The 144179-nt window shown below is 40.0% G+C and overlaps 2 protein-coding genes across 2 annotated transcripts; one reads left to right on the top strand and one right to left on the bottom strand.

Annotated features, from left to right (window-relative positions):
- Positions 1-2967: 2967 nt before the first annotated feature.
- On the bottom strand, positions 2968-96199 carry med24 (mediator complex subunit 24). Its single transcript, XM_089121892.1, has 25 exons — positions 96053-96199; positions 94933-95015; positions 94642-94680; positions 94488-94561; positions 94152-94375; positions 58461-58572; positions 53744-53894; positions 53538-53651; positions 42653-42706; positions 42386-42468; positions 42004-42090; positions 41768-41879; positions 37489-37631; positions 37337-37374; positions 36694-36776; positions 36321-36499; positions 25985-26084; positions 25676-25851; positions 24155-24419; positions 20752-20933; positions 14120-14213; positions 10205-10304; positions 9304-9384; positions 9010-9158; positions 2968-3532 (listed from the first exon to the last, which is right to left on the bottom strand). Exons 1-25 carry the CDS (start codon positions 96180-96182, stop codon positions 3416-3418), a joined length of 2970 nt encoding a protein of 989 aa, XP_088978018.1. The 5' UTR covers positions 96183-96199; the 3' UTR covers positions 2968-3415.
- A 42515-nt stretch (positions 96200-138714) lies between these two features.
- Positions 138715-142408, top strand: LOC120495551 (uncharacterized). The gene has a single exon (XM_039695187.2). The coding sequence runs from the start codon at positions 138715-138717 to the stop codon at positions 140071-140073; it is 1359 nt and encodes a 452-aa protein (XP_039551121.2). The 3' UTR covers positions 140074-142408.
- Positions 142409-144179: the final 1771 nt, after the last annotated feature.

Raw genomic sequence — 144179 nt, forward strand, 5'->3', positions numbered from 1 at the left:
TTCATTAATATTACCTGCAAACACAGTTAAAAAAAATATATACATTTTTAAGATTTGAAGTATTTAATACAATACTTCACTTCTAATACAAGCACTTCTTTTTCATAAAGGCAGAGAAGCGTGGTGTATAAAAATTGTAGTGGAAACTAATTTTCTGTGCCAATAACACTTGCTGGTGAAATTTTGACAGTTTAATTGCCAGTTTTCCATAAAGAAAGTTACATCTGAAAAGGTATTCAAGCCTTTTAAATATGCATAGGTACATTATAATACATAATATCATTTAGATGAAATAGGTTACATAACTATTTGACCAGGGACCGCTAAATATAATGTATAATATAGGACTCCTTTCTTATAAAGGAGTCCTAAGGCCTTGTGTGAGGAAAAAAAATAATACAGGTAAGAAGACACGAATTACAAAATTAGCATTTTATGATGACATTGTACAAAAATAAATAAATATGGAAAATATTAAATAATTCAAATATTATTTGAATTTCCCAGAGAATCTCAGCTATTTCCACCAATGCCAATACTCATAAAAGCTTAAAAAAGTTATTTTACAAATCCAAAATAAGAGTCCAGTCAAATAAACAGAATGAATGATTTTAATGATAAAGAAAATAAAGGATCCTCTGTCAGACACTGTTCTGACGCTGAGGGCACTGGGGATTCCTTGACATCAAAAGGGCATTATTGAAATACAGGATATTATGTAACATGTTCTATTTTTATCCAGTTCTTAGGTTTTATGACTATTCTTTTCCATTTGATTTTACACTTGTATTTCCAAATCATACAATTCCTATGGTTTCGGTCATTTTTTTTTTTTTTTTTTTGCTGACCCGCAACAAATTGAGTTTACTCACTTTATCTGCAATGACATCATGCACTACAGTTAAAAATGTTCTTAATTAATGGATTATTATTAGGATCCATTAGTAGTTATATCACACATCACAGTTCTCCAATTAAAAATTCGGTTTAACCTGATTATGATGGTGCCTTTAACACCTTCTGTTGACTGTAAGTGATGTTACACCTACATGTCTACTAACTCTCTGTGTCAGTTGAGTATTAGTAGACTGGTTCAGTTAGGGTTAGAGTAAGTTGACGTTACTTATAGTCAACAGGATATTTAAAAGGGACCATTATAATAAAGCGAGCGCTCAAGTACTGCGGAGCTAAACCATTTAGTGCTTTGTAATTAATCAGCAATATTTTAAAATTTATACGATGTTTAATAGGCAGCCAATGCAGGGTTGATAGAACCGGGCTAATATGGTCATGCTTCCTGGCTCTGGTTAAGAACTCGAGCTGCAGCGTTTTAAACTAGCTGAAGTTTGTTTATTAAGCGTGCAGGGCAACCACCCAGTAGAGCATTACAATAATCTAGCCTTGATGTCATGAACGCATGAACTAATTGTTCCGCATTTGTCAATAAGAGCATATAGTGTAATTTAGATATATTTTTATGATGGAAAAATGCAGTTCTACAGATACTAGACACATGACTTTCAAATGAGAGATTGGTATCAAAGAGCACACCCAGGTTCCTAACCAACGACGAAGACTTAACAGAGCAGCCATCAAGTGTTAGACAGTATTCTAGGCTGTTACGTGTGGAAGTTTTTGTCCAATAATTAGAATCTCTGTTTTTTCAGAATATAGTAGTAGGAAATTACTGTTCATCCAATTTTTTATATCAGCTATGAATTCTGTTAATTTTTTGAACTGGTAAGTTTTGTTAGGTTTTGAAGAAATATACAGCTGGGTATCATCAGCATAACAGTGAAAGCTAATTCCATGTTTCCTAATGAGATCTCCTAATGATAGCATGTACAGAGTGAATAGCAGCGGTCCTAGTACTGAGCCTTGTGGTATGCCATACTGAACTTGTGATCGATAAGACATCTCTTCATTTACTGGTACAAACTGATAACGGTCAGATAAGTATGATTAAACCATGTTGATGCAGGTTGATTTAGATGAATTAACGAGTTTGCAAAATTCTTCCTCTCCTATAGCAGCAAATTAACCAAATCTTGATGGTAGATGGTATAGGCATTGTTGGGTTGGTCTTTGTCCTGTGCCTTGCTCTCAAATGTTGAGCAACCGCATTTTATGATGACAAGTGTCAAGATTTTTAATAAGCCTGACATGAAATAATGACAAAAAAAAAAAAAAATCTTGAAAAAAAGTTTATTTAACCTTTAGACAATACATGTATTGTAACGTATTGCAACAAAACACACATATACAAACATCTAATATATATATATATATATATATATATATATTAGATGTTTGCATATGTGTGTGTTTTTTAGGCTATTAGCTATTATGGTTCATAAATGATGACAGGAAAATATGGAGTTTTATATATATGGAGAATATGGTTTTGGTCAAGATCGTGTATTGCCAACCAAGCACTCTGTAAAGTCTATTCTAGCACATCCCAAAGACTTTCAATGGACTTAAGGTCTGGACTCAGAGGGGCCAATTCATGTATGAAAATTATTTTATACACCCTCTCAACCATTCTTTTACAATTTGAAAATTCATAGACTCGTTTGTTTAAATCCAAAGAGCGGCTTTCTTTTTTGGCTGGGCAGTGTATATTTATAGATGCATAATGAAAATTTGAAACAATGAAAAATGCATTTTGTAATTCTTATTTTAAATCAAAGAATTACCTTCGGGCAGATTGAGAAAAGGCGGCCAACTAATGCTAAAATACACCCACTCCCATTAGTTGTTCCAATTGAACACAGATAATATCTAACGGTACAAATCATCAACAGAAAGATATTAGACACCAGAGATGATTCTGAATGTTTAGTGGAAATCTAATAAATAACCGCTGCTGAACAAACACTTTTGCTTGTTTTTATTGACAAGCGAGAACACAAGACAAATTATCATTATCAAGACAAATTTTTAAATAGACACTTCAAAGAGAAGTAACATCTCTAACAATTTCACCATTTTATTGGAATTTTAGTAAAAATATACAAGTTCTCTTATTTTGCAGGAAATCCAAATCACTGTCATTGTTTATAAAAACACAAAAAGTTGTCAACAGGCAATAATGCATGACCTGTTATAACATATATAAAAACAAACATTATACCACAATGTTACTTTCTGTTTCCACTTCTGAGTAATGGAAATAAATGTCAAATTAATGTGAACAGTCAGCTATCAGCTACTCTGTGCGTCAAATCAGAACTAACACTGAGCTGTCCTCGAGGCGACAGACGTAAATGCAACATCACAACCCATCCCAACCCCCAGAGGTTACTGGAAGCCTAAGTAGATGATGAGAAATTACTCTTTTGGGAAGGGAGGTCGTAGCAGTTTTCTCACTCTTACACACCCACAAAAATAGGCATGCTGGAGTGAATGTCCTCTATAAAGCAGCGATGGCTTTAGCTGCCATCCTCCGGCCCAGTGGAAGGCTCAAGTCTGTGATAGACAGAACAGTTTTGGGTTTTGCGAGTGCCTGAAGCTTCACCAGTTCTGAAATCTGTGAAGACAAATTCAAAAAGTAAAGGTTTTCCATTCTAAAGTATAGAGCTGAATGATAATTTTAACCGATAATCATAATTTATGCCAATAAAAAATTGGATGACTTTTTTCAGTGTCCTTACAATGTACTTACTGTAATATAATTATGCATAATTTACTGTTATTATTATTATTACATGCAACTAACTCTAAACCAAACCCTACCCATATTGTTAATTAATATTAACAGTACTAGTAACTAAGTACTTAAATGTATAATTACACTGTAACAATCACACCTTCAAACAAAGTGTAACCAAATTCGATTATTGATCAAAACTTCTCATTTGACAATTTTCTTTGGTTACACCTTATATTACGTTGTTCTTGTTACAGTGTAATTATTCAGTACAGAGTAATATCAATGAACAACGTGTACTTAATATTGGGTTTCTCTTTGGTTTAGAGGTAATTGCACATAAATATGCACAATTTAATGTAAATAAAGTGTTACTATTTTTTTTTACATTAGAATTTTTGCACATTCATATAAGCACAAATGAAGAGAATGCCAACTCCTATGTAGGGTTTATTTTATCTCATCTTGTTTCCTGAATTATTATATGTATTATTTACATCAACACACTCAACATTATGAAAATTGGTAAAACCTAAAGAAGCTAAATTGTTAATATTAATTCCAGATATTCCAAATTGTGAATAGTCAAGTTTTGTTCAGATTTATTGTAGTCAGTCACGGCCCCATGAATGAACAGTTTGGCTGTATTAACCCTTGTGCTGCATTAGATTTTTAACACTGTTGAGTGCATTAAGGGCCAAAAATGGCCACATATTAAACGCTGCCTAAAATATTATATATTTTTATTATTTTCCACTTTTACCAAGTTAAATCTTTTAACCAGCATCAGTCCTCATCATAACTACCAAAATGTATTTAATTTCAGGATTTTAACCCTTTAATTACCAGTTTTGGTGGCGAAACCATCGACTTGTATAAGAGGAAAAAACACAAAAATTCAATTATTTTCAATAAACTAAATGCAAAGAGAAAACTTTAGATTTGGATTATCACAGTCTTGAATATGTCAAAGATCAGCAGCAACATTATTTCTGGTGCATTTAAAGATTTTGTGTTATGCCAGATTTAAAAAAAAAAAAAAACGGCACTTAGCGCGTTAAGAGACCAAAAATGGCCACACATTAAATATTGCCTAAAATACAGCCCATTCTCACCCCCAAGGCGTCACTTAACTGACGCTTTGGGAAGCATTTGGACATGCTTCAATATCTGACGCTTTAGGCGCCCTTTAGCGTCAGTTAGATGACGCCCTAGGATCGCGTGTACCCTACCCCCACCCCACACTTAAACCTAACCGCGTCCTCTAACTGACGCTTTCCTTTAGCGTCAGTTAGATGACGCCATAGGATCGCGTCATGTAAGTGACGCTAAAGGGCGCCTAAAACGTCAAATATTGAAGCATGGTCAAAGGTGACGCCTTGGGGTGAGAATGCGTTGTAAAATATTATATATTATTATTATTTTCCACTTTTACCAAGTTAAAGGGTTAGTTCACCCAAAAATGAAAATTAAGTCATTAATTACTCACCCCCATGCTGTACCAACCCCGTAAGACCTTCGTTCATCTTCGGAACACAAATAAAGATATTTTTGATTGAATCTGAGGGCTGGATCACTCTTCCATAGACAGCCTGAGGGACTGCCTCTTGACGGCCCAGAAAGTCATTAAAAGAAAAGGTTTAAATATTCCATGTGCCTACAGTGGCTCAACTATAACTTTATCAAGCGACGAGACTACTTTTTGTGCGAAAAAAAACGTAAATAACGACTTTATTCGACTTTCCATTACTTCCTTATGGGCGCATGCGCGAGAACTGAGACGAGACCGTTCTTCTTCGACTACTTTTTGTTACCGGCTGCTCACCGCTTAGGAGTTTTACCGCCCCCTACCGTATAAGATGACGTACTGATATAGCCGGAGGCGCAAAACGTTCTGTTTACAAGCAGTACGTCATCTTATACGGTAGGGGGCGGTAAAACTCCTAAGCGGTGAGCAGCCGGTAACAAAAAGTAGTCGAAGAAGAACGGTCTCGTCTCAGTTCTCGCGCATGCGCCCATAAGGAAGTAATGGAAAGTCGAATAAAGTCGTTATTTACGTTTTTTTTTTCGCACAAAAAGTAGTCTCGTCGCTTGATAAAGTTATAGTTGAGCCACTGTAGGCACATGGAATATTTAAACCTTTTCTTTTAATGACTTTCTGGGCCGTCAAGAGGCAGTCCCTCAGGCTGTCTATGGAAAAGTGATCCAGCCCTCAGATTCAATCAAAAATATCTTTATTCGTGTTCCGAAGATGAACAAAGGTCTTACGGGGTTGGTACAGCATGGGGGTGAGTAATTAATGACTTAATTTTCATTTTTGGGTGAACTAACCCTTTAAATCTTTTAATCAGCATCAGTCCTCATCATAACTACCAAAAATGTATTCCATTTCAGGATTTTAACCCTTTAATTACCAGTTTTGGTGGCGAAACCATCGATTTGTATAAGAGGAAAAAACACAAAAATTCAATAATTTTCAATAAACTAAATGCAAAGAGAAAACTTTAGATTTGGATTATCACAGTCTTGAATGTCAAAGATCAGCAGCAACATTATTTCTGGTGCATTTAAAGATTTTGTGTTATGCCAGATTTAAAAGAAAAACGACACTTAGCGCGTTAGAGACCAAAAATGGCCACATATTAAATATTGCCTAAAATATTATTTATTACTATTATTTTCCACTTTTACCAAGTTAAATCTTTTAATCAGCATCAGTCCTCATCATAACTACCAAAAATTTAATCAATTTCAGGATTTTAACCCTTTAATTACCAGTTTTGGTGGCGAAACCATCGATTAGTATAAGAGGAAAAAACACAAAAATTCAATTATTTTCAGTAAACTAAATGCAAAGAGAAACCCTTGACTTTGGATTATCACAGTCTTGAATATGCCATGAACATGAATTCTCTAAAAAAAAAAGTATTCTATAAACATAAAACAGATCAAAACTTCAAAACAAAATGGTGTCATTCTTCAGCTCATTTGCAGGAGCTGCAGAATTGCAATGCATGCTCCTTACAGATGTAATCACCATCAATCGGCTGCGAACAAAACGGGTTTGCAGTCGGTCACAAGTTTTCTCCACTCTGTTCGATTACTAGCAGCTCTTCGAATCTCGTCAGCTGTTGGTGGCATGTCATTGTTGATTAGTTTGCCGATGTATGTATGGTATAATGTGCATGGCTTTCCTCGGTTTCGTTTGCCATGTCATTCTTTGGGTGTATATAACACATATTTGTTAATTTGGTCATTTGGGTCTCTTCTAAGTGTGTGGCCGACAAAGCGTAGCTGCCTTGGATTTGAAGAATAAGCTGGTTCTTTTCGACGGCTTTGTATACAGCTTGGTTACTTATTCGATCCATCTTCTTTATGCCAAGGTTCTGTAGCAACTGGTGGCGAAGCTGTTGAGTGAGTTTTGCATTTTCTGGTTGATAACCCAACTTTCGCAGCCGTACAGGAGGATGGAAATGCACGCTGCTTCAAATATGTTTAGTTTGAGTTTGATTGGAAGAGTTTTTGACAGAAATACATCCTTCATTTTCCAGAATGGTCCCCACACTTGTCCTTTTCGTGCTCTGATGTCTGTTTCGCTCAAAGCAAAGACAGAGCCAAGATAATTGAAGTCTTTTGTCCATTCGAGTTTTTGTCCGTCGAGTTTGATGAATTGATATAGGTGGATTGGCGTCTCTGGCCCGGCAAGTTCTTGGTTGCTTCCTTCTTTTTAATGTTGACCTCAAGACCCACTCATTTTGCCTCTTTTGCTGTTGTCTGAAGTTGAGCTTTACAGATGAAAATGCCACATTTTGAGCAGGTAGTGGAGATTTTTCTTTTTTGCTAGGGCTGAAACTGCACCCCCTCCTCCTCTTGTCATGGGTGTCTGCAGACCCACTAGCTTTTCTTCATCTTGTCGAGTTTAAAATTGCTGCACCAAAGATGTGCATACCTTTATAACTTTTGCATCAACCACACTTGTATGAAAGGCAGACTTCGTTATTATTGTCTATTATTGTCTAAGGACTGACTGCATGGCTGTGTTTGTGCCTCTTCATATGTGCGAAGTTATCAATTAACTTTGAAACATAGACTGCCCAAAAAGATGTCAAAGATGCGTAAAATTTAAAAGATTCATGTTTGTGCGTAAAATATGCATGAATCAAACCGAAAGAAAACAATGCAGTGAGAAGCGCTTTCTCTAGCTATAAGCGCACGCACGCACTCATGCACACACACACACACACACAACACCACTAACACACACACACACACACAGAGAGAGAGAGAGAGAGAGAGAGAGAGAGAGAGAGAGAGAGAGAGAGAGAGAGAGAGAGAGAGAGAGAGAGAGAGAGAGAGAGAGAGAGTAAACAGAAAGGGTAAAATATGACCTTTAGGATATTGTGATTTGCCACTCACACAAACACCATGTATTATATTTAGGCCCTACACACACACACACACACACACACACACTTTTGTCAACACACACACACACACACACTGCTCTCAGACATCCACACATACTCAGAAACATAATTTTAGATCATTGAGCCATTAAAATGCATTAAAGGTGCATTTCCACCCATAGGGAATACAGATGTAGTGACATCATCTGGTGGAATACAATATATAATGCAAATATAATGCTTTTGTTTCAAAATGAAAGGATGCTTGAGCAAAAATCATGTTTCATGTATTAATGACAGCCTCGGATTTAAACAACGTTTTAATGGGTTTCAATGGGCCATTTTTGGTCTTTATGGTACTGAGTGTTACTATTTGATCTACACAGTGTGTGTTATAGATATTTTGCAAATTTGGATCACATTTTTTACATTTATCCAAAAAGTCACAATTTTGCCAAATTACATATCATTTGCATTAAAACAGCCAAAATGGTCAAAGAAATTAAACTGCAAAAGACCAAAAATGTCCCTAATGCAGCATAAGCTTTCATTTGAGCAGAATAATCGCAATGGAGATCACCAAACTCCAACAAACATGTTTCTCAGCGTTTTCAGATCATCAGCGCTTTGTGCAGTGCAGAGAGAGCATGTGCATGTGGTTGCCAGGTTGGGAAGATTAAGTAAAACACTGGGAAGAAAATATATCTAGAGAAAAGCTCAAATGGGGGGATTTAAACTCTTGACATCTGGTGACCACAGCAACACAAGATATCAGAAATGTCAAATTATATACATCAAGGAGGCACATATCACAGACGATTATATTTAAGTGAGAGAAGCAGAAATTTTAATCCTGATTCAAATACGATTAATTGTGCAGTGTTACATGCACTAAACATACATTGATACACATTCAGCATTCTGGTATAGTAATGTAGATGATTCCCTCACCATGGTAAAGGGCAAAAATTGCAAGATACTGCCCCGGCTGCCCTGTTCTGAGCACTCCACACACTCCTCGATAAAGCTTTGAACAAACTGTGTGTGAGGGCCTGCTGTCTTAGACCCCAAAAGAGAGGAAATCAACAGGAACAGATTTGCTAGAAAAAAAAGAAGAGACAAGAATCTGCTTGTAAGCATGGCTTGTAAGAGGTAGTCCAGTGGTGCTACAGTACAGAGATGGTAATACCATGTTATTTAATCTACATAGTGGGACTAAATGTTCAGCAAAGATGCAGCACAAACCTAGCACTCTGTTGAGAGGGTCTCTCATATTAACAGTGTGAAGCTGAGAGGCAGACAGTGAACTGCTCATGGAACGGTCACCTAGAAAGATAACATCAGTTTACTTAGTGTCAGTTTTAACAGACCTAAATGTTGTAATATAAGTAGAAACCGTAAAAATGTCACACTGGCTATCAAAGTGGATTTCACTAAACTTCCCTTTCTTGGTTTACTGCATGAATAAAACCAACACTTTCTTTTCCAGCTCTTCCTCATTTTTTAGTGAAAGTGACAAAATAGCCAATGCTTTCAGACACTTCTTATAACAATACAGTTTTCTCAATATTCTTTCTTTCTATTTTCTATCCATTTACGTTTATTCATTTAGCAGATGCTTTTTACAAATAAGGAAAGCAACAAGTGATTCACCCTAAAAAGACAATAATGTGAGAAGTGCTACCAATTCAAAGTTTAAATCGTTGTACGGATTAGTGCAAGCTAGAACAGGGATGGAAAAAAGTCTATATTTTAAGTGAAGTAACAGTAATCTTAAAGGCAGTAAAAAAATATTTGCATTAATTCAGCAAAGATTCTTAATCTAAATGAAGGAAATTAACAAAAATGTTTTTTGGTTTGTCTTTGGCAAATAATTTTTTAGAAAATAAGTTGAACATGCATTATGTCATAGGCATATTGAGTGATCCTGCCACAGGAAGCTCAAAACTATTGCAAGCTTTTTTTTGTGGGGATTTTTCTGCTAAATTGACATCATACAATTATTGCAGCATAGGCAGATTTGGTTAACAAGTTTCTAGACTGACTAATAGATAAAAATTGCACATTAATCCTCAGATGTGCATGATTTTAATGCAGGTGTTGTTTTTTGTGCAGCTTGTGTTAAGTGGGGCAGGCAGGAAATGACCTGGACTGGATAGCATGACAGTCTCGTCCTCATTGGAACTAAGCAGACGCATCAGTTTAGATGGCTGCGTGTCATCCAAAGGGAACAGGCTGGTGTAGTCCTAGAACCAATAAGAGAACAATGAGTGAGACTTAAATTTTAGTTTAAGTTTTAAGAAGTATGTGCTAAGGGGTAAGACATACAGTACATGTGTTAATTATACAAATGTCTGTACGGTGTACACATAGACTGGATGAAGCATGACTGAGTTCAGTTAACGTGCTCCATTATGCTTTTCAGACATTACCTTTCATGTAGTGTGTAATATAGATGTTTGTTAATGTAAAAGGTCTGAAAAGTTATAAAGATCAAAGTAAATAATAAATTGAGTTATTATCCGTCTCCCAGAGAAAAAAAAAAAAAGATTTTGAACTGCCTGAAACGAGTCATCAGTAATTCCAGTCTTACTTTCTGCCCAGACCTACATACGTAGGTTGGTAACACATTTGTATAATGCCATCTAGGGGTGTGCGATATCACGATTTTTGATCGTGGACTATTAAAATGTCTCCACGATCTGCTTTTGAAGAAATATCGTTGTACCGTGTTACAGTGCATTCGATCAGTTCAGTTCTGGTGTCTCTGTCTCAACTGTACAACGTGACGTAGCCTACACATCACACGTTAAAGTACCCGACACTGCAATTCACAAAAGTTAATTATTTGCATAAGCCTTGCCGGTTAAAAATTTAATTCACGTGCTGATGCGCTGTTCTAACGTGCTCTTTCCTGAGCGCATATCCCCGACGCTCACAGGCACTAGAAGCCTGTCAAACAGTGCCTGAATACTTGACTAAGTTACCTTTTATGTTAATACTGTTAAATACACACAATGTTTACATAAACAGAATTGGCTATGTCTAAAGTGAAAGCAAACATTTGAGAGAAAATCTGGTGTAATATGCATCTATATTAAATGCGTTGCGTGCTGGTCTAAAAGCGACGGTAGTAAATAGTACTGCCGCTTGTATTTAAACTGGGATAGTTCACAAAAAAAAATCTATCATTATTTACTCACTCTAATGTTGTTCCAAACCTGTATTAATTTCTTTCTTGTGCTGAACACAAAAGAAGATTTTGTTTTTGAATGTGGGTAACCAAACAGTTGCTGGTCCCCATTAACTTCCAGGAGAGAAAAAAACAAAACAAAACTATACACTGGGGACCAGCAACTGTTCGGTTACCCAGATTATTCAAAATAACGTTTTTTTTTTCAACAGAAAAAAGAAACTTATATTTAAACTTATTAAAACATCTTGAGAGAGTAAATTAAGACAATTTTAATTTTTGAGGAAACTATCTTTAGTGTTAATAAAACAAAAAAAGAAAAAAAAGAAAGAGAAAATCAGTCAATGACTGAGAACTTTATTAGTAGCTTTAATAAGAATCAATAATTTATACAGTGAAGTTTATGTAGTGTTTTAATTTCATACATGTTAATTTAATTACTTTCTTCAATGCTACTGCTAAATAACCTTTAGCAAAAAAAATAAAGCACTGTTTATTTAATTTGAATATTAATTTGTGTAATGTTTATAAACTTGTTTTTTTTTAATAATAAAGAAAATAATGACAAAGATTTTTATCTTCGCACTGGCCTAAATGTATGCCTTCTTTTTTCTTTTGTTACCTAAGGCTTTGTTTTTAACATAGGGACATTAGTTTGACTGTAATGAACAGCCACTTGCAAAATAGTAAAACCAACTTGAAAAAGAATTGTGATAAAAAATCGTGATCGTGATTTTCCTAAAAAAATCGTGATATGATATTTTTGCTATATCGCTCACCCCTAATGCCATCCAAAGGTCTTCATTGGCTGCCCGCGAACAACGTCTACTTGGACCCACACTACAAACACTGTAGTTGTATCTAAGGACTGGAAGAGATTGTCTTTTTTTGTCGTCTACATGTAGAGAAGACGCAGTTTTCTACACTGTGAAAGCAAATCCACTTACCAAGCAATAATCAAGAATGAGGACCCGGGCTCAAATTGATACGTAAAATATCGTACCTATCACTATGGCTCAAGTGCTAAGGAAGCCTCTGGAGCTGAAATTTAGATAGGATAATCCAATATGGTAGGCATTTCCTTACTGACACATGAAGTCAGCGGTAGACCAATAAAAACAAAGTGGCTCTCTGAAAAGAGAGGGTTTAGAGAGACCAAATCCTTTATAGAACCATTTCAGACACTGTGAGCAAAGAGGTGATGCTGCAATATATGTGATGCGATCTCGGAAAACCCGTCGGATGTCGCGCTTGTACATTTTCAGTAAAGTCTAAAAATAGATTGAATCTCAGTTTATTGTCAAATTTGGGTTTTCAATAAATTATTATTCTATAACTATATTCTATAGTTTATCATATCTGAATATATCTTGGGGAAAATTCACTAGATTAGTGCAGAAAAATAGCGATTTGTAGTGGCAAGCTGAAAAGACGTGTCTTTCTCTTTAAGAACACACGCAGAGTGGCGGTGCAAAAAAGAAAAAGGCCATTAGTTCTCCTCCTCTTAACCATAGACTGTAAAAAAAGATGGACGACGCCCCTTCGCTCTTTTCCATCAGAGAGGATCGAAGCCGCCAGTGTCTCGATATGACGCTGACATCTTGGGACCTGAGTCTGCGCACTTGCGTGTTTCGGGACCAGTCATGTGCAGTCGTGAGCAGGAAGTAAAGCCGCGAAATCAAGGCCGCGCCCTCCTTCGCGCTGAATCAAACGCAAGCACACGCCCCGCACTTTTATTAAGTGTCCTCTGTCTGCTTCGTTCTTCTCCAATGATGTCTGCTGATTGCAGAACCTCGTTAAAATAAGGTAAATAGTATACAACTACTAACCACAATCAACATTTTGAAAAAAGTCCGCTGGTGCTTCAGTGATTACCTCGCACAGAGAACCTGTCAATCACAGCTGTCAATCATGATGTCAGAGCACCGTTTTTATCATCACATAACTAACTAAAAACAAACTTATTTTAAAAACGAACACTTGAAATTACATCAACATGATAGAAACTACAGTAAATGACAGAAACTATCTTTGGAAAAAGGATATGTGAAGTGTAATTTAATTGTTTACTTGGTCTCGCGTCCCATTGAATAACATGGGGAGGCGGGGGTTATGAGCTATACTAGGACCGGTCACAGGGGGGCGATCGAGACGTTTTGGCTTCACTTTTGAGGGCTTGTGCGGCACGCTTGCTACAAAGACAATTTTGGCTATGAAAATAAACCACATTACAGAATAAAGGTCCCGCCAGTCCTGTGTAAACTACGACTGCACGCAAGTTTTTATTTATTTATTTTTATCTAGCATTATCGTGTGGTGTGATGCGGAGCACAAGAGAACAACAGAGTCTGAAGCTGCTTGTTTAAAAGACCCTTCAATTTCAAAACAGTTTTCACAGGATGAATTTTGAGTTCGTAAGCTTTCGAATGATACCTAATCTATGATGAACAATAAAATATTATGTGATATGAAAAAAAAAGCAAAAAAACAACAACAAAAAAAAACAGGACGTGACAGTTAATTAAACCTTTTTTTTTTTCAAAATTCTATTTCAGAAAATCACAACGATCAGCCGACTTGAGATAACCATAACTTTAGTTACAGACGAACTATAGAAATAAATAAAAACAGATTTAGAAAGGGCTTGAACCCAGCTTTAATATGATCTGTAACCTGTGAAATGTAAAATCACCATGTGGTGGGCTTTCTCAGATCGCGTCACATATATCATGAAAAAATGTAAGTGTTTTGGACCTTGTATTGATGTAAACCTATTGTAGCAGACATCCAAAACAAAATTAGGAATCTTTACAAAAGTATAATAGAGGCAATTAAAAAACAAGCTGTCTGAGAAACAGCGTAACCGACCTCTATATCCTCACGTTGTCTCTTGCGCTGTCGTGCTGATGCTTGACCCTTATGATGAGACGAGTAAGAACTGAGAGCACACCACACTGACAACCTATAACACACACCCACACATATTATCATTTTTTCATAATACCTTGTGAAATCAAAATTGGATTTGTGTCTTTTATTTAATTTTGAAGTTAACATCTAGATGCATGTAGAGATGCTCTCTCTCCTCTGCGTTTAAGCAGGTGTTCCCCCACGTAATTTATGTCAGATGAAAGGTTTACATCTATTAGGGGTGATTGAGCTCATCTAAATGTTTGTTAAACTAACTGTAAGTAAAAAAAAAAAAGAGAAGAGAAACTAAGGAAATAGCCCGACAACTTCATATCCATCACAACGGATGTCCGTTTTGAATCTCAGACTGAAAAAAGAGGAAGCAGATGAAAGAAGAATCATTGAAGAATAAAATTTCATCTTTTACTATTATTTTATTATTAAATATTATATATCTGTATTATTATTCTTTATTAGTTTTCATAATCAATGTATTATCTTATGGAGTTTCAAAAGCATGAGTTTGAATGCATGAGAGGATAACATATGTCAGGGGAAAGCTATATGTTGCTTAGAGAGGTATGTGTGCAATGTAACATGTTCACTCAGCATAAATGCTTCCACTGATGCAAGTGCATCACATATGTAAAAAACAAGGATAGTCACGTACGTATGACATATATGTTCTAAGTTGAGAAGCTCAGAGCAACATGTTTGTTACCTTACAAGGAAGCTGTAAGACTGTGTGATATATAAAAGCTCAATGTCATTGTACCACCCTCAGAGAAACATGTAGGCATGACCGGGTGAGAGGGTAGAGAAACATGGAAAAACGCAGAGACCTGGCATGAACACCTTGAACATCTTGAAGTTTCTCTCCTGACATATATATAATATATAATAAAACTTTCTTGGGAAGATAACTGGTGTCCGGTCCCGTGAATTGAATAATAACGGGGAAACACAAGAGGCTTTAATTCCAAGTCTACAATCATGTAAAAAAAAAAAAGCAAAAATTTAAGTAGATAATCTTAAAAATTAAGTTAGATAATCTTAATATGACAATTAAAATCAATTTAAACTGTATTTATAATAAGATATTAAATAAATAATTTTAGAATTCTCTTTTGGATTTTTTTTTTTGTATTTGAATTAAGTTAGTTAATATATTAATTATATAAATTGTATTTATAATACATTCATTTAAATAATCTGGATCCTGCTGCCCCCTTGGAAGGGTGTTCTGAGAGCCTGTTTTGATTAGTCCACCAGTTACTGTATATTTATGCTTTCAGTATAAAAAGTAGAATCATAATTTTAATCTATATTAAAAATAAGAACTGAACACAAATAATAAAACAAAATTGAACCCAATTTAAGATTACTTTATAACTTGGTTACTTCAATCTTCCAGCACAAATTAAATATTTATAATACAACATTGTTATTTTTATGTTGTATTATGTATGTATATGTAACATTTTTAAGCATAAAAGGGATCAATTTATTTCTTCTGCTGAACTAAAAGATTATATTATAAAGAATATTGGAAACCAAACAGTTATTTGGCCCCATAATAGTATTTTTTTTTTCTTCATACTATGGAAGTCAAGTCAAAGCCTCGAAATGTTTCGAGATAAAAGTCAAAACATTACTTTACAGTCTTCCATAGAAGTGTATGCATTCATAACAGTGCGCATCCACTAGCTTAGAGCGTGCACGCGCGTGTGTGTAAAGAAAAGCTCTTGTGAAGTCGAACTGGCATGGACCAACACAAATAGTAGCTTTTTACTTTTATCTGGGCTTTTAACAAAATTCTATACAGGTACAGTGTTTTGAGGTGTTTTCGTGCTCGTCTAGTCAACACAATCTGGATCAAGAACACAACAGTAACTGTTCTGTGCAATATTAACCAACTGCAGAACCGCAGTACCATAAGTCATAGCAGTGTGAGGACGACAGCGCCAGCCTGACAGTCTGATGCCGGAAGTGGGCCATATAAGGCGGATGCACCTTTATAGAGAGAAAAGCAACTTTCATACGGATTATTACATAATCAGAAGATATTAGTTTTAAATTCTAATTTGTTCGTTTTAAAGTGGACATTTCAAGCTTTTGCCAACATTGGCTATATTTTGTTTCAGTTCTCGCGCTTCAGTTCACGGAGATCATGAGCTTTCATGATTTCCTGATTGTTTTAGTTTATTTTACAAAAGCACAACGTTTTCTTGTTATTGTGAGTTTACACAAATACACGTAGTGAATAATGTATTATTATTTTCTGTATGACTAGAAATTATAGAGTATTTTAAGTTGTTTCCACGGTTGATAGGAAAATGCAAGTGTCCGTGCCCACGATTCCCTGCTGCCATCCAGTGATCGCACCACACTCCCCACAAACACTGGGATATGCGTCAAAATCTTGTGTTTATTTGTGATAATCTTAGCCCTGTATTATGAGTGACATGTGACGAATTATTTTGTTCCTTTTTTTGGGATAAACACGTTTTCTGCATAGGCTATATAGCCTAATACATGTTATATTAATGATGATATTATTAATATTATTTGCGGACACGGACCCCAAACACACCATGTCTTCTAACTGTCAGGTGATTGTAAATGCGCAAAACCTGTTTCCATTGCAGTTTTGCGCAATATCCCTATTTCGAATTGCCTGAAAACCCTGCGAGCATAAACACTTTTTTACGATAAATGAGAGTTTTTGTGAAATAGACGCATTTCCATTGTGCATGTATTCAATTTGCAATTTCAAATGCGCATTTTGAAGGGTAATGGGAACGCGGATAGGTGACACCATTATATGAGAACTGAACTGAGCTGGACGAAGACATCAGAATGGCTATATTAATTAACTGAAATAATTTTTTTACAACAGAAATGAATCAACACTGAAATTACTTGGATTATGACACTATATTGTTCTAGATCTGCAGAGACAAACTTTGTTGAATTATTTTCCTATCCCTGTAAACTTGCTTTGAAACAATCTGTATTGTAAAAAGTACTATATAATAAATGTGACTAAAGCCCCTTTCACACAGAGATTCCAGAAAATACACGGATAATGTGACCCAGCATTTGTCCCGGGATTGTTTGATTTCGGTTCATTCACACTGCAAGTGATTTGCCGGGATCTGTGAGTGTGTTCACACACAACCCGTAAAAATTCCGGGAAGACACAGGACGTCAGGATGAGACGTATAACGGACGCGTCGAAAACATGTACACGCGCATACCGTTCCACAAAGCTAGTGAACGATCTCAGCTTCAGTACGGATTAGGGCTGCACGTTTTCAAGTTTTTCATTAACCGTTAACCGAGGCCCTTATCGGTTAAAACTCGGTTAACCATAGTGTGTGCGCACCGCAAGCTCGAGATACAGAGTTAATTTTTAACACCTTTAATAACTGGTTGGACCCCATTTGAAACGAAATTAATTTATAGAAATAAAACGCAGTGGTAAGTTCAGAGCAGTTAAAGTAGGCGCGTTTCCATCACCCTTTAAACTGAAATTGCCAATTGAAAATAGGCACATTGGCAACACGTCCACTTCGCAAAAACTCTGTGTCCACAAATAATAATAATAATCATCATTAGCTATTGTACCATTTTATAGGCTGCATACGTAGAAGATGCTTTTATCCAAAAAAGGAACAAAGCACAAATAAACACAATATTTTGACGCATATCCAGTGTGTGTGCTTAGTGTGGAGGCTGCGAGACGCCCATGTGAACACTTGCAGTTTCATTGCAGTTCTTTCAGTGGAAACAACTTAAAATACTCTTTCATTTCTGGTCATACAGAAAATAATAATACATTATTCGCAAATACATTTATTTGCGTAAACTTGTTGTGCTTTAACAAACAGGCGCGCTTCATGATCTCCGTGAACTGAAGCGCGAGAACTGAAACAGCCACAGCATTCCAATTTGTTCGTTTTAAATTTGACATTTAACGCTTTAGTCTGAGTAGACTAAAGCTTTAAATGTCCAATTTAAAACGAACAAATTCGAATCAAAAGCCAATATCTTCTGACTATGTAATAGCCTAGCTAATTATGTATTTCTCTTTAAAGGTGCATCCGGGGATGGAGATTTGTTTTTAGCAGAAACTGATTTAGAAAACAATAGTTTATTAATAAACAATTAATGCCTCGTTATTTTATATTATTTTATTATCAGACACATTTATTATATCTTATAAATCATCTATAAATCCCCTTTCTGTAGGCTGTGGTTACGGCTCTTCTCATTCAGCACTGTGGGGAAAATATAATTTCCAGGTTCTAATTTGGCCTCAGAAAACCAGTAAAATCTTTTTTTTTCCATATTCATTTGTCAAATATTTTAAATGTTTAAAGGGGCAAAAAAATCAAACAAATATCTGAAAATTCATCGATATATAGCCTATATATTTTTGCGCAGCTAGTCCTACAGTTCAAATGAACATTTTGGTGTTCAACTCTGCGTTTTACAAAATACAACAACCGTTCATTTTTCGTTTTGTAATTAGGCCTTCTGATTAAATAAGGGGAAACGAATGAACACAAAAGTACACTGACCGTTTGGACATAATACGAGGCAGAGTTCTTTTTTAAAATTCATAAAAGATACAAGGAATAGCCTACTAGACAAAACCTCAAAGAAATGCCACAATCAAGACCGCGGAGCAGAAATGAGGGAGAAACACACAGAAACTCTGTGACTTTCCCTGCCATTAATGCTTGGATGACACACCAAGTCTCCTTCCATAAATAATAATAATGTCTAGTGCGGTGGCTGTGATATCAACGTCCGTTGCCATTATTTTTGGAATGGCTTATCGCGAAAGGAAAAAAAAATGTTTTAGTCGCATAACACCGTTAATAGAAACGCTGTCATTTCACAATATTTTTTTATCGACAATCAGAAAAAAAAAACGCAAAAGTTTTGTGCAAATATGTATTGACGCCACTTAACCGAGCAAAAAGGTTTCACTCGGTTATGCAATTTTAAACGGTTAATCGGTACCCCTAGTACGGATAGTGAGGAGCTCCTGGTCTCTGCTTCGCTCCAGTTTGCAGGTATTTGTTCGTCCTTTCTTTGTTGATGACGAACACAAACTTTCTTCTAAGAGCAACAGAGTCGCGCGATGGCACGAGCGTCATCACTATGACACACTCTTTACGGCATTGGTCCTGGCTTTTGTTCACACAGCGCGCGTTCCGGGACTGATTACGGCAATGTTACTAGGTCCCCAACCTGGCATCAATCCCAGAAACAATCCCAGGTCGTGTTTGCGTTCACACAGAAGGCGTTCTGGCAATTTCCCGGCAATTTCCTGGGATCAACTCGCTGTGTGAAAGGGGCTTAAGTGAGAATTGTGACGAAGGCACTTGATCTTGTAGGTCTATTGTTGTTTTAGCTAGTGTTGGATTGTATCACTTTGTTAGGTTATATCATGGTTTGTGATTTAAGTTGTTGTTGGCGTAGTATCATACACCATTTGTTAAATTTTCTGACCATGAGAATTGAAATATATATTTCTCCTAGGCCTAGGAGCACACAACGATCTTTTGATATTTCAGAGGAAAAAAACTCATTTTATTTAAATGAATCATTTTTTTTCAGTCTATCATATAATTGTTGTGTATGGTCTATGAAAAAAAAAAAATGTTGGTTGAGTATTAAAAATTATTTTCAATTAAATCATATGTTCAAATGCTCAAGCTTTGTTTTCCTTGTTTTTTAAGCTGTTCAATTTATATTGTTAATCTTTTAACTCAACAAACCAACCAAATGGATAAAGTATCATTTTAACTTTTGAAAAAACTATTAACATTTGTTAATAGTAATATTGTCTTTTGTTAATAGGACAATTCATAATATCTTTTATAGCCTACTATTTAATTAAATATATCTTTTCAATTAAATCGTTTAAAAAAAGTCTTTATAATAACTTTGTTTTAAACTTTAAAACATTCCAAAACATGGAAGTAGCGCAATTCCTTGCCGCGCCCAGTTCCGGCATCAGGCTGTCAGGCTGGCGCTGTTGTCCCCACACTGCTATGACGTATGGTTCTGCGGTTCTGCAGTTAGACCTATCTCGTTCTGTCTCCCTTTTCACCGTAAATACGTTATGGACACATTTTAAGTGCATTATTCTGTATCCAATCATTTGGCCGGATCCTGTGATTTCCTCAGATTTAATAACCACTAGTGGTTGAAGAGAGATTTTCTGATATGATTGTAAAGTGCTTTGAGTGTAACAGTTAGGCCTAGTAGACATATGAAAGCACTATATTAATGCCCCATCCATCCATCCATCCATCCATCCATCCATCCATCCATCCCATTAAGCTGGATATCTCCATCCAGTCTGCGTGGTTTCGAGCCAGCAGACACGCCCCCAGCGTTTGAGAGTAGAGAATAATGCTCATTTTTAATTTTCCTTAGTCATACAGATTTGAAATGACAAGAGAGCAAGTAAACCTTATTGTTTTAAGTGTGCCTAAAGTGTGTAATGAATTCACCACAATTTTAACACAAAATGCTTTTTAAAAGAGAAAAGAGAAAAAAAGGCATACTTAGCCAGGGCTCTTCCAGGCGGATCTACCAGGCTGTGCCAATGGGCAGGGTCAGTGAGGAGACGTGGCAGAATGTGTCCCAGCAGGGTGAGGGTGATCTGCTGTGTGTCCAGGCAGAAAATACTGTACAGCAACTCCACCACACGAGACGCCCACTCTTTACGTGTCTCCTTCAGGAGCTCCTACAATACAAACACATGCACAAAAGTCTGATTACAGGTACAATTAATTTGCCTCAATCTTTTTTTTTTTTTTTTTGTGTATGTGAGTGGGTATGAGTGTGGGTATGTGTGTGTATGCGTAAACAAAGTAACCATTTATTATTTCTTACCATTGTCATTACCATCACCACCCCCACTACCACCATATTGCCAATATTGTATTAGTCGATTTTTATCCTTTCTCCTATGTACCAATTGCCATTGTCAACCCTGTATAAAATAAAAGGTGATATAATAAGATAATAAATGATAACCTTCCCCCACATCTCTTCAGTCCCTATCTTCTCCTAATTTTTTTTTTTTTTGTGTGTGTGTGTTATGTGCAATGTCTAAAGTGCATTAAAAGAGGGAGTACAGTGCGAGACTGTCTTAACTTGGGACAGCGATGCTGTCCCGCTGAAACCACTTCTCGCCTGTCTTGCCTGCCCTGGTGTTTGTGAGGTTTTCCATATATACATATTCCCTTTTTTTTTTCTTTCCTATTCTATGTTGTGGTGATAGTCATCAGTAGTGATGATAGTGACACTTAATTCCAATACAGCATTGACAACGGTAATATTGATGATTCTAATAGTAATAATAATAATAATATTGATATTAATAAAAAATGATAATGATGATGGCAGTGGTGATTGCAATGGTGAAAGCAAAAGACAGCAACAATAGCAATTACAAATATAGCTGCAAGCAGCCATTACCGGGGCCAAGCGCAATAAGCGGCAACATATGCCAAAATGGCAAGGAGTGGCAGACCAACTGCAGCAAGGAGCAATTAAGGGCATTTTGAGAGAACTTTGGGCAAATGGCTAAGAAAATCACATAAACATTAACTTATAAGATGATTTAATGGGTTATCACTTTCGAACAATAGGTGGCGCAGTTACGAAATAGATGTGATGTGGTCAGAGTGAGGTGACAATGACACATGCAAAGTTTGGTGTCAAAATGTGAAGGCATTGCAGAGATAAAGCCTAAATAGTAATTTTGGCAGCATGCCTAAACTTTGATGTTGTGGTATACGAAAACGGTTTCGTCTATCATCGGGCAATTCATAACTTTTAGTCGGCACGGTCTGGAGATGATACGATTCAATTTTCGTGAAAATCGGACAAACGGTCTAGGAGGAGTTCGAAAAAGAAAGTTTTTCAAAGAAATAAAGATGGCGAACAGGACGTTTGTCTGATTATGGAAAACCTGATATCTATGTTTTCGGCATAACCGAAGGAATCTATTAAGATCAGTTTCATTGCAATAGGCAAATTTATTCAAAAGTTATTAGAGTTCTCAGAAATTAATTATAACTTTTGACCAACAGGTGGCGCTGTCTCAAAATCTTTTGAGTACCTTCAGGGCATGCTGCTTATGGCACACACTGAGTTTTGTAATATTACACCAATGCATTTGTTTAGTATAGCATTTTATTTCACAAAACTCTATTGAAGTCAATGGGAATTTCACGTTTTGTTCTATTATAGCGCCACCAAGAGGCTCAGTCCCACAATTTTTTTTATGTGTCCTCAGAGTGAGCCCATACATATGTGTGTCAATTTTGGTGCAAATATCTCAATTCACTTCCGAGTTATAAACATTTATATGAAAAAACACGTAAAAAATGACTGACACATGACTTTGTTTGAATTTTACTACCCCTTACTATCAATATTTTTGCATTTGGGCATTTGCATATAGTTAACAAGCTATGATTCCGTGTTTCTGGCGGTGGTTTCGTCTCGATCGGAACAGCGGTTTTGAAGATATCGCCAAGTGTTTTTTTCGCGCTAAATCGCTACGCTACACCAACCGTAACACGAAACCCAGCATGTTTAGTATCGTTGGACTCGGCAACGATTCAGAAACTCAAAAATATGACTCCCGTGAAAATAAGTGTACCACACCCAAAGTTATAAGCGTTTGAAAAAAAAAATTCACCACTAGGTGGCGCTGTTTCGAAACTTCTCAGGCTTCTTCAGGGCATTGTACTGATGACCCATACCGAGTTTCGTAACAATTCGTTCATGCGTTCAAAAAATACAGCATTTTAGCACATAATTCAAAATGGCCGACAGCCAAAATGGCCGATCTGGGAAAATTGGATATCAGTCGACTCGGCATGATGCCCTGAATCTAACGAGATGAAGTTTATGTTTTTTGGACAAACCGTTCAGAAGTTACGAGCAAAAATAGCCATTTTTCATATCTCCGGACCACTAGGTGGCGCTGCGCCGAAACGCTGCATGTAGCCTCAGGTCATGCTTGTGATGACATGTACCAAGTTTGGTCTGAATAGGATGAAGCGTTGCGGAGATACAGCCTCACGTCTGTTTTCGCAAGCGCTACGTAAAATTTGTTTACGCGTTTATCGAAAACGGTTATTCGAATCATCTTGAATTCCATAACTTTTTGTCAGCACTGCCTGGAGATGATCCGGTGCAATTTTGGTGAAAATCGGACAAACCGTCTAGGACGAGTTCGCAAAAGTAGGTTTTTTGGAAAATTCAAAATGGCGGCCGTTTTTTTATGACGGAAAATGACGTCATAGGGTGCGATCGAATCGGCATGAGCTCAGGAACAAGAGGAAAAAAGAATTTTGTTGATAGGCCTTACGGTTCAAAAGTTATTAGCATAATAAAAGTGAAATTTTGGACAGTTGGTGGCGCTAGAGGGAATGAGTTAGAGACACCAAAATTGGTGTATTTAAAGTTGGGACTGTCCTCTATCAGAATGTCAAACCAAAACAACTTTCCCGCAAACCGGTCTATGGGCTGCCATAGACGCCCAGTCGGAAACGGAAGAAGAATAATAATAATAATAGGAAACGGAACAGATACAATAGGTGCCTCCGCACCTTCGGTGCTTGGCCCCTAACAATGAAAAAGTACAAATGAAAATAGTAATAATAGCAGTAACAGTAAAGATAGTAATAACAATTTCAAACAACAAAAACAAGTTCAAACAACTAAAATGTATTAATATTCGTGGATTGATTAAAAAGGTGACAGAAGTCGGAGTTGAAAACAGAGAAAGGATTCATAGCTGTAAGAGGTCAGAAAGTGTTGGACTTCTGATGTGAAACCCATTTTAGCTAATCTATTGCCCGTGTAATGCGTTCTGTGAAGAATTTTGTATTGTATTAACTGAAGATTTGCCTCAATCTTTAATAGAGCAATCCCAAACACACTTACCTTAACCAGGTTGTTAGTAAACCAGAAAACCCCTCCCATATGTAGTAGGTTCTCAAAAAGATGAAATGCATGGGAGTCCACCCAGCCTTTCTCCAGAACCTCCCTAAACTGGGTTTGCAGAGCCTGGTGGATGGGTAGTCGTGCTGGGAGAAGGTTACGGTAGGGAATAACCTCCTGACCTTCAACCGCTGGCCGCAGGGACAGTCCTGTCTGCTGAAATACATCAGCACACATGTGCTCCAAGATAGAGCTCATAATCACCACACTAGGGAAGGTGTGAGAAAAAAAGGGAGACAAATACCAGTCTTTTAGGGCTATTCAATTCTGTACCTGGAGAACCATGATCAGCAGTGTTTAGTATCCCTATCCCTTTAGTAACCCTAATCAAACACACCTGCCTGAAATCTTGAAGACCTGGAACTAAACAAGGCAGTGCATGGCACACAACTTTCATAAATCCTTTCAAAATATAAATCACTTTTTTTCCCTCTTATAATCACTTTTACCCACTATTTATTTAATTATTTATATGTTTCCGCAGTAGTTCCTGTGCTTGTGCAGACTAAAGTGTCCACTCCCTCAGATCACTTGGACGTGGCTGTGGTTACAAGAGGTAAAAACGATATAAATACTGTTCGTTTTCTCACACAAACCGCTCATTTCGTGTCTTAGGCCATCAATGTTTAATTTGGACTTCTCTGTGCATGCTCTTTGAGGTAGTGACCATAGACCTGCATTATATGATTAACAGACAAGAACGGTTTGACCTAAAAATATCAAAGTTGAAACTACTGCGGAAACAAAGACAACTACATCTTGGATGCCCTTGAGGTAAGCTAAACATACCAAAAATTAATTTGAAAGTGAACTATCCCTTTAAGTTGTTTCTACATTCATTTGGAGAGCATCTATGAAATGTGATCTGTGAAATTACAGAAAAAAAAACGTGCAAAATCGACTGACAGCAATAATATATATAAATAATTTCAGTTTGCATCTTAATTGTATGTTGTTTTTTTTTAGCATTTTAATTAATTTAGATAATCTTAGTAGAAATATTTTTCGGATCTCATGACCTGTAGTTTACTTCCTAAAATGGGCTCTATGCACGGTGGTATTTCCGGTGAAGGTGTAAGGATGCTCGATAACTTCCGCCGATCGTAGAGTCCAATGCAATACTGAGAATTTATACTAAATTTTATACTCCATGGTTATACTAAAGAAACGTTAGTCACAAAAACAGATAAAACAGACACCCCTCGTTGTGTTTATGCTTCTTTTGAAAATTATATTAAATAAACATAAGTATATATAAAATTACATCTAAACGTATGTACGTTTCGTTTCAAAGACAGGAGGACAGTAAATTTTGAAGACTCTGCCATAATCCCGCTTTCCTCCGCTTTAATCTCCACAACCGGAAATGGACGAGCATCCTTGCGTCAAATGCGGAACTTATGCGTGCATATAGCCCATTTAGCGTGGTTACATAGTCTGGTGTGTTTGTGTAGAGATCCCTACCGCTCATGGTAAAACTGCAAAGTGTTTTCTCCTGACATGGGAGTCATGAGCTGACGGATCATAGTCTGGGGTTTATCTCTCTCATCCAATCCTAGCATCCGAACATGAGCCACCAGCCATGCCACGGCACAGATGGCCATACTGCACACCTTCCCTTTGATGTTATCAGTGATCTTCTACACTCAAAGAAAGAGAAAGAGACTTACAGCCAGAAAGATAAAACTACTGTATTCTGAAAAAATCTTTCCAAATTGTCATCCAATTGTCATGAATCTTTGAGCATGGTTAGGGTCACATGAATGTCCTCACCTGAACAGCCTCTACTGATAAAACTCCATTCTCCCAAGCATTGAGAACCTCCAGTATGGCTGCTGGAGTACTGAGACATATTTCATGCCATTTCATCTGACTGGAGAGAGATAGAAAATGTTTTTTTTAGACAGAAAAAAGCAGCACAAAACCAAACAACCACAACCAAAAACTTCTTCCATTTATGGAAACCAAACTGCAAAATATTAATTTAGAAGCCATAGCTCATTAACATTAGCCTGGCATGCCAGACCTACATCAAGATGTTAGGTCTGGAAACTCTTCATTGACAGGGCTCAATCCGAGGGGCGGGATAAACGGTTGTCTTTCAAATTCTCTCTGCACGCAATTGGATAGCGCTAAAGCCAATCAGAGCAACAAAGACGGTGACGTACTCAGCGGAGCAAGTTGATATATTAAACTTTTACCGTATCCAGTCCAGCTGTCAACATTGAACATTGAAAATAAGAGAGATTTCCCAGAATCCATCCCCAAAATAAGGGATTTTTTTTGTTTTTTACACGACCCACAAACTTTAAAAATAAAACACTAATCATTAAAAGTCAGTTTATAAGAAGTCAGTCTTATAAAAGTAAGAGTTTATAACTAGCCAACATATGTGTGAGAGAGAAAGAGACAGTATGTGTGTGTTTGTGTGTGTATGAGAGAGAAAGAGACAGTGTGTCATTAAAAAAATAATATCATAGAGAATGTTTAAATATTAATATCAGCTTACGAGGGAAACGGAGGCGGAGTAGTGGTGCTTGCTGGAGATGATTCGGGAGAGGTCCGTGCACCTTACCGATCAGAGCGCGCGCTGACACGGAGTAAAGCCTTTATACTCGACCTTGACAGCACGAGCGCGGGCGGCAAATATGACAAGTTGATCATTTCGCCACAGCTTTTTTGTAACAGCACGCGCGGCACCGGACGCATCCGAGGATGAACGACTTCAAACCGAATATGTCCGAGCTTGCTCTGACCGTCGCAACTCTGTCATCATTATGTTAAGCCCGCCCTCCGACTCTATACACGATGTGATTGGCCCTACCAGAGTTGGGGTTTTCCAGTTCAAACATCTATGGAGAGTTGCTAGCAGCTAGACCACACTTTGCTGCAAAATAATTTTTGCTGCCGCTAGGGTGCGTCTAGATTTCTAGGCTACATTAACATATGACAGCCCACACAGCCTTGATTCAACAATTCAAAAATAGTTTACTCCTGTTTTCATAAACAAGATTGAAAAATTAGACTAATTCCAGCTTTTTAAAAATTGTATTCAAAGAAACTCTTTCATTTTGAACGAGATACCATACTATTCGGTATTTAATAAATTGTGTTTTAACAAAGGTCATTTTAATGGTGCACTAATCAGGATTTTCTAAAACAATAAAAAATAGATGCTAGAAGTGTGTGGTGGTGTTTGTGTCCACAGAGACACTGCACTTTGCCTGACTATTTTCATAATAAAACAATCAAAAACGTAAATACATGTAAAATGTTCTATTTCAATTTATACTAAGCAAATCGTATAAAATAAAATTGCATATGTGCTTATATTAAAATTTCTTTTTATTGAAGTGGCACGAAAAACATGTGGCTTGAACTGCTCAAAGGCTTTTGAGAGTAATATAAATAAAGACAACCATTTTTTCTTGAAACAGCAGCAGCCAGCACAAAGAAATTCATAAACATTTTCATATTAATAAAATTTGCTACCTTTCTAACCACAGATGCCACCATCACTCAAAATGAGTCAGCCTTATCTGATATTATACTATTTACCTCATGAAAAATGGATGCAGATATAAAACATTGGTAACAATTCACAATAAGGTGTCATTAATTAATATTATTTAACTATTTAAGTTAACATGAAATAAGAATGAAGAATACTTCTACAGCATTTATTAATCTAAATTAATGTTCATTTAAACATTAACTAATAAATTATTAAAAAATGGAAAGTTGTGTTTGTTAACAATTAATGCACTGTGAACTCGCACAGAACGACTGTATTTCTATTAACTAACATTAAAAGGGGGGTTGACTGCAATTTCACTTTTTTGATTTTAAATAGTGTGTAATGTTGCTGTTGGTGCATGAACAGTATCTGCAAAGTTGCAGCGCTGAAAGTTCAGTGTAAGCAGAGATATCGTCTTTTAAAAATCAGGAAGTATATTGCCTACAAAAACGACTCGATTGACTCTGTGCACGAGAAAAATGCTAACTTCCGGCTTGAGGGCGGATGTTGGGTACTTCGGTTCCGGTTGCCGTTGTTTACATCAGTGGACCGGCTATCTAAAGCTTAGCTAGGCTATCTAAATATATTTGTCTAAAACTATGTTCGTTTGTTCATTGTCAAGTCATTCAACAGTTTTTACACATATTTGGGTGGAGCCAGGGGCTGTTGCATTGTGAAAAGTAAACGATATTTAAATCTGCTTTTTGTCACCGCACCCAAGCAGTCGCTTTACCGAGTGGAGCGTTGCGTATCCATGACAACTAGAAGGAAGTTTTTAGGCTACTAATTATTTATTATATTATACCCTTTAACCAGGAGAAGCCCCTGGGGTTAGAACCTATTTTGCAAGGGAGACCTGTTTAGAAATATGTGTGAAAACAGCCTAACTTGATAACGAACGAACCAACGTCGGATACCTTTACTCCCTGTATGACATATGTATAGTGGTTGTCAACACTTATCTATAGGCCTATAATGACATTAGTGGTTGTCAACAACATATAGCCTCCGAACATCATAAACAAAACAATGGCTAACACAAGCTGTTCTGGAAAATGCACTTTCTAACGCATGATTTCGACTTTTATAATGTATAGAGCGATAACAGTTACCAAATCGCATAGCTTGAGCACGTAGCATGGCAACATTAATGTCCGAGTGATTCCACGTGTATGTACCGTATGTACGCTGTCAAATGTCCGAGCGAAAAAAAACAAAATGTAGATCTACATCTGGGGAGCGATTTCTTCCTAGGATGGTAGGAGTGACGGGTAGGTTTAGGGACGGGGTTGAGGCACGTCATATGCAATATATATATATATGAATATATATATACAGTAATAACGTTAAGACAATGGCATTAATAAACACACTGAAAAGAGATTATGCTGATAGCATGCCAAAAATACGTGATAAGTGTCATACGCAATTTCATGAGATCAGTCTGATGTTGTTGTGACTTAACGTTCCCTTCAAAATTATGCAAATACTGAGAGATGTAATATTTAAACCCATTCTTTCTTGCTCTGGGGAGCTGGAAAAAAATCATTAGCCAGTCGATGTACATAATCGACTGTAATATTCGTCAAATGTTCAAGACATCTGGAGAAATATACATCGTCCATCAGGCTACCGGAAACTAGACACCCCCTATGGGTTTCGCAGCCGGAAGTAGCATATGCTAACGTGCACATAGTCCATTGGGACTACAGCTGAGTTATGGTACGTCAACTAACCCACACATTTGCATCAACCCCTCTCTCAGAATATGCAGAAAATGGCATGCGCATATTTCTGAGGTATGTCAACTCGTCGAGTGTGTTGTTCACACAGCTGTCAGGTCTTCTGTGTTCGGGCTTCCCATGGACGCTATACTTCCTCAACAATGGATACAATTTATGTTTGATTATGTTCCTGAAAATGACGATCGTAATCTAGCTCTCTGTGCTGCCCATTTTACGGAAGACAGCTTCCTTAATCTCCACTAGTTCAACACCGGATTCAACAAGAAACTGTTACTAAAACATGAAGCAGTTCCGACTTTAAAACAAGAGGCAGCAGTGTTGGGCCACAATCTGGCTTAGACTTCATCATTTTAAAGGTCCCCTGACATGAAAGGTCCCCTGACATTTAAAAGTTTTTTAACATTAATATGAGTTGCCCTAGACTGTATTTGGTCCCCTCGTGTCTAGAATTTTCAATCGGTGTAAACCGAGCTTTGGCTATTTTTCTCTTCTCTGCATCCGTCTGCATCTCAGATGCGCTGATCTAGAATCTCCCCCTATAAACGTCATAGAGTGGAAAGGTTACTCCCCTTTCTCTGCTTTGCCTGCCCAGAGACGTACGAACACGCGCAGGCGCGGTTTTTTTTTTCCTAGCTTTGAGATTTGAGTAGCCTGGATGCCAGACCGAACTCCGCCCACAACATTTTTTGGACGGGAAGTTCGGTCTGGACTCGATCCATTGAGGAGTAATTATGATTGGTTCAGAAATCATCGGGCCAATCAAATTGCCAGGGCGGGCGTTATACGATGATTGACAGGTGGTCTTCAGTAACGTAATCCTCACGTCATCAAAGCGCGCTTGTCAAAGATGACTGCCGACTGCAGCTGGAAAATTGAGATGTATAGATTCCGCTGTCGCGTCTTTTGTTTAAAAAAAAAAAAAAAAAAAAAGACAGCGCATTCATTTTAATAGACAAACAGAGAACTGCAATCAAGGCATTTGTCGATCGGAAAGATATTTTTGGCGTCCTTCCTACATGATTCGGGAAAAGTGTAACTTATCAGCTGGCTCTGACGGTCGTTAAGAAGATGGGATGTAATGAAAAGCCTGTGGTCGTTGTGGTTCTCCTTTGGTGGCACTCGTGGAGAAGTAAGTAAAATAAGTAGCACACTCATTATTTAACTTCTAAAATAAATAAAGTAGGCTACGTTCTGTATTTGAAAACTGCGCTATGCAAAGGAGTTGACTTATGCGTTGCTCTGATTGGTTGGTAGGTCTACCGACTATCCATTTTTTTGCCCTGGTTCGGTTACGACACGCCTCATAATCAAAGCCCAATGGAGGAGTTTCTGACTCATATTCTTTCTTGAATATGAGTATGACGAAGTCAGGCTAAGATTTGAGTTTTTCCGCGAGAAATATCATGGCTTGCAAAACGAGCGAAGCATGGCAGTTGCTTAGTGTTCGGATGTACAAATAAACACAAGTATTTTTTAGTTCCTTCATCCGCGCCTCTGAAGAAACAATGGGTTAATTTTATCTTCTCTGGAAATGTGCCGACTCAACTCCCAAAGTTTTGTATGGCTAGGAGACAGGTAAGTTAATCTTTCTCTCAAAATCATTCGATACTGTTTATTAGAGTTGAGCCGAATACTCGGCTGAAACGAGTATCCGGTACGGAAAAAGCACTTTTGTCAAGTACAAATATTATACGAGTAATACGAGTCAATATCTGTGCTCGGATAAAAAAAAAAAAAAAAAAAAAAGTTATGTTGAGATTAAGGCTGAGCGATATATCAATATAAAGAATATATATATTTTTAAATGTGATATGTAATTAGACCATATTGCATATCGATATAGGCTAGTTCAGGTTTGCACTGTGATCCTTGCTCCAAGCAAGCTGCTGAGTGCTGAACCCGAGCTCTCTGCACTGCTCCCCGCGCCCCAGCCACTCCTTTTCCACTTTGCGTGCTTGATTAAAGCATGTTATGTTATGAAATAAAGTCTTTCACCTCAGTAAAACGGACTTTCTGTCCTGCCAGCCGTTATACTGTAACGTTAGTCGTAGCGCACACTCAATTGCACGCGCAAATAGAAAACAGGAGATACACATTGTCTCACACCAGAGAATGTGAGCAGAGTGGTGATATTTCCTCTAGAGAGGGGAGCGCATTTCTGAAGATCACGCGCCACGAGCTCTCGACCCGAGCCGAGTGGAGCCGAGATAAAATTATTTATTAATAAACTAGTGTTTTCTATGTCAGTTGCTGCAAAGATAAAGATTTCATTGACGATGCAAACTGGCATCTTCATGGTATGAAAACACGAATAAAGAGTAGCCTAATGCACACTTCATATGAATAAGCCTATAGCAGAGAGCAGCCCATTTCTTTTAGCTTGTAATTGTTTTGTTTAAAAGTATAGACATATAGAAAGTATAGACGTGTTTTCTATGTCAGTTGCTGCAAAGATAAAGATTGCATGCAAACTGGCATCTTCGCGGTAGTGAACGCGAATAAAGAGTAATGCACACTACATATGAATTAGCCTAAACATAAGCAGAGAGCAGCCAATTTCTTTTAGATTGTTAAAGAAGACATTTCAAGCTTACTATAGCCTATATATACACTTCTCAGATCTTGTTTCTTATATGCGAGGTTCATTTCATGTATGAGTCGCGCTCCAGTCACGCGCCGGCTTATTTGCTTATTATTAATTAATCCAGGCAATTCGTTGATGAAAAAAAATTAAAATGAAGATGCAATTTATTCAAAACGAAATTCGTTTTAAAGAAAGGATTTCTACAAAACAAAACGTAATAAGTGGTCATAATCATGTCTGACTGACCCATTCCAAATGTTTTCCGATAGGCTATTGCGCATTTTATGATCTTATTTTAGTCATCTCATGAAGTTCCCTTTTCATAATATTAACATACATAGAAAAACATCATATTATAAAAAAAATATGAAAGGAATACGTTTTTTTTTTTTCAAGCCTAGCTTATATTTAAGCGTCACACGGTCCGTCCCGCTGTAGATTGCATGTGGCGTGCATGTGGTGGTGGGGCGCAATTTTCAAATAATAATCGAATAATACCAGGCAATCTTTAAATATTATTTTTGCTTGAAATGCCCATCCCTGCCAAACTGCAGAAGTCGTGTTCTTCTTCGAGACCAAGTCACTCGGTGCGCAACTTGCAATCTTTGCCCTCTCTCCCCCACTCTCTCGTCACCACACTGTCACGTCATGAGAACCAGATATAAGCATTTTAGCCATTAAATAAATTGTATTTAAAACATTGCACTTATATAGGAGACAAGGATTCCTTGTCTCCTATTTAAGTGCATTGTTTTTTTTTCTGACGGTATGACGATATTCAAAATGATACCGTTGCTATTTTTAGATCCCGCGGTATACGATATTACCGTAATACCGCCCAAGCCTACTTGTGACATGTCATATTTGGCTTTGACTGAACATTTGCCCTCACTTTGCAGAAAAAATATTGGGATATATTTTATTATTTTGTATATCGAAATTCAGCCTAAATATATATCGGGATATGACTTTTGGTCCATATCACCCAGCCGTAGTTGAGATGAAAACTCTTGTTCATTACATTTTACTTCATAATTGCAGCCACATGTGTTGTATTCATTGTTGCAAAACTTGTTCTGTAGTTCGTTTGTTATCGTGATCAAAACCATTGATCTGAAGCTCAATGCTGATGCTGTCATGTAAATAGTTTTATTTCTTATCAGCAATAAATATAGCAATTTCAGATCAACCCATATCAATTGCATGCTTAAAATAACATACCGGTTAAAGCCCCGCCCATTTCAAGACTACCTGACCCACTTCCGGGTTTAGGCCCCGCCCAGTTCGAGTACAGATACAGATAATTCATATGGTTAACAGATACAGATACAGATAATGCTGTACTCGCTCATCCCTACTGTTTATGCATCAGTAAGTCAAGCCAGACTATTGTCAACTTCACATTGTTTCTTTGAGTAGGATGAAAATAATCTTATTTAAAGAAAGTGTTTACCAGGATTTATTGATATTCGGTAAGCACGCGCTGCTTTGTTTAACGTTACGTTATCTGCAGCCGGCAGCGTCGGTTTTCATTTTTGAATGACGAATATAGACTAATATATCTGCAGAAATAGACAGTTGGCTCATTAAATGCAGGCACAGAACGCACATTTAGCTGACAGTCGGCAGTTCTCTCGGTGAGTTCAAGTGCAGCTTTTCGGCTGTAGTTCTCTCGGTGAGTTCAAGTGCAGCTTTTTACCTCGACAAGAGCGGACGAGTTTCGGGGTTTAGAGAGAACATAAACTGCGTTACACTGCACAATGAAGCTCTTGCTGTACATCATCGTGTCTGCATTGGTGAAAGCAGAGAGTGCACAAACTGCATGATTATTCAATAAGATCTTCATTCTTGCGATCGACAGACTGTCATCTGCTGCTCAATACTCATCACAGCAATATTTTATGTGATGAGAATCTGAATACTTCAAAAACTTCTCACGATTCAGTAATCTCGATATCTGTAATAGTAAAAACGTATAATAGCTGTAGTAAAACGTATTCAAGAGAGTTTCACATGTAATATGTAGCTATTTCATATGCAAGCATGTCAGCCAATCACAGCAGTGGGCGGTTACATTGAATCCCACAGCAGGCACACCCCTTCTAACAGACCGTTCTAAGCAGAGGTTAAAATCAGGCTAGGAAAAATGCCTTTCATTTCTAAATTATGACTATTTTTGATCTAAAAAACATACTAACATTATAAGGGCAACCCAGCAAACATTATAGAATAATAAAAAAAAACCCATGTCAGGGGACCTTTAAATGTATTTGCATGTATAATTCCAGACGTAGCCTTGTTTTTTATTGTTTTTTAATGCCAGCGCTGGCTTTATAGCCACTACTAGTTAGCCTATGCTATTTTGTGTCTACGCCAAACACGTACAAACATTATGGACCTGAATTTTCTATAAGTACTAATGTTTTAAACGTATTTTTCATTATGCTTTATGACGTTATTTTCAATTTGATCAAGAACGTAAACATGCCAACGCTGTTTGAGTATAACATTAGTCGCCAGTCAGTTGCTATTGTTGCCAGTCAGATGCTATTGTGTAAAATAAACGTGTATAAAGTTAAAAAATGTAGCAAATTATCATTCAGAAACATTTAGTAAGAGCTGTAGTATGTGGTGAGGTTCTGCTTGACTCTCTTCATCATGGCTTTCTCGGTCTGATTATGCCTGAAACTGATACTGCAGTTCGACAGATATTTACATCTGGACCGGAGCTCATGACATGCACGTTTCGCCCGTAAAGGTAATGGGCGTTAACCTTACGGACAACGTGAGCAACAGTTTAGCCAATCACAACACACCGGGCCAAACTAACCAATCTGAGCCCACTACGTGTTTCTGAGGGAGTGTTTTCATAGAATCAGGAAGTGAACCGCTCGTTCAGGGGACAGAGGAGACATTTAAAATATATTGATTCCTGTAATAATAATTATTTATTCATGTGATATTTATAAATCTGGGTGCGTTTTTGGTTGGAAATCAATGAAACATGGTACTGTATTACCTGGTCTCCCCTGTTTATTGTCATAGCTCATACAATAAAGCAAACACCCATGATAAACTATGCTTTTCTATCTAACGTTAGTAATTGCTGACTCTTTACTCCAACACTGAGCGAACTCTCTGCTCCTCGTCACGGTGCGTCTCAGGTGATGGTTATCACTCTGCCCAAGTAGCAGTGCTTCGCCTTCAGAAAATATAGTATCTATACGGTCAAAAGATGTCTGTGTCTCATATGGCCTTGATATTTGCACACTCTGTGACTATACAAACCACAACATGTAAATAGGAAAACGTTTGCGTTATTTTGTCACTTATTTGGATTAGTATGAAAGCTGCAACCATTCACATCCAGTCTTTGTGCTAAGCTAGGCTAGCGGTGAGTGCGTCAAACATACTTATAAGACGCACGGAGATGAAAAAGGTATGTATGGACTTATCTAACTCTGGGGGGGTAAGGTGAATAGGCTAAAGTCCCAAAAAGTCGGAGTGTTCCTTTAAGCTTCAAGAACGGTAGGCTAAAACATAAAAGCTGTCGGTCAACAGCATGTAACGAGGTTCGATCTTGCGTCGTTTGGAGGTCTATGAGGTTGAGGATAATGCGTTAACCACACAGCTATCGCTAGACTGCTAATGCATTGTTGTCTTATGCGATTGTAAAGCCTCATTGATGTAGCCTAATATGTTTCAACTGCAATGTTTTAAGGTTTCATTATTTTTTCAATTTAATTTCAGTATTGTGATTAATTAATTAATTTAACTACATTTCACTTGAATTAATCTGCTACCATCTTTCAATCGCTCTGAAAGAGCCGTGGCGCAGCTGAAGATTACACAAAAAACGGACACTTTTCAAAGTCTGTGATTGTAGCGCCCCTTAGCGGCCAAAAGCAGCAAATACACCTCAACCTTTACCGCCGCAACCACATTCTGGTTGTCTACCTACTGTAAATTATCTATTATTCATCGGCTTTGATATATCGGCCCAATTTTCTTATCGGATCGATAATGATAACATCAAAAAAGACCATTTATCGGCCGATATCGATATGTGGTCGATATATCGTGCATCCCTAATATATATATATATATATATAAATTTTTGAATTTATAGTCAAAAATATATGGCAAATAAATTAAATAATCCACACCTACTGAAGTGGACGCTATATAAATCAACGTTTTATGAAGATGTTAATGTGACAAGAGTGATTGGTAGATGCAGCTGATGTGTGAAGAAGCACTTACACAAGCTTCATCTCAGAGGAAGAATTGAGCAGTGCCACCAGACTCTCCACCTTCCCAGACTCAGGTCTGAAGCAGGGATGGTCTGGATTCAGGGTTTTCCCTTCCTCTGGCATGCAAGTCTGCAACCACGTCTCAAAAAAGGGTGTCTCGCTCGATGGGCTGGGGTCCGAGAGAATCACCTGAACAGATAAGGAAGAGGATGTCAATGACTCAAGTGTAGGATAACGCCTTAAAAATAAGAAGTGTTCTGTGATGGCAGGATGTGGTTATGAATGAATTATGTAATAATGTTACACAACTCTATCAGACTGTAAAATTCTTTTGCTATAAAGCTCAAACACTTAATCTGTATAATACATGTGTGGAGACTGACCTCTGACCCATAGGTCTGCACGACATGACACAACATGAGGAAGGAAATGTCAAACAACAGAGCTCGCACTGACGCAGACTTCGCTGTAAAGTATATTCACAGGTGTTATGTAAAAGTCTGTATATAGATAAATATTACTCTATATTTAAATAATAATAAAATAAATAAATAATAATATTTAAATATTAAATAATATGTAAATATTACGGTCTGTATTACTCTAGTAATACTCAAGGACAGAGTGTCCTTCACACATTAAGTTATAATTTAAAAAATACATGAAGATGACAATTTTAAAAGTGTCCCAAAATTGATTCTTGCATAAACATATAGACCATTTTGCAAGATGTAAACAACACTGGTCCAGAAGCACTTCCTGTTTCAGTTTTTTAGCACTACACAAAAGCTGGGATAAAATACAACCAACAGAACATGTAAAACTGAATCAAAAAGTTAAACAACATCTTTAAGATGTTTTCTTTACATGTGAAATAAAGAAAACAGTTACAAACTGAAACGGGAAGTGTTTCTGGACCAGTGTTGTTTACATCTAGCAAAATGGTCTATAAGCCTAAAGCCCATCTGAATAATAACTGATTAACAGGCTGCATGTAATCGAAGAAAAATAAAGCACGTAACTTACATCCTTCTCCACTGATGTGTTTTGGAAACTCATTAAGCCTGAAAGATAACAGCAAATATTATATATAAATATAAATATAGACACTTTGTTTATGTATTTCTTTGAGGAAATATAAGATGATCCTGATGCAATGTATCCAATTTCTGTCATACTTGATGAATTTGCGAGCAAAAGACTTTAGTTTCCCAGTCGCTGCGGCAGCGGCCAGTAGCAAATCAAGACTTTTCCCTGAGAGCATGTGACCCAAAACTCCCAGCAGCCCCTCAGGAGACTTAGAATGATCAGCATCCACAGTCTGGACAAACAGAAAGAGAAGAAAATCGTTCAGCTAACAGGTTACAATAAGGTTCAATTTGTATATTAGTTACCATGAACTAACAATGCAACAAATAATTCAAAAGCATTTATTAATCTTAGTTAATGTTAATTTCAACATTTAGTAATACATTATTACAATAAAAAGTTGTTTTATTTAAAAAACCTGAGCTATAAACTAACAATGAGCAGTTGTATTTTTATTAAATAAAGGATAACACCTTATTTTATAGTGTCCTTGTTACATGTAACATGCTCTTATCATAGTAATAACAGTAAAGTATGCGTAATAACATAACTAACCCACAACCAAACCCTAATCCTACCCTAACCCGATTATATAATAAATAATATTACTCCATTATTAAACATATAATTACATGACACCTCAAAATTAAGTGTAACTAAATAAAGTTAAAGAGTAATAAATATTGTAAAAAATGAATTGTGCATTGTTAGTTAATCTGCAACTAATATTATTGAGAAGTGGTGTTACCCTTTTTTTTTTTATAACATACTAAGGTAAACTGTCTGTTAAGTGCTAGGGTTTCTTCCCTCCCCTTGTTTATTGGTTGCTGCATTTCTTCCCTCTGTTGTTGGTTTCTTCTTGTTTTCCCGCTCTCTGCTATCCTTGAGTTTTTAGGTGCTGCTATTGGTCGGAGACAACCAATCGTCGGCTGTGGTTCTGATATAAGGCTCCAGAGAACGGAATAGGAGGAGCTTGTGGCGCTTTTCCACTGCATAGTACGGTACGGTTCGGTACGGCTCACTTGTGGTGCTTTTCCACTGCATGGTACGGTACAGTACGGTTCGCTTCAGGTCGCTTTAAATAGTACCTGGTCTGTTGAGGTTCCAAGCGTACCGTACCGATACTAAAATGTGACGTGAAACACTGCAGATCACTGATTGGTCAGACAGAATCGTCACTACTAGCGTCATTGGATTTGCGACACGAGACACGAGACACTTTTTTAGCAGTATTTTTGTTTTGCTGCCATCAGCCTTATTTTAAACACATTTTTCCGTCTAGCAGTTAAAAACAACCACATACCGAGAATCAGGAACACCATCCCCTCGATAGTCTCCATTGTTCCTGTGTTGTGGGTTTGAAAATGTGGCGCTTTTAAGATGATGTCATGGCAGTAGAGGCGCGCGCAAATAACGATCAGTCCCACACACTTTGAAGGGGTACTACTGCAGTGGAAACGCAAAGCGAGCCAAAATGTTCCGCGCCGAGTCGAAGCGTACTGGGCCGAACCGTACCGTACTATGCAGTGGAAAAGCGCCTTTGGAGTGTTTGTGGCTTGTGTTATTGTTGTTGATGAGAAGTACTGACTTTGTGTTGGTTCGCTTGTTTGTTTTTCTAAGTAGGATTGTGTTGCTCATTGAGGACTGTCTGACCTGGGGCCCGCTTCAATAAGGAGGTTCATAGCAGTCTAAAAATATACTCAAGTAAAAAGTAGTTAATTTAAAACATGAGTAAAAGTTGCTGAGTAACTTGTTTAACAGCGGGGGTGGGGTGGGGGACTCCCCCATGTGGGGAGAGTTTCACAGTATGAGAACCGTTTCAGAAAATATCACAGTTTATGGTATTAAACAATTATTAAATATATAAACTGCATTATTAAATTATGGTTATTATTATCATCAGTTAAAATGACAGTTAAATAAATTAAACATTTGTTCAATCAAACATAATCAACTAACTTCAATAATTGATTATGAATAAGATTAACATCTTATTTTATCATTTATAACTTATTAAATTATGTTTAAAAAATAATTCTAGTATATAGATATATTCTATATAGATATATTCTATCTAGTATATGAAAAATAGAGTTCTAGTAAATGTTTTTTATTCCAATTTTTTTAATGATTTAATAGAAATTTATCAAAAACGGTGGTAATCAAATTAAACTTTAGCAAACGTTTTAATCCTTTTATTTTTTGGCAAAGTGCTTCAAAACAAATTTAGTCAATTAAACCATGGACAAACAATTTATATTTCATAAAGAATGTGTAAATACATTTTAGTATTATTGTTGGTGTTTAAACAGCACTTCCTCTTTAAAAAAAGTGGAGGAGACCGCAAGAAACTCTGGGTTTACTAAAGCCTTGTTCACACTACATGATTTTAAAACGTCGGGCTGAACTGTGCGGTTCACACTACATGACTTGCTCTCAGTGAAATCAGGAGTGTTCAAGTTGTTTAGCTGGTCACACCACACAACACAACGTGATTGATCCACAACAGGAGGTAACTCACTGCACGAGTTGACAACGCACTACATAGAGATATACAACCACGATCGGATGATAAGAGCAAATCATTTGTGACTCGAGTTGACAACGCACTACATAGAGATATACAACCACGATCGGATAAGAGCAAATAATTTGTGACTCAATGAGAGCTGTTTCAGTACTATGTTACGGTCTAAATCCTGAAAATAATCAAATAAATAACGAGTTGACAACAACTCTGTCACCCAACGATTCTATCTCGTCTACAAACCACGTTTTGTCATAAAAAAACGTGAAAAACCAGCAATAAAACGAACCAGAAATGACGCGAAACACCACGTGCGAAGAGAACACAACACGTGAATATGGACGTCAGACAGAAACACTGTTGCTGCACACTGCGCAACGATCTGCTCTGAGAAAAAAATGCAAAAAAAATATAAAAACTAAGATTTACCTGGTGTCTTCAACCCATGCGTTGCTATGATTGGCTGTACTCATGACATCACTGAGATTGAGTCGCGCGACGGCTCTGGATATCTAGCAGGCTAGATATTTTTCTGGGCTCTGCGAGGCGTCTGCGAGCGTTTTCGCTGCGTTGTTTGCTCTTTCATACTAACAGATTGGCAAGCGTTCATCGTCCGCTAATCCCCCGCAATTTGCACGCGATAACACCCTGACCTGTCGGCGAGCTCAACGATTTGCAAATCGGGCATAAATCGGGCTTAAAATCCTGTAGTGTGAACTTGGCTTTAAGAAAACCTGCCCCCGACCAGGTTAGGTTCACAGAGTGAGAAACGATGGTAACTGACTCTGAGTATAAGTTACCTCTCTTTCAGAAACGGGCTTGATTTACTCTGCTTTCTCGGGTTTGATATACCCCACTTTCTGAAACGGAAAACTCAGAGTTTCCCTCATTTCAGGGTTAACATACTCAGAGTTTTCACTTAACCTCCTTTCTGAAACAGGCCCCTGATCTCAACTGGTACTAGCCCGGAGAAAAGAGAAAAGGGAAGTACGTCACGTGACCTACATTTTACATACACGTAGAGAAATGCCATTTTTAGACACACTAGGGAAGGAGCGTGTGCACTGTGCAACTATATGTAACTTTTGTTTGATTAGTTAGTGAAGTTTTAGTTATGGCGTTTTGACGCTGAAGAATTCTTTATTTCCTGTTTTGTTTTCCAGGGAGTTTAGAGAGTGGGGATTAGTTAGTGAGTGTTTTTGTTTTGTCTTTTTGTTTGTTTAACACCGCTCATTTTCTTTCTCTCTGTGGCTTATTCTGAATATTATTATATTTTTTTATTTTTTTTTCTTAAGTTGTATATAGTTGTAAATAAGTTTGTTTGTTTGTTTACATTTATTCCTTGTCTGTATTGAAAATAAAGCAAACCACCTGTTTGCAGTAACTTGCTGTCTTTGATTCATTCACCCAAAATCCTCCCCAGAGACCAAAACTGTAAGAAAGTGTTTAATTTTATTGTACGTCTTCCTTATACTTCACTTATACCATCAGGAGACATAACACTGTCATAAAAATAAAATGTCAATAAATGTAGTTTTTGATCTCAATGTTTCATCAAAATACCATAAACGGATCAGCCGGTGTAATCTTGTGTTCTTCTGTCTCCACTTTTGAGTGAAACGCTCACATCTCAAAAACTGATGCACAGACTAATGCGCCAACATTTTTTTCATTCAGATAATACGCAACACTGTTCTGTCACTCTTTCAGTTTCATCGTGACTATAAAAAAGCTAATTTCTTATTTTTGATATTGGGGTAAAATATAACTTGCAGAACTTTAACAGACTTTGTGTTCTTCCAAGACAATCAATATAAAATGATAGAAAATAAAATGAGGACCTTAAGGATGTTGGTGACTGTTGGTTCGGCTCTCAGGATGAGGCCTGGGTTGGGCTGAATATTGGCATTCTCTGCTGTCTTCAGTCTGGGCGCATGTTCTCTGTCCTCAGTCCTAAAAAAAAAAAAAAAAAACATGGCACAGAGAGAGAAATCAACAAGGAACATAGATCAATAATGTGCATGTTGCCACATTTTAATTATATAATAAATATAAGAATAAAATGTTCTGATCATACCGTTTTGCAGTAAGATTGGCAGTGTTCGAATCAGACAACAGCCCCAGTTTATTACACTCCTGCAGTAACAGACTCAAGCAGTCACAGCTACACACACACAAACACACACAATAGTGAACAACAGCTTTATAACTGAACAAAAACACTATTGTGAAGTCAAAAACACAAATGGAGATTCAGTGGTATTCTTTAGTACCATTTACACATCATGGTACATGATTATGGTAACAGATCAGTGTGTATATATGTATGTAAATTCCAAGCTCTACCAGTTGATCGAACACCATGGCATTAATAAATACTATGAATGTGCTGCCAGTAATTTTAAATAAAACAGGTGTTAGATCAACTGGTAACACAGGTGTTGATAGTGGCGACATACTTGCATCTCTGGTCGGCTTTATCCAGCAGGGGAGTGAGATTCAGAAGATATTCAAATGCCACACTCACATCCTCCGTAAAATCCTAACAAACACACACACCTCTACAGGTCAGATGGAGTGATTGACATTTTGGATTATGTGGACGGTCATATTTTGCTGGCAGACATCTGAGGTTTCAGGTGTCATGTGAGACACAAATTAGAACTAGAACCAAAATAGTTAAAATTCTAAATGAACAGAAGAAGTAAACAGCCAAATAATTGTACCTGTGTCTTCTCTCCTTGTGGGTACTTCTTCAGCCTTAGTAAAACCTGAGGAATCTGGAAATGTCATGTCAAAAAGATGAATTTTACTCTATAAATAACAGCTTGACAGCTTGATAGATAATTATTGTCTGAAACAAAATCAATTAACATAGATAGTCTTCTTGTTGAAATAAGTTTACTAAAAATGAACATTTTCTGTCTTAATTTAATCATGATATTCATGTATCTAACATCAATGGGGAAGGAAATGGTTTCCACATATATGTTAGTCCTTAAAAAGGAACACACTTGTTTGTTCATAATTAAAGGTGTATAATTAAGCGATGTCACGTGTTTTTTAGGCCAAAACATTGTCACATACAGCAAACATCTCCTCACTATCTGCTAGCTGCCTGTCCCCTGAAAAAATTCTCTCTGGTCTCTGTAGACACCCCAGGCTCCACAAACAGCAACAAAAACAAACTGGGCCAGCCCGCACATTTTATTTTGTGGGGATTCTTTATTTTATGATTTAATAAAAATGTACAAACTAACAATTTAATCAAGCTTTTAAAATGTAAATCAAATGAAAATATAATAATTAATTTACAACAAAACATTGCATTTTTTTTTGTCAAATAAGATGCTGCACAACTGTATACATTTAAATTGACATGGATGAAAAAACATTTTTGGTTGTATGATATTCCTTATAAATAATAATAATATTATTTTTATTTTGAGAAGCACATTTTAGTATAGACTAGAGTACCGTAGTGATGTATTTTCTGTCATCATTTCTTGAAGTTAAACTGGACTTTTATTTTGAAGGTTTGTCATGAAGATCTTTCAGTTAGTGTATATAGACCCCTTTTGCGCCGACGTCACAGTTACGTCACGGCGCTAGCTGGAGGCAAAACAAAGTGAAAACTGCAGACGGCCAATGCAAAACAGCACAGATTCGGCTACATAATAAGGAGCTTTAATAATTGTTATTATTATTAAATGTCATTTTGTTGTGTTGTTTGGTGCAAGAATTGATGAAATATGAATATGCTGTATCTGGAACTTTTATTTCTAGAAAATATTCACATCATTAAAATCGCACTGTAATGTCACTCTTTACATTGTCGTGGTCTCGGCGCTGGCTCGGCAGAACTGCGGATCGTACACACAAGTCTTGTACAGGACCATATAGGCATCTAAAGATTTATATGCCCTCAGTTTCTCTTTACGATCGGTTTCTCTGTAAGTGTAGAAGTCAGGCCACTCAACCGAGGTAACGTACGTTAATCCTGTCAGATCGTCCATGCATTGAGTGAGCGTGTAGGCGGCTACGGGTCGGCCAATCTGGTTCCGTCCGTTAAAAATAACTTTTGAAAATAACAATCGCGGTCCTGGACACTGAGTGACCTTACTCATTAAGATAATATCGGATTTTCTCCAGTCATTGTTAAAAAACAAGCTAACAATCCTTGCTAACTAGCGTTAGTGAATGCGGCCAGATGGATCTTTCTGCCTCCACCTAAGCTCCGCCCACAAAAAAATGTCACCATGTTTACCAACTGTAGACCCTTTTACAGTTGGTAAACATGGTGACTTTTTTTCCTGGGCGGAGCTTAGGTGGAGGCAGAAAGATCCGTCTGGCCCTTCACTAACGCTAGTTCGTGCCTATTGATCGCCTATTGATCGTCTCATTTTACACCCGTTTCACTGAATCCTGGTTATTTCCGACATTTCAATCCTAAATTAGTAGTGATAGTTGTAGTATCCCTACTAATTTACTGATCATCCGTTATAATGGCGAACATATCAGATGCGTGTCTAACATTACCTCTGAGTGCAGATGAAGACACATTCGAGCTCTTCACGGTGAAGCAGGAGCTGGAATACGTCGAGAAACAGATCCGTGGTCTGCTGTTGAAGCAAGCCGAGCTGCTGGATCGGCGCTCAACGCTTGAAGCATCACGCGCCGACGCTAACAAATCAAATCACTCTTTGACTCCGAGTTCATCTACGCCGTACGTTACTCTGCCGAGGAAGATGCGATCATCTAAGGCTTCATTCACTCCGGCACCGAAACAACATGGACCATGGATCACACAGCGGAAGACACGAGCCAGGACCAGAGCTGCCTCTCCGCCCCTCCCGGTCTTCGAGATCTCCACCCGGAACCGCTTCTCCCCTCTTTGCGAGCCGGAACGCGATGACGCCGTGATCATCGGCACATCCATAGTCCGCCATGTCCGCGCTAATTCGGATAAAGGTAAAGTGCGCACTCACTGCTTTCCTGGTGCTCGTGTTCTTGATGTTGCTGCACAGGTTCCCGAGATCCTGAACGGGGACGAGCGCGTCGGAGCTGTTGTGCTGCACGCGGGAGCGAACGACATCAGGCTGCGGCAGACGGAGGTTCTGAAGAAGGACTACAGGAGCCTGATCGAGACGGTACGCAGCACAGCGCCTAAAGCAGCGATCATCGTGTCTGGACCGCTTCCCACGTACAGACAAGGACAGGAAAGGTTCAGTAGACTTTTTGCATTAAATGAATGGTTAATGTCATTGTATAATGAACAGAGGCTGCACTTTGTAAATAACTGGCATCTGTTTTGGGAAAGACCGAGGCTGTACAGCACAGATGGTCTCCATCCCAGCCGAATCGGAGCGGCTGTGCTGTCGGACAACATTTCCAAGACATTACGCACCAGATGACTAATGAGTCAAAGTCCAAATTACAGCCTTTGCGGTCCAAACTTAACTAATAAGCATAGTGTGGAACATTATATAGAAACTGTGTCTATTCCTCGTTTAGTGAAGCCAAACAATAAATCTAGTGTAGGATCTAGCAAAAATCTTATTGTAATTAAACCAGAAAATCTAAATATCAGTCAACTAAAACAATTTCTAAAGCTAGGTCTCCTAAACATTAGATCGCTCACACCTAAGGCGGTTATTGTAAATGAAATGGTCACAGACAATAACTTCGATGTTCTGTGCCTTACTGAAACCTGGCTTAAACCAAATGAGTATTTCGGTCTAAACGAATCTACTCCGCCAGGATACTGTTATAAACATGAGCCTCGTCTGATCGGTCGTGGCGGCGGTGTTGCAACAATCTATAAAGATATTTTTAATATTACTCAGAAAACAGGTCACAGGTTTAATTCATTTGAAGTACTTGTGCTAAATGTTACGCTCTTAGATGTAAGAAGGAAATCTATATTATCTCTAGCCCTGGCTACTGTATATAGACCTCCAGGGCCATATGCTGAATTCCTAAAAGAGTTCGCAGACTTTCTCTCGGATCTATTGGTAAATGTCGATAAAGCAATAATTGCTGGAGATTTTAACATACACGTAGATAATACAAATGATGCGTTAGGGGCTGCGTTTACAGATTTATTAAACTCCTTTGGGGTCAAACAAAACGTCAGTGGTCCCACTCATCGTCTAAATCATACACTAGATTTAATTATATCATATGGAACCGATCCAACTGATATAGATATTATACCGCAAAGCGATGATGTCACTGATCATTACATGGTGACTTGCATAATACGTACTGCTGAAATATGTCATGTTGCGCCACGTTATAGACCAGGCAGAACAATCCTTCCAACCACTATAGATGGATTTTCAAATAGCTTACCTGATCTATCTAAGCTGCAAAGTGAACCCAAACAAACAGATGAATTAGAGGAAATGACTAGCAGTTTAAGCACCATTCCTACTAGTACATTAGATATTGTTGCGCCAATTAGATTAAAAAAGGTTCGAGAGAAAATTAAAGCACCATGGTACAACAGTGCTACGCACGCTATCAAGAGAGAAACTCGCAACTTAGAGCGTAAATGGAAACAAACTAATTTAGAGGTCTTTAGAATCGCGTGGAAAGACAGTATGTCACGTTATAAAAAGACACTAAAAACAGCCAGGGCTGAGCATCTCCGCAAACTAATCGAAAATAACCAAAATAATCCAAGGTTTTTATTTAACACCGTGGCTAGACTAACAAATAAACAGACATCACCAGAGCAAAATATACCTTTACAGTTTAGTAGTAATGATTTTATGAATTACTTCAATGCGAAAATAGAAAGCATCCGAAACAAAATTATAAATGTACAATCCGCTATGGTGTCTTATGATTCAGCTTCAATTATGGACCCTCTAGAACAACTAAACCGCTTTACAACGATAGGACAGGAGGAGCTAAATAAACTTATCATTGCATCTAAACCAACAACTTGTTTATTAGATCCAATACCCACTAAACTACTGAAAGAACTATTACCTGTAGTGGAAGAGCCTCTCCTCAATATTATTAACTCGTCTTTATCTTTAGGTCATGTCCCAAAAATATACAAGCTGGCTGTAATAAAACCGCTCATTAAGAAACCGCAATTAGATCCAAATAACTTGGCAAATTACAGACCCATTTCAAATCTTCCATTTATGTCCAAAATACTTGAAAAAGTAGTGTCCGCTCAATTGTGCTCTTTTTTGCAAGAAAATGATATCTATGAAAAATTCCAGTCAGGATTCAGACCGCATCATAGTACAGAAACTGCGCTAGTTAAAATTACAAATGATTTACTTTTAGCTTCTGACCAAGGCTGTATCTCAATACTAGTCCTACTTGATCTTAGCGCTGCGTTCGACACTATAGATCATATAATACTCTTGGATCGACTACAAAACTTCACCGGTGTCCAGGGACAGGCATTAAGCTGGTTTAGATCGTACTTATCGGACCGTTCTCATTTTGTCTGTTTAAATGGGAAAAAAATCAAAGATAACGTCAGTAGACTATGGAGTACCGCAAGGATCGGTTTTAGGCCCTCTGCTATTCTCAATATATATGCTGCCACTTGGTAATATTATAAGAAAACATGGAATTAATTTCCACTGTTACGCTGACGACACTCAATTATATATTTCATCACGACCAGATGAAAACACTAACTCATCTAAAATGACAGAGTGTCTCAAAGATATAAAATGCTGGATGACGCGTAATTTCCTGCTATTAAATTCAGATAAAACGGAGGTATTACTTATTGGTCCAAAAAACTACTCACAAAACCTCTCACAATACAACTTTAATATAGACGGATGTCCTGTTACTTTATCCACAACAGTAAAAGACCTGGGTGTTATACTAGACCGCAACTTGTCTTTCGAAAATCATATTTCATATGTTACAAGAACAGCCTTTTTCCACCTTAGAAACATTGCTAAGCTACGTAACATGCTATCTATTTCTGATGCAGAAAAATTAGTTCACGCATTCATGACCTCGAGACTAGATTACTGTAATGCTTTATTAGCCGGTTGTCCTGCATCCTCAATAAACAAGCTACAGTTAGTACAAAATGCAGCTGCTAGAGTTCTTACTAGGTCAAGAAAATATGATCATATAACACCGATTTTATCATCTCTACACTGGTTACCTATTAAGTTCCGCATCAACTACAAAATACTACTACTGACCTATAAAGCCCTAAATGGTTTAGCACCTATGTACTTAACGGACCTTCTTTCGCCCTACAATCCACCGCGTTCCTTAAGATCACTAAATTCAAGGCTTCTGGTCATTCCTAGGATATCGAAGTCCAGTAAAGGAGGGAGGGCGTTCTCGCATTTAGCTCCAAAACTCTGGAATGGCCTTCCCGATACGGTCCGAGCCTCTGACTCGCTGACACAGTTTAAAACTAGATTAAAGACGCATCTCTTTAGTCAAGCATTCACATAATGCTTACCTTCTAGTCCTCTGTTATGCCATACGGAACCGTTTGCCACTGAAACTGCTTAACGCACCAGTGGGGCTCGACAGCCTTTTAGACAAACGGGTCGGCGCGTATGGTTGGGTTGCGGAGAGTTCGGGTTACGGAGAGTTTGTGAGTTATAACGGAAATCATTATGAACATCAGCTATGCTAATTATTTCCCATCTGCCTTTCTGCTGTTATCTCTGGACGCTTGTCCCGAGAAAAATGGCGTTCGTCAGGTCCAGTTTTGTGTCCAGCCTCTCACGGGGATTTCGGATGCCCCAACGCCTGTGATGAGACGACTCAACGCCTGTGATGAGACGACTCAACGCCTGCGATATGTTATGGCGCCGTTTGATTCATAAACAATATTTATATTTAATATTTATATTTAAACAATATGAATGTAAGCCAGAGGAGAACTGGCCCCCGACTGAGCCTGGGTTCTCCCAAGGTTTTTTCTCCATCCAATCTGATGGAGTTTGGTTCCTTGCCACTGTCGCCTTGCTTTTGGCTTGCTTTGAGCTTGCTCAGTTGGGGTTATTTAGTGTTTAGCAATGTTGTTGATCTGTGTTGTGCTACTTACATGTTATCACTGTGAAGCTGCTTTGATACAATCTGTATTGTGAAAAGCGCTATATAAATAAATGTGACTTGACTTGACTTGACTAGTTAGCAAGGATTGTTAGCTTGTTTTTTAACAATGACTGGAGAAAATCCGATATTATCTTAATGTGTAAGGTCACTCACTGTCCAGGACTGTGATTGTTATTTCCAAAAGTTATTTTTAACGGACGGAACCAGATTGGCCGACCTGTAGCTGCCTACACGCTCACTCAATGCATGGACGATCTGACAGGATTAACGTACGTTACCTCGGTTGAGTGGTCTGACTTCTACAACTACCTTATAGAGAAACCGATCGTAAATAGAAACTGAGGGCTAGGGGTGTGCAAAGCAGCTGCTATTTGTATTTGTATTTGTTCAGGGAGGAAAAGTATTTGTATTTGTATTCGAGTAAAATTCAAAATAGGCATAAAAATCTTTAAAAATACTTTATAGTGTATGGATTCTTTAATTATATCCATTATAATAATTATGGATATGCAATATTGGTTGATTTTTTATATAAATCCAGCAATGAACATGTAACAAGAAAAGTCATTGAAAAGAAAATAACACTCAGCCATTACCTCATGAACCATGGTTTAACCAACAACTAATAAAATACAATTGTGAACATTATGAACCCCAACACCACGGTGGAGGACGCTGTGCAGACAGAATAAGTTATAGGGATAATTTATAGCGAGGAGGTTGATTATGAGCCCGACGCGAAGCCTGAAGGGTTTTCGCTATAACTACGCCTCGCTCTACATTAACCCGCTTATTACATGGCTACCTACCAAATAAATCAATAATTTGACTCAAAATATGGATATAAAAAGGAGTTTATTGATTTAAAAAACGATTGTATCGCTCCCGCTAAAAAAAGAAAAATAGTCCGTTCTGTCTCTACGTTTAGAATCCATGGCAACGCTCTGTTTTTCATAGCAACGGTGTGTTATACTTATAAGCAGCGGCCTGTTATAATAACAGACCGCATTCTACATTGGAATTCAATCAAGCCATGAAACAAATAATTACCGTTACCGAGCTAACAGAGCTACAAACATCTATTAAACAAAAATAGTGATGCAGTTAAGTGTTTTTTTTTCGCTCAGCCGAGCCCTCTCTGTTGCTGTGTGGAGCAGCCTGTGTCAGTAAACTCTTCCTGAACGTCACTCACTCAACTCGCGCACTGCGGTCTCGTGAGGAACGCAGCTTTTTGATATAAAGTATTTCTTGTTCCCGAATACAAATATTTTTTTAAGTATTTGTTCGGAATAAGTATTCGTAAAAAACACATTATTTGTACCTTTCCGAATACCGTATTCGGATTCGGCTCCACCCCTACTGAGGGCATATAAATCTTTAGATGCCTATATGGTCCTGTACAAGACTTGTGTGTACGATCCGCAGTTCTGCCGAGCCAGCGCCGAGACCACGACAATGTAAAGAGTGACATTACAGTGCGATTTTAATGATGTGAATATTTTCTAGAAATAAAAGTTCCAGATACAGCATATTCATTTTTCATCAATTTTTGCACCAAACAACACAATAAGATGACATTTAATAATAGTAACAATTATTTAAGCTCCTTATTATGTAGCCGAATCTGTGCTGTTTTGTATTGGCTGCTTCCAGTTTTCACTTTGTTTTGCCTCCAGCTAGCGCCGTGACGTAACTGTGATGTCGGCGCAAAAGGGGTCTATTAGTATTTTTTTTCTCAAATGAAACAGTGAAAAGCTTGTGAAGTGACTCTCTGAGCAGCTCTGGAAATGAAGTTCCTGTGTTCATGTCCTCACTTATTAAGACGGCATATTCTTAAAACATCATGAGCGTCACTTGTATGAGTTTGTATATCAGATGCACCATTCATTCACACAGAGACATGCAGAAATCCATTTATTAGCGACTCACTGGATGTTGCAGCGTTTATCTTCTCCAGTATGATAGGCTGCGAGATTAATCCTTATCGAGTAAAACGTTAATTTGATATTGTTTATCACCTGGCCCTAACCATAATCTTATATTAAGAACACATTCAATAGTTAATTAATATTACTTAGTACTTGAATGTATAATTACTAGGGCTGACTTCTAATAATCGAGGATTCGACGATTCGATGAGGTCTGATTCGACTATGAACGTTATAGTCGAATAGTACACGGCCAGTTCAACCTCGTATAAATCAGCTTATGTGTGTCTCCCGCTCACGAGCGCTCACTCTTAACAGACACACGAACAGACACACTGTCCCCGGCGATGCTCGCGCGTCACAGAATGTTCATCAAGCGCTCCCCGTTCACAGTAACCGGGTCGTCTCATTCAAAACAGCCAGCCGTTGCTGTCAGCGAGCCGCCACACATTGAATACTCATATGAGTCAGGCTGCGAATGTAAGTTACGTGCCCGCCCCAGCGCGCTCACATTAATAAACGCCTCACCTCCGACGTGCGCACTCACTACATTCCCAGCACATCTGGATGCATAACGCAAACCCAGTCAAACATTTGACTGCAGTATCTTATGCGTCTCATTATCCGGTGCGCCCTATATATGAAAAATGTTCTGATATAGGTCATTCATTGAAGGTGCGCCTTATAATCCGGTGCGCCTTAAAGTGCGGAAAATACGGTATACATGCGTTTTATATTTAACCTGAAATAGAGAAGCATTCATGCGTGACAAAAAATCTTTAAGTTTTAGGAGGCAAAATATATTTTTTGTAATTCTGTGAATTACACTGCTCAAATCAGATGAGAAAGGGTTTTCTCTCCACAAAACATAAAATATATTATTTTTCGTGTTCATAGAGGAAAAAACAATGTTACAGACGTGACAGTTCTCCGACGGACACGAGTGCTCTGAAGCAGCACTTAAAGACTGCTTTAAAACTTTCACAGACCTCAAACAGAAAAACACAAAGCCTTTCTTTAAAGTGAATTTCGTTTTTTTATAATTTTTTTCTTGATTTTAATTAATGTTTCATCAACCAATTGCAGACAAAAAGCAGACAATTACTGATAATCAAGGCACGGAGGCACCGATGTCTTGTCTCATAAATATAGCTACCGCTACTCAGCGTATAAGTATAGTCTACTCTACAGACCTGAAACATATCTGTATTGAAATGTCTACTTGTAAATAATACAATTCAAAACGAAAGAAAACGTAATGCTCTCTGCTTATGAAATGAACTGTGCATTTCTCTCTGGCGCGTGCACTATGCAAAGATCGCGCAGCATCGTCAACTTCATTCATCTTTATTAATAAACAATTAAAATGTCTCCTTGCTATATTTGTTCTTTGTGAACAAGCTAAAGGCTTAGGATAAAACGTTAAGTTACAAGTTACAAGCTCACCACCGCATTAAAAACATGATTGCGTGATAAAAACATGAAAAATACTACCTAAACATAGCCTAACTGTTTAGAAAAAAAACACACACAACGAATAGCCTAATGCGCATACATCCATCTCTTTTGTTTGAAATGAAAAAAAATATAGCTGCTAGACCTATCTAAAAAAAAGGTTCGACTATGGCAAAATCTAACGAATCAGATTCGACTATGAAAATCCTTAGTCGAAAACAGCCCTAATAATTACACTGTACACAGACACATTAAAATAAAGTTAAACCAATTTGTCTTTAGAGCAATCTTAAGAAAAAAGATTTTCTTAAATGTATTTGGAAATCCAATTTTTCTTTAAATAGAAAATCTTATTTTTAAGTTACAAAATAGGAAGCAAATAGCAGTTTTATAAAATAGAATAAAATAAAGAATAGAAAAAAAAAATTCTTAAGAATGTTTTGTGAATCTGGCAACCAGGTTTGGAACAATATGCGAGTGAATAAATTATGACAGAATAAACATTTTCTATTTTTATCTCTTTAACTCGGCTTTTTAGCACATCCAATATTACAACTGAAAGATCAAGAGATAAAAGTGACTAGATTTACAAGCTGTCAATATTTGGGTTATGTTCGGGTTAAGGTCACTATTCGGGTTTGTGAAACATTCGGAATAACCCGTTTACATGCGTGAGCAGAGAGAGTTACTCCTGTATAGATGGAATTTGTAATCAATTGGCAATATACCGATGTAAACGGTGACGCACTGTTAGCGTGTGGACGTACAGACAACCTTAAGAAGCAATATGCGTCCTTTCAGATTCTTCTTCCTGTGTCCAAAGACAACAACAACAACAACAGCAACAGCAGCACACGGATAATGAATAGTTCAGGCCAGAAAGCAATCGCCTTTGTGTTCACCAGGAAGAAAGACCAAGATTCCTTGCGAATAGAACACGTGCAGAACACAAATCAATGTTCCTTTTGATGGGAATGCCAATACGCGTTTAAATTACCAAATATTCGAGTTAGAAAAGGGGTAACCCAGGGATCATACTCGGGTTTTTGCCTGTGTTTACATGGCCGTGCGCGACCGGGTTATTGCTAATATTCCGGTTTTTAATGGGTTATTGGCTGCTTATAAACGTAGTCATTGATTGGTGACTCATCCAAACCTTTAGGAAGGTAAAGGCTGTCCATTTGAGCTCCTCATTCCCCTCTGGAGACTCGATGAGTCCAGTGAAACAGGCCTTCCAGATCTCCAGTACAAACAGTGGAGCAGGGATACGCTACAGACACAGATCACAAAAACATCAGAAACACAGTAGTAGTGTACACACACTACTTCATCTAAAGTATGAACACTGGTGTCTGAAGCCACCTGCATCCTCTTGATCATCATGAGCTGCTCAACTAACGGCTGCGTCTCTCCAGTGAGATTCATGGTTCCCTCCAGCATGACGAGGGCATGGACTGAAGGAAATGTGGTGTGGACCGGTGGATCACACTGAAGACACAACATCTGAGGAATACTATGAAAACACAAATTAATCATTTAAAGAATAAAAGCAGCTATAAATGAAACATGTAAATTAATCAAAATTATCAACTTTTTTAAAAAATTCATCTTTGTCACAATGCTTCTGGATATTAAGTGTCTTTAACTTGCTAAATTCTATGAATCATTTGATACAATGCACTTCCTGTTTACATGTAGGCATTTCTTTTACTTTAATAAAAATACATAAAAAAACAAACAAGTAATTAAAGCTGCAAGCAGCGATGGGCAGGCCCTCGCACCTGTAGCGGGTCGGGGTGTGAGGCGGCCGCGTTGCATATTCTGCAGCTCGGCCAGTGCGGCTGTGCATTTGCTACGGTGCTTCGTTAAAGGTCAATTCCTGTTGCCAGCAGGTGGCGCTATGACTGTGGGTGAATGTAGGCATGTAGAGTTGTTCAGGGCTGGACTCTTGTCAAATGTGTAAAATTTCATGCAGATCTGGGCATTTACAGCTAAGTTACTACAACTTCCTGTTTCATGGTGAATCATCGACGCCACGGACACGCCCATCGACGAAAACGTGAAGATAGCACAACTTTACATCATCAATGCCTTTAGAAGGTACAGCAGAAATTTGAAGTTGATCCGACTAAATCCCTAGGAGGAGTTCGTCAAAGTACAGAGTGTGTAAATCGTCCCAAATCGGTTGCCAAACTCTAAATGGTGGACTTCCTGTCGAGTTTAGGGTATGGGTTCTTGAGGCTTTTTTGTGCGTCTGGTCATGGTAGATGTACCACAGAAATTTCGTACATGTCGGTCAAACGTGTGGCGGGGGCTGTTTCGTTAAAGGTCACTTCCTGTTGCCACTAGGTGGCGCTATGACTGTGGGTGAATATCGGCATGTAGATTTGTTGAGGGTGGGACTCTTGTCAAATGTGTAAAATTTCGTGCAGATCTGGGCATTTACAGCCAAGTTACTACAACTTCCTGTTTCATGGCGAATCATCGACGCCACAGACACGCCCATTGACGAAAACGCGCAGATAGCACAACTTTACATCGTCAATGCCTTTAGAAGGCAGAGCATAAATTTGAAGTCGATCCGACTAAATCCCTAGGAGGAGTTCGTTAAAATATGGAGTGTGTAAATCGTCCGAAAATGGCCGCCAAATTCAAAATGGCGGACTTCCTGTCGAGTTTAGGGTATGGCTTCTTGAGGCTTTTTTGTGCGCCTTGATATGATACACGGCCCCATCAAATTTCGTGCATGTAGGTTGAACGTGGACGAGGGGCTGATTTTTTCCAATTTTCTAGGTGGCGCTAGCGAGCCATTTTGCCACGCCCATCCACGAAACCCACAAAATACGAAATTTTTCACCAGTCCTGACATGCGTACCAAATTTGGTGAGTTTTTGAACATGTTGCGGCCGTGAAAATGGCGCTTACTTTGCAGAAAAAAGAAAAAAACAGTTTCAATAGGGTCCTCGCACTGTTAGTGCTCGGGCCCTAAAAAGAAAAAAATAACCCTAACAGTTTCAAGAGGGTCCTCGCACTGTTAGTGCTCGGGCCCTAATAACATCTATACTACGAGATCCTACGCCTACCCCTTAACCCACCCTTAAAGGGTTAGTTCACCCAAAATTGAAAATTCTGTCAGTATTTACTCACCCTCATGTTGTTCCAAACCTCTATGTGTTTATTTGTCCTGCTGAACACAAAGGAAGATATTTGGAAGAATGTTTTAATCAAACAGATCTCATTCCCCATTGACTACCATAGTATGTATTTTTTCCTACTATGGTATTCAATGAGAATGAGATCTGTTTGATTAAAACATTCTTCCAAATATCTTCCTTTGTGTTCAGCAGAACAAATAAACACATAGAGGTTTGGAACAACATGAGGGTGAGTAAATACTGACAGAATTTTCATTTTTGGGTGAACTAACCCTTTAAACCTAAATATATACCATGAATTCTGACCCTAACCTTACCCATATCCTCATTCAATAGCAGCAACAGTAGCCGCGTTTCCACTGCCGGGCTAGGGCTGGGCCAGAGCTAACAGCGAGCCGAGCCGAGCTAGTGGCCTCGGGCCTCAAGCACCGGACTTGCGTTTCCACTGCCGGGCCAGTAGCCCCACAGCGTTGCCTTAAACCCCGCCCCTAACACGCCTTTCTGGATCAAACGTCATACAACCCAACCCATTTCAGCGGGTATTATGAATTAATTTATTTTTTAAATTAGGAAGATAGCATGTATATTAACTCACCTGCCGTGCTGCAATAGTGTCCCGATTGTCTCGCGAGTCGCCACTAATAACAGAGGGGGACGGGTACAGGACGGTTTCTTCACACGGCGTTAAATTGACGTCGTAACGTTACCCTTTCTTCTGCCCAAATGCTCAGAAGAGCTTTGGTATCCTCGACAGACCAGTACAGGCGATTCTCCATTTCAAGCAGCGATTTTTTTTTTTTTTGCGCGATATAAAAAGTTGGGCTGCACGTTTTCGAGTTTTTCATTAACCGTTAACCGAGGCCCTTTTAATTTTTAACACCTTTAATAACTGGTTGGATCCCATTTGAAACGAAATTAATTATAGAAATAAAACGCAGTGAGTACGGAGCAGTTAAAGCCGCATTTCCATCACCCTTCAAACTGAAATTGGCAATTGAAAATAAGCACATTGGAAACACGTCCATTTCGCAAAAACTCTGTCCTCAAATAATAATAATAATAATAATAATCATTATTGTAACATTTTATTAGTCTGCATAGAAGACGCCTTTATCCGATAACAAAGCACAAATAAACACAATATTTTTGACGCATAGCCTATGTGTGTTTCATTGCAGTTCTTTCATTGGAAACAACTTAAAATACTCTTTCATTTCTGGTCATACAGATAATAATAATACATTATTCGCAAATACATTTATTTGCGTAAACCCACAATAACAAGAAAACATTGTGCTTTAACAATCAGGCTTCATGATCTCCGTGAACTGAAGCGCGAGAACTAAAACAGCCACCGCATTCGAATTTGTTCGTTTTAAATTGGACATTAAAGCTTTAGTCTGCAGCCTTTGTAGACTAAAGCTTTAAATGTCCAATTTAAAACGAACAAATTCTAATCGAAAGCCAATATCTTCTGACTATGTAATTAGCTAATTAATTTCTCTCTAAATGTGCATCCGGAGATGGAGATATGTTTTTAGCCGAAAATGATTTCGAAAACAATAGTTTATTAATAAACAATTAATGCCTCGTTATTTATTATTTTATTATCAGGCACATTTAGCCTATTATAGCCTATAAATCTATAAATCCCATTTCTGTAGGCTGTGGTTACGGCTCTTCTCATTCAGCACTGCGGGGAAAATATCATTTCCAGGTTCTAATTTGGCCTCAGAAAACCAGTAAAATATATATTTTTTTCATATTAATTTGTCAAATATTTTAAATGTTTAAAGGGGAAAAATCTAACAAATATCTGAAAATTCGTCGATATGTAGGCTAGCCTATATATTTTTGCGCAGCATTTGGCATAGACCTACAGTTCTGTTCAAATGAACATTTTGGTGTTCAACTTTGCGTTTTACAAAAGACAACAACCGTTAATTTTTCAGTTTGCAATTAGGCCAAGCCAACGGATTAAATAAGGGGAAAAAAGATACAAGGAATAGCCTACTAGACAAAACCTCAAAGAAATGCCACAATCAAGACCTCGGAGCAGAAATGAGGGAGTCTCTTTCCCTGCCATTAATGCTTGGATAACACGCACGTCCATAAATAGGCTAATAATAATGTCTAGTGCGGTGGCTGATAGACTACCAACGTCCGTTGCCATTATTTTTGTAATGACTTATCGCAAAAGAAAAAAAAGATGTTTTAGTCGCATAACATCGTTAATGGAAACGCTGTCATTTCACAATATTTTTTATTGACATTCAGAAAAAAACGCAAAAGTTTTGTGCAAATATGTATTGACCCCACTTAACCGAGCAAAAAGGTTTCACTCGGTTATCCAATTTTAAACATGGACACCCCTAATAAAAAGTGAAATGTGCATCTTGCTTCAGATCATAACGTTCCATAACACCGATAAACTCCGCCTTTTACCTTGAGCACGCCTCTAGCACGAGCTGGCCTGCTCTGGCCCAAGGTATTCGACGGGCCAGAAATCCTGGCCGTTGGCCCTGAGGAAGCCCCGATCAAGCCCCGGAAGTGACAGTGGAAACGCGACTGGCCCTGGCACGCACTAGCACGGCCCGGCCCTGGCCCGGCAGTGGAAACGCGGCTAGTGTTTTCCAATAAAACATGAACACAATAGGCGCATTGTACCAAACGATTACCTTAAGTACATAGTAGTTAGAGGCCTAATATAAAGTGTGACTGTGACAGTGTCTCCTTGTTATTGTTAAACTAGCCTAATTACTAAATGGCCAAATTGCATTAAAATCACTGCAATAACAACATTGCTTTATCTTATAATTGCCAGCAACCTCTTTGCAAATGCATTGTGAGTAATCAGTTTCTTTTTCCAGCTCTTTCATAGCTGCATCTCAAACAGTGAGACTGAGGTCATTTTGGATTCTCACCTCTTGACCAATGAAACACACTCCTCAAGATTTTCCTTCAGCGTTTGATTGGTCACCGCATTAAGATTTTCTGACAGCTTGAGCAAAGCTTGCTCTACATTGGTCCAGGATGCTTGAGAGACAAGAGAAGATATGGTAAATTAAATGGGATTCAACGTAAGGATCATCATGATTTAATAATTTATAAACATTAAAAATAAAATTAAATTCAATAAAAATGAAGATTTACCCACATATTTTTTTTACATAAAAAATAAATAAATAAAAATACAAAATTAGAAACCATTTCTGATTGGCGATGCAAACACATTAGTAATCTGATTCTGTGAATGGCAGAGTTTAAAAGAAATTATTTGTAAATAGGAAATCACACTGAGTCATTCTGATTGAGCTGATAGAGGTCACCGAAAAGGGTTATATTGGTAATGGAATACTAGATGACTACTGACTGAATCATGTAGTATACACTATTTTTTTCTGCTTATGCAATAAACAGCAGTATGCTATGTCACATGGCCTCATCATGTTGCAAGTGACAGAGTAGGCAAAATTGGGATGACTGAATGGATAAGAATATAACAGTAAAAAAATAAAACAAAGCAAATATAGCCAGTGGTGGCAAGAGAACGAACAAATTGTTCTTTTTAGATTTGCTACTTAAAGGGTTAGTTCACCCAAAAATGAAAATTAAGTCATTAATTACTCACCCCCATGCTGTACCAACCCTGTATAAGACATTTTTTCATCTTCAGAACACAAATGAAGATATTTTTGATTAAATTTGAGAGCTGGATCACTACCACATAGGTACCCTAAGGGATTGATACTTGACGGCCCAGAAAGTCATTGAAGAAAATGTTTAAATATTCCATGTGACTACAGTGGCTCAACTATAAGTTTATCAAGCGACGAGAATACTTTTTGTGCGAAAAACAAAAACAAAAATAACAACTTAATTCGACTATTCGTGCGAGAACTGTGATCTAACTATACTCCTTCTTGTTCAGTTCTCGCGCATGCGTCGTGGAAATCTCTTGAACTCTCGTCTCAGGCCTACAAGTAAGAAAAGGAATAGTCAAAAAAAGTTGTTAATTTTGTTGTTTTTTTCGAACTAAAAAGTATTCTCTTCGCTTGATAAACTTATAGTTGAGCCAATGTAGTCACATGGAATATTTAAACATTTTCTTCAATGACTTTCTGGGCCGTCAAGTTTCAATCCCTTAAGGTGCCTATGTGGTAGTGACCCAGCTCTCAAATTTAATCAAAAATACAAACCCGATTCCAAAAAAGTTGGGACACTGTACAAATTGTGAGTAAAAAAAGAATGGAATAATTTAGAAATCTCATAAACTTATATTTTATTCACAATAGAATATAAATGACATATCAAATGTTGAAAGTGAGACATTTTTAATTTCCATGCCAAATATTGGCTCCTTTTGGATTTCATGAGAGCTACAAATTCCAAAAAAGTTGGGACAGCTAGCAATAAGAGGCCAGAAAAGTTAAATGTACATATAAGGAACAGCTGGAGGACCAATTTGCAACTTATTAGGTCAATTGGCAACATGATTGGGTATAAAAAGAGCCTCTCAGAGTGGCAGTGTCTCTCAGAAGTCAAGATGGGCAGAGGATCACCAATTCCCCAAATGCTGAGGCAAAAAATAGTGGAGCAATATCAGAAAGGAGTTTCTCAGAGAAAAATTGCAAAGAGTTTGAAGTTATCATCATCTACAGCAGGGGTTTCAACTCCAGTCCTCGCGACCCACTGCTCTGCATATTGTGTATTTCTCCCTTATTTAACACACCTGATTCAGATCCTCAGCTTGTTAGGATAGCCGTAGAGTCTATCTTAACGAGCTGAGGATCTGAATCAGGTGTGTTAAGTAAGGGAGACATACACAATATGCAGAGCAGTGGGTCGCGAGGACTGGAGTTGAGAACCCCTGATCTACAGTGCATAATATCATCCAAAGATTCAGAGAATCTGGAACAATCTCTGTGCGTAAGGGTCAAGGCCGGAAAACCATACTGAATGCCCGTGATCTTCGGGCCCTTAGACGGCACTGCATCACACACAGGAATGCTACTGTAATGGAAATCACAACATGGGCTCAAGAATACTTCCAGAAAACATTATCAGTGAACACAATCCACCGTGCCATTCACCGTTGCCGGCTAAAACTCTATAGGTCAAAAAAGAAGCCATATCTAAACGGGAACCAGAAGCGCAGGCGTTTTCTCTGGGCCAAGGCTCATTTAAAGTGGACTCTAGCAAAGTGGAAAACTGTTCTGTGGTCAGACGAATCAAAATTTGAAGTTCTTTTTGGAAAACTGGGACGCCATGTCATCCGGACTGAAGAGGACAAGGACAACCCAAGTTGTTATCAGCGCTCAGTTCAGAAGCCTGCATCTCTGATGGTATGGGGTTGCATGAGTCCGTGTGGCATGGGCAACTTACACATCTGGAAAGGCACCATCAATGCTGAAAGGTACATCCAAGTTCTAGAACAACATATGCTCCCATCCAGACATCGTCTCTTTCAGGGAAGACCTTGTATTTTCCAACAAGACAGTGCCAAACCACATACTGCATCAATTACAACATCATGGCTGCGTAGAAGAAGGATCCGGGTACTGAAATGGCCAGCCTGCAGTCCAGATCTTTCACCCATAGAAAACATTTGGCGCATCATAAAGAGGAAGATGCAACAACGAAGACCTAAGACAGTTGAGCAGCTAGAAGCCTTTATTAGACAAGAATGGGACAACATTCCTATTCCTAAACTTGAGCAACTTGTCTCCTCAGTCCCCAGACGTTTGCAGACTGTTATTAAAAGAAGAGGGGATGCCACACAGTGGTAAAAATGGCCTTGTCCCAACTTTTTTGAGATGTGTTGATGCCATGAAATTTATAATCAACTTATGTTTCCCTTAAAATTATGCATTTTCTCAGTTTAAACATTTGATATGTCATCTATGTTGTATTCTAAATATAATATTGAAATTTGAAACTTCCGCATCATTGCATTCTGTTTTTATTCACAATTTGTACAGTGTCCCAACTTTTATGGAATTCGGTTTGTATCTTCATTTGTGTTCCGAAGATGAACGAAGCTCTTACGGGGTTGGTACAGCATGGGGGTGAGTAATTAATGACTTAATTTTCATTTTTGGGTGAACTAACCCCTTAAGTAATAATGTCCTTGAGTACAAGTACTATAGAAATAATGAAAAATAATATTACTCAAGAAAGAGTAAATAAGTAGCTTGCTTTAAAACTACACAAGTAACTACATTACAAAGTACTTTAGTATTATTTTTCTATTTTTACACAAAATGGGGAGATGATAGTGATATGGAGTGCTAAACACTCACATGTCATCAGTTTCATTCACACTGGAAGCCCAGTAGCCTACATTCTGATTCATCCCTCATGCAGAAAGTCCATAAAAGTATTAAACTATAGCCTAAATATAATAACATGTAAATAGGGAGATTATGACTGAATTATCATTATTATTTTTTTTACTGGCACTTTTTTCCCTTCTGTTTGTCTTCATGTTTTAGTCAAATTGTCTAAACAATGGACTTCCATCACATTAGCGGTAGAATGAAAAAAACAAAAACAAAAAGAGAATATAATAAATGTTAACCCGTACCCCACTTAATTTTTTGTAATATATATAATTGGTAACATATATATATATACACATTACACTTTTACGTGCATCTGATTTACAGATAAAACATGCAATCTTATTTCACTGTTGTTGAGTTTTTTTCAGCTTTGTACAATGTTTGCTTCATATATAACTGTATTGTTAAAGAGGGCGAGCTTTAACTTACCATTAAAGCTGTGAGCTGTAGGCTACATGTGTTTTAGACACTTACATTGTTCTTTCTCCGTCAGTGCAATAACTGAGTCCCCGTTAAGCCAAGTTTTTTTATTTACTTTAACCGCTCAGTACTCTGGTGTTATTATCAATCGGATTTCGTATTTCATGAGTTGAAAATAATTCAATTTAAATTTAATCGGAAGATTCATTTAAAAATCAGAATATTAGTATAGCTTACTTACATTTACTGAAATACTGAAACGTTAGCAATACTGATTCAAAACACGAGCGCCACTGAATGAATGTCAAAGTGCGGTTTGAAAATAACCTATATTACAAAAATAAAGCTATGTAAATATTGCAAAATGTGACATTAAAATGAGTAAAAGTCACTTGTCTTTCTAAAGTTACACTGTCCAACAGTGACTCAAGCAGTTACGTAAAGTTACAGCTGGAGGCTAGGCCTCTTTTACCTCCCCTGAGCCAATTGACTCTTAACAGACTCCCTAAAGCAGAGGTCTCAAACTCGCGGCCCGCGGGATGATATTTTGTGCCCCCCTAGTTGATATTAAAGTTTAATGTTAGTGCGGCCCGCCATTGCGTTTGCCGCGTTTTTTTATTTTTAATATTTTTATCCCTTATGGGCTACCATATATAGTCTCGTGACAGCTTACGGTGGGTTTGTTGTCAGTTGTCATAGACAACCACGAAGTACAAATATACTGCGCCTGGAAAAAATGAGCGCATCGCTTCAATTATGAGCGCGCTGGGCGCTTGATGCGCGCCTACATCTGAAACGTACTTGAGCGTGCAAAATATGTGAGCGCGATATGTGAACAAGGCGAGCTACCACCACCAAATCAGGCCACAGCTCGCGAGCGACGTGTTGGATACCCCTGCTCTAAAACAATGTGAGAATAATCATTTTGAGCTCATAATATATTATGCATATATGCGTTGTGTCTGAACGCGTTCAATGAAAGATATAGTTCATGATCTCCTTCATATTTTGGGCATTTTTTATGAGGTCGGTGAGGATGGGAAAATCTTACATGTCTGTGCAAACTTTGCCCGTCGACAAAATTATTGTTATCTGTGGTTGTATATGGGCTGTGGCAATAATAATACCATAATAATAAAAAAGAAGCTCGCAGCAACATATGGAAAAAAAGAACTAACTTTGAACTAGTTCATGTAATGAACTTGGTCCAACAGGTTGATAAGAAGGTTTGCTTTGATATGTGCAAAGTCAGTAATTTTAGTAAAAAAGAGACACTATACATGTGTAGAAATAATTATTTGTATTTCAAAAGCAGTAATTGTTTTTCTAAGTATAATAAAAGGAAATGTGCCTTTCGGAAAAAAGAGAAGAAAAAACATTCAATATAATAGTGTTGTATAAAAAAAATAAAAAGCAAATTTGACTATCATCACGAAGATGTTGTGTATAAGAAAAAGACAGAAAGTTTGTAAAATGAACTTCAACTGTCAGAAGGACAGCTCATGAAGAACCAATCATGTACAGAAAGGATGTTCAAACAGTTCAGGAACAGTTCAAAAGAAACGTTAATAATAAAGATTGAGAAGATTGGATCAGTTGTGCTCCATTTTTGGAATACTTAAATACAATTTTTTTTTTTGAATACTTGATGCGGCCCGGCCTGACCCAGACTCTATCTCCAGCGGCCCCCAGTTAATTTGAGTTTGAGACCCCTGCCCTAAAGCGTGCGCTATGATTGGATATGATCAGTTATGATAGGATATGATTGGTTCATGTGATAAATCCTGACTCTTGTTTTCGTGCGTGATCTCGAATCAGCCAGAATGAAGATAATGACGGTGTTAATGGGAAGACTAATTAAAAAGCAAGTAAACAATTCAATCACTTAGATATCATTGCTTTGTAACATCAAAATCGTGTCTGTGACCAGTGTGTGCCACATATATGTCGCATGTGCTACGGAAAAAATTGATCTGTGCGATGAATAAATTTACCACTGTAGCACACATGCAATAGAGTTTTGCATGTTCATAACACAGCCACTTAATAATGTAAAGTGATTCTGCTTGTTTGCGACTGAGATTGATGCCGCAATGCTATTATACTTGGTAGTTGTAGTCTACTGTGTGATTAAAACTTGTGTCCCAGCTGCACTCCATTTCCCACAATTCCAAAGTAACACTCCCATAATTTCTAGGCAACGTGCCCATAATAGAGCATCACAGTCCCGCCCACAGCCGGTGCCGGAAGTAAAAATTTAACAAAATTTCTCCATTGACATTTGAGATATAAGCCATATAAACATAACCATACATGGTAGACTTAAAACCAGCTACAGCTGTACTAAGCTATTGTATGCTCATATAAACGCCAAAAGTTCATGGGGCACTAACCTTTTTTTAAGATAAATGCCTTTTATTTGCGATGTATTGGATAAGTACTTCATTACCCACAATCCTGAACAATTACACAATCCCACAGTGATGCATCTGATTGGTGGAAGTCGTGTCACGTGTCTGAAACCCTGCGAAGGTACGTGACAGACTGAAGATCATGTAATGACGTAGGGCTAAGCTCTTTGGTTGCACCTCTGAGACGCCCCGCGCCATTGGACGTGTAGTTGCCGCAGCATAGCCTATGAGCGAGCCAAATGCTCAATGTTTTCGCTTGTGGAGCAGCAAATGCTTTTGCTTCAGTAAATCGAGGAAAAGGAGTTTCCCTGCACATTCACTCTATAAAATTCACTGGAGGAAAAAGTTCACGTGGCCGTTGTCAGAACTGGAAGTCACTCAAAAGGCTCTTTTACAGTGGCTTCAGTCAACTTTAGTGAGGCGCGGTGGTTTATGGGAGGAGTAGTTCCTTTGCTCGGAAATGAAAATATGTACACAGGCTTGTACCCTTGGCTTTTCTCCCTTGGATTTTCTCTTCGTTTTTTCACTCGAAATGACTTGTATGCTTATGAGTTCAGCCTTAGCTGGTTATCCTTAGACATGCTCTAATACACTTAAGATATGGATTTTAAAAAATGTCAATGGGAGAAATGAAAGGGAAATTTACTTCCGGCACCAACGCTCTCCCGAGCTGTGGGCGGGACTGTGATGCTCTATTCTCGTACCTGCTAGTTGACGAGAAAATTAAGCGCTATACGTGGATTTCACACAGCCGCCATTTTGAAATCAAAAGCGAGGCTCCGGTAGGGTTGCCACCTTCAGTGAGGCAAAATAAGAGACACCCATACACGACATAATTAAATAATTAAATGAAATAAAAAAAATGTGTCAAGGGTATGGAACTGATTATTTCAACATTACAACTTGACAGTTCAACAATAAACCACGAGAAAACATGAGATGTTGGAAGTATGTGAGCTTGCAACAGAAAACATTTTACAACCCGAATTCCGGAAAAGTTGGGACGTTTTTTAAATTTGAATAAAATGAAAACTATACGACTTTCAAATCACATGAGCCAATATTTTATTCACAATAGAACATAGATAACATAACAAATGTTTAAACGGAGAAATTGTACACTTTTATCCACTAAATGAGCTCATTTCAAATTTGATGCCTGCTACAGGTCTCAAAATAATTGGGACGGGGGCACGTTTACCATGGTGTAACATCTCCTCTTCTTTTCAAAACAGTATGAAGACATCTGGGCATCGAGTTTATGAGTGTCTGGAGTTTTGGTGTTGGAATTTGGTCCCATTCTTGCCTTATATAGGTTTCCAGCTGCTGAAGTGTTCGTGGTCGCCTTTGACGCATTTTTCGTTTAATGATGCGCCAACTGTTCTCTATAGGTGAAAGATCTGGACTGCAGGCAGGCCAATTCAGAACCCGGACTCTTCTACGACGAAGCCATGCTGTTGTAATAGCTGCAGAATGTGGTTTTGCATTGTCCTGCTGAAATACACAAGGCCTTCCCTGAAATAGACGCTGTCTGGAGGGGAGCATATGTTGCTCTAAAACCTTTATATAGCTTTCAGCATTCATAGTGCCTTCCAAAACATGCAAGCTGCCCATACCGTATGCACTTATGCACCCCCATACCATCAGAGATGCTGGCTTTTGAACTGAACGCTGATAACACGATGGAAGGTCTCCCTCTTCTTTTGTCCGGAGGACACGGTGTCCGTGATTTCCAACAAGAATGTCAAATTTGGACTCGTCTGACCATAGAATACTTTTCCACTTTGAAATAGTCCATTTTAAATGAGCCTTGGCCCACAGGACACGACGGTGCTTCTGGACCATGTTCACATATGGCTTCCTTTTTGCATGATAGAGCTTTAGTTGGCATCTGGAGATGGCACGGCAGATTGTGTTTACAGACAGTGGTTTCTGGAAGTATTCCTGGGCCCTCTTAGTTATGTCATTCACACAATCATGCCGATGAGTGATGCAGTGTCGTCTGAGGGCCCGAAGACCACGGGCATCCAATAAAGTTCTTCGCCCTAGTCCCTTACGCACAGAGATTTCTCCAGTTTCTCTGAATCTTTTGATCATGTTGTGCACTGTAGATGATGAGATTTGCAAAGCCTTTGCAATTTGACGTTGAGGAACATTGTTTTTAAAGTGTTCCACAATCTTTTTACGCACTCTTTCACAGATTGAAGAGCCTCTGCCCATCTTTACTTCTGAGAGACTCTACCTCTCTAAGACATCCCTTTTATAGCTAATCATGTTACAGACCTGATATCAATTAACTTAATTAGTTGCTATAGATGTTCTCCCACCTGAATCCTTTCTAAATTTATTGCTTTTCAACAATTTGTTGCCCCCATCCCAACTATTTTGAGACCTGTAGCAGGCATCAAATTTGAAATGAGCTCATTTAGTGGATTAAAGTGTAAAATTTCTCCATTTAAACATTTGTTATGTTATCTATGTTCTATTGTGAATAAAATATTTGCTCATGTGATTTGAAAGTCGTATAGTTTTCATTTTATTCAAATTTAAAAAATGTCCGAACTTTTCCGGAATTCGGGTTGTATATTATTATTTTACATTTTATTATTTTACACACACACGTATATATATATATATATATATATATATATATATATATATATACACACACACCTTTAAAAGCACGGGTTTGTCTGTCCCGGCCATTTGAGTCGCATGTTCTCTAGACTCGTCACTATGGAAACAAAGACACTAAAATGCAATCACGTGCAAATTAACTACTCTACTTCTTGTGAAATTGATTTCATTATAATTACTATTAGTATTATCCATACTGTAAAATCCTTGTTTGTTTATTCAACTATGTGTGGGTTTATGTAAAATCATGTCCGTTGATATGACTATTTGTATTAGGCCTATTGGTAAGAAAATCTATTCATGTATTTAGTTATGTATTCAAGACCTATTGTTAATTCTATAGTAGCCTATTAAAGCATGAAATTCTCTAGGTTTGTTAAGCATAAGTTATTTTCTACAAACATGCACATTTTTATTAATAAATATGTAGGGGAGCGCGGGGCACAACCTAACGCGGGGTTAAATGTAACACGGACCGTTTACATAGTTCGTCAGGATCAAGCAGGTTGTCTTTCCGCTATTTTTCTCTTGCTGCCAGAAGACGGTCTCCCGCGAATTTGCGGAAAGTTTTGATCATATTTCGTGAAGATACTGGACAAAGAGTGTTTTGACACCATGAAAGTAATTTTTTTCATCATAGGTTTTTTTTTCTGTTTCTGAGTTGGGTGTATACGTTTCCAAATCTAACTTTATATTGCCTTAATCACTGTCTTGTTGGCTCAAACATAGCACGGTTTTGTCAGCAATTCCTAGCGACTGTTAGCTAGGTTTAAAATATGTAATACACAGCGGGGTTAGTTGTAACAGAGTTAGAGTGTTACAACTAAGCCGCCAAGTGTACAATGATAATCAAATGAAAACGGAGCCACACAACTTTTCAGGTTTGAGTATACATTTAACTTTGTTAGACTTTCACAAACAATGTTGGAATTTAAAATGTTTAAAATTTAGCGTACTATGAATGATAACTTGTTTATTTATTAAAAATATGGCCTGTTATTAATGCAATAAACCCTTTAATTTAAGCTCACATTATTACTGTTATTATTATTATTATTATTATTATTATTAATTGTACATGCAACTGCCACACACAAACCTAATTTAATTGCAATTACAATATTTATAATTTTATTTATTATTATGTATTGCAAAACTATGCAGCCCTTTTCTATGTCTCTATCCATGATATTGATCCATAATAGAAGGATGATTGGATGAGGGATGGATGTATGGATATCTGTCTACAGATGCACAAACAATATCAAACTTTACAAATAAAATAGTACTGAATTATGCGTGTTACACACAAGTGTTACAACTAACCCCTCTATCTGTTACAATTAACCCCGCATATGGGGTAAGTTGTAACATTTGCACTTCTGTCACTTTCAGTGCAACTGTACGAAAATGGTAGGTCCTAGAAAAAAAATGTAAGTGGTCATTTGTAGCAGAAATGTGTATGTTGCTTGTGTAAAAAAGTATTAATCTAACCTAATTATTTTTTAATTAATTGAGCCAAAACCAAAATGCGTTAGGTTGTATGTTGCGGCCCCGAAAATGGCGCTTACTTTGCAGAAAAAAAGAAAATTAAAGCTACAAAAAGCGATGGGTGGGTCCTCTCACCTGATGCACATTGGGGTATGAGGCGGCCGCGTTGCATATTCTGGAGCTCAGCCGATGAATGAATTTGCTATATATCCAAATCACCTAAAAATTGACGTAAAATTCAAAATGGCCGACTTCCTGTTGGGTTTAGGGCATTGCTCCAAGAGGCTTTTTTGTACGTCTGGACATGATCCATGTACCACAGAAATTCAGTACATGAAGGTCAAACGTGCGGTGGGGGCCTGTTGCCAGCAGGTGGTGCTGTGACTGTGGGCTAATTTCAGCATGTACATGTGTTCAGGGCGGGACTGTTATATAAAGTATAAAATTTCGCGTATGTCTGAGGATGTACACTGAAGTTACAACAACTTCCTGTTTCATGGCGAATCATTGACGCCACGGACACGCCCATCGACAAAAACGTGCAGATAGCACAAATTTACATCGTCAAAGCCTTTAGAAGGCACAGCAGAAATGTGAAGTCGATCCGACTAAATCCCTCGGAGGAGTTCGTTAAAGTAAGTAATGAGTAAATCATCCAAAAATGGCGGTAAAATTAGAAATGGCCCACTTCCTGTTGAGTTTAGGGCATCGTTCCAAGAGACTTTTCTGTGCGTATGGACATGGTAGATGTACCACAGAAATTTCGTACATGTCGGTCAAAGATGCGGTAGGGGCTGCTTCATTAAAGCTCACTTCCTGTTGTCACTAGGTGGCGCTATGACTGTGGGTGAATGTCGGCATGTAGATTTGTTCAGGGCGGGACTCTTGTCAAATGTGTAAAATTTGGTGCAGATCTGGGCATTTACAGCCAAGTTACTACAACTTCCTGTTTCATGGCGAATCATCAACGCCACGGACACGCCCATCAACGAAAATGCGCAGATAGCACAACTTTACATCGTCAATGCCTTTAGAAGGCACAGGAGAAATGTGAAGTCGGTCCGACTAAATCCCTAGGAGGAGTTCGTTAAAGTATGTAATGAGTACATCATCCAAAAATTGTGGTAAAAATAGAAATGGCTGACTTCCTGTTGAGTTTAGGGCATCGCTCCAAGAGACTTTTCTGTGCGTGTGGACATGGTAGATGTACCACAGAAATTTCTTACATGTCGGACAAAGGTGCGGCGGGGGCTGCTTCGTTAAAGGTCACTTCCTGTTGCCCCTAGGTGGCGCTATGACTGAGGGTGAATGTCGGCATGTAGATTTGTTCAGGGCGGGACTCTTGTCAAATTTGTTAAATTTCGTGCAGATCTGGGCATTTACAGCCAAGTTACTACAACTTCCTGTTTCATGGCGAATCATCGACGCCACGGACACGCCCATTGACGAAAACACGCAGATAGCACAACTTTACATCGTCAATGCCTTTAGAAGGTACAGCAGAAATTTGAAGTTGATCCGACTAAATCCCTAGGAGGAGTTCGTTAAAGTACGGAGTGTGTAAATCGTCCCAAATTGGTCGCCAAATTCAAAATGGCGGACTTCCTGTCGTGTTTAGGGTAAGGGTTCTTGAGGCTTTTTTGTGCGTCATGAAATGATACACATCCCCACCAAATTTCGTGCATGTAGGTTGAACGTGGACGAGAGGCTAATTTTTTCCAATTTTCTAGGTGGCGCTAGCGAGCCATTTTGCCCGCCCATCCGCGAAACCCCCAAAATATGAAATTTTTCACCAGTCCTGACATGCGTGCCAAATTTGGTGACTTTTTGAGCATGTTGCGGCCCCGAAAATGACGCTTACTTTGCAGAAAAAAGAAAAAAAATTAAAGCTGCAAGCAGCGATGGGCGGGCCCTCGCACCTGTAGCACGTCGGGGTCTGAGGCGGCCGTGTTGCATTTTCTGCAGCTCAGACAATGCGGATGTGCATTTGCTACGCTGCTTCGTTAAAGGTCACTTCCTGTTGCCAGGAGGTGGCGCTATGACTGTGGGTGAATGTCGGCATGTAGATCTGTTCAGGGCGGGACTCTTGTCAAACGTGTTAAATTTTGTGCAGATCTGGGCATTTAGAGCCAAGTTACTACAACTTCCTGTTTCATGGCGAATCATCGACGCCATGGACACACCCATCAACGAAAACGCGCATATAGCACAACTTTACATCGTCAATGCCTTTAGAAGGTACAGCAGAAATTTGAAGTTGATCCGACTAAATCCCTAGGAGGAGTTTGTTAAAGTACGGAGTGTGTAAATCTTCCCAAATCGGTCGACAAATTCAAAATGGCGGACTTCCTTTTGAGTTTAGGGTATGGGTTCTTGAGGCTTTTTTGTTCATCTAGTCATGGTAGATGCACAACAGAAATTTCGTACATTTCGTTCAAACAAGCGGCGGGGGCTGCTTCATTAAAGGTCACTTCCTGTTGCCAGCAGATGGCTCTATGACTGTGGGTGAATATCGGCATGTAGATTTGTTCAGGGCGGGACTCTTGTCAAATGTGTAAAATTTCGTGCAGATCTGAGCATTTACAGCCAAGTTACTACAACTTCCTTTTTCATGGCGAATCATCGACGCCACGGACACACCCATCGACGAAAACGCGCAGATATCACAACTTTACATCGTCAATGCCTTTAGAAGGTACAGCAGAAAATTGAAGTTGATCAGACTAAATCCCTAGGAGGAGTTCGTTAAAGTACGGAGTGTGTAAATCTTCCGAAATCGGTCGCCAAATTAAAAATGGCGGACTTCCTGTCGAGTTTAGGGTATGGGTTCTTGAGGCTTTTTTGTGCGTCTGGTCATGGTAGATGCACCACAGAAATTTCGTACATGTCGGTCAAACAAGCGGCGGGGGCTGCTTCATTAAAGGTCACTTCCTGTTGCCAGCAGATGGCGCTATGACTGTGGGTGAATATCGGCATGTAGATTTGTTCAGGGCGGTACTCTTGTCAAATGTGTAAAATTTCGTGCAGATCTGAGCATTTACAGCCAAGTTACTACAACTTCCTGTTTTATGGCGAATCTTCAACGCCACGGACACGCCCATCGACGAAAACGCGCAGATAGCACAACTTTACATCGTCAATGCCTTTAGAAGGCACAGCAGAAATTTAAAGTCGATCTGACTAAATCCCTAGGAGGAGTTCGTTAAAGTACGGAGTGTGTAAATCGTCCAAAAATGGCCGCCAAATTCAAAATGGCGGACTTCCTGTCGAGTTTAGGGTATGGGTTCTTGAGGCTTTTTTGTGCGTCTTGATATGATACACGTCCCCACCAAATTTCGTGCATGTAGGTTGAACGTGGACGAGGGGCTAATTTTTTCCAATTTTCTAGGTGGCGCTAGCGAGCCATTTTGCCCCGCCCATCCGCGAAACCCCCAAAATATGAAATTTTTCACCAGTCCTGACATGCGTGCCAAATTTGGTGACTTTTTGAGCATGTTGCGGCCCCGAAAATGACGCTTACTTTGCAGAAAAAAGAAAAAAAATTAAAGCTGCAAGCAGCGATGGGCGGGCCCTCGCACCTGTAGCACGTCGGGGTCTGAGGCGGCCGTGTTGCATTTTCTGCAGCTCAGACAATGCGGATGTGCATTTGCTACGCTGCTTCGTTAAAGGTCACTTCCTGTTGCCAGGAGGTGGCGCTATGACTGTGGGTGAATGTCGGCATGTAGATCTGTTCAGGGCGGGACTCTTGTCAAACGTGTTAAATTTTGTGCAGATCTGGGCATTTAGAGCCAAGTTACTACAACTTCCTGTTTCATGGCGAATCATCGACGCCATGGACACACCCATCAACGAAAACGCGCATATAGCACAACTTTACATCGTCAATGCCTTTAGAAGGTACAGCAGAAATTTGAAGTTGATCCGACTAAATCCCTAGGAGGAGTTTGTTAAAGTACGGAGTGTGTAAATCTTCCCAAATCGGTCGACAAATTCAAAATGGCGGACTTCCTGTCGAGTTTAGGGTATGGGTTCTTGAGGCTTTTTTGTTCATCTAGTCATGGTAGATGCACAACAGAAATTTCATACATTTCTTTCAAACAAGCGGCGGGGGCTTCTAAAGTACCATAAAGTTTTCGTGTACTGCATTATAATTGTTCTGAAGCCATTATGTGATGTAGAAATTAATATTTAAGTCATTAAATTCAAGAACACGTAAACTTTTCCCTCTCTGCGGCTGTCAGTCATTCTCTATTCAGCATTCAAACAGCGCGTCGCATTCGGTTACAGTCAATGATGAAACGATCTTCAAGATGATCCAATGTTAATCCTATTATACTCGATCTTTAAGATAAAGGTCTAAAGGTCTATGGTTTCGAATGAAGAAACTTTTTCTTGTTGGACTTTATTGCTGTAACTTAATCGTGTTACTTTCTACCGGGTGTCGGACGCTGTCGGTTAGATCACAACACTAGAGTCAGAGCACTATAATTGTTCTTCACGCACACAGTAACTGAAATTTAAAACCGTTAAAAGAAAAGGCTCAATAAACTATTGCATAGATAGATAATGTATAATACACTGTTCATAAATATGTATTTCCTTTGTGCTTTGAACTTTTCAATGCGGACTCAACACGCTGTAACTTCATGTTGCTTCAAGCACATCATTCTCCGCTCGGGATGCACATAAGTGCTTTGTGCTGCACTGTATTGGAGCCTTTAAAGGGTTAGTTCACCCAAAAATGAAAATTAAGTCATTAATTACTCACCCCCATGCTGTACCAACCCCGTAAGACCTTCGTTCATCTTCGGAACACAAATAAAGATATTTTTGATTGAATCTGAGGGCTGGATCACTTTTCCATAGACAGCCTGAGGGACTGCCTCTTGACGGCCCAGAAAGTCATTAAAAGAAAAGGTTTAAATATTCCATGTGCCTACAGTGGCTCAACTATAACTTTATCAAGCGACGAGACTACTTTTTGTGCGAAAAAAAACGTAAATAACGACTTTATTCGACTTTCCATTGCTTCCTTATGGGCGCATGCGCGAGAACTGAGACGAGACCGTTCTTCTTCGACTACTTTTTGTTACCGGCTGCTCACCGCTTAGGAGTTTTACCGCCCCCTACCGTATAAGATGACGTACTGCTTGTAAACAGAACGTTTTGCGGCTATATCAGTACGTCATCTTATACGGTAGGGGGCGGTAAAACTCCTAAGCGGTGAGCAGCCGGTAACAAAAAGTAGTCGAAGAAGAACGGTCTCGTCTCAGTTCTCGCGCATGCGCCCATAAGGAAGTAATGGAAAGTCGAATAAAGTCGTTATTTACGTTTTTTTTCGCACAAAAAGTAGTCTCGTCGCTTGATAAAGTTATAGTTGAGCCACTGTAGGCACATGGAATATTTAAACCTTTTCTTTTAATGACTTTCTGGGCCGTCAAGAGGCAGTCCCTCAGGCTGTCTATGGAAAAGTGATCCAGCCCTCAGATTCAATCAAAAATATCTTTATTTGTGTTCCGAAGATGAACGAAGGTCTTACGGGGTTGGTACAGCATGGGGGTGAGTAATTAATGACTTAATTTTCATTTTTGGGTGAACTAACCCTTTAATATCATAATACAGTGACGCAATGACAGATTATTAATTGCCTTTCAATTATATGTTGCTGCCTCATTAAACATCTGTGCTATACATTTAAAAAATGTTTAGTAGCAATTTTATAGTACCCATAGCTATATCTTTTTAGGGGCCAAGCACCGAAGGTGCGGAGGCACCTATTGTATCTGTTCCGGTTCTTATTATTATTATTATTATTATTATTATTATTAGGGGCCAAGCACCGAAGGTGCGGAGGCACCTATTGTATCTGTTCCGTTTCCTATTATTAGGGGCCAAGCACCGAAGGTGCGGAGGCACCTATTGTATCTGTTCCGTTTCCTATTATTATTATTATTCTTCTTCCGTTTCCGACTTGGCGTCTATGGCAGCCCATAGACCGGTTTGCGGGAAAGTTGTTTTGGTTTGACATTCTGATAGAGGACAGTCCCAACTTTAAATACACCAATTTTGGTGTCTCTAACGCATTCCCTCTAGCGCCACCAACTGTCCAAAATTTCACTTTTATTATGCTAATAACTTTTGAACCGTAAGGCCTATCAACAAAATTCTTTTTTCCTCTTGTTCCTGAGCTCATGCCGATTCGATCGCACCCTATGACGTCATTTTCCGTCATAAAAAAACGGCCGCCATTTTGAATTTTCCAAAAAACCTACTTTTGCGAACTCGTCCTAGACGGTTTGTCCGATTTTCACCAAAATCGCACCGGATCATCTCCAGGCAGTGCTGACAAAAAGTTATGGAATTCATGATGATTCGAATAACCGTTTTCGATAAGCGCGCAAACTAATTTTACGTAGCGCTTGCAAAAACAGACGTGAGGTTGTATCTCCGCAACGCTTCATCCTATTCAGACCAAACTTGGTACATGTCATCACAAGCATGACCTGAGGCTACATGCAGCGTTTCGGCGCAGCGCCACCTAGTGGTCCGGAGATATGAAAAATGGCTATTTTTGCTCGTAACTTCTGAACGGTTTGTCCAAAAATCATAAACTTCATCTCGTTAGATTCAGGGCATCATGCCGAGTCGACTGATATCCAATTTTCCCAGATCGGCCATTTTGGCTGTCGGCCATTTTGAATTATGTGCTAAAATGCTGTATTTTTTGAAAGCATGAACGAATTGTTACGAAACTCGGTATGGGTCATCAGTACGATGCCCCGAAGAAGCCTGAGAAGTTTCGAAACAGCGCCACCTAGTGGTGATTTTTTTTTTCAAACGCTTATAACTTTGGGTGTGGTACACTTATTTTCACGGGAGTCATTTTTTTGAGTTCATGAATCGTTGCCGAGTCCATTGATACTAAACATGCTGGGTTTCGTGTTACGGTTGGTGTAGCGTAGCGATTTAGCGCGAAAAAAACACTTGGCGATATCTTCAAAACCGCTGTTCCGATCGAGACGAAACCACCGCCAGAAACACGGAATCATAGCTTGTTAACTATACGCTAATGCCCAAATGCGAAAATATTGATAGTAAGGGGTAGTAAAATTCAAACAAAGTCATGTGTCAGTCATTTTTTACGTGTTTTTTCATATAAATGTTTATAACTCGGAAGTGAATTGAGATATTTGCACCAAAATTGACACACATATGTATGGGGTCACTCTGAGGACACATAAAAAAAATTGTGGGACTGAGCCTCTTGGTGGCGCTATAATAGAACAAAACGTGAAATTCCCATTGACTTCAATAGAGTTTTGTGAAATAAAATGCTATACTAACAAATGCATTGGTGTAATATTACAAAACTCAGTGTGTGCCATAAGCAGCATGCCCTGAAGGTACTCAAAAGATTTTGAGACAGCGCCACCTGTTGGTCAAAAGTTATAATTAATTTCTGAGAACGCTAATAACTTTTGAATAAATTTGCCTATTGCAATGAAACTGATCTTAATAGATTCCTTGGGTTATGCCGAAAACATAGATATCAGGTTTTGCATAATCAGCCAAACTTCCTGTCCGCCATCTTTATTTCTTTGAAAAGCCTTCTTTTTCGAACTCCTCCTAGACCGTTTGTCCGATTTTCACGAAAATTTAATCGTATCATCTCCAGACCGTGCCGACTAAAAGTTATGAATTGCACGATGATAGACAAAACCGTTTTTGTATACCACAGCATCAAAATTTAGGCATGCTGCCAAAATTACTATTTAGGCTTTATCTCTGCAATGCCTTCACATTTTGACACCAAACTTTGCATGTGTCATTGTCACCTCACTCTGACCACATCACATCTATTTCGTAACTGCGCCACCTATTGTTCGAAAGTGATAACCCATTAAATCATCTTATAAGTTAATGTTTATGTGATTTTCTTAGCCATTTGCCCAAAGTTCTCTCAAAATGCCCTTAATTGCTCCTTGCTGCAGTTGGTCTGCCACTCCTTGCCATTTTGGCATATGTTGCCGCTTCTTGCGCTTGGCCCCAGTAATGGCTGCTTGCAGCTATATTTAGGGGCCAAGCACCGAAGGTGCGGAGGCACCTATTGTATCTGTTCCGTTTCCTATTATTATTATTATTCTTCTTCCGTTTCCGACTTGGCGTCTATGGCAGCCCATAGACCGGTTTGCGGGAAAGTTGTTTTGGTTTGACATTCTGATAGAGGACAGTCCCAACTTTAAATACACCAATTTTGGTGTCTCTAATGCATTCCCTCTAGCGCCACCAACTGTCCAAAGTTTCACTTTTATTATGCTAATAACTTTTGAACCGTAAGGTCTATCAACAAAATTCTTTTTTCCTCTTGTTCCTGAGCTCATGCCGATTCGATCGCACCCTATGACGTCATTTTCCGTCATAAAAAAACGGCCGCCATTTTGAATTTTCCAAAAAACCTACTTTTGCGAACTCGTCCTAGACGGTTTGTCCGATTTTCACCAAAATCGCACCGGATCATCTCCAGGCAGTGCTGACAAAAAGTTATGGAATTCATGATGATTCGAATAACCGTTTTCGATAAGCGCGCAAACTCATTTTACGTAGCGCTTGCGAAAACAGACGTGAGGCTGTATCTCCGCAACGCTTACTCGTTTTCAGACCAAACTTTGTACGTGTCATCACAAGCATGACCTGAGGCTACGTGCTGCGTTTCGGCGCAGCGCCACCTAGTGGTCCGGAGATATGAAAAATTGCTATTTTTGCTCGTAACTTCTGAACGGTTTGTCCAAAAATCATAAACTTCATCTCGTTAGATTCAGGGCATCATGCCGAGTCGACTGATATCCAATTTTCCCAGATCGGCCATTTTGGCTGTCGGCCATTTTGAATTATGTGCTAAAATGCTGTATTTTTTGAACGCATGAACGAATTGTTACGAAACTCGGTATGGGTCATCAGTACGATGCTCTGAAGAAGCCTGAGAAGTTTCGAAACAGCGCCACCTAGTGGTGAATTGTTTTTTTCAAACGCTTATAACTTTGGGTGTGGTACACTTATTTTCACGGGAGTCATCTTTTTGAGTTCCTGAATCGTTGCCGAGTCCAACGATACTAAACATGCTGGGTTTCGTGTTACGGTTGGTGTAGCGTAGCGATTTAGCGCGAAAAAAACACTTGGCGATATCTTCAAAACCGCTGTTCCGATCGAGACGAAACCACCGCCAAAAACACGGAATCATAGCTTGTTAACTATACGCTAATGCCCAAATGCGAAAATATTGATAGTAAGGGGTAGTAAAATTCAAACAAAGTCATGTGTCAGTCATTTTTTACGTGTTTTTTCATATAAATGTTTATAACTCGGAAGTGAATTGAGATATTTGCACCAAAATTGACACACATATGTATGGGGTCACTCTGAGGACACATAAAAAAAATTGTGGGACTGAGCCTCTTGGTGGCGCTATAATAGAACAAAACGTGAAATTCCCATTGACTTCAATAGAGTTTTGTGAAATAAAATGCTATACTAAACAAATGCATTGGTGTAATATTACAAAACTCAGTGTGTGCCATAAGCAGCATGCCCTGAAGGTACTCAAAAGATTTTGAGACAGCGCCACCTGTTGGTCAAAAGTTATAATTAATTTCTGAGAACGCTAATAACTTTTGAATAAATTTGCCTATTGCAATGAAACTGATCTTAATAGATTCCTTGGGTTATGCCGAAAACATAGATATCAGGTTTTCCATAATCAGACAAACGTCCTGTTCGCCATCTTTATTTCTTTGAAAAACCTTCTTTTTCGAACTCCTCCTAGACCGTTTGTCCGATTTTCACGAAAATTGAATCGTATCATCTCCAGACCGTGCCGACTAAAAGTTATGAATTGCACGATGATAGACAAAACCGTTTTCGTATACCACAGCATCGAAATTTAGGCATGCTGCCAAAATTACTATTTAGGCTTTATCTCTGCAATGCCTTCACATTTTGACACCAAAGTTTGCATGTGTCATTGTCACCTCACTCTGACCACATCACATCTATTTCGTAACTGCGCCACCTATTGTTCGAAAGTGATAACCCATTAAATCATCTTATAAGTTAATGTTTATGTGATTTTCTTAGCCATTTGCCCAAAGTTCTCTCAAAATGCCCTTAATTGCTCCTTGCTGCAGTTGGTCTGCCACTCCTTGCCATTTTGGCATATGTTGCCGCTTCTTGCGCTTGGCCCCGGTAATGGCTGCTTGCAGCTATATTTATTATTATTCTTCTTCCGTTTCCGACTGGGCGTCTATGGCAGCCCATAGACCGGTTTGCGGGAAAGTTGTTTTGGTTTGACATTCTGATAGAGGACAGTCCCAACTTTAAATACACCAATTTTGGTGTCTCTAACTCATTCCCTCTAGCGCCACCAACTGTCCAAAATTTCACTTTTATTATGCTAATAACTTTTGAACCGTAAGGCCTATCAACAAAATTCTTTTTTCCTCTTGTTCCTGAGCTCATGCCGATTCGATCGCACCCTATGACGTCATTTTCCGTCATAAAAAAACGGCCGCCATTTTGAATTTTCCAAAAAACCTACTTTTGCGAACTCGTCCTAGACGGTTTGTCCGATTTTCACCAAAATTGCACCGGATCATCTCCAGGCAGTGCTGACAAAAAGTTATGGAATTCAAGATGATTCGAATAACCGTTTTCGATAAACGCGTAAACAAATTTTACGTAGCGCTTGCGAAAACAGACGTGAGGCTGTATCTCCGCAACGCTTCATCCTATTCAGACCAAACTTGGTACATGTCATCACAAGCATGACCTGAGGCTACATGCAGCGTTTCGGCGCAGCGCCACCTAGTGGTCCGGAGATATGAAAAATGGCTATTTTTGCTCGTAACTTCTGAACGGTTTGTCCAAAAAACATAAACTTCATCTCGTTAGATTCAGGGCATCATGCCGAGTCGACTGATATCCAATTTTCCCAGATCGGCCATTTTGGCTGTCGGCCATTTTGAATTATGTGCTAAAATGCTGTATTTTTTGAACGCATGAACGAATTGTTACGAAACTCGGTATGGGTCATCAGTACAATGCCCTGAAGAAGCCTGAGAAGTTTCGAAACAGCGCCACCTAGTGGTGAATTTTTTTTTTCAAACGCTTATAACTTTGGGTGTGGTACACTTATTTTCACGGGAGTCATATTTTTGAGTTTCTGAATCGTTGCCGAGTCCAACGATACTAAACATGCTGGGTTTCGTGTTACGGTTGGTGTAGCGTAGCGATTTAGCGCGAAAAAAACACTTGGCGATATCTTCAAAACCGCTGTTCCGATCGAGACGAAACCACCGCCAGAAACACGGAATCATAGCTTGTTAACTAAATGCAAATGCCCAAATGCAAAAATATTGATAGTAAGGGGTAGTAAAATTCAAACAAAGTCATGTGTCAGTCATTTTTTACGTGTTTTTTCATATAAATGTTTATAACTCGGAAGTGAATTGAGATATTTGCACCAAAATTGACACACATATGTATGGGCTCACTCTGAGGACACATAAAAAAATTGTGGGACTGAGCCTCTTGGTGGCGCTATAATAGAACAAAACGTGAAATTCCCATTGACTTCAATAGAGTTTTGTGAAATAAAATGCTATACTAAACAAATGCATTGGTGTAATATTACAAAACTCAGTGTGTGCCATAAGCAGCATGCCCTGAAGGTACTCAAAAGATTTTGAGACAGCGCCACCTGTTGGTCAAAAGTTATAATTAATTTCTGAGAACTCTAATAACTTTTGAATAAATTTGCCTATTGCAATGAAACTGATCTTAATAGATTCCTTCGGTTATGCCGAAAACATAGATATCAGGTTTTCCATAATCAGACAAACGTCCTGTTCGCCATCTTTATTTCTTTGAAAAACTTTCTTTTTCGAACTCCTCCTAGACCGTTTGTCCGATTTTCACGAAAATTGAATCGTATCATCTCCAGACCGTGCCGACTAAAAGTTATGAATTGCCCGATGATAGACGAAACCGTTTTCGTATACCACAACATCAAAGTTTAGGCATGCTGCCAAAATTACTATTTAGGCTTTATCTCTGCAATGCCTTCACATTTTGACACCAAACTTTGCATGTGTCATTGTCACCTCACTCTGACCACATCACATCTATTTCGTAACTGCGCCACCTATTGTTCGAAAGTGATAACCCATTAAATCATCTTATAAGTTAATGTTTATGTGATTTTCTTAGCCATTTGCCCAAAGTTCTCTCAAAATGCCCTTAATTGCTCCTTGCTGCAGTTGGTCTGCCACTCCTTGCCATTTTGGCATATGTTGCCGCTTATTGCGCTTGGCCCCGGTAATGGCTGCTTGCAGCTATATTTCTTCTTCCGACTGGGCGTCTATGGCAGCCCATAGACCGGTTTGCGGGAAAGTTGTTTTGGTTTGACATTCTGATAGAGGACAGTCCCAACTTTAAATACACCAATTTTGGTGTCTCTAACTCATTCCCTCTAGCGCCACCAACTGTCCAAAGTTTCACTTTTATTATGCTAATAACTTTTGAACCGTAAGACCTATCAACAAAATTCTTTTTTCCTCTTGTTCCTGAGCTCATGCCGATTCGATCGCACCCTATGACGTCATTTTCCGTCATAAAAAAACGGCCGCCATTTTGAATTTTCCAAAAAACCTACTTTTGCGAACTCGTCCTAGACGGTTTGTCCGATTTTCACCAAAATCGCACCGGATCATCTCCAGGCAGTGCTGACAAAAAGTTATGGAATTCAAGATGATTCGAATAACCGTTTTCGATAAACGCGTAAACAAATTTTACGTAGCGCTTGCAAAAACAGAGGTGAGGCTGTATCTCCGCAACGCTTACTCGTTTTCAGACCAAACTTGGTACCTGTCATCACAAGCATGACCTGAGGCTACGTGCTGCGTTTCGGCGCAGCGCCACCTAGTGGTCCGGAGATATGAAAAATGGCTATTTTTGCTCGTAACTTCTGAACGGTTTCTCCAAAAATCAAAAAATTGGTCTCGTTAGATTCAGGGCGTCATGCCGAGTCGACCGATATCCAATTTTCCCAGATCGGCCATTTTGGCTGTCGGCCATTTTGAATTATGTGCTAAAATGCTGTATTTTTTGAACGCATGAACGAATTGTTACGAAACTCGGTATGAGTCATCAGTACGATGCCCTAAAGGAGCCTGAGAAGTTTCGAAACAGCGCCACCTAGTGGTGAATTTTTTTTTTCAAACGCTTATAGCTTTGGGTGTGGTACACTTATTTTCACAGGAGTCATCTTTTTGAGATCCTGAATTGTTGCCGAGTCCAATGATACTAAACATGCTGGGTTTCATCTTACGGTTGGTGTAGCGTAGCGATTTAGCGTGAAAAAAACACTTGGCGATATCTTCAAAACCGCTGTTCCGATCGAGACGAAACCACCGTCAGAAACACGGAATCATAGCTTGTTAACTATATGCTAATGCCCAAATGCGAAAATATTGATAGTAAGGGGTAGTAAAATTCAAACAAAGTCATGTGTCAGTCATTTTTTACGTGTTTTTTCATATAAATGTTTATAACTCGGAAGTAAATTGAGATATTTGCACCAAAATTGACACACATATGTATGGGGTCACTCTGAGGACACATAAAAAAAATTGTGGGACTGAGCCTCTTGGTTGCGCTATAATAGAACAAAACGTGAAATTCCCATTGACTTCAATACAGTTTTGTGAAATACAATGCTATACTAAACAAATGCTTTGGTCTAACATTACGAAACTCAGTGTGTGCGATAAGCAGCATGCCCTGAAGGTACTCAAAAGATTTTGAGACAGCGCCACCTGTTGGTCAAAAGTTATAATTAATTTCTGAGAACGCTAATAACTTTTGAATAAATTTGCCTATTGCAATGAAACTGATCTTAATAGATTCCTTGGGTTATGCCGAAAACATAGATATCAGGTTTTGCATAATCAGCCAAACTTCCTGTCCGCCATCTTTATTTTTTTAAAAACCTTCTTTTTCGAACTCCTCCTAGACCGTTTGTCCGATTTTCACGAAAATTGAATCGTATCATCTCCAGACGGTGCCGAATAAAAGTTATGGATTGCGTGACGATAGACAAAACCGTTTTCGTATACCACAGCATCAAATTTGAGGCATGCTGCCAAAATGACTATTTAGGCTTTATCTCTGCAATGCCTTCACATTTTGACACCAAACTTTGCATGTGTCATTGTCACCTCACTCTGACCACACATCTATTTCGTAACTGCGCCACCTATTGTTCGAAAGTGATAATCCATTAAATCATCTTATAAGTTAATGTTTATGTGATTTTTTTAGCCATTTGCCAAAAGTTCTCTCAAAATGCCCGTAATTGCTCCTTGCTGCAGTTGGTCTGCCACTCCTAGCCATTTTGGCATATGTTGCCACTTCTTGCGCTTGGCCCCGGTAATGGCTGCTTGCAGCTATATTTGATTTTTGTTATCTTGTTTTTCATGAATGTATTTTTCAACAATACAAAGAGCAATGTGTATTATCCATTAATATAGTTTATAATAGCATTTTTGTCATAGATTACGACAAAATAATCATATGATCCACCAGCGAGGAACCAGCAGAACAGAGTGAACATTCATTCTGTTTTTTCAATCCTACTTAATAGGAATTTATTTAAAATGCTCGCTCTACTCCACACCGTTAATGCCTTGTGCGGACATCCGTATTTTGACTTTCGGTTTTAAGTAAGCGATTTAAAAACTCTAAAAGTCCCAGCGGAGTCACACGTTGATTAACCGGTGGGAATATACACAATAGGCCTACCTGATATTGAACACAAGAGGGCAGTATAGCACTACGTATGACTCAGATTATTATTTTTTTATGAATTTTACAACAATTCTGGCTGTTTTTGAACGTAAACATAATTCTTAAATGAAAAAAAGGAAAAATTGGGGAAGTTATAATATTTGTATAATTTAATTTAGAAACAAATGATGTATAATTACATTTTTAGAAGATATGAGGCTTTTAGTGTTTACTTTTTTGACATTACTTTAATCTTTTGCCATAGTTGCACATGTCTACTGGCTAATAAATGTGATGTATCTGTTGAGTTTCAAGCAATTTCAAGCATGCTAAGAGTCCCAAAAGCATCAAAAAAGAATGTTAAAGTTTGATTCGTTGCCACGGCAACAGTATCAAAGATATCAAAAATTCATTCACAGGTCTACATCTGCCGTGTATTTACATTATACAGATGAAGTTTGAAGCAAATTGGTTAAAAATAAGAGAGTGGTTTCAAAGCATTTTGAAAGTGACACACTTCCTGCTGCCAGTTGGTGGCGCTATAATTTTGACTCACAATAGTCACATCCATGTGATCGGTCTCTTACAGCGAAAACACTGCTGAAGTTTCATCAAGATCAGTTAATGTATGCTGAAGTTATAACACACATCCTGTTTCATGTTTCTCGCCATAATTTCGTTTCCTCGCCACGGCCAAACCGTTCGAGATATAAAAAATCCCTTGGCACCTTTTCATCCTTAATGTCTTGACTTCACGCTGATCGAGTTTCGTCGAATTTGGTTCAGTGCTCTAGGAGCAATACTTTAAATTCCATTGCATGTGTTTTAAACACAACCCTAAATATAGCTGCGAGCAGCGATTGCGGGCCCAAGCCGGTGGCACCGCAACCCCGATGCCTTTAGTTACCCAAAGGCACCGGGATGGTGGTACCGCCGGCTTTGGCCCTTTATCGCTGCTCACAGCTATATTTATATTTAATATAAAGCCGGTGGCACCGCCACCTTGGTGCCTTTAGGGTTATTCTGTACGACGTGTAAAAACGTAACCCCCGCTTTGACTATCAAAAAAAAGTGTATTGTAGAGCTTGCATCAATGCAGACTCGATGCGCTGTGCGCTGTAACTCCATGTGGCTTTAAGCGCATCATTCTCCACTCGGGATGCGCATAAGCGTTTTGTGCCACACTGTACTGAGCCTTTCATATCATAATGCAGTGACGCAATGACAGATTATTAATTGCCTTTCTTGTTCTGTTCCATCTATTATATGTTGATAATAGATAGGACAGAGCACTAAAAACCTCAAACAAAGCACTAAAAACTTAAGCTGTTTGCTGTGTAGTCTGAGAATGAGCTGTTTGATTTGCACCCTCTTCCTCTTCACTGTCCTCCATAAAAACCAGCTATCCAGGTCCATGTTGTTCTAGAAAGTTTGTATGTTGCTGTCTCAATTAACATCTCTGCTATACATTTAAAACATGGCTATATCTAAAATAATTTATCTTTTTGATTTTTGTTATCTTGTTTTTCATGAATATTTTACAACAATACAAAGAGCAATGTGTATTTTCCATTAATATAGTTTGTAATGGCTTTTTTTGTCATAGATTATAATCATATATTTTTTGGATTTGTTATTTATCTTTATAATGAAGTTGTCTGTATTAAGTAGATTGTGTTTAACACACACAAGAGTGATTTATTAGTTCAACACATAGTTATAGAAATTCTACTTTATCTAAAAAAAACCCTGCACTTTATACACACACACACACACACACACACACACACATAAATACATGTAAATAAAAATACCACATTTGATGTGTTTTTAGTCAGAGTATTATTTTATACAGAAACAAATATTTGTAATTCAGATAAGAATGAAGTTAGTGTTTTAAAATCTTAAGGAAAACAAATATATTGAAATATAGCACATGAATTTTAAATTTATTCAACTTCAATTACAAATACAATCTTACTTTTATTTAAAGCAATCTATACATTTAAAAGATGGGGGTTATATGCCTATTTTGTCATTTAAAAATATTGTTATGCAAAATTGTTATGCAAAAAGACAAGGACTTAGAGACAAGGACTTGTAGGAAAAATCACAGCCAGCCACACACACACACACACACATAAACACAGACAACAGCCCTCCCCTCCCCACACAGACACCCACACCCACACACACATACACACACAGAGAGAGAGAGAGAGAGAGAGAGAGAGAATCGCAGGGGAAATAAATCCATTCAAACTACAATATCTGACTTTCTGTTGCTCAGAGCGAATGACTTTAAATTGGAAAGTTGATCGGCTTGACGAGAACAATATACGTGGTAAGTTTTGTAACTGTAGGTAAATTGAGCAAAGTTATAACACACTTTATGTGTCATTTTTTAGTCATAAAATTCATTTCCTCGCCACGGCCAGACCGTTCGAGATATCAAAAATCCGTCCGGAATTGAGCATCCTCAATGTCTTGACTTCATGCACACCGAGTTTGGTTGTGATTGGTAAACACATGCATTGTGATTTGATGTATTTCTCTTAGGACAATTATTCAAACAAACCATAATTCATAATTCATAAATAACTTCCATTTGAACTGTCATAAAACTTAGAGCACGAAAGTTGTTTGGCCTGATGTGATCTATAATTGTACCGAGTTTCATATTAATTCATGCAAGTGTGTTTGATTTATGGACAAATGTTCGAATCCCAGTCCAGGGGGTGCTGTCGAGCCGTTCTGCCATGCCCGGTTACCAGCTTCAGCCCGGCCCTGATGGCCATGGGTTCTGACCCGTGTGCAAAGTTTCAAGAGTTTTCGAGGATGTTAAGGCCCCCGAAAATGCCAGAGAAGTCGCACACAGCAAATAAAGGGTTAAAATTAACCTGACAGGCGCCCCACCTCTCACTCACACAGAGGGACACTGAGACACTGGCAAAATTCTGAGATTTTCTCTACATTCAAACAAACATATCTGACTTTCTGTGGGTCCTAGCTAATGAGTGTCAATTAGAAAGTTGTCCGGCTCGAGGAGTACATTATACATACCGATTTTTGTAACTGTAGATAAAACTAACAACCCCACTTTTGTCAAAAGGTGGCGCTACTGAGCCCTCACCACGCCCGTTTCTGAAACTTTGCACATGTCTACTGGCTAATAAATGTGATGTGTCTGTCGAGTTTCATGCATTTTGAAGCATGCTAAGGGTCTCAAAAGCATCCTAAAAGCATCCTAAAAGAAGGGTAAAGTTTGATGCGTCACCACGGCAACAGTTTCAAAGATATCAAGAATCCATTCACAGGTCTACATCTGCCGTATGTTTACATTATACATATGAAGTTTGAAGCAAATCGGGTAAAAATAAAAGAGTGATATCAAAGCATTTTGAAAGTGACACACTTCCTGCTGCCAGTTGGTGGCGCTATAACTTTGACTCACAATAGTCACATCCATGTGATCGTCCTCTTACAGCGAACACACTGCTGAAGTTTCATCAAGATCAGTTAATGTATGCTGAAGTTATAACAAACTTCCTGTTTTACGTTTCTCGCCATGATTTCGTTTCCTCGCCACGGCCAAACCGTTCGAGATATCAAAAATCCCCACACAAGCTTTCATCCTCAATGTCTTGACTTCATGCTGACCGAGTATCGTCGAATTTGGATCAAAGCTCTAGGAGGAGTATTTCAAATACCATTGCGAGCGTTTTACAAACAAACCTCAATAGCCGACTTCCTGTTGGGCTGGGGTAAAAAGTAAAAGCGCGAGGTATAGATGAAACGATGAGATCAACATGCGTACTGAGTTTCATATTATTACATGCAAGCGTGTTTGAGTTATGGACCAAGTGTTCGGACCCCATTCCAGGGGGCGCTGACGAGCCCCCCTGCCACGCCCGGGTACCATCTTCAGCCCGGCTCTGATGGCCGCGGGTTCTGACCCGTGTGCAAAGTTTCAAGAGTTTTCGAGCATGTTAAGGGCCCCAAAAGTGCCCGAATAGTCGTAAGAAAAATAATAATAATAATAATAATAATAGAAAAGAATAATCCTAAGGAAAACAATAGGGCCTTCGCCCTTTCAGGGCTTGGGCCCTAAATAGCCGTCTTCCTGTTGGGCTGGGGTAAAAAGTAAGAGTGTGAAGTAGGCTATATATGAAACGATGAGATCTATATGTGTACCAAGTTTCATATTATTACATGCAAGTGTGTTTGATTTATGGACCAAATTTTCAGACCAAGTTTATTTACCAAGTTAATCTGATTAATAAACTAATTATATAAAACTATTGTCAATGCACTACAATTAAACTAGTTATATGTCTTTACTTATAAAAAATAAAAATAAAAACTTATTTAAAAAATACCAGGCTTGAGAAATGTATTTTCTTTATGCAGGTCATACACACAGCAGTGAAATGGTTAAGCCCCCTCCCCCTGCACACTCACACACACACAGACAGCCAAAGACACAGAGACACAGAGACATGTAGGCTCAGAGTGACCATATTCAAACAAAAATATCTGAGTTTCTGTGGGTCCTAGCTAATAAGTGTAAATTAGAAAGTTGTCCGGCTCGAGGAGTACAATATACATACCAATTTTTGTAACTCTAGTTAAAACTAACAAACCCCACTTTTGTCAAAAGGTGGCGCTACTGAGCCCTCACCACGCCCGTTTCTGAAACTTTGCACATGTCTACTGGCTAATAAATGTGATGTGTCTGTCGAGTTTCATGCATTTTGAAGCATGCTAAGGGTCTCAAAAGCATCCTAAAAGCATCCTAAAAGAAGGGTAAAGTTTGATGCGTCGCCACGGCAACAGTTTCAAAGATATCAAGAATCCATTCACAGGTCTACATCTGCCGTATGTTTACATTATACATATGAAGTTTGAAGCAAATCGGGTAAAAATAAAAGGGTGATATCAAAGCATTTTGAAAGTGACACACTTCCTGCTGCCAGTTGGTGGCGCTATAACTTTGACTCACAATAGTCACATCCATGTGATCGTCCTCTTACAGCGAACACACTGCTGAAGTTTCATCAAGATCAGTTAATGTATGCTGAAGTTATAACACACTTCCTGTTTCACGTTTCTCGCCATGATTTCGTTTCCTCGCCACGGACAAACCGTTCGAGATATCAAAAATCCCCTCGCAAACTTTCATCCTCAATGTCTTGACTTCACGCTGACCGAGTTTCGTCGAATTTGGATCAAAGCTCTAGGAGGAGTATTTGACATTCCATTGCGAGCGTTTTACAAACAAACCTCAATAGCCGACTTCCTGTTGGGCTGGGGTAAAAAGTAAGAGTGTGAGGTATAGATGAAACGATGAGATCAACATGTGTACCGAGTTTCATATTATTACATACAAGCGTGTTTGAGTTATGGACCAAGTGTTCGGACCCCGTTCCAGGGGGCGCTGACGAGCCGCCCTGCCACGCCCGGGTACCATCTTCAGCCCGGCTCTGATGGCCGCGGGTTCTGACCCGTGTGCAAAGTTTCAAGAGTTTTCGAGCACGTTAAGGGCCCCAAAAGTGCCCAAAAGGTAGTAAAATAATAATAATACTAAAGAAAAATAATCGCAAGGAAAACAATAGGGCCTTCGCCCTTTCAGGGCTTGGGCCCTAATAATAATAATAATAATAATAATCCTAAGGAAAACAATAGGGTCTTCGCCCTTTCAGGGCTTGGGCCCTAATAATAATAATAGAAAAGAATAATCCTAAGGAAAACAATAGGGCCTTCGCCCTTTCAGGGCTTGGGCCCTAAATATAGCTGCGAGCAGCGATGGCGGGCCCAAGCCGGTGGCACCGCAACCCCGGTTCCTTTAGTTACGTAAAGGCACCGGGGAGGCGGTGCCGCAGGCTTTGGCCCTTTCATGATTAAATGTTAAAACGGCTTGCCATACTCTATCTGTCATTTCGACTAGTCACAATTACATTACAGATATCTATTAAATGATAATACAAACTATCCAAAATGTAATTACGACTAGTCAGAAAGACGTTGTTGATATCTACAATGTTAATTCCGGATAGGCAAACTTAGCTTTTAAATGTTGAAAGGGCTTGCCATACAGGGACGTAGGCTCAGAGAGAGGCTCACCATATTCAAACCAAAATATCTGACTTCCCCTTGGTCCGAGCTAATGACTATGAATTAGAAAGTTGTCCGGCTTGAGGAGTAAAATGTATATACCGATTTTTGTAACTGTAGATAAAACTAACAACGCCACTTTTGTCAAAAGGTGGCGCTATTTAGTCCCTGCACCATGCCCGTTTCTGAAACTTTGCACATGTCTACTGGCTAATAAATGTGATGTGTCTGTTGATTTTCATGCATTTTCAAGCATGCTAAGAGTCTCAAAAGCATCCTAAAATAATTTCAAAGTTTTTATGCGTTGCCACGGCAACAGTATCAGATATATCAAGAATCCATTCTCAGGTCTTCATCTGCCATGTATTTACATTATACAGATGAAGTTTGAAGCAAATCGGGTAAAAATAAAAGGATGATTTTAAAGCATTTGGAAAGTGACACACTTTCTGCTGCCAGTTGGTGGCGCTATAACTTTGACTCACAATAGTCACATCCATGTGATCGTCCTCTTACAGCAAACACACTGCTGAAGTTTCATCAAGATCAGTTAATGTATGCTGAAGTTATAACACACTTCCTGTTTCACGTTTCTCGCCATGATTTCGTTTCCTCGCCACGGACAAACCGTTCCAGATATCAAAAATCCTCTCGCAAACTTTCATCCTCAATGTCTTGACTTCACGCTGACCGAGTTTCGTCGAATTTGGATCAAAGCTCTAGGAGGAGTATTTGACATTCCATTGCGAGCGTTTTACAAACAAACCTCAATAGCCGACTTCCTGTTGGGCTGGGGTAAAAAGTAAGAGCGCGAGGTATAGATGAAACGATGAGATCAACATGTGTACAGAGTTTCATATTATTACATACAAGCGTGTTTGAGTTATGGACCAAGTGTAATCCTAACAGTTTCAATAGGGTCCTCGCACTGTTAGTGCTCGGGCCCTAATAATAATCCCAAAAGTTTCAATAGGGCCTCGCACAGTTAGTGCTCGGGCCCTAAAAATAATTTTATTTATAAATTAATTTCACTGTATATAGTCTGAAGTATGAAAGAAATGCATGTACATTTTTAGAATAACTCATTTCTAAATTAAAGGTACAATATGCATGATTTTTGCAGTAAAATATCCAAAAACCACTAGGACAATATTATATATTTTGTTTAGTTGATTACTTACAATATCCCAAATGTTTTCAACTATTTGTAAATTGTGAGAAAATTGCGATTTTAACCAAGGAAACGGGGCGTGAGAGCAGGGGTGAGGAATCGCCAGTAGGGGTGTAACGGTACATTTATTCGTATTGAACCGTTTCGGTTTGAGGCTTCCGGCAAACCGAACGATTGCTTGGACCATTTTTCCTGCCGGCAAAATTCGCACTGGTGCGGCCAACACAACGTTGCGCAACATCAAATGGCAAACGTAATGAAAGCAGAACGAAACTGCGCTACTCATTATGTGCTTCACGGATCATTTATCAGTTCGGACCAGCAACATCTGTGCTCCGCGAGCCGATCTCGATCAAGCAACACTGTTACCACACCGCGCTAAGAGATCCGGTAAAGAAATCCGGTAAGAAGAGATCGCCACTCAGGTAATAACATCGCTGCGAGATCTAGTGAGATGCATTCACATTTCTCCGTTATTAACCGTAGATCTCTATTAGATCAAACTGGCCTTGGAAACCAGGAGAAACATTGTGCCGTGAATGAACTAGTAATACTTTACGTCCACAGACCAGCAACATTCACCATGGATTTAATATAGTAACACTAACTGGAACCAGTTTGGCTGGAATGGTGAAATGCTTTCAAGTACTTCACACATCTTTTTCCAGCACTTCAAAATTCAAATATTATATAAATAAATATATATTTAAATGTTATTTTTAATGTGATGACCAAAACATTATTTGTTTATCCTTCAATGACCCCCATTTATAAACCTGAAAGTTACAAGATCTAGGAAAACTCACATTTATTTAAAAATATTTTTTTCTTTAAGCAAATAGGAAATTTATCTGACATTTCTTTCTTTTTGCTGTATCGAAAACGTACCGAACCGTGACTTTAAAACCGAGGTACGTACCGAACCGTGATTTTTGTGTACCGTTACACCCCTAGTCGGCAGTCAATGACGTCACATCCGCGTTACCCCCGGTTTCCGCCAGGTTTAACATCCTACTGCAAAAGTAACCATGGCGACAGACGTTGACAACTGGGTCGGTTATGCCAGTTATGCCTAGAAGGACGCTCACGCTGTTGTTGTTTTGTTCATACATTATGGAGCATGGCAAGCAGACTTTGAGACAAAAAGAGGACTAAAACGCGAGATCAACATCTTTCGAGATGCCAAGAGCTCCACATCCGCGACTAACTTCGACTTAGACCCCATTTACACCTGGTATTAAAATGCGATCTGTATCCAGATAAGTTATCCGGATAATAAGTACTGATTCCATTTACACCTGGCCACATAAATGTGTTTTTGCAAAACGGATATAAATCCGATCTTCACCTCCTGCGTTATATGCAGATTTATTAGATTGCACGCCACCAAAAGCAACAGATCTGAGCGCCATTTTATTGATCATCAGCTAATTTCCAAATCAGAGACATCAATAAGAGAGAGTGGCAACAGGCCTGGTAAGATAATTTCGTTTCTTTACTTGAAGATGTGTTAACTGCGTCTGTGACTTACTTTCACTTTTATTTGCGATGTTTGCACGTTGAATAGACGCTCAGCTGCTCATCTGCGGTGATGCGTGTCGCATCTGACTAGGCTATAACATGACATATAGCCTATATAACACGCTCTCACTCGTTTATTTTTTAGCATTTTTGGGAGGAGTAAAATATACATATGTGGTTTCAACAACCAGATTGCGTTTACACCTAGTAAAGATCCGGACACAATGCGAACCAGACTACCTCCAGATGTGGTCAGGCAGATCCGATCACAACGCGTTTACACCTTGCATTAACATGCGTTTTTTATTATCCGGATAACTTATCTGGATACAGATCGCATTTTAATACCAGGTGTAAACGGGGTCTTAGAGACGCAAGTGTTGCAGGTTACTTCATTAAACAGGTGAGCAAATGTTGAGCATGGTGAGCAAACTAATCAATGTTATTTATTTAGTTCAACATGATGAAAAGTTAGAATATGATCTGATTGTTATTCTCTAATGTTAATCTAGCTTAGCCTCATACAGCCAACAAACAACCTAACTAACGACATTCAACACACTCAAAAGCTGTTTAGTGTGATAGTGTAATGTTAGACTGATTTGAAGCAGCGCTGCGTTACCTCAATTTTAATTCCTCTAATAAACTGACCTGTGTGAGTAATTCAGCACTTGCGTGTAGTTCGGTAGAATGAAATGTACTTACTCCTTTACATCCTCGGCACTCGCGTTGCGTGTGGCGCTGATATCTGTCTCTCATTAGCAATTGCTCACTGCTTCACACAGTCAAGTTAAAAACATCAGTGTATTCACTGATCCATTAAAGATCCATCAGTTTGACGACAAGACCCATAATTTCGTTTAACGCTGAATATACGTTATCAATATACGTCTTTGTTATTGTAAGAGGTTAATGACCGCTGGTGTTGAAAAAAATCATGCATATTGTAGCTTTAAACACAACAATACAGCATTGCATTCGCGATTCTCTTATGATTTAAGGCGACACTTCCGTTTTTTCCCCACTGGAGCCATTTCAAAATGCCAGCTGCGTGAAATCAGCATTTAGTATTTTCAAGTAATCCAAAACGAGAAAAACGAGCCCACGAGGAAGAATCTACATAAGAAATTTTACCAAATCAAAGTAAGGGAGAAACAAAAAAGAAAATTTATAGATATAACTCCGAGTGGAAAAAGGAAATAAAGACAAAAGAGTGGCCAGCAGACATGCTAGATCTGTAACACACACTATGCACTAAACTAAAGAAAAGATGCAACTGTTGACAGGATTAGTCTCATAGAGGAGTGTCATGGAATAGGTCAGTGCTAATTTGCAAAAAATAGTTTTTATTTAGTGATGTCTGCCCCCACAGATCTGTTCTACTATGTGTAATGTTAAGGTGCAGGGTGTTATGTTTCTGTACTCTTCCATTTTTAGCAAATAAATAAAAAGTTTGTCTATAAACTGTTTTTGTGATGGTTTGTATTTAAGTGATGAACTCCACCACTTGTGTTTGTTTTCAAGGCTGGCAGCAGACAGCAGCCTGTGCTACAAAACTTTCAACCTCTGTAGCATCTGTGCTATGTGCAGAAAAAGTTAATGTACAGCCCTGGTAAGTATATCATAAATAGATTATTAATATGAATTATTCTTAGTATACACACACACCTTGTTCCTCCAGGCGTGCGATGTGCACCAGGGCTCTGTTCTTGGTGCTGTGTAACAGATTGTTCATACGGTCCAAGCAAGCTCTCAGACTGTTCTCTACTGCAGGAAGACCACTGGACTCCCGCAGTCTCTCACAGTACCACGCACAGCCTTGCAGGAGCCAAACCACGGTACACAGCATTGCGCGACACAGGCCTATACACTCCTCTGTCTTTCCATGGCAGCTACAGGAAAGAAATACAATAGAGAAAAACATATTACTTCTGTCGAAGCCCAGGAAAACTGCATCTCACTGACTGTTAGACAGACTGATGCGACTAACTGATGGATGGCTACCTGAGGCAGTTGGAGAACATGCCCAAGACCTCAAGCAATGATTTGATGCATAGCTCTCGTGAAAAATCATCAAACTGTGGATAGACAAATGGAAATTTAGTAAATTAAACTGAGTCATATTAAAAATATAATATGTTTTAAAACAAACACAAACCTTGCTGATTGCTGTCAGCACACTAGAGTATGACACCATCTACAGGTGGAAGAGAGAATATCATGTCAAAAAGTTGCTGGGCCTATTGCAGTCACCTTGAACTTATACTGACACTTAATGGTGTAGATGCAGCATCACACAAAAGTAAAGCTTACAGTTCCTGTTGTTGTTGTTGTTGTTGTTGTTGTAAGTGCAGTATTAGCAGACAGTCATCATGATTAATTTATTCTGTGAGAAAAGTTGCAAATAACAGGCTATGATAAATCAAGCACTGCAAGCAGTACGTTTTACCTGTGAACTGATAGCATACTTCAAGTAGGACAAGATGAGAGGGTTGGGTGATGGGCCAATCATAGCCTGCTCCAGAAGAGCCTCTGTATCAGGAGAAACAATTATGACACCTTAACAACAACACAACAGGTTACATGCATCACAGAGTGTCAACTAACACAGCGGCTGTCAACTGGAGAGTCGCAGGTCTGTTTTGACAGGGTTGTGGACAACAAAGAATAAATAAATAAAATATAAAAAGCAAATAATAAAATGTGCCATATGGGGCACATAAAGTTGTCAGGGTTTTTTTTTATAGAACAAAATTACTTTGTAATACTACTGCATATTGATATTACTTAGCACCTGGCAGTTTGTGTGTGTGTGTGTATTTATATTTATTTAAGGGCTGTGCAAAGATTAATTGCGATTAATCACATCCAAAATAAAAGTTTGTGTTTACATAATATGTGTGTGCTGTGTATAACTATTTTGTAAATAATACATATGCATGCATGTATACATTTAAGAATTATTTGCACGTAAATACTATATATATATATATATATATATATATATATATATATATATATAAAATCTATATTATATATAAGTATTTTATATATGAATAATAACACATTTTGTTAAATATATACATGCATGCGTGTTATTTATATATACAAAATAATTATACAGAGCACACACAATTATATTATGTAAACGCAAACTTTTATTTTGGATGCGATTAATCGGAAATTAATCTTTGCACAGCCCTAACTTATATATATAAAATCTAAAAAAAAAAATAATTAAAAATAATTAAAGTATTATATCTAAGCCTTATATCATGTAGCATATTTGACTGATTTCTGAAGGATCATATGAAACTTAAGACTGGAATAATGGCTGCTGAAAACAGAAAATAAAAAACTGAAAAAAGTTATTCTAAATTGTAATAATATTTCACAATATTACTATAATTTTGATCGAATAAAGGCCGTCTTAGAGAGCATACGAGATGTGTACATGATTCCTCAACAGTGGGCAAAATTAATTGTTCACAAATTTCTAAACCTGGGTTGTGTATAGTGTGATACAGTAATTTCTCCATTTAATATGAGATGATATATTTAGATATGACCTGCTAGATTGAGGTAGTCCCATGTGGCTCCTTTAGGACAGTTCTTCTTGATGTTAATGGCCCATTGATAATCGCTCCAGCGCTCCTTCCACGCCTGCAGGATAGCCTGCTTCAGATTCACCACCTTCATTCTGTCTGTTTTAAAAACTATACATCGAAACATTAATTAATCAACCATATGTAAATGGAACTCTTTTGTGTACGGCAGAAGAACGACAGACTCAGACAGACAGACGAGATCTCTACTCATAACGTCTCACAGAAAAATAACACACAAAGTTCTCGCAAAGGGTGTATAAATAAAATGTACAAATTGGCTAAAAAGAAAATTTGGGATTTATTGTTTTTTAAAATGCTGCTTACCACAAAAGATTCCAATTTATGCAGTAAATGAATCAAGTTTTTGTTCATTTCCAATTCTCAACACCCCAGCGCTGCCATTTTGTTCTGTAAGATCACGTCCGCTGATTGGCCGAGAATGTCTGTTTGCTGCAGTATAGTTCAATCCGATTGGATAATGTGATATCGGATGTGATATTCTTCTTCTTCTTCTTCTTCTTCCTGTTTAATGGCGATTAACTCCTAAGGAGCATTATGGCCACCTACTGTGCTGCTAGATGGTAAATTAACCTTGGGTGATGAGTCTGGATTCAAAAAAAAAAAAAAAAAAAAACCTTTCTACCTATATCATCCCACAGACATCAACATTCATTATCATACCTGCAATAGAGGTTTCATTGGGCTTCATCCGGCGCTGCGTGTTCAGCTCCTCCGTCCACACTCATCCCCCATGGCAGGTTCAACATTACACACTTACTATAATCTATATCCCAAACCTGAATCATATATGAATGTAAATAATGCTATATATATATCTGTCTATCCATTAGCACCTTTTCCTAGAATGATCCTCACTCTTCATTCTTTCCTCTCCATTCTTCAAATGACTGAATAACACATCCCGAAAAATATTATATTTACTACAACTAAATAATACATGACAAACATTTTCAGATACACCACATAATCCAGTCTCATGTAATCCCATAATTGCCAGTGTTGAGTTTAACCCTGTATGTCCCAGTCTTAACGGGTCTTAACCTAGACAGCAAAACCTCTTCTTTCCTATTTCCTCCCTGGCAGTTTACCCTCCCTACTATCTTTGTGATACTATGACACCACCTCCATTTGCTACTACTATCCCATCTAATTTGCCATTTATTTATTAACTTCCTCTTTAAAATCGATTTTGCCTCCTTTTTCCCCATAGGTACTCTAACATCCACCTCTCTCTTTTCTAGTGCTTTTTTTGCTAGTTTATCAGCAACTTCATTACCACATACCCCAACATGTGCTGGTACCCAACAAAAATACACTCCTATTCCAGCCTCTTTCAGTCTGTATAATGATAAATATATTTCCATTATCAAATCTTCTCTGTCTGATCTTGCATGTAATATACTAATTAAAGCTGAAGAAGAATCTGAACATATGACTATTTTATTTGGTCTGACTTGTTCAACCCATTGTAGTCCTATTATTATAGCCTAGCGGTTAACTCTGCAGTGTACACGGACACCTCATCAGTCAACCTCAAACTAATCTGTTTTTTAAAGTGTGGAATAAACACTCCTACTCCAACCTTTTGACTGATAGGTTCCTTAGAACCATCTGTAAATATTTTTAATACTGTATAAAATGTGTTATTTAAAAAGGCATTAATCTCCTTTCCAATGTACTCTTCTTTGGACTTGTTTAATAAACTCAAAACTACAAGCGGTTCAGGGACTTTCCAAGGTGGAGTATCAGTAAGTGGTATATTGGGACAGAAGATCTTATTGTCCATGCAGCATTCCTTAGCCCATACTTTACTCTTCCATCCAAAACTGTGTCCTTCATCATATGAGTATTCCCAGCACTCCTCCAATACTTTGCGAGTAAGGTGATTATTTGCTGATTGTTGGAGATTTACCCATGTAATTGCCAGTTTTTCCTTTCTAATATCTAGAGGCATCTCTCCCATTTCTACTCCAATTGCATCTACAGGGGATGTTTTAACTGCTCCACAACATAATCTTAATGCTTTAGATTGAATTATATCTAATTTTTTCAGCAATGACTTTGATTCTGAACCATATACAATACATCCATAATCAAAACAAGAACGAATCAATAATTGATACATGCACAACAATGCACTACGGCTATCTCCCCACTTGTGACTAGCAACCGTACGCATACAATTTAAGATTTTCTTACATTTTGACTCAATTTTACTTATATGACACTTCCATGTTAGTTTTTCATCAAACCATAATCCAAGATATTTAAAAACAGGTACTCTTTCCAATGTTTGTTCATATAACTTCAGATCTAACTGTTCATTCCTCTTGTTCTTTGTGAATATCATATATTGTGTTTTAGATACTGAAAACTTTAGACCCCAGTCCAATGACCATTTTTCCACTTCTTTAATTGACTCCTGTATACCTTTACCCACATTTTTAATATTACGGCCTCTCTTCCATAGTGCTCCGTCATCTGCATACAGAGCTAATCCTATTCCTGGTTTATTCACTTTATCAAAAACATCATTGATCATTAAATTAAACAATAATGGACTAATTGCACTACCCTGTGGAGTTCCATTTAGAATATTATAAGGAGCTGATAATTCTTCCCCAATTTTCACCTGAAAGGTGCGTTCAAATAAAAATTCTAAAACCCAATTTTAAAATTTGCCACCTATTCCAATTTTATTCAGTTTAATTAGCAAACCTTCCCTCCACAAAGTGTCATAAGCCTTTTCTATATCAAAGAATCATGTACTCTTTCATTACAAAAGCTTTTTTAATTTCATTTTCAAACAATACTAAAGCATCTGCTGTAGACCTGCTTTTCCTAAAACCACTTTGAAATTTTGACAATAATTCTCTTTTCTCTAAAATATAATTCATTCGTTTTACAATCATTTTTCCCATTACTTTACATAGCGTAGAAGTAAGAGCGATAGGTCTATAATTACCAGATTTTGTTATATCTTTCCCAGGCTTAGCAAGAGGAAGCACAATTGCCGTTTTCCATTGCTTAGGAAGGATACCCTCATTAATTATATAAATCCAGTAATATTTCTAATGATTTTGGTGATAATTTCTTTAAAATTTGATAGCTTATCAAATCTTTTCCTGGTGTGGTACTCTTTGAATTATTAATTGCTGTTTTTAATTCAAAATAACTAAACTCATCATCCAAAATATTATTGAACTCTTGTTTTTTCTTGCAAACATCTCCATAGACATTCTTAATTTGCTGACGTCTTGTTAAAAATGTATCATCTAAATTGTCAATGCTATGAGCTTTAGCAAATGTTTGAGCCAATAAAGTAGCCTTATCTGTGATAGCTACCTTCCCATTTTCCTCCAGGACAGGTATTTTTTTAAAACTATCAATTCCATTCATCTTTTTAATCATACGCCAGACTGCATTTATTTCAGTTTCTCTCCCAATCGTATCACAAAAGTTTTGCCATGCTGACCTTTTTGTACTTTTTAATAATCTTTTTAACATAAGCCCTTTTTCTTTGATAATCTATGACTGCTTCTGGTGTGAGTGTTCTTTTTAAAAACTGAAATGCTTTATTCCTTTCTCTGATTGCTGCCGAGCACTCCTCTGACCACCATAGCACATTATTTCTTGTTTTTATACCACTTGATAGAGGGATAGACTGAGAAGTTGCAAAATAAATGGCATTCACTACTTTGTTATATCTGTCATCAACACTACCCTCTATTGAGAGATCTTTGAACTGTTCTTCACATAACATTTGAAATTTTTCCCAATCTGCTTTCTTATATATCCATCTTACATAATTACCTTTTTGTAGTTGAATCTTATTTTGAATTACACGTCACTGGAAAATGATCACTTCCTATATTATCTTTAGATACAGACCATTCACATTTGCCAGCTAATGATGCTGAAACTAATGTGATATCCCAACCCGGTCTCATCCCAAGACGTCATATAACTGACGTTTTGGGACGTCTTTTGACCATACGTCAATATTCGCCTTTTTAGGGCCCCCTTAAACGTCGGTAAATGAGGTTATGGGATCCTAACTCTACCCCATACCTAAACCTAACCCTAACGCCGCCTTCACGCTGCCTTCACACTGGCAGTTGAAATCTCCCAACGGACGTCGTACTACACAGTGAAAAGCGTCGGACGCGGGTAGAACAAAAATGGCGGAGAGATTAAAGTTTGATTCTGTCAGTTCTGTATGATCTCTCTGATTAGGGTTATGCTGCGTGAGGAAAGTTGCTCAGGACGTTGACATGTCAGGTCGGCTAAAAAATGTGATATAGTGGTCAATAGTTCAATGTCTACCTTCAATTTAATTGTATTAACTGCCCTTATAAACGTTAGAAAGTCATGAAAATAAAAAAATGACATCACAACTTATCGTTATAAAATCAATATTTATTTTATTTTAAAGTTAATAATTCAGGTTTGTTTATCAGTACCATAGCAACGGTCAACTTCCGCTGGAATTGTCGGATAGGAACCGCCCGTAGCTTTTCGCACGAGTTCAAATTTTTGAACGCATCCGGATGACCAACGGACACGATTTTCTTCGCACCGCACTCGGTCGGACCCGTTTCGGACCCATTCGCATGCGGTCTGCGAATCTCCATAGGAAATGAATGACTTCCGGTCGTTTCGCAGCCGCATCGGAGCTGATTTCAACTGCCAGTGTGAAGGTGGCGGCGCGGCGTTTTTAGCCGACCTGACATGTCAACGTCCTGGGCAACTTTCCTCACGCAGCATAACCCTAATCAGAGAGATCATACAGAACTGACAGAATCAAACTTTAATCTCTCCGCCATTTTTGTTCTACCCGCGTCCGACGCTTTTCACTGTGTAGTACGACGTCCGTTGGGAACGTATTGCGTATTACGGAGCTGATTTCAACTGCCAGTGTGAAGGCGGCGTAAAGGCCATTGCACACTGAGCACGAAATATTCGTATGCGTATTTTCGTGTTCGTCAGCCTAAAAATTCGTCACGCATAGAAACCTTGCACACCGAGTCCGTTGCGTATTTCTTAAACCTTTGCGGGAAAAAACGCAAAAATACCAAATGGATTCGTCAAGCAGTGAGGATGATTTTTGCCCTCTCTCTTATTGAAAAGAGAAGAAAGAGAAAATATTACGTCCATCCAATCCTGAAATTGCGCCGAGAGGAAGGAGAGTTCCTTATCAAGGAGTTGCGAATTTATCCTGAGCGATTCAAAATTTACCTCAGAATGTCAGTGGGACGCTTTGCTAGCGATTCTGGAGCCACATATTAAAAACAAGACCACCAATTTCCGTGAACCAAATCGATTCTGAACGGAGACTGGCAGTGTGTCTGGTATGGACCAGGTGTGGACAAACACACGGACAAACACACACCCGCGCGCGGCCCGTTGGAAGCGCTGGGCAGACAGAACAGCTAGGCTGTTATTGTGTATATTGTGCCCAAATAATACATTAGTTATCGAATAGGCTGCTCAATCACACCTTATTCGATCCTAAATTTCAATCTGATTGAAAGGGGAGGTTTATTAATTTCATAATCCAATATAGAGAAGAGAACATAAACACTTGATCGAATTGAAAACCGAAACTGAAAGCACGGCGCATATGTGCAATGATTTGAGGACGAGCTCCCCCCGGCCCTGAATTGTCAAAAGACCTCTCAAAATGCTGGCTCTGGATGCGAAAAACGCAGAAAATCGAACCCGATCCGATTAATTTTATGACGGACGAAAGTTTCGGAGGCGGTGTGCAAGCTTGACTGACATAACGTGAGGTCGAATTTTTTTTTTAACGTGCGAAAATTTCGGATGCGAATTTCGGACTCGGTGTGCAATGGCCTTTAACCTAACCCGTCACCTAACTGACGTTAAAGGTAAAGCGTCAGTTGTATGACGGCCCGGGATCGCCATCTAGCGACGTTTAAGGGGGCCCTAAAAAGACGGATATTGACGTATGGTCAAAATACGTCCCAAAACGTCAGTTATATGACTTTTTGGGATGAGACTGTGTTGGATATCCAGACATGACATTCTACCTCTTGCTATGTCTATTCTTGTTGGATTGCCATCATTTAAACATACTAAGGAGTTATCTTCCATGAACTCTTCTATTATTTCTCCATTTTTATCTGTACTCCTGCTACCCCAAATACAATTGTGAGCATTAAAATCACCACATATAATAATTTTGTTTGCCTTTTCACCCATGCTCATTTTCAGGATATCCATTGTTAATTCTGAACATGGATTATAAAAATTTACCACTCTAATTACCCCCTGTGTACCCATTATCTCTATACATATACACTCCGCATTTCCCTCATTACTTCTTTGTCTATATATTACATTTTCTTTTATGAATGTTGCACACCCCCCACCTCTACCATTAATCCTGTCCTTCCTTATTACCTCATAGCCATTCATCCTAAAGTCCAATGATTTACATAACCAGTTTCTTGTATACAAATGATATCAGGAGATTTATTCATATCTGCAATATACTTTTTAAACTCCTGACCATTAGCAATTAGGCTTCTGGCATTCCAATGAAGCAACAGAAAAGACATGATAATGTTATACATCATTACATTGAGATGCTTCATAATTTGTTGTTATCCCACCTTCTGTTCTCCCTTCTTTAGACTGTAGAATCTTGTGAACTTGTTCTGCTGATATACCGATGCAGTTCAAAAACTTGTTTGCACAGTCTACCACAATTTTTATTTTATCAGATCTTCTTCCTATCTGCCCAGTTCCATTCACCACTGCACAGATAAAAGCTACAAAATCAGTTTTGTTCATGCTAATGTTATCATTTGAGTCATTCTTTATCGAGTTCAACCGATCCATTGACTTATCAATCTGAGAGGTTTGTTCCAATCCAGCATGTTTTCTTGTATCGCTTACATGTTTCACTCTACGAGCTGCTTCTGCATATGTTACATTCTGGGTGGATTTTACCTTTTGTATTACACGAGCCTGTTGTTGTACTGGACATCCTGCATATGCAGCGCTGTGTTCTCCACCACAGTTGCAACACTTGATCTCGGCTCCTTCCTGACACTTCCCATACTCATGCTCCCCTCCACATTTCGCACAACGCATTTTCCCTTTGCAAACAGTAGCAGTATGACCTATGCGCTGACATTTATAACAACGCAAAGGAGGGGGTAAATACTCCCGTACCACATAACTGATGAAACCTAGTTTTACCTTGACTGGTAAAATGCTTTCTTCAAAGTGTAACAGCACAGAAAGACTATCACACTTTACATTATCTTTCCATGTCGTCAATCTTCTTGCTAAAGCAACTTTGCCTCCAATCAGGTTTTCTTTTACTTCTTCCATAGTTACATTTAAAGGAACTGCTGAAATAACACCACGTTTCTTAACATCTATTCCAGCACAGGTTATTTTACCACCAGCTAGTGTTTTCAGTTTTAGAATCTTTGCTTTCTGATTTTCATCCTTACACTTAATCAAGACTCTTCCATTACTCATGTTGCTCCTTTCACTGATCCCACTTCTTTTTCCATCGCTTTTGATAGTTTAACAGGATGCATGTACTGCTCTGCTTGTTTGACAAATGTGATCATAACTTTTATTTCCTTTTCCTCATTGTTTCTCAACAACCTTTGCCCTGAATCCCTGATTTTACTTGTGAATTCAACCTCATCACCCATGTTACTTCCTTTTTTCCTTTTATTATATCGTACTTCTTGGAAGTCCATATCTTGATTGTCATCATTGGATGAATCATCCATTATATCCACCTACTTCAACTCAAGAATCGTTCCTGATTTGTCCTTTTAGAATCTTGTCCTGATTCTGTTCAGTTAATTTGTCCTGACGTTCCTTCCACCGCTGCCAGCGTCGACCGGAAAATCCTACCGTTTGTCGATGTGATATTATTGGTCGGGAGATTGTATTAAACTTCTGATTTAAGAGGAGAAACACTGAACATGCAAGTTTAAACGTTTTCACAATAACAATACACAAAGTAATATTAAAAGCAATGTAATGTCTTTACATGATGCCATGCCATATTATTGGGCTTCTTAGATATACATGATATGGATATTGTAATAATCATTCAGGACTATGCCTAGGTGAGCAATAACATGAATGGTAAGTTTTCACCATAATTGCATCTTCGTACCATGTTACCACCGTCATGCTATTCTGTAAATATGACCATAGAGAGCCTAAAGCCTGTTTTATGCTTTTGCGTCGAATCGACGGCGTACCCCCGCAGACACCTATCCGTCGACGCGAACCCCTCTCCGACCCCTTGTCACGGGATATAAACGAATGACAGGAAGCAAGAGCAAGTTGACTGTTTATTAAAGTCTCACAGAGTCGGCAGTGCAAACAGGTGGAGAGAGTGACGCAGGGACAAGATGGTCAGTATCCGTGGTGAGGTGAAGTGAAGACACGGTGAAGAGACGAACGATGAATACTGGAATCCAGACAACGACACGGGAACACAAGGCAGGAACTCGACACCGGTAGACCAACACGAACCACATGAAACAACGATCTGACAAGGATGAAAGAACAGCGGTGAGTATAAATAGAGTGGTGATGATCAACTGCAGCTGGTGATGTGATGATGAACAGCTGGAGCGGATCAGGTGATGTCATACAGACACACCTCTCACACACGTGCATTCATACAACAACAAAAACACAAGACTAGGAGGAAACAGAGAAAACGTCTACCGTGACAGTACCCCTCCTCCTAAGAACGCCTCCTGGCGTTCTCAGACTCCCTTACCTGCCGATTGTAATCATCGATAAGAGAGTGATCCAGAATGTCTCTAGCAGGAACCCAACTCCTCTCCTCCGGACCGTAACCCTCCCAGTCCACCAAGTACTGGAATCCGCGTCCCCTCCGTCTAGAATCCAGAATACGATTGACCGAATAGGATGGTTCCCCGTCTACGAGTCGCGGCGGTGGGGGAACCGGGGCTGGCGGATTAATGCGGGCATAAAAAACGGGCTTGACTTTAGATACATGAAACACGGGATGAATTCTCCTGTACGCAAGAGGAAGTTTGAGGCGGATTGCCACCGGACTAACGTTCTTGGTGACAGCAAACGGGCCAATAAATTTGGGAGCAAGTTTATTCGAGACGGATCGGAGCGGAATGTTCTTAGTTGAAAGCCACACTTTGGAACCGACGACGTATACGGGAGGCTTCCGCCGGTGGCGATCGGCTTTGGCCTTGGTGCGTGCTCCCACTTGGAGTAGAGTCTCGCGGGCTCTAGTCCAAGTGCGATGACACCTCTGGATGAAGGCGTGGGCGGAGGGGACCGCGACTTCGGACTCCAGACTAGGAAAAACAGGTGGCTGGTAACCTACGCTACACTCAAACGGAGAAAGGCCCGTAGATGACACTGGTAACGTATTGTGGGCGTACTCCACCATAGACAGTTGTTGACTCCAAGAGGAAGGATTCTTGGAAACCAAACATCGCAACGTTCTTTCCAAATCTTGGTTGGCTCTCTCAGTTTGACCATTGCTCTGGGGATGGAACCCAGAGGACAGACTAACAGTCGCCCCCAGCAATTTACAAAACTCTCGCCAAAATTTGGACACAAACTGGGGACCCCTGTCGGAAACCACGTCCATCGGGAGGCCATGTAACCGAAAGACGTGGTCTACGATCGTTGCCGCTGTCTCCTTAGCTGAAGGCAATTTGGGTAAGGGGATGAAATGTGCTGCCTTCGAGAATCGGTCCACCACAGTTAAAACCACTGTGTTCCCCTGAGAGGGTGGGAGGGCGGTAATAAAATCGAGAGCGATATGGGACCAGGGTCTCGAAGGCACCGGCAGCGGCTGAAGTAACCCCTCTGGCGGTCGATTGGAAGACTTACCAGTGGCGCAAACTGAGCAAGCCAAAACAAAATCATGAACGTCGCGAGTCATACGTGGCCACCAAAATCGTTGCTTGACTGAAAACCCAGTACGATTAACTCCTGGATGACAAGCTATGTTGGAAGTGTGACCCCACTGAATAACGTCCGACCGTAATTCCTCCGGCACAAATAAACGGTTCGGTGGGCATCCGGGCGGAGGCGTTACCCCTTCTAAGGCTCTCTTGACCTTCGCTTCGATCTCCCATGTGAGTGCTGAGACAAATATGGTCTCGGGTAAAATACACTCGGGAGTAGCCGGGCGTTCGGAAAAATCAAATATGCGAGATAATGAGTCGGGTTTGATGTTCTTGGAACCCGGACGGTAAGAGAGAGTGAAATCAAAACGACCGAAAAAAAGTGCCCACCGAGCCTGCCTGGAGTTCAATCGTTTAGCAGTTCTGATGTATTCTAGATTCTTATGATCAGTCCAGACGATAAAAGGTACCCCCGACCCTTCTAACCAGTGACGCCACTCCTCCAACGCCAACTTGACTGCCAACAACTCTCTGTTACCAATGTCATAATTGCGTTCGGCTGAGGATAAACGATGTGAAAAAAACGCGCAAGGGTGCATCTTGTCGTCCACAGGTGAACGCTGGGATAACACTGCTCCTACTCCCACCTCCGACGCGTCGACCTCCACCACGAACTGACGTGATGAATCAGGGGCTATGAGAATGGGGGCCGAAACAAAGCGGCTCTTTAGTTTAGAAAAAACAGCCTCGGCTGAGTCAGACCACCTGAACGCAGTTCGGGGGGAGGTCAAGGCAGTCAGAGGCGCGACCAGCTGGCTGTAATTGCGAATAAAACGCCGGTAAAAATTGGCAAACCCCAGAAACCTCAACAGGGCCTTGCGGGAATCTGGACTTGGCCAATCCACCACAGCTTTGATCTTTTCAGGGTCCATCCGCATTCCCTCGGACGACACGATATACCCTAGAAAAGGGACAGACTGTGCATGAAAATCGCATTTCTCCGCCTTGACAAAAAGCCCATTCTCTAGCAGCCTCTGAAGCACTCGTCGAACGTGCTGCACATGTTCCTGGAGAGACGAAGAAAAAATCAATATGTCATCCAGGTAGACATATATGAACTGATCGATCATATCTCGCAACACGTCATTGACCAGTGCCTGGAAAACTGCTGGGGAGTTGGATAATCCGAATGGCATTACCAAATATTCAAAGTGCCCCCTAGGGGTGTTAAAAAGCAGTTTTCCACTCATCCCCCTCCCTGATGCGAACCAAATGATAAGCGTTACGTAAGTCCAACTTTGTGAAGATAGATGCTCCCTGCAACCTCTCGAAGGCTGAAGACATCAGCGGCAAAGGATAGGTATTCTTTACCGTGATGTTATTCAACCCTCGGTAATCAATGCAAGGTCGCAGCGATCCATCCTTCTTCCCCACAAAAAAGAACCCCGCCCCCGCAGGAGAAGAGGAAGGGCGAATGAACTTGGCTGCTAGAGAATCAGAAATATATTTCTCCATGGCCTCTCTTTCAGGAATCGAAAGTGAATATAACTTGCCTTTAGGCGGAGACTTACCTGGCAGTAAATCTATAGCACAGTCATAGGGACGATGCGGAGGGAGAGAAGCAGCGCGAGACTTACTGAACACTTCCTTCAGATCTAGATACTCTGCGGGCACGTTAGACAAATCCCCTGCCTCCTCCTGTAACATAGAAACAGATACAGACGAACACGCAGACAGAAGACAAGACTTATGACATTCCTTATTCCACTCCAGCACAGCCTTATTAATCCAGTCCACACGGGGGTTATGTTTGATCAGCCAGGGATGTCCGAGTACAACGGGTGCCAAAGGAGAGTCCAAAATGAAAAAAGAAATAGTCTCGGTGTGGTTGCCAGATGTAATCAGTGTGATGTCTTCGGTGGTGTGAGAAATGGTGGGAAGTTTCTGACCGTTTAATGCATGAACAGATATCTGCTGGTTGAGAGGTTGGAGGGGAATCTGAAATGTATGTGCAAAATTATAGTCCATAAAATTACCTTCCGCCCCGGAGTCCAACAGTGCAAAACAATCGTGCTGGTGAACTGACCATCTTAATCTAACCGGGAGGAGTGTGGAGGTAGATGTAGTCGATGAGGTCTTCCTGGCGGAGATCCCACCCGATAGTAGCCTCAAGTTTACTATCGGGCTTGGCCTTTTACCGGGCAGTTGTAAGCATAATGTCCCGCTCCTCCACAATACAGGCAAAGGCCCTGGGACCTCCGCCTCTCCCTCTCCTCCCGGGAAAGCCGAGCTCGACCCACCTGCATGGGCTCGGGATCGAAGACGGGACTGACCACGTCCCTGCCGCTGGATCTGGGAACGTCGACTCCTCCGAAGGTACGGGTGGACGGAACTCGGCGCTCGACCCTGGATAGCCGAGCGTCCACCCGCAGAGCAAGATCTATCAGTCCGTTCAGTGTGGTAGGAAGATCCAGGGCGTAGATCTCTCTCTGGACGTGGTCAGCCAGCCCATGCAGGAACATATCCCACTGCGCCTCCTCGTTCCAGCCGCACTCCGCCGCCAAAGTCCGGAATTCTATGGAAAAGTCTGAAACCGATCTTTCTCCTTGACGTAATTCCGTCAAGGTTCTGGCTGCTTCTCTACCCGAGACCGCCCGGTCAAAAACCTTCTTCATCTCGTCGGAGAGGGACTGGAACGAGACGCAGCATGGATTTTGTTTCTCCCACACCGCCGTTCCCCAGAGCGCTGCTTTTCCTGTCAGTAATGTTAGTACAAACGCCACTTTAGCCTGTTCCGTCTCGAATGTGCGTGGTTGCAGAGCAAAATGCATCGAGCAACGGGTCAGAAATGCTCTACAAAATGCCGGTTCACCAGAATAGTGTTCCGGTACCGGCAAGCGGGGCTCCGTCATCACGGATCTCTCTGGGGCTGTGGGGGGAACGATCGGTGTGGGCGGCGCAGTGGGAACCTGAAACCGTTGGATATGCTGGGTGAGCTCGGACACCTGCGTCACCAAGGCTTGCACTGCGCGACCTGTATCGCTGATCTCTTTCTGCTGGGCATCCATTCTCCTGGTGCTGTGATGAATAAATTCCTCCATTGATCTCTGCGGCGAACTCGCTGCTTCCATCTTAGGGTCAGATCGTTCTGTCACGGGATATAAACGAATGACAGGAAGCAAGAGCAAGTTGACTGTTTATTAAAGTCTCACAGAGTCGGCAGTGCAAACAGGTGGAGAGAGTGACGCAGGGACAAGATGGTCAGTATCCGTGGTGAGGTGAAGTGAAGACACGGTGAAGAGACGAACGATGAATACTGGAATCCAGACAACGACACGGGAACACAAGGCAGGAACTCGACACCGGTAGACCAACACGAACCACATGAAACAACGATCTGACAAGGATGAAAGAACAGCGGTGAGTATAAATAGAGTGGTGATGATCAACTGCAGCTGGTGATGTGATGATGAACAGCTGGAGCGGATCAGGTGATGTCATACAGACACACCTCTCACACACGTGCATTCATACAACAACAAAAACACAAGACTAGGAGGAAACAGAGAAAACGTCTACCGTGACACCCCTCCGCCGTAGCTCGACGTGCACCTCCAAAAATTTGTAACTACGCGTCGAGGCGACGCAGACAGCAAGGGCTTTGATTGGTCAGATTAAACATAATTTCAGGAGTGTAGCTTTTCCGATTTCCCCCTCCTGTTATAGCGCTATTTTTAACATTTGCACCCTCGTTCTTTTAATTATAACACCCTTAACGTTAAATAAAGAATTAAACTAAAAATAAACTGTTTTTTTATTTCATTGTTAATATATACGTCTATATTCTTTTCAATCAATAAATCAACGTTTGTTTTGAAACACAGTTTGTTGTTTATTTTCAATACAATGTTCACGGTTACATCATTGATAATACGTACTAACCAAGTCCAGTGTTGGGAGTACAGTGTTACAGTAACATGCTACTTTTTGCTGTAACGCAGTAGTGTAAGGCATTACTAATCAATTTTCAGTAATATTTTACTCGTTATGTTCAGTGAGGCTTGTATTACAGTTGTATTACAGTGAGGCTTGACTTTTAGTTTTAATTGTAAAAATAAAAAATAAAGCAAGATCGTGAGACATTAACGAATGGAAAATGCAAGTAGGCTAAGTTGGCATGAAGAAGACCACATTTGTGAGATGGACGTATGCATATTAGGCTATTCGTTCTGTGTTTTCTTTTTAAACAGTTAGGCTATGTTTAGGTGGTATTTGTCATGTTTTCCTCACGCAATCATGTTTTTGATGCGGTGTTCATGTAGTAAGGGTGGCGATAATAAAGCTCCTAAAAGCTGATGAAAAAGCAAAGATTATGAATATGTCAAATATGCCTATAGCAAGGAGACTTGAATTGTTTAGTAATAAAGATGAAGTTGACGATGCTGACTCGCAATCTTCGCAGTAGGCTAGTGAATGCGAAATGCACATTTCATTTCATAAGCAGAGAGCAGTCTGTTTTCTTTTGTTTTGAATTGTTCTGTTTACAAGTAGACATTTCAGTATAGATATATTTTTCAGGTCTGTGGAGTAGTCTATACACGCTGAGTTTCGGTATAGCCTATTGGCTATTTATGAGACGCGCACCAGCACGCCCCCGCGCCTTATTGTCTGCTTTTACTTCTTAAAGGCAACAGACTATGTGAAAGTTTTAAAGCAGTCTTTTAGTGCCAGTTCAGAGCGGTCACATCTGTAACATTGTTTTTTCCTCATAACTGCGAACACGAAAAATAAAATAAAATGAATATTTTAAGTTCTATGGAGACTGGAGAGCAAACCCTTCCTCATCCGATTTGCGCAGTGTAATTAACAGAATTACAAAAAATATATTTTTTTGTCACGCATGAATGTGTGTCTTTTCCCTAATATTACAAATAAAACATAGACTGATATTTGTATAATGTCTGGAGTCCTTTAAGGAAGTAGCCTATATCCACAAGTTTCCGAGGGGCGCTCATGTAAAAAATAAAGTGGGTGAAACTTCCGGTGAGGCGGCGGAAGTAGCATTCCAATGGTATTTTGTGTGTTAGTTAGCGAAGAGGCTAGCTGTTTTTCGGAGAATTATTTTACTATTTAAAGACGCAAATCTTTGTGAGAGATGTCGTTACGGAGCTCAGGGACAACATGTGCTGTTCGCGGTTGTATGTATAACCGGACTAAACTAATTCAGTGGCTTAAACGGGATTGTTTTGAACATAAGCTGAAAACGAAATCACAGTGATCCTACCAACGACTGAAGTTTCCATCAACCTCCCAAAAGACAACGAATCATCCTGTGTACATTTGTTTAAAATCTTAATATTCTATAAACTCTATCAGCATGTGTTTGGCTGTTCACTACTGATGTTACACCTAAACTCAGGATCAAAGCCTGTGTTGACAGAATACCAAATGTGCCAGTTAATGTATTCAAGTAGCACATTCATTTATAATTTTGAATAAACTCCAAAGCACAATGACACAAAGTGTGTATTTTTTATTTTAATTGTTTGTCAGCTCACACAACTGTCTGTCAACATGCCTTGATCAGTATTGATTATTAATAATGTTATTATAATACTCCCAATCAACTACTGCGGAGGTAAAGGTACTGTTATTTCACCCTTTTGAATTTCGTTGAGGTTGTGTTCCCACATCGTTAGCTAGTTTGGATCGCTATAACTTGAATGACTGTCAACTGTTGAATGAACGAGTGTCAAGCATGTCAAGTAGCGCATTGTTTACTTCAAACCGGAAGTCGCGCCCACTTTTGACGCAAGGCCTCATGGGGCGTAGGAAACTTGTGGATACGTTTCAAAACATTATGTATTTTCTGGGAATTTTTATTTCAAGTTTTGACTGCAAATGTCATTTCCATAATGCTGGACTTACCCAATTTTAAATAATTTATCCTCAACTAGTTTTGTGGTGTAGGTCTACGTATTTTATAATGTTAACTTCAAATAATACTAATAGCCTAATTTAAAGATAAGGTAGCATTGGATCTGGACGGTAAGGAGAATAACGCTGGAGTTGGAAGAGGTGTGTCGCGATTCTGTAGGTTCGTGGATCTGAGTGCGGCGAATCGCGATTTTGGTTTCATATTGCATATCGTTAGAAGCCCCAAAGTTAAGTTCTACTTCTGTAGTTATTTTGGTGAAAGTAACTCAAAAGTAATACATGAGTAATGTAACGCATTACAATTCTGAGACAGTAATATTGTAAGGTAATGAATTACTTTTAAATAAGAGTAACAAGTAATACCTAATGTATTACAGTTTGGAAGTAACTTGCACAACACTGACCAAGTCTGCCACGGGACACATTATCCTTCCATAGCACAGTTCCATGTGGAGACTGAAAAAATCCTTCAAGTCATTCCGAACAGCTATCGTTATGGCAGCTCGGGTGGAACCTTTTTTACTGTCTATGGGTGGAACGGGCCCTGGATATCCGTGTTGATTCTGTGGGGATAAAGTTTTGTGTCGTCTTGTTATTCAACGTCGATTAGCTCCAGCTGGCAGCTGAAACAACATTATCTCTCTTTCGCTCGCGGCGCACGGAACCAAAGAGATTCGCGAACCCCCCTAGCGTTCTGGCGGCGAAATGCACCGCGAAGCACCACAACCTCACGCAGAAGTATAACGACGCCGTAGTAGTGACGACGTAGCTACGACGTGGAGTTGACGCAGAAGCATAACGAGGCCTTAAGTCCCGCCCCTCCGCTTCCGGCTCGTGGGACCTTATTTCGGAAAAAATATGAATGGTAGTCAATGGCTAGAGACAACTTATCTTTTTATTCCATCTGAACTGTGCCCTCAAAAAAATTCCGTAAAACTACGGTACAATGTCGCATATAAATTTGAAGGATTTTTCCGTTTTTGTCTTACAGGTCATTTACCCGTATTTTGAATTATAAGTTGCATTGTGGGAACCTGTCGGCGCGAAATGTTTTAGCCACAACCGCCATTACACACGCAGATGACCACGGCCAAAGTTGCTCATTAAAGTCTAATTTCGAGTGTGTGGAAGCCATTCTGACACGTCTGTGGTAAAATACGACATTTATGTTCAAATAAGCTGTTAACGTGACGTCATTTATTTTCCATCTGGCATGTTGGGCAAATTAATGTCAGATCGGAGCTGTCGCGTTTATCATTTTATGCATATCGTCACTAGGGTTGCCACCCGTCCCTTAAAATACGGAATCGTCCCGTATTTGTGAAATAAAAAGCGCGTCCCGTTTTGTCCCGTATTTCCGAACGTATGATCCCATGCAAATCATGCCACCCGCATTCTGTGAAGACGCGTCCTATTCTACCCTTGATAGGGAGCCAAAGTCTCAAAAATGGGTTGAACCTGACATGGTCTGCCATACTTTTTATTTGTGTTTGTTCTGTTAGTCTAAGAACTTTGTTCTTAGGGTCAAAGTTCTGTTAACTTTGACCCTAAGAACAAATAATTGGAGGGTCTGCTCTGCCGGAAATATCGCGAAAAAAAATTGTGGCCATTTTAGTGTACGCACCCTTTATTTTTTATCAGAAAAATGTGAAAAAAATTTTTTTTCATCAAATCCTTAGTGGGTTGGGTAGGTTCTCAATAAATGCATTCCAGATAAACAGAACACATGTGCGGACAACATCCACTGAAAAAAATAATTCTTAAAACACATTTCTACATGATTTCGCATCAATTTAATGCAAAAAAACAGGCGTTTTTTTCACTTTTTTTCCACTGTTTTCGTCTTTACTTCATTGGCAATCAACTATTCCATTAAGTTATGACATCAGGCAATATGCCATTCTTTTCACCAAACACTATACTCATTCCACAGAAAAAATTATAAAAAATCCAAACAAAATCAATGGATCTGTGATGATTTGTCACAGTTCTGTCACCCTGGTCTGGGTTTCTCTTGATTTAGTGACTGAGCTGTGCCACGCAGGGGCCCGTTTCAATAAGGAGGTTCAAGCAACTCTGAGTTAAAGCTTGAACTCAGAGTTGACTTACCCTGAGATGGGAAACTCTGAGTTTTCGGTTACAGAACAGCTGAAATGAGTTAGTTCAATCAACTCTGAGTTGACTGACTCTGAGTTAAGCGCGTGCACCACAGCTATAAAAAGCCATTATCAATGGAGCGCAGATATTATGAGTCACCATGGCAACAGCGCCAGACAAAAAGAGGTGTTGAGTATAATTAATTACCAAGTAAATATTAATATCTAAATATTGTAATTTAATTAAAGGGATTACTCTTAATTCTTCTTTAATTTAAAATAAAATATGATGCAATTACATTAAATAGGCTACTGCATAAACTATAGACCAATTCAGTATAAAACAATAGTGGATTTAGCATACATTTTTAAAAGGTATATTTTTATATAACCTTCTCCCTCTACACACTTTGATCAATTCAAGAATAATTCATGCAATTGTATTGTTAATTTGAAAGCATTAAAAGTGCAGTTTCTTGTCTCTCCTCCTTGTATTAATCAAGTGGTTGAGGTTGATATAGGATTTAGTAATATGTAGACCAATACTTTCTAGAGATAGTAATTATTACATTAATCTAACTACACCGTTGAATATGTCATTTGTTGTTAATAATTCATAACTATTTTAGAGTAACTGTTATAATATCAGAGGTGAAACTGGAAGAATGTTATTCAACCTAAAGTAGTCTATTACTTTGATACATTTTTACTTAAGTAAAAGTAAAAATACCAGTCTAAAAAAATCTACTCAAGTAAAAAGTAGTTAATTTAAAACATGAGTAAAAGTTACTGAGTAACTTGTTTAACAGCGGGGGTGGGGTGGGGGACTCCCCCATGTGGGGTTGTAACGTATGAGAGTTTCACAGTATGAGAACCATCTCAGAAAATATCACGGTTTATGGTATTAAACAATTGTTAAATATATAAACTGCATTATTAAATTACAGTTATTATTTTCATCAGTTAAAATGACAGTTAAATAAATTAAACATTTGTTCAATAAAACATAATATCAACTAACTTCAATAATTGATTATGATTATGATTGACATCTGATTTTTTATAATGAATAACTTATTAAATTTTATTACAATTTTTTCAATGATTTAATAGAAATATATTATCCAAAACAGTGGTAATTGTCACGGGCTGGTCAAGGAGGACGACGAGGAGGGTAGAATAACACTGGTATTTTAATAAATGAAACTCGGAAACAGGCAGACAGGATGACAGCAGGTAACACACAAACAATACCGGACAAGGGAGTGAAGACAGGCAGGAACTTAAATACACAGTGAAGATTATTAACAAATGACAGTCAGCTGTGCGGGAGGTGATTAGTGTCCATGGAAACAGATGAGGGCGGAGAACTCAGACGAGGGGAACACGTGGTGAATCAAAACACAGACAGTCCAAGGGTGGTGACAGATCGCCCCCTCACCGTTCCGTCACTCCAGCCTCTCGTCTGTGATTCACATTCAGTCCTCCACCTGAACCTCCCCCGGTTCCCCCTCCGTCATTTTGCCACGGCGCGAGGTCGCGCCTTGCCGGAGGGGGAACCGGGGGAGGTTCAGGTGGAGGACGAGACGATGGTGAATCACAGACGAGAGGCTGGAGTGACGGAACGGTGAGGGGACGATGACGATTCCCTGGCGGCCTTGATGGGGATGGCGCGGTGGCGCAGACCCAGAGCCTCCCAGTACCGACAGCCGATGGCAGAGAAGACTGAGGGAAGAAACCAGATGGCGAGGGGACTGACGGTAGCTGGGGGATGACCGACGGAGACTCGGTGGCAGGATCTCTCGGCGCAGACGGAGAGCCGGTGGACTCAAGCGACGTCACCGGTATGGGAGACCCCGGTGACGTAGCGGCGACGAGCGCTGGAGCCGTAGCCAGAGTGCCCGAGAGCTGAGGTGGAGGTGGAGTGATGGAGGACAGAGGAGACGCCACAGGGAAGGAGGAGCCCGCTGAAGCCGAAGGGGTGGAGGGAACAAGCGTAGCAGACTGACCGCAAGTCCGTGGCGCAGGCAGAGTGACGACTGACCAAGGGGGAGCCGGCAGGACGAGGGAACCTGCTGCAGCCGATGTCTCGATGGTCTCAGGCGGAGGCGCAGGTGGGAGGAGCCAAGACGGAGCTGGCAGGTCGACTGGCCGAGATGGAGTGTCGAGGACCGAGGCTGGAGGCGAAGCCGTGGGAACCTCGAACACAGGCGCTGCGGATGGTGGGCTGACCTGCCGCTCGACGTCGGGGACTCCCCACGGAGATGGTGCAGGGCTGCGCACATCCAGCAGCGGCGAGGCTGGAGGACTGACTGGGAACAGAGATGGAACAGCGTGAACCAGACAGACAGCAGGACAGAAGTCATCACAGGATGATTCAAAATATGAAAGAGATGCAGATGACGGGTGGGATAGGGCGGGAACGATATCCAGAATCCTGGGTTTCATCAGCCAGTCCTCCAGTTCCAGGAAATTAGTCCCCTCGTCCGCAGATGTTGTGGGCTCACACCCCTGGTCAGACTCCTGATGGAGCTCCTCCTCCGGGGCGAGGGTCAACTCTGTCCTCTTCGTCTCGGGCACTGGTTGACATGTCGCGGCGGGTGGTAGCTCTCCGTCTGCGGGGGGCACGCACAAGATCTCCGCGGTCGAGGGTGGTAATTCCGGCTCTGGGTCTGGCAGTGTTCTGGATCGGGCTTCGACGCTCTCCAGACACCGGGAAACGGCCTCCTTCCAGTTCAGGTTAGAGGTGTCTGGGAGGTCGAAGTGCTGGTGGAATGTGGCCCCGATCCAGAACAGGGTCTTCAGGGTTTCGTCATCGAGGGGACTGGAAAGGGCCAGTGCAACAAAGTCTCTGGAAAACGACACAAAGTCTGATGAGAATTCAGCGAGGGTGATGAAATCGAGGTTCATCTTGAATTTTGGTCCGGTATTCTGTCACAAGGCTGGTCAAGGAGGACGACGAGGAGGGTAGAATAACACTGGTATTTTAATAAATGAAACTCGGAAACAGGCAGACAGGATGACAGCAGGTAACACACAAACAATACCGGACAAGGGAGTGAAGACAGGCAGGAACTTAAATACACAGTGAAGATGATTAACAAATGACAGTCAGCTGTGCGGGAGGTGATTAGTGTCCATGGAAACAGATGAGGGCGGAGAACTCAGACGAGGGGAACACGTGGTGAATCAAAACACAGACAGTCCAAGGGTGGTGACAGTAATCAAATAAAAGTTTAGCAAATGTTTTAATCCTTTTATTTTTTGGCAAAGTGCTGCAAAACAGATTTAGTCAATTAAACCATGGACAAACAATATATATATATATTCCTTAAAGAATGTGTAAATACATTTTAGTATTATTGTTGGTGTTTAAACAGCACTTCCTCTTTAAAAAAGGGGAGGAGACCGCAAGAAACTCTGGGTTTATTGAAGAAAACCTGCTCCCGACCAGGTTAGGTTCACAGAGTAAGTTACCATGGTAACTGACTCTGAGTATAAGTTACCTCTCTTTCAGAAACGGGCTTGACTTACTCTGCTTTCTCGGGTTTGATATACCCCCTTTCTGTAACGGAAAACCCAGAGTTTCCCTCATTTCAGGGTTAACATACTCAGAGTTTTCACTTAACCTCCTTTCTGAAACAGGCCCCTGGTGTGGTCCTTGAAGTGTTTTTCATGTCAGACAGATAGTAGGCTAGTAAGGATAACTAAAGGCTACACCAAACGCTAACTGCCATTAGCAATTAGCTACATGGCTAGTTGTTACATTCAGGTTTAGAAAGTTTAGCTAGTTAGCTTGTGGCATGAATGGCCACACAGACAAAAAAAAACCTAAATATATAGCTATATTGGATATCAGACTGTACACAATACTGAACAATACAAATGTTCTATAAAATGTAAAAATACTATATATTATGCATAGTTTGTTTTTGTTTGTACAGTATATAGAGTGAGTGATTTGTCAAAAGGTAGTTAGCTAGTAGTAATAATAATAATTCATTTTATTTGTGGGTGTCTTTCAAGACACTCAAGGACACCTTACAATAAGCAATAAGTAAACCAATGAAGCTTCCCTAAAACTGGAGTAATATGCTCAAAATAAACCTACTTCTGTGCATGAGCAGGGTGATCTGAGGGTGATCTGAGGATTGATGTGAGGACTTCCCCGCTGAGGCAATCTCCTTGGGTCCCTCACACCTTACAAGCGCTGCAACTACCAGCCATGTCCTTTGGGGCTCCGCTTGATGATCAGATGTCGATCACAGCATCGTAGGGGGAGCTTCAGTCCTCTGGAGATGAGGATTCGGGTGTGTTGCCCCCTTCGAAGGAAACTGCACGTTCCATTGGTCAGGCGATGTCCACCTTGGTGGTCCAGGAGCACCACCTTTGGCTCAACCTGGCCGATATGAGAGACACCATTAATAATCAGTTCCTGGATGCCCCTCTGTCCCAGGTTGGGTTATTCGGCGACGCGGTTGAGAGCTTTGCCCCACCCGTTCACTGGTCGCAGACCCTCCATCCGCTCGTCACTGAGGTCGACCTCCTGGGGCATCCTCCACTCCTGTGAAGCCCCAGCAGCAGCCACCATCCAGGCCTCAGTGTGGACCGCACAGGTTTATCTGTTTGCCGCCCCGGACAAGTCTCACTACCAGTCATTCTATTCTCTGACCGAGGAAACTCTCGGCACGGATGCTCTGGCACACAGCTGGTCCCCGGACCTAAGCAAGTATGCGTTTCCCCCAGTGAGCCTTCTTGCACAGACATTGTGCAAGGTCAGGAAGGACGAGGAGCAGGTCTTGTCAGTTGCACTGTATTTGCCCAACCGGATCTGGTTCCCGGAACTGGTGCTCCTCGCGACAGCCCCTCCCTGGCCCAGGATCTGCTCTCTCAGAGACGGGGCACCCTATGGCACCAGCATCCAGACCTGAATGCCATATTCTTCGTTACAGCTTTGAGGGATGAAATTCCATAAATACTTGGAAAGCCATGGAGTTCACAATGTTACCTCATACAGATATCAGTCCTTGATTGCCCACCTTAGAAGGCACTATGAAGTAGGTGGTATTTTTAAAATAATGGTTGTGCCACAGAAAGTATGTTCTATTTGCTCAGCATAAATGAATGTTGGCTGCATGCTCTCAAAGTTGAAGGAACTTAAGGAGAAAACGGAAGAGGCAGAGTATTCATTTACAGTTATCTGACGTTTTTATCCAAAGCGACTTACAATTGCTATATATGTCAGAAGTCACACGCCTCTGGAGCAAGTAGGGGTTAAGTGTCTTGCTCAGGTACACATTGGTATCTCGCAGTGGATTCAAACCTGGATCTCTCACACCAAAGGCATGTGTCTTATACACTGCGCCATCACCACCCTAATACTCTGCATACTTCTTGCAGAATATGAAGAAGAAAGTAAGATGACACCATAGTCTCTTCCTACAACACTGCAACTAGAATATGTTAGGAACTCCAGGACCAACGTAAGCAGGCCCTGAAGGAAGCAAGACAAGCCAGAACAGCTCAAGCCAGAGGAAGTCACCAGATCGCTGGCAATATGACTGAAGACCCGACACTGCAGCAAGATATCATACCTTGAGGCATCCCAAAGATTGAGCTCTAACCTGTATAACAACCACCTGGCATGGATGATAACAGATGCATCTCCAGAGTTAGGTGAAGACGGCCGGGTGAAAGTTAGTCCTAAGCAGCAAGAACAAGTTCTCAATCTTGCCCAGGATGTCTGCCAAGCAGTTGCCAAGATCCCAACACTGAAACACGTTGGGACAGCCGTTAAGGAAACCAGAAGCAAGTCAACTGTGTCACTCCTAAATAGATTTAGGAACAGCATCAGCTACAAAGAAGTACATATATTTTACAACACTGGCAATGGCAGTTGAAGAGCAGACAACTAAGGATGGTGCCTTCATACCAACGAACCTGAAGGTTGAACGATTCACACAGTTTGATAACCTTGACTTCCCAGAGTACACAAAGGATGGACGAACACTGAATGGCAGTTAATTCCAAGCATTTACCATCCCAGATACCATCCCTGCAACTGTGATCAGCTATGTTCCCATCTTCCCCAAGTCACCAACAAACTATTGGAGGACCTGGAACCAAATTGCACCGCTCCTACATGGAAATCATTCCAAGCATTTCTCATCCCAGATACCATCCCTGCAACTGTGATCATCTGTGGTTCCTTCTTCCCCAAGGCACCAACAAACCACATCTGATCATCACTGATCGGGGTGGTTATGGCGCAGTGGATAAGACACATGCCTTTGGTGTGAGAGACCGGGGTTCGAATCTACTGTGAGACACCAATGTGTCCCTGAGCAAGACACTTAACCCTTAGTTGCTCCAGAGGTGTGTGACCTCTGACATGTATAGCAATTGTAATTCGCTTTGGATAAAAGCATCAGCTAAATTAATAAATCTAAATGATCAATTCACTCCTCTTTTTTCATCTACTATTCTTCTCTCTTGTTCAGTCCACCCCTGTCCTCTTCACTCTACTCTCCTCATTCTACTCTTCCCTTCTGTTCAATCCTCCACTCCTCTTTACAGCCCTTTGCAATCGTCTGATGCCTTCTCTTCTTGTTACCTTTTCCTCCACAGCAAACCCAATAAGATCAGAACCAAATCTGCCAATGGAAAATATTGTGCATTCGGGTGAAAGAAATCGAGATGTTTGACACTACTAGGTAACCAGCTTTTGACAAATCACTCACTCTATATACTGTACAGTACTATATACAAAAACAAACTTTGCATAATATATAGTATGTTTACATTTTACAGAACATTTGTATTGTTCAGTATTGTGTACAGTCTGATATCCAATATAGCTATATTTTGTTTGTTTTTTTGTCTGTGTGGCCATTCATGCCACAAGCTAACTAGCTAAACTTTCTAAACCTGAATGTAACAACTAGCCATGTAGCTAATTGCTAATGGCAGTTAACGTTTGGTGTAGCCTTTAGTTATCCTTACTAGCCTACTATCTGTCTGACATGAAAAACACTTCAAGGACCACACCAGGCTTCATACAAGTTTATTTCCAATGATTCCTCGCTTCAAATGTATCCCTGTAGCACCATTTATTCTCATATCTATTTCTTTACCTAAGAAGTCCAGTTGAATTTTTGGCAATTTCTCAACTTACGGTCGAAGCTTATTGAACATATAGGACACATACCTCTCTTAGAGCATAACATTCTGATCATTTAAAAAAAGTAAGTCTCTACTCTCTACCCCATACCTGTGAGGAGTAATGCCGTTTAAAGAAACCACCGAAATTAGCTAAAACGGTTAAAGCTAGCTAAGTAAACTAGTAGAGAATGAATGCTGCTGCTGCAGGGATACATTTGGGATGAGGAATCATCAGAAATATTATTGTTTGAAGACTGGTGTGGTCCTTTCAGTTAATTACCATTACAATATCCATATTACCATTCTTTTCCCAAAACTCTGGGGCAGATACCGGTCTAAGTCCGTTGGTAACCGTTGGTAACCGTTGGTTGGTTGCTCATAAAAATTACTAAGATCACGCGTGTGTGTGTGTGTGTGTTTGTGAGTTTGTAAGTGAGCCATGATGCTAAATATCCAGCATGTTTTTAAGAATTTTGAGAGTAGTCTAAAATTCTATTGAAATTCTGAGCCTGTTGATCGCCAACTAGTAGTGAAATCATCACAGATCCATTGATTTTGTTTGGATTTTTATCATTTTTTCTGTGGAATGAGTATAGTGTTTGGTGAAAAGAATGGCATTTGCCTGATGTCATAACTTAAGGGAATAGTTGATTGCCAATGAAGTTAAGATGAAAATAGTGGAAAAAAGTGAAAAAAAAAACGCCTGGTTTTTTTGCATTAAATTGATGCAAAATCATGTAGAAATGTGTTTTAAGAATAATTTTTTTGTCCGCACATGTGTTCTGTGTATCTGGAATGCATTTATTGAGTAAAGATGAAAATAGTGGAAAAAAGTGAAAAAAAAAACCGCCTGGTTTTTTTGCATTAAATTGATGCAAAATCATGTAGAAATGTGTTTTAAGAATAATTTTTTTGTCCGCACATGTGTTCTGTGTATCTGGAATGCATTTATTGAGAACCTACCCAACCCAATAAGGATTTGATGAAAAAATAATAATTTTTCACATTTTTCTGATAAAAAAATAAAGGGTGCGTACACTAAAATGGCCACAATTTTTTTTTGCGATATTTCCAATTATTTGTTCTTAGGGTCAAAGTTAACAGAAAAAACACAAATAAAAAGTATGGCAGACCATGTCAGGTTCAACCCATTTTATAGAGCTTTTGAGACTTTGGCTCCCCGACTATAATACGCGCTGCCTGTTGGGTTGATTGGTTTGTTTAACACCATCAGGTTCAAGGCCAATCAGAGTCAGAAGAGGGCGGGTCTTTTGGCAGAGAGTTGCGTCCACCTCTGAAACGAAAGCGTATGCAAAAGTAACGACGAGAGTGTGAGGAAACAATACTTCGCTGGAAAGTGTCAGTGGCAATGAGTAGCCTAAATAAGTTATAATAAGAAATAAGAGAGAGATAAATACATATTTAATAATAAAAATCTGAACGTTGTGGAGAAAAATAACTTGTTTAACAAACCCAGAGAATTCCATCCTTTAATAGGCTATACTATAGAATTAACAATAGCCTATGTCTGAATACATAAATAATAAACAGATTTTCTTACCAATAATACAAATAGTCATATCAACAGACATAATTTTACATAGACCCAGTGACCCACACATAAACAAATAAGGATTTTACAGTAGGCTATGGATAATACTAATAGCCTAATTATAATGAAATCAATTTCACAAGAAGTAGAGTAATTAATTTGCCCGTGGTTGCATTTTAGTGTCTTTGTTTCCATGATGAGTCTAGAACATGCGACTCAAAGCAGCATGCCGTGACCTATGGCCGTGACAGACAAATCCTTGCGCTTTTAAAGGTGTATAGGCCTATGGTTTTTTTTGTTGTTGTTTTTTTTTCCTTTGGAAAATAAATATATAATATTAATACACAGAGCTTGGTAGACAGTTAAACAGATTAATAAATACATTATAATTTGTATTATTAAATATTAATCATATATGCATACTAAATTGTGATCCTATCTGTTATACACACTTTATGGCAATTAAAAGAAAGTTTTAAAAGTGCTACATTATTTAAATAAAAAATAGACAAACAATTACACAACAATTTCAAAATCAAATTCAAAATCAATTTTAGTAAATAAAAACAGTCCATGCAGAATTGTCAAAAACATGATTAATGGTTCTGTAATCCCTAACATATACAGAAGAGTTTATATAAGTAAATAAGATTAAAATAATAAAATGTAAAATAATAATATACATTTTTTTCTGTTGCAAGCTCACATACCTCACATACTTTAGTTACCGTGTACTGTAATGGTTCTGTCTACGGTTAACCGTACCTGTCTGTCTCGCGGCGAGAGGCCTGTATAACGGCCCAGCTGTCCCACCAGGTTGCCGTTGTTCTCTCCGTGCCGAGTAACACATTCGATTTGGCTATTGATATTACACAAGTCCTGTGGTAAAATTACATTAACTTACTCCATCTACCCTTGTAAAGTTAATCCAAATAGGGCTTTAGTCTCGACATTTTCCCCTTCCACATCCACATACAGTAAAAAAAAAGGTATAGGCTTAATGTTGTCCGAATTTAATTTTTAGAAATTACTGATGCAAACACGTTGAAAAGCTTCTTCTCAATTTTTATTACAGGTGGTTGCGTTCGGTGGATTCGGTGGCTGCGTTCTTCTCTGTGTGTGTATGTGTGTGTGTTTGAGAGAGAGAGAGGTGTATATGTGCATGTGTCAATCATAAAATGTTTCTTCAACTTATCAAAATATCTTACTTTACTGCTACTATCTGTTTCTGCTTCTTTATTATATTTATAGTGTGTGATTTATAAAATACATTATATCCTTTCTCACACATATTCTGGTCACTTCTAATATCAGAATATTATATACTGTTAAACCTACAATGAATATTAAAATACGCCGAACCATGTGTCCTGTATCATAGCTACATGTTTGACCTTTGCAGCAAAAAAATCAGCGTGAAAATCAGTTCGGTATTCAGTGAGATATGATTAATTTAATGCGCTGACAGCTCATTTCACCTGCCATTCAGATTACACTGAGCGGAGCGGATGACCGGTTTAAGATGGCGGCTCCAATTCTCGTCCGTGCCAATAGGCAGTGGCGGTCGATAGGGCGTCTACCTATAGACCAACGCTACTTTTGCGTCATCGAAGGGTAACGCCCCCTTTTGGGGGAAAACACCTCTATACTGTCTATGGGAAAACAAACGGATTCCCATGAGAACAGAACTCGCACTAGATCTGCAAAGTTTCTTGATAGCAAAAATGGCACAAACTTATAGAAGCTAACGTTACTGAATACGGGGTTACAGAGGTGTCCCTTTGAAATGGTCGAAAACTGGATTAATGACCCCACACAGCGGCCAAATATGGACTATTCAGACATCTAACGTTACCACTATCTCGTGGAATCACCAAGTAAGTAGCCTTTTTTTTTCATTAACACTCACAGTATGACAAACTAGACGATGAATGGATCATATTTAACTTGATTTAAGCTATTGACATAGTCTAATAAGGTAACGTTAGCTGCTAACAGCTAGTCTTTCTAATAGCTAGTCGACAACAAAACTGTCAATAGCTTAAATCAAGTTAAATATGATCCAAGTGACATGGCCTCATCGTCTAGTAGTTTGTAATAGGCTACTGTGAGTGTGTAAATGATAAATAAATAAAAAAGGCTACTTACTTGGTGATTCCACGAGATAGTGGTAACGTTAGATGTCTGAATAGTCCATATTTGGCCGCTGTGTGGGGTCATTAATCCAGTTTTCGACCATTTCAAAGGGAAACCTCTGTAACCCCGTATTCAGTAACGTTAGCTTCTTTAAGTTTGTGCCATTTTTGCTATCAAGAAACGTTGCAGATCTAGTGCGAGTTCTGTTCTCATGGGAATCCGTTTGTTTTCCCATTGACAGTATAGAGGTGTTTTCCCCCAAAAGGGGGCGTTACCCTTCGATGACGCAAAAGTGGCGTTGGTCTATATGATGTCTATGGTTTTACACATGTCACAGGAAAACAGGACTGTTGGTCACCCTATACTATACTATTATTACAGAAATACTAATATAAATATTATTATATAGCTCTTTATGCTCCGAGACCAGCAGCTCAACATTCATCTTGCCCATCTTATCTCTTCTTCGTCGTATGTGTGCTCGACAAGACCGTTTTGTGTTTGAGCGCCGCCAAGTGGTGTTTTACTGTAACTTCAGAAGTACCAGACACGTGAGCAAACCCGCCAATCTCGTTGGTAGGATAGTTTTTGACGCGGCACGTCAAACCAAAAAAAACGAACCCGAGGCGTTTTTTAAAAAATTACGCTTTTACGCGTGCCGTTTTTCGCGTCGGTGTGAACACTCACATTGGCGCCCATTGTTTAGTCACGAGGCGTTAAACGTCAACGAATATTGAGCGCGAAATTCGTCCCGGTGAACAGGCCTTAAGAAGTGGACAGAGCCATCTCATTGGAACTCCGTAAGCCCGTTTTTGGCGATTTTGTTTTTAGCACTTCCGCTCCTGATGCACAGACTCAAACCGACTCAAACAGAGCTTGATGACATAGATGTGACGTGGCAAACCCATCTGTCTTCTAGTGGCTGTGGCATGAGAAATCTGAATCATTCCCTTCCGCTCTTCCGCAAGCTCTCCATGAGCTAAGAGGCAGGAGAAACTTTTGCTAGCTATTCTGATCAGAGATGTATAAAGTACTACAAACCCGGACTTGAGTAAAAATACAAGTGCTCTATCAAAAAAGTGACTTGAAGTTGAAGTGCTCTTTAAGCACCACACTTAAGCAGAAGTACTAAAGTAAATATTTTTTGTACTTATTGCAAGTAGTTTATTTTAAAATTCTCAACTTAAGTACTAAAAGTAAAAGTACAAGTATTGTGTCATGTAATTATCAAAGAAAGCAGTCAAAAGTTTGAACTAGCAATCAAATAAAGCGCTTTGGAGGGATAGAAATTTGCTTTGGCAGCCGCCAAAAATATCTACTGAAGTAAAAGTAGAAGTATGAGAAAAAAACAATACTCTAGTAGAGTACAGATACAGCATTTTAGTACTTAAGTACAGTACTTAAGTAGTTCTACTTCGTTATTATACATCTCTGATTCTGATTAATTATTTTGTCATTTTGCCTCCACGTTTCCCCGATTGCCCGCGAGCTTCTCCTCCTGTCCATGCGGTAATCTCTCTACTGTACGACAGAGAGTCGCTTGGTTATGACGCAATCGTTAGCCTACTTTTACAAAAAACTGCTTCTACATGGCCATAACATAAGCTACAAGGTAATGGAGCATTTTATACATTGTTGTGTTTCTTTAGAAATAAATAAAGGACAAATGGGGTCTTCAACGCCTCAGATGTAACGTAATTCGCTGTCAAAGTGACGCCAAAATGAATGGGAGTCAATGGAAATGCTAACGCAAGTGAAGTTCTGCTACAAAATGGCAGCTCCCGCGAGGCTTCAACTTCCGGGCGATGGATTACCCCCTTGGCTAGGACGCGTTGAGGGCGCGAGCGCCCTCGATTGGACGTGACGTCACATCGGGCTCGCTGGTAGGCTGTGCAGTTCCCTCTCTAGGTCTGCTAGCTGCTGCACTACGTTGACAATGAATACAAAATTAAGATAATTTTTTGGCTTCAATATCTCAAGAAGATGAATCATTCCCGTAGCGTAAGCTAAACTCACGCAATACTCGTTCCTTCATCTAGAGAGAGGCGAGGTTTTGTTTTACTACAAAACAACAACACGGTTTTTGTAATTAAATCATGGTAACACAGCCAACTAAAAACACACTCTAAACTTAGTCAAACAATTCAACTTTACTGCATAATGAAGCTCTGGTAATGTATTTATTAGAAGTAAATGCTACTCTCAAAAATACCAGTGTGTTCTCTATTGCAGGGGTTCTCAAACATTTTGGAGCCAGGGACCCCTTTCAGGGGAAAAAAAATTTCCAAGGACCGCCCTCATATTATAACAGTTATTGAGCACAAAGTTAATGTGAAAGCGGCTAATGAAATATTTTTATTTATGTAAGCTATTGTAAACTATTGTAGTTCTTATCATACATGATTAGATTGGGAAATTTTCTTTTGCCTCAACATGACCATAACCCTTTTATTGTGATTGGTGGTATTTTTTAACAATGACACCATGCACCAATAATAGTACAATACAAATATAGAAGCGGAATGTCTTAGTTGGATCTGTTTCTTTCTCTCAATTAAGACACCATGATTTACCATTCTAAGGGCCCACGCACTATTGGGGGCCCCAGAGATCAATTTCATTAGTAGTAGTAATGTAATAGAAATTATAAATGTATAATCTACCTGTAACGTACGGACAGAGACGGTCGGATCCATGTGCAGCACTTTATTAAAACAAGCAGACATGAAAACTGGCAAACACTTAAACAAAGGGGCAATCCAGAAACTCGTGGTCTAAACAGGCAATGGTCGAGGCAGGCAGCACAGGTTCGAGAGCAGTCCAGGAAACAGGCAAGGGTCAAGAGTCCAGGGAAACACGGAGACACAGAACAGGGAATAACGCTCGGAATTGTATGCTTACAGGGTAACAAGGGTCGACACTATGCTGTCAAAAAGAGCACCGTCCTTCGGATGAGACGTTAAACCGAGGTCCTGACTCTCTGTGGTCATAAAAAATCCCAGGATGTCTTTCGAAAGAGTAGGGGTGTAACCCCGGCATCCTGGCCAAATTTGCCCAGTGGCCTCTGTCCATCATGGCCTCCTAATCATCCCCATATATACCAATTGGCTTCATCACTGTCTCCTCTCCACCAGTAAGCTGGTGTGTGGTGAGCGTTCTGGCGCAATATGGCTGCCGTCGCATCATCCAGGTGGATGCTGCACATTGGTGGTGGTTGAGGAGATCCCCCCCTTCTATGTGAAGCGCTTTGAGTGTCCAGAAAAGCGCTATATAAATGTAACGAATTATTATTATAATTATTATAATTATTATTATTATTAACAAGACTTCGCAAGGGACACAGGGAAAACTCAGGCTTAAATAAGGAACTCAATAACCAATAATGAAACACAGCTGAACATAATGCAACACAAAGAGTCCAAGGGGAAACATAACATGGGGAGAGAGTGCCCTCTAGTGGCTCTCGAGGGCACCACGGCTGCTGATCGTCACATAACCCCCCCTCTAAGGAGCGGCTCCCATACGCTCCTAGAACAATCCAGGCGGGGGGCAGAGTGAAGGCGATCCCGGGGGAGGGACGGAGGGCCAGGCCCGTGCAGGGGAACGGGACGAGGACACAGGCAAGGCGGGCCTGGGCCGTGGAGCGTGGGTGACCAGGGCGGAGCAGGACGTGAAGGCGGCCAGGGCGGAGCAGGACGTGAAGGCGGCCAGGGCGGAGCAGGACGTGAAGGCAGCCAGGGCGGAGCAGGACTTGATGGCGGGCAGGGCGGAGCAGGCTCAGGCAGAGACGAGGGCAGAGCAGACTCAGGTGCGGTCCATGTCAGTGTCGCCTCCAAGGCCCCCGCAGAGTACCTAGTGCCCCCCCCCCCAAAAAATACTTGGGGAAATTCACGGGAGGAACCTCTGGGTGGTAAACGGGTTCAGGAAAGGTCTCCCGGAGCTTGAAGGGCGCAGTCAAGGTGATGCGCAGAGGCGGGGCCGGCAGGGCGAGGCGCAGAGGTGGGGCCGGTAGGGCGAGGCGCAGAGGCGGGGCCGGCAGGGCGAGGCGTAGAGGCGGGGCCGGCAGAGCGAGGCGCAGAGGCGGGGCCGGCAGAGCGAGGCGTAGAGGCGGGGCCGGCAGAGCGAGGCGCAGAGGCGGGGCCGGCAGAGCGAGGCGTAGAGGCGGGGCCGGCAGAGCGAGGCGCAGAGGCGGGGCCGGCAGAGCGAGGCGTAGAGGCGGGGCCGGCAGAGCGAGGAGTCTGGGCACGCTCACCGGGGCCTGGCGAACCGAACGAGTCCTCCTTCTCCTCCTCCTGCGGCGGCGCGTCACAGGGCTGGACAACTCACTCACTTGAACTGGAGATTCAGCGCTCACTTGAACTGGAGATGCAGCGCTCATTTGAACTGGAGATGCAGCGCTCACTTGAACTGGAGATGCAGCGCTCACTTGAACTGGAGATTCAGCGCTCACTTGAACTGGAGATTCAGCGCTCACTTGAACTGGAGATGCAGCGCTCGCTTGAACTGGAGATGCAGCGCTCACTTGAACTGGAGATGCAGCGCTCACTTGAACTGGAGATTCAGCGCTCACTTGAACTGGAGATGCAGCGCTCACTTGAACTGGAGATGCAGCGCTCACTTGAACTGGAGAGGCAGCGCTCATTTGAATTGGAGATGCAGCGCTCACTTGAACTGGAGATGCAGCGCTCACTTGAACTGGAGATGCAGCGCTCACTTGAACTGGAGATGCAGCGCTCACTTGAACTGGAGACTCACTGGACAGACTAAATTCAACACTGGACACACTTGATTCACTCGGCACAGCACTTGACTCACTTGACTCGGCACTCGATTCACTCAGCTCGGTATTTGACTCACTTGATTCACTCAGCTCGGCACTTGACTCACTCGAGTCGGCTGGCACGCGCTCAAACTCCGGTTCGACCCGCGACACCTCCGCTGTCTTAGGAACAGCACTTTTAACAGGGCCAGTGCGGGATACGGGCTCGAGGGGTCCGACATGATAAGTGGTTTTGGCAGGAACGATATGCTTAGAAGCTCCTCTGACGGTCCTTAAGGGAGGGTCAAACAGTTTAGCGAGCTGAGGCTTATGCGGCGTGCGGAGTGAGTGAGAGAAATCCGCCGCATACGAACCTCCCCGGCGCAGGGAAAAGAACAGTTCCTCGAGACCCTCCTTTTCTGCGGGGAGTTCAAAAGCCTTTCTGAACAGGGCGGTAAACACGTCGAAAGGAGGAAACGACATCCGACCTGGTTCCCAAAACGTGCCTGCCCACTCCAGAGCCTTTCCAGTCAACAGTGAGCAGATGAAAGAAACGCGGTCGGTATCCGAGGCGTATAACTGGGGCTGATGTTTCATATATACACTGCACTGCTGAAGAAATCCTTCACACGCTTCAGGTGAGCCATTAAACTTCTCGGGAAACGGCGTACTGGAATTACTGCATGCGGTACTCACACAGGGTTGCGGTGGAACAGGTGCAGCGGGAGCTTGGGCTTGATTAGTGCTTGTGGTCTGCGGAGACCATGACTGCACGGAGCTTGCTAGTTCCTCGAGGAGAGAAGTTAGTCTCGCCAGCTGAGAACTATGAGAGGCTAGCATTGAAGCTCGGGTCTTGACCACGGCGGATAGATGCTGAAAGTCTGCTGGATCCTCGTTTGGCGAAGTCTTCTGTAATGTACGGACAGAGACGGTCGGATCCATGTGCAGCACTTTATTAAAACAAGCAGACATGAAAACTGGCAAACACTTAAACAAAGGGGCAATCCAGAAACTCGTGGTCTAAACAGGCAATGGTCGAGGCAGGCAGCACAGGTTCGAGAGCAGTCCAGGAAACAGGCAAGGGTCAAGAGTCCAGGGAAACACGGAGACACAGAACAGGGAATAACGCTTGGAATTGTACGCTTACAGGGTAACAAGACTTCGCAAGGGACACAGGGAAAACTCAGGCTTAAATAAGAAACTCAATAACCAATAATGAAACACAGCTGAACATAATGCAACACAAAGAGTCCAAGGGGAAACATAACTTGGGGAGAGAGTGCCCTCTAGTGGCTCTCGAGGGCACCACGGCTGCTGATCGTCATACTACCAAAGAGTTACAATTTAAATGATATGTTATAAATGTTTGGTGCGAAATGGGTTTCGGAAGGCGGCCCAACCTCATATTCTTTCATAGGGCCCAAAGCTGCTAGCAGCGCCTCAAAAGGTTATAATAATGTTTGTTACTTTTGATTGTGGTAGCTGTGTAAACAATTAGAAAAATCACATATTCTCTGATGTGTTAACTCACCAGTTTGGGACCAACTGAAATCATTCCATGTGCAATTGAGAATATGATGTTTTTGTAAAAAATCAATAAAATAAGCAAATGTGTTTTTTTCTCCCTGAAATATAAAAAATGGTTGGCTATGTGAACTGTTATGAACTAGGGGTGTAACGATTCACTCGTTTTCTCGATGCATCGATTATAAATCCTGACGATGCATATGCATCGATCCTGAAACATGTATTTTGAATCGTAAATCGTTTATTTACGTGGATAATCGATTTAAAAGGCTAAGAATCGAATTAATCGCGATTTTATAGCGATTCAGTGGTTTAAAATATATAAACACAACCTTAAAGTGTTCCTGGTAGAAGCTGCCTCACGCATTGGCCGTCATAAGACATCCACATTTGATTGGTTTCACGCGCATTCACACACCCCTGATTTCTCACGCTGAAGCCCGGTTGGTCAAATGCCTGAAAGATTATGGCGCTCGGAATGTTCCATTCGGCGACGAGACTGACAAGCAAGACAGATAACACACGTGAATACGTGCGTGTACGTCTCTATTTGTTTTATATGGAGACGTACACGCAAATATCACGTCACGTAGACACGTCAATAACGTGTAGCTGTTGATCTATCCAGACGTCACGGCGGCGTCACGTTAAAAGTTTAACGTGTGGATTACGTCTGCACGTCTGCACGTCTGCCCGTCTGAACGGCTGCCCGTCTGAACGTCTGCTCGTCTGCCCGTCTGCACGTCTGCCCGTCTGAACGTCTGCCCGTCTGAACCGGTGTGTTCGACATCGCCTGCGGCTGGATGCAACCGATCGGCGAGAACAGCCGTGTGCAGGCGGGGAGGAGCTGCAAACGGAGACGTGAAGTCGGACAATTTCTGGTTCCCGTAGTGACGGCTCACGTGGTGTTTGCATGCTTATACCACAGCTGAAGTGAAATAAATGCAACATTTGCCAAATAAACAGATATTTCAGATATTTCAGACACATTTTCATTCAATACTTTACTGCTTCATACAGCATCTGTTTGAACTAGAATAAAGTTCAAAAAAAGCCTATAATCAATGACGTGGAATCAACGTTTTTTAATCAGTTTTATTTTGATAAACATGATAAACATGACACAATATAACATTGCGACTACATTAAAAGAGTGTTTACTGTTATAAAATACTGATTTGTGAGCTTTAGTGGAACTAAACGTGTGAGAATAAACACGAAACGCACGTGATCGTTGTCATGCGGTGAATCCGGCGAATCGTGGAACAGCTGTGACATCATCAGAGCTCGTGCAGCCGCTCTTCAGAAGCTGCGCTGGCTGAGTCCTCCGGCTACTCTCGTATCGCTCTCGCGGTACTTTGATGGCATATGTCACAGTCACGTGGAGTCAGCGCTGCATCAAGTCGGACAAAATTTCTAACCAGCATGCACTGTTTCAAGTCAGCCGCCGATCGGTCTGCGCAGAGCTGCATGAAGTCGAACAAGCCTAACGTCTGCACGTCTGCCCGTCTGCACGTCTGCCCGTCTGAACGTCTGCACGTCTGCCACAATCTAAGTTTACAAACAAGACTTATTTTGGCACATTTTATGTAGGACTATGATACACTTATTTTTATAATGCTGAATGTCTGGTAATGTACCATACATTTTGGTATCCCAATGATGTAACTTTTTAATAAAAGTCTATGGCATGTATTTTGATTATTCGATCTTCAGAGATAAAAAAAATAAAATGGGCTAAAAAAAATTCAGAAAAACTGAGTCTTATCATTATATATTAGTGTGTTTCAGATGTGTTAATGCTCTGCAGCAACAGTCTGCATGCCTCGAGTTCACTCATGCTGCATCCAGCATTAATTAACCATTCAGAAACCATTTTAGAGTTTATTGGATTTTAAACTAAAATTAGTTAGCCTGTGATTGCTTGGATCAGGCTACTGCTATTCTTATTCTGAACAAGTAATTAATCATTCAAATTAAAAATGTTTTAACATAAATGTACTATTTAATAGAGCTACAACACTAGTTTTTATAAAGCCTATAAATGTCGTCTAGTCATACTACACATTTTTTGCTACCGTTGAAAGCATACAAAAATCTCGCCCAAGTCAGGCAAAACAGTTCATAAAAATAGCCCATATAAATACAGTAAGAGGAGCAAACGCTGCATAGTTTTCACCTGCAGGAAAAACAAACACTTTAAACAGAATAAGATGAGATGAACACTTTAATCAGTAGGTGGCAGCAGAGCAGCATTTATTTGACCATCTCCACTTTCTAAATAGGAAATTACTGACCCACAGAACAGTTTGGATTCACTCTTTCCATTTATGACAAACAAAACTATTTTATTTAAAGTGTGAATAGATTATAAAGAAAGAGAACAAAGTATGCACTTTTTATTTAGCGACTGATGGAACTCCTGCGAAAACTCCTCTGATAATAAATAAATTGTCTATAGCCGACAATCAAACATTTAGGCTGTGTAAACCTCACACTGCTGGTTATAGCTATCCTGAAAATTGACATTAACTGTAAACTTATTCCTCAAATCTAGTTGTAATATTGCTCAATGATCAAAAAGGATGTTGATTCAGGAACATTGTACTTCATGAAATCAAGTTCATCCATTCACTAAATCCCTTTGCACATACTGCCTTCAATGTCATTTTACAGTTTTTCTCAGTCACTTTGGTAGTTTCTTGAATCATCCTTAAGTTTTGCAAACCAGTAAATGCATTTCTCAAAATAATTAATAGCAGTCCATGGATTGCCTGCAAAAGCCTGTAGGCCTACCTCCTCAAATCCTTAGTTCATCTCTCAAAAGTGGTATTTATGTCAATGAACATATCAGTACCATTGAATAGTCCTTGTGTATTTGCTCACAAACAAGATATTCAAAATGCTTATTTATGTTGTCGATATGAAAGTGTACTTGTTCAGTATTTCCCAGATATCCAGATGAAGCTTCATGAGATGCACCTCTGAGCTACTTCAGAGAACTGGTTGATCATTGGTTGATTTAATGCTTTACATTCCCCTTCATTGGTGAAATGCAAAATTTATAGCCAAGAAATGCTTGCTGTCATTAAAACATTAAAATGTAGCATGTCATTGGAACCAATAACGGCATATATATTTAGGCTAGCTATATTTCAATTTATAACGCAGTCACTTTAAATTCACATAATGTTTAACTGGGTAACATAATTAGGAAAATATCAACCCGCAATATATGAAAATTAACTGCCAATTGAGACCAAAAGTTGAGAAAAAAATACCAAGTAAAAAACACTTTTTTAAATATTTATTTTAATATTTCTGTAATGAGCAGTCTTTAGCTTTTAAAAAAATCATTAGAAAACCAGAATGCCTGTAAATAAACTATATGGTAATGACATTTCACACAATAAAAAAAAAAAAAAAATTGTTCCAAACATCACCACAGCAGAACTTGCAATTGTCTTAAAGGAGTAGTTCTGTGGATATTAAATATATAGCCTCTTTTTTTTTTTTTTTTTGAAAGAATAGTTTGAACATTAACCAGTAATGTCAATAGAACAGTGCCTTGCCGCCATCTACTGGCGGTTTTATATTTAGCCTAGTAGTTTCATATTTGTTTGGCCGAGCTCCTTTATTTCGGGATTTAGGCTACAACTCGTTATAACATTTTTTTATAACATAGAATTTCAGAATATAATTCCACCCACTGCCACTCTACTATATCTATATTTTTTGTATTATTATTAGCCTGTATAGGCTATTCCCATGCATGCTCGTGCATAATTGATACAAAACGAAATTCACTTTAAAGAAAGTCTTTCTACAAAACAAAACTTAATGAAGTGGTCAAAATCATGTCTGACCCACTTGTCTCCCGTCATATCGCATCCTATATGTTGCTCTTACTCATGCTGTTCACTGTTCATAATCAACATAAATGAAAATTAAATAACAAAAGCCTATTGTAATATTTAGACAAATGTGAAACTGAGCGGATATTGAGCGGACAGTCACGTGAAAAGTAACTTTTCACTAAATGGGAAGAGCGTCTTGGTTCACCCTCCGCCTGTCAGAAAGATAGGCTATGCTATAGGATATGCTTTATTACACAAAACGAAACATTGAAACATTATTATATTTATAATGCTGTAGTCTAGTTTGTATGATGGACTATCTAGCTACTTCAGTAATAATTCGCCTTATTCACTTGGCGGCCATTTTGAAAATGGAACGCCGCTGAGGGGTACACTCACCCAGAAGGATGCATGCGACGCAGCAGCACCAGCAATGAAAACTCGCAATGCGGACCACCAATCATTCCTGTCTGCCCGAATTGACGATGCAAAATGTGAAGCAAAGTGCCAGTAACTGAAACATCCCCCGGGCTGTGTTAATTAAGGGATACAGTACCTGTATCGGAGGTTTTATCCACGACATTGAACGTAGGAATGGACGCCTTGCCAGTTTCTGCGAGCTTGCAGCAGCCAGAGGTAATTAACGTTAGTAAGCTAAGCTGTAATATGGAGTTGTTGACTGTGTAAGTTACTATGTTAGATACAATTGTACTTTATTGTTTAGATAGATACACATCCAGTAGCTTACATACACACACATGCATGTAAAACAATCAAATCACTCACATGTATGTAAAAGGAAAGAGGAGAAGTGATTTTAAGGTCTGACAGGGACTGATCCTGTTACACACTGACAATGATAAGCTGCTATGGTGACAATACAAGTTTACATATATGTATAGATTCATAAAGAATAAAAATAATGATGGTAATGGATTTGTATAGATTCTAATAGTACACAGTCAACTTCCTACAAGCTTGCAGAAACTGAGGTAAATTGGCGTCCATTCTTACGTTCAATGTCGTGGATAAAACCTCCGATACAGGTACTGTATCCCTTAATTAACACAGCCCGGGGGATGTTTCAGTCACTGGCACTTTGCTTCACATTTTGCATCGTTAATTCGGGCAGACAGGAATGATTGGTGGTCCGCACTGCGAGTTTTCATTGCTGGTGCTGCTGCGTCGCATGCATCCTTCTGGGTGAGTGTACCCCTCAGCGGCGTTCCATTTTCAAAATGGCCGCCAAGTGAATAAGGCGAATAGGCCTACGTTGTTTTGGTGAGAAGTCTGTTTCTCAGATCATAATAAAAAAATACTTGGCCCCCTTATATGAAAACGAAATGAGCTAGCTACAACATAGTCCTAACAACGATAGAAACCCACAACTTAAGACGGATCGCCATTCAGTCATTGGCTGAATAATAATCGATGTTTTATTAACAAGTTTCGGGAGGATCACGTTCTAATGATCAAACAATCAAGTCAGCCAGCTGTCAGCAATCAGTAATCAACTGGTTCACTCAATCAGCACAAGTAAAGCCTATAAAAACACACAGTTGACTCACCCTTATTCCTCGACTGTTCTCAGCATTTGGTGTACTGCTTTGCAAAAAGATGTCCCAAATGCAACTTTCAACATCCGATGACGACCTCAACCATGCTCCGCCGCCATCAGCTGGCCCCAGGACAACTTCTCCACCTGATACCGCCTCCGAGCCCCACGTTTCATCTCGTGGGTGCCGGTCGGTACAAACAACTCCTTGCATGCCAAGACGCCGGGGCTTACCCTCACCTCCACCGTCGAGGACTCCAGCTTCCTCCCCAGCGTCCTCCTATCGTTCGGCCGTGCCAACGATTCCGCCTATTGAAAAGTGGACAGTCTTGAGTCTAAGACAAGCGCTGATAAACTCAGATTTTCAGCCCTCGCGCAGGATGACTAAAGTGCAACTTTACAACATGTACGTTACCTTGCAATCATCAAACATCTCTCCTAGATCCACCCCAGGTTCCAAGGCGGCCAGCAGGCCGGGAAATTCTCGCGAGGCCCTGAACTCGCCTCGCCAGACTCTGCAACCTTCCCGTACAAGGTCTGGTTTTCCGCGCGCTTCGGCCCGGAGCGCCAGGATTTCTGCGAGCCTGGGTCGCGCTTCAGATTCCACCGCCACGAGACATCACTCGCCTCTCGCTTCACCTCAGCTTTTCAGCACGGCGCTTCCCGCCGCAGCGCCATTCACAGCTGGGCCCGCCGGCTCACATTCCGCTTCCCAGTTTTTTCCTCCTGCTGTTTCTAACCCCTTTCCTCTGCAGTGGCCTCCGGCTCCCGTAGCAAACGCTAGCGTGAGGTTGCCTCCGCTAGCGGCAGAGGCTCAAACTTTCCACCAGTTTCCTGCGACTAACCCCTCCCCTTTTCAGTGGCCTGCAGCCCAAGCAAGCGCAAGACCACCTCTGCTTGCAACACAGGCTCAGGCATCTCATTCATTTTCTCCTTTTCCCTCTGGTGCTTATTTCAATCTTCCTTCTCAAGCCCCACAGGCCGACCTAAGCGTGAGGCTACCTCCGCCGACAGTCGCAGCCCAGGCTTCTCTCCCTTACAGCTCTCTTCTAAATGCCAAATCACAATATTCTCTTTTCACAGCTTCCCCGATGCCAGTTCCACCAAACGCCGTCGCTCTGGAGCCTCCCCCGGTGACTCAAAACATCCGAGCACAGATTATGGCAGGTGCGGATGTAGATCTCTCACATTTACTTTCTCTTTTTCCCGTATCCGATTCCAACCGTCAGTTAGACTGCGGGATTTTTCAGTCACTTTAAAAAATCAAAATACACATTCGTCACGTTTACTTTCTTTTCCAGAGTTTTCAATTGCTTTCAGCCACTACACAGACATCATTTGCTCAGCCTTCCCCCATAGGCGACGCGAACTGAACGACTATTTAGCACTGATAGCCGAGCTCGCGTTGTCCTACGGGGGAGGGCACTTTTACACTTACCACAAACTCTTTTCAGCAAAATGCGCCGTTAGGGTTTCTCAGTGGAACCGATGCCCTTACTGGGGAGCACTAGACACTGACTTACACAGTAGAGTCTTCCTCGGCTGCAGGAATATTTCCTGCGCGGTCTGTAGGTCAGTGTCGGATCCCACGACATCGTGTCCCCAAGTTAACCCCTTCGTTTCTCCACGCCCTGAAACAGCTCCAGTCAAATCCACTAGCTACACACCAAGACCGGCGACTAGCAACCTTCACGAGGCTAAATTCAGCTCCAGAGCACTCACAGACAACAAACAGCCTTGCAACAATTTTAACATTGCCAAATGCACCAGGCAGCGTTGTCGGTACTTGCACATATGCAGCTTTTGCGGCGGTGCTCATGCCCGTCCCGTATGCCCTGTATATAAAGATGTCAATAAAAAATCTAGAAATTATTTATCGACTCCTGTGAATATTTCTCGCCTTTCCATCGAACTAGCTCACCACCCGGACTCCAAATTCACCGAATATCTGCTGTCTGGCCTACTACACGGCTTTAAACCTGGAGTGGTTTGTCCGCTCTCCCAAAACATCATCTGCGATAATCTCCAATCGGCTCTCGCCGAGCCCGACATGGTAGACAACCTGATTAAAAAAGAAGTCGAGTCAGGCTTTATGATCGGCCCTTTTGATGAGCCTCCTTTTCGAAAATTTTCGCATTAGCCCCATTGGAGTGGCTACGAGAAAGTTTTCAGGTAAGAAACGCCTCATAGTCGATCTGTCAGCTCCACATAAGTCCATGTTCCCAAGCATTAACAGCCTGATCCCACTCAACGAATTTTCTCTCAAATACCACGACGTAGATCACGCAATCGACCTGATTAAAATCGTGGGTCGGGGTGCCTGGCTCGCTAAAATTGACATCACTTCAGCTTTTAAAGTGATGCCCATCCACCCGGATTCATGGCACTTATTCGGCGTGCGCTGGCATGAGAAATTTTATTTCGCCGTACGCTTAACTTTTGGATGCAAAAGCAGCCCCAAAATTTTCGACATGCTATCTGAAGCCGTTTGCTGGATCTTGTCAAACAATTACGCAATTCCTCACCTTATTCACCTGCTGGACGATTTTCTAATAATTTCGCCTCCTGGCGCCATTCCAGCAGCCCAGATCCTCACAGTTCAAAAAGTCTTTTCCGAGCTCGGAATCCCCATCGCCCAGGAAAAAACCATGGGTCCCGCTACATCCATCGAGTTCCTTGGCATTAATCTAGATTCAGTTCGATTCCAGGCCTCCCTGCCCAAGGAGAAAATTGATAGGATAATCCTCATCTCATCTACCCTCGCGGACAGTCCAGAGTGTTCCAAACGCGAACTCCTATCCATGCTCGGCCACTTAAACTTCGCCATGCGCATTATTCCACAAGGCCGCCCTTTTATTTCTCATCTCCTCTTTCTCGCGTCTTCAGTCCACGCACTAGAGGATCTAATTTCCATAACTCCGGCATGCCGCGACGAACTCGGGCTATGGATAACTTTCCTTAAACAGTGGAACGGCCTATCCTTTTTCTATAAGGATCTAATTTCCTCCCCCCTCGACATCCAGCTGTTCACAGATGCAGCCCCCTCTGTTGGCTTTGGAGGGTTCTACCAAGGTCGCTGGTTCGCGTCTACGTGGCCCCCCCAAATACAGGACACGCTTCAGTCCTCTGCATTATTCGAGCTCTACCCTCTCGTAGTAGCAGCCTTCCTGTGGGGGAAAGAATGGACTGCTAGCAGCATTGTAGTGCATTGTGACAACGAATCTACAGTCCAGTGCATTAATAAAGGCCGTTCCCATGCACCCGCTCTAATGCCACTTTTAAGACGTCTAACCTGGATTTCCGCATGTGACCAATTTATCTTAATCGCAAAACACATTCTCGGGTCAAAAAAACAAATTGCTGACTCTCTGTCTCGCTTTATGTTTCAGAAATTCAGGATGCTGGCTCCAGAGGCGGACGAGCTCCCAACTCCAGTACCTCATTATTCGGAATTAATATTCCCATAACTCACCCGCAAAAATCCCTCCTCAACAGATCGCTCGACACCATTCTCCAAGCTGTTTCCCCCAGAACTCTCCAATCCTATGTGACCGCATGGAGATGTTTTAAAGCCTTCCACCTTTCTTATAACACGCCATTCCCTGATTTTTCCCTCCTTACAATAACCTCCTTTATCTCTTACCTCGACAGTGTCAAAAACCTCCAAGTCGGGTCCATCAAAAGTTATTTAAGCGGCATCCAATTTTTTCACAAATTGATCCACGGCGCCCCCTCTCCGGAAATAAATAATTCACAAACCTCCCTCTTGATTAAAGGCATCCAACGATCCCAGCCCACCCGCCCGGATACCAGACAACCCATAACTTTAGATATTCTCACTAAATGCATTCAGACCCTCCGCACAGGCTACCGATCCCTCAATACCTCCCGCACACTCGACGCCATGTTCATTCTAGCCTTTTTTGGTTTCCTAAGATGCTCTGAACTGGCTATCACTTCCAGATTTGACCCAAAAATCCACCCAAACATCTCAGATCTCTCAGTGCTCGACAACGAAACAATCTCGTTTCTGATTAAACAGAGCAAAACAGACCAAACCAAAAAAGGCCACTTCATATATATTTTCAACCTCTCGTCACCAATTCAACCGTTCCAAACTATATTAGCCTACCTCCAACTGGGAAACTCTCATGCAAAATCCCCTCTCGAACCCTTGTTCATCGACGATTCTAACAAACCCGTGACACGCTTTTGGTTCCAAAAACACCTAAAATCTGTTCTCCAACTTTCAGGCATCCCAGCAGAGAATTTCTCCAGTCATTCCTTCCGCATTGGAGCAGCAACCTCAGCAGCCCAAAAAGGCCTCTCTCAGCAACAGATCCAAGCGCTCGGAAGATGGTCCTCAGACGCGTTCCAAACTTATATCAGAACTAATCGTTTCCATGTCAAAAAAGCCCACCAAATCCTCATTGGTTAAAAAAAAAAAAAAAAAAAAAAAAAAAAAAGGCAATCCATTCCATGCCTTCTCGTTCTTCATCCGGCAAATATTGATCTCCCAGCGGACATAGCGAGAGCCTTCCTGGTCGAGCTTCTATGTCTTCTCTGTCTCCGTCCAGCAAGTATTGATCTCCCAGCGGACCCAGAGACAGCCTTCCCAGTCGAGTAATTATATCTCCTCTTTCTCCGTCCAGCGAGTATTGATCTAGCGGACACAGCAAGAGCTTTCCTGGTCGATTATTTATGTCTATTATTTCTCCGTCCAGCGAGTATTGATCTCCCAGCGGACCCAGTGATAGCCTTCCCGTTCGAGTATTTATACATCCTCTTTCTCCGTCCAGCGAGTATTGATCTCCCAGCGGACACAGCGAGAGCTTTCCCGGTCAATTATTTATATCTATTCTTTCTCCGTCCAGCGAGTATTGATCTCCCAGCGGACCCAGAGACAGCCTTCCCAATCGAGTACGTGTATCTCCTCCTTCTCCATCCAGCGAGTATTGATCTCCCAGCGGACCCAGAGATAGCCTTCCTGGTCAGGTACGAATATCTCCCCTTTCTCCGTCCAGCGAGTATTGATCTCCCAGCGGACTCAGCGAGAGCTCCCTTGGTCGAGCATCTTCATCTCCTCCTCCATCCAGCGAGTATTGATCTCCCAGCGGACTCAGCGAGAGCTCCCTTGGTCGAGCATCTTCATCTCCTCCTCCATCCAGCGAGTATTGATCTCCCAGCGGACTCAGCAAGAGCTCCCTTGGTCGAGCATCTTCATCTCCTCCTCCATCCAGCGAGTATTGACCTCCCAGTGGACATAGCCTAACCCTCCCAGTAAAGCATCTATGTTTTTCTTTCAGGACTGGTGAGGCTTACCGATGCCGGGACCTTTGCCACAAGAACCCTCCCGTTCGGACACCGCGAGCTCTCCCAGCCAAAACTACCAGGCTCTCCTTGAAATGCCAGCCCGCCAATCTCTGCGCTCTTTTCGGGGGGTCTTTAAGCAGGCGGCTGTCCTTTACTTACTTTGCTTTTTGGGGAGTACTCTGGGTTCGGGCCCAATTTCCGAGCTCGGAGCCCTCCCCCCGGACAGCACGCCAAATACGCATAACTATTTTTATTCTCTGATCATTAGTGAGTGTGAACTCGTGAATCGATGTTTTATTAACAAGTTTCGGGAGGATCACGTTCTAATGATCAAACAATCAAGTCAGCCAGCTGTCAGCAATCAGTAATCAACTGGTTCACTCAATCAGCACAAGTAAAGCCTATAAAAACACACAGTTGACTCACCCTTATTCCTCGACTGTTCTCAGCATCCCTCCACCACCCCATCTCCTCACACTTGCCTAATTATCTTCCTTAACAGAGATACGGGGGGAGTACTCTGGGTTCGGGCCCAATTTCCGAGCTCGGAGCCCTCCCCCCGGACAGCACGCCAAATACGCATAACTATTTTTATTCTCTGATCATTAGTGAGTGTGAACTCGTGAATAATTAAAAAAAAGCTGAATGACTGATGGCTGAATGGAGCCTAGCTCCAGACGTTAAGACGTGCAGTCGTTAAGACGGGCAGACGTTAAGACGGGCAGACGTCCAGAAAGGCAGTCATTAAAACGTACAGACGTTCTCCACACGCACGTTAACACGTCTTTAAGCTTGGCTAGGAATCGAATGACACAAAGCGAGCGCCATACTCTCATACCTTACGCACACCACGCCCACTTACATCAGATCACATCAACATGTCAGCCGGAGGGATACCGAGGGTCGTCGGTTTTGGATTCAAGAATTTCTTACAACAAGATGGCAAAAGAACAGCGCTTTGCAAGACATGCAACGTTAAGATCGCGGACAGCCAGACGACAACCTCCAATTTCGTCCGTCATTTGAAGAGCCATTCTGCCCAGTAAGTGCTTGTCAATTTGTTAATGTTATCTGGTTAGCTCGCTCGTAGTTAGCTAGCTAATGTAAGTTAATGAAGAACTCCGGCGCAAAATTACACATTGTTACCTAGTCAACCATTATCTAAGATTTGTTTTCGTGATTGCCGAATGTAAATAGTTTTATCTATAAAAACAGTTTAGCCTATAACGCTAGTATTACGCTAGTAGGGCATAGAGTAATGACAAATAAAAATCGCTTGTTATTACCACTAACAAGGCTCAAAATAGCCCCACACTATTAAGGGTAAACATAATAAGGGTCCCTACATTCAAAACGAAGCATTGAGAACTTTGTTAGTGTCCATACAGTTTAATAAGAAGATATTTTATACACACAGTCAACTTCGCGAATACAGGAAGAAGCTCAGGGAGTTCAGTTTTCCTGTAGGAACCCCTAGCAATACTGCCCTACAAAGGCAAAGCGCAGTAACTACACATGTGGTCAAAAATGAGTTAAGACTTGTAATGGGCTTTATGACATGTGTTCTGTCTTGTGAAAAAAATATCTGGGTTAAATTATATCCCATTTCAGAGAGGCATTACCACATAATCTACCCATAACATGTTTTACTGGCTGGTATAAAAACTTTAAAGACGTTTTTCTCTCTGTTTCTTTGTTTGTGTAGTTACTGCACTTTGCCTTTGTAGCAACCTATAACGTTCCGGAGGGAGGATTTCTACAACTTGCTTGAACAGTTCCATTTTATTCTGAAAACAAATTTTAAACACACACCAGTCAACAATAAATCAGGTTTATATTAATATATTTTCTTAAATGCATTTTAAATAATAAAAATAAACAAAAAAATTATTTTTATCAAACTTGACTGGGAGTAATTACTGGGAGTAAGTGAGTAATGTCTAATGCTTTTTGAAAACTTAAGGCTTTTTTCATAAAACAAGTCAGGACATCATCTCATTTTTGTATACATTTTTATTTCTTTAAATTAGTAAGCTACAGGACATCGTCTTTCAAAACATGAAAAGAGAAAAGTAAATGAATGCGTCATTGTACCCAAATGCACTTTCGAATGCGCCTCTGTCCATTTCAAACCAAACTGATGCCCATAGATGCACGTTTAGAAGAGTTTCAATTGCATGGGAGGGAGTAGCCAGCTAGCTCTCTGTTTTGTTTGAACATCAACTGAAGTGATGTTACCCCACCATCGCTGATACAACCT

This window comes from Pimephales promelas, chromosome 17 (genome assembly GCF_988280905.1).
Source record: "Pimephales promelas chromosome 17, fPimPro1.hap1.1, whole genome shotgun sequence".
Taxonomy (NCBI): domain Eukaryota; kingdom Metazoa; phylum Chordata; class Actinopteri; order Cypriniformes; family Leuciscidae; genus Pimephales; species Pimephales promelas.

What these genes read in the sequence shown, in the direction of transcription:
- med24 (XM_089121892.1), bottom strand. Translation starts at nt 96,182, where the DNA reads ATGAAGGTGGTGAATCTGAAGCAGGCTATCCTGCAGGCGTGGAAGGAG. An exon ending in TGCTGACAGCAATCAGCAAG is followed by an intron (nt 94,562 to 94,641) that starts GTTTGTGTTTGT and finishes GTCTATCCACAG; the next exon opens with TTTGATGATTTTTCACGAGA. An exon ending in CCCTCTCAACAGAGTGCTAG is followed by an intron (nt 9,159 to 9,303) that starts GTTTGTGCTGCA and finishes TTTTTTTTCTAG; the next exon opens with CAAATCTGTTCCTGTTGATT.
- LOC120495551 (XM_039695187.2), top strand. Translation starts at nt 138,715, where the DNA reads ATGAGCCTCCTTTTCGAAAATTTTCGCATTAGCCCCATTGGAGTGGCT.